Raw genomic sequence first — 144179 nt, forward strand, 5'->3', positions numbered from 1 at the left:
TCTGGTAGATGTAAATTCCTTCTCCAGAGTGCATCCCCCTTTTCCTGACTTCTATTCTTTTTCCTCAAAGGAGAAAATTTCACAAAGTCTTCCTGTTACTAAGGGTCTACTTCCTGCGGAAAGTCCTGAATAGCATTCAGTGATTTAAAAAGAACCTCTGTGGGATAATAGTAGATCCAGATCTGGGTGCTAAGTCTGGAGGGGAAATATTAACCAAATTTTCAACTCAAATACTATTCCAGGGCCGTCGGGAGTCACGTTGTTTTGGTTTAAGCAGTTCGGTTTTGGCTCATAAGTAATCTCAGATGGCAATAGCCTTCTAATTAGGTCTCAGTCGTGCTGACTGTAATTCATTTAAGGGTGTGAACATTTTTTTTTCTTAATTGGATTCATAGCATTACTGACTTCTCCAATGACCAAAAGAAACTGTATAAACTTTGGTAATTGGATTTTCCAACGGAAGGGCTATTAACTCTCTCAAGAAGAGAGAATATATAACAAATCCAATTCCACTGTGTTATTTTCTTATAAAAAGACTGCACATTTTCATAAAATATTTTGCTAAAATATCGCCAAATGTTTTGGGGATATTTGCCTCACTGATTTTTCACCAGGAACTTGATTGAAAAGGTGGGAAAGAGGCAAATCATATTGCTTTTCTTTAAATGATTTCTTCAACACAGAAAGGTTAGGTGACTTGCTGTTTATCACACAGCAGACCAGGAGCAGAGTCGCTGACTGTATCTTATATGATGTGCTTATTTTGTGGCTAGAAAAAAGATTTTAAAACCTTTGCACCTAATAATAGTTAGGGTGTTCACTAACGACTCAGAAAATGAGGGTGTGGGACTAGGAATGAAGGAGTTAAAAATGAACATCTTGAGGACTTCCCTGGCAGTCCAGTGGTTGAGATTCTGTGCTTCAAATGCAGGGGGCACGGGTTCGAAACTAAGCCCACATGCCTTGTGGCACAAACCAAAAAAAAAAAAAAAAATGAACACCTTGAAGAAGGCAGGAGAAGGTGGAGAAGTTGGCGTTGAAGGCTGTCTGAGGAAAGCAGGATTTCTGGATGCAATCTCTAAGGCCACACGATTGGCCCTTGCCACCAGAATGGTGGGATATAAACATCGGAAGAGGCTGTGACCCTGGGGTCAGGGGTGGCCAAGAAAGAGCTGTGGCAGAGCTGACTACATGAAGTTTGGTTGGATGAATTAAACATTTCCAGGCCTTTCCTTCCTCTACGTGAAGTAGTTTATATCCCATTATCTTCAGCAAAGCTTACTGGGGTCAAAACATTTAATGTCTCTACCTCACAATTAGCTCTCATCTTCTCCCCATTGTGCTATTTGCACGGGCTTCTCCTCAAATAGATTATAGTCTCTTCAGGGGCAAGGACCAAAGCTTATAGATTGTATCCCTGCAGGGTCCTGTACAATTCCTTCTACAAGTTAGGAGGTCAGTAAATACCTTTTGATGGTATTTCATTTAACGTAGATGTAAGGGAGGTCCATCGTGTTTATCTCCAGGTCAAGACAATTCCCATTTTTTTTGAGGACTGATGTTCTCCTCTTTTGCACCTGGGAATTATCAGAGGTGGCACCAGAGCCATGCCTTCACTGTGAGATTCTCCCTGATAGGCCAAGCAGAGCCAATGAGTCTTTCTCTTAGACCTTTGGCATTTGAGAGAAGGAGGAAAAAGACATTAGAGTTTCCTGCCAATGGAAACTCATTATCAGAAGAAAGCAAGGTCCACAACTCCCTGGTCCCTGTATGAGGCACACACTCCGGCCATTCATCAAGAGGCATAGTTTCCATTCTTATCCACCATCAAACATCACAATTTCCCTCCGGTATCAGCTGACAATTCCTTGAGCTCATGAAAAATAAGATTCCAGTCTAGCGATGATCGTAAACCTATTAATGCTGTTCTAGCCAATGATGATCATAAACTCAGTTCTGTCTAGTGAGACGTAGTAGGAAGTCTGCTGAGGGTCTCTATAAAATACTTATTGCTACTTGAGAAAAAGAGAAAGAATAATAAGTTTCTCTCTGCCCTTGCCACCATCCTCACTCCCTGCTTCCTGCCTTTAAACCAAGAGCCTGGTGTTAAGGCAGCTATCTTGTGACCATGAGGCAACCAAGTACAAGAATGACTGGCACACGGAGGCTGGTAAAATGAAAGGATGGAAAGAATCTGGCTTCTTGATGACATTGTTAAGTGGCAGAACCAGCCCTGGAATATCTGGAATGTTATTTTGTCAGAGAATTAAATGTCTTTTTTTCTAAAGCCACTCAGTCAGATTTTGGTTCTTTGCAATAAAATGTATCCTAAGGTTAGACCATCTGACCCAGATCTTCCTTGAATTTCATTAGATTTACTAGTATACTTCCTATAGATTCTTTTCCCCCTTTGGGTAACCAGAGTAAATTTCTATTTTGTGCAACCAAAGAAGCATTAACTTCTTATGTCGGCTTATTAACTTATTACATAGGCTTTTCACAAAATATTTGAGGTTTTTTTTTTCTTTATATCATAGGAGGAAATCAGGAAAAATGATCGTCCAAATGTAGAGAGTATTCGTTTCCTCTGATTCCTTGAGTATTTTCCTCGGCATTTTGACTTAACTCTGGATAAAAGCAGCAATCAACTCAAAAGCTACTGTTGCTATTATACTCTTAGCTTTGAGAAAGAATTGCAAAAGAGAGATGAGAGAGTTCGAGCATGGCTTAATCAAAGGTAGATGCTCTTGCTGGTAACCTAGGGAATGTAATTTGAACTTAGCATTTTATGTCACCTGAGGTGAGAGTGAAGTTTATATAAAAACACGTAGTGAAGAGCATTTCAAATTGGCATGTCTCCTTTTTAAAGAGATGAGATAACATTTAGTGAAAGCTGCAAAGATATTCATGTCCTTTGACCAAGTAATTCTACGCTAGAGAATTTTTCCTAAGGAAATATTTTGACAGATGTAGGACAGATGTTTCTATCTGTAATATGAAAAAAAAACCACTGAAAAAGAAAAACATTAAATATTCAATAAGAAGATAATGTCGTTAATTACAATATATCAACTAGAGGGCCTACAATCCAACCATTAGATATAATAATTATGTAAGCAAGGTAAGAATATAGAAGATGTTTGTCATTTTTTTTTAAAGCACAATACCTAGTGATACGTAAACTGTGATTGTAATTATAGCTAAGATCTGGAATGTATATGAAAAAAATTAAAAAATAGTTTTTGGAGTTAGGTGGAACTGAGAGTAATTTCTTTCATTTTTTCAACGTTATTCCAATGTGTTTTATTCTTTTATTTTTTTTCAGTGTTATTCCAATGTGTTTTATCCTTCATGCCAAGCATTGTATCGTGCCAAGATTATCACCTGTGCATAGAAAAAGAGTTTTCCTTCACTCCAAACCTCATGTGGACTTAAACATTTTGCTTGTTTTATATTCTTATGCTGAATAATCTGAACGATGGAAAACTCTTGAGGAGTCTTTAGCTGAGAACTGACAGGACCACCGTCAGAAGGGACATGAATGTTCAGAAAAGGTTCTCCAATGCCTTAGCAGGATTGATGATATCTGGTCTAAGGGGTATCAGAGTGGCCTACATTCTTCCTGATCCATAATTTCTCCCTGTGGTCTACCGGGTGGCTATTGATCTCTTATCCGTGGCAAGTTTCCTGAGCCTAAGAAGTTCTCTCCTAGGCCTTCTGAAGTTCATTCACGTGGCTGAGGCTTTTTTCAAGGGCATACCACATATATTGCCTGGAAAAGATCTCAATAAAATAGTTCCTACTACTAGAATTTAAGTCGTTCTTCCTACCAGAATTTAATAGGCCTTTTCTTGAAAAGAACGTAATTGGTATAATAGCAACACCTAGAAAATAGTTTCATTTGTCCTTTCTGATAGGAAGTACTGACATATAATGAGTGTGGGCAGGGCAGGGCTGGGCTGAGATGACCTGGGAGTGAACACATTAAATTCTACTTCCATACTTATTTGTGTCTCTAAATAAGATAAGAAAACACTCCATAACAACGGCCATGTTCAGTGATAAGAATGGACCCCTGTTAGAAGGAACCATACCTTCGGCAGAGATGAATACAACCCTGGAGAGAAACCTTGGTCTTATGAGTAAGAAGTCTGGCGTCCTAGCCACAAGAAAGTAAATTGCCTTTGGGGGCTGTGAGACAGAGCAGTGTCCATATAGAAACATATGTCTGAGGTATAGTGGTTCTTGGTGTTTGGAAATGTGAGGGAGAATTTGTGATGTCAGAATAACTGGGAGATATTACTCAATTTAGTGAGCAAAGGCGAGGAATACCAATCTCCTACCGTGTTGTAGACTGTCTTGAACACTGAAGAATCGTCCTCCATAAAATTTCAATAATGCTTCTGTAGGAAAACACTAGAAATTTAAAGCTGGGAAGAATCGTGAAGTTATCATCAAAAATGGAAAGAGTAGGGGGACTTTAGAAGAAAAGCATATTTCTCTGAGTGTTGAGTTTTGTTTTGATGGTGATGATTCAGTGATTCAGGAATGCATCTAGTATATTAGGAAAGGCTTTACTGGATATCTTTATATATCATTGTCCCAGGAAAAACCAGCTGCTTTGGAATTCTCCAGTTAGATGCTTTATGAAGGTGGTGACATTGAGAGATTTATTTGAGAGAGAAGCTTAAAAATCAGGTTTTGAAAATATACCTGCTGGAAATTTTACCAACCTTTATCATTTTTCTAGGTTTTATAATTTCATCTAGGCTTCTGGGATGGAAAATCTGATGACAGAGAATATTCGTCAATGAGATAAAGAAAAAATATTTTTACTTACATCTTTCATTTTGAGCCTAACTCTTAATGAAAATAATCCAATAGTTTTTTGGCCTCATATATATTTTTTCTAATCTGGGGATAGTTCAGTTTGTGCCAATATGTTTAGCCATGCAGCCTGATAGACTTTTTTCTTTTTCTTTTTCTTTTTTTGCGGTACGCGGGCCTCTCACTGTTGTGGTCTCTCCCGTTGCGGAGCACAGGCTCCGGAAGCGCAGGCTCGGCGGCCATGGCTCACGGGCCCAGCCGCTCCGCGGCATGTGGGATCTTCCCGGACCGGGGCACGAACCCATGTCCCCTGCATCGGCAGGCGGACTCTCAACCACTGCTGACTCTCAACCACTGCGCCATGGAAGCCCCATGATAGACTTTTAATTAAAACTATCACATGATGAGCTGATTGAGCATAGAAAGTCTCTGTAACACATTCATCTGTAAGCTTCACGCAAAGGTCTTCCTGCAGTCACACAACTGCAGTTATGTTTGGTTAACCTGTAGTTTTAGGGTTTAACTAAGCCTTTTAATTTTAATATCCGTTTCCCTATGTCTGGTTATTCATTATTATAAAGGATTAATATAAGGAAAGGATTAGTCTAGTAGTGGTCCTTCCTTAATTGCATTCTATATAATGGGGAAAAGCGTAAATTGAAGCCCAGCACCCGTCAAGCTGAGGACAAGTGAACACACTGAAAAGAGAAATACTATCAATTTATTTTCGGTCTTTTCTATATGCTACTAACGTATTTGAAAGTGTTTGCAACCCTAAATCTCATCTTTCTCACATTAGAGATTTTAGTTTCCCTTAAAGAAAAATGAAAATCCCCCCCCCACACCCACTTCCCTCTCCCTCCCTTGTGAAAAGGATTCTAGTGCTTTGGCTGGTTCTCAATGTACTTTTGTTCTCTGAGTGCTTTATCTTTACCCATCTTGAGTAATGGAACCCAGTGAAGAAGAAGTAACTTTAAAATCTTAATATGCTTTCTCACCCCTTCTCTTCTGTCCTTGAACAAATTGTGCCATGTTGATTTTAGCTGAGGTCCCGGGACAGTTACCGCTAAGTTACGGAGAGAAGGGGTATGGATCTTGGGTTGGCCGTGGGTCATCTTCCTAGGTGGCTTTTTGGCGCCTGAACTCCCACTGCACTTATAGAAGAAAAACTCTCTAGGGACTGGAGGGAAAAAGATAAAAGAGTGTTTTTCTTTGTTTCCAGATCAAAATGGGAACCTGATACTTGGTCTTATTTTTCAGCACTCCCTAACCCAAGGAAAAGGGTCAGAAGAGGGAGGGCAGGGTGTTTCTCTCCACTTAGGAGGCCATAATCCTGGTCCCAGAGGCATTCCTTCCAGAGCAGAACATTGCTCACAGCCTGGGTGGCCAGGGAAGCTTCCTCCTGGAGAGACGCAGTGAGAGCAAGGGAGTGGCCAGAGCATGAGGGCAGGTGAGCAATTTGGGCTCTTTCTTCCTTATGCCACCCAGGAGGCCTCAGTTGGGGGCTCCAGCTGGGAGGGCTGATGGAAACAATTTTCTGTTTTGTGTTGTTTTAAATAAGAGGAATATGATTATATTATTCCACTCTTATCTTCGCTTTAGCCCTACTTCTCGAGTATGCCAGTTTTCTCAACAGATGCCACTCACTTAAAAAGGGTTTGTAATGAAAGTCTCTTGAGTGGATACAAGAAAACATGCAACGCAGTCAGGAGAGTCACATTTTCCCCCTTCTGTTAAATTCTAGTAGAAGCTTATCACAAGCTGTTTCTGTTGCCTTGAATGCCCACTGCTTTCTCTGCTGTTGAGAGAAATGCCACTAAATTTTCAACCCTCCTGGGCAAAGCCTTCCTTGAAAGCATCCGCCCTTTCCTCCCTAGCTTTTATGTCCTCTCACTGCATCAAGTAACACAACCTGGTGGAAATGAAGCTTTATTAAAACATCATTCTCTTAAGCAGTCCACAGGCAAGCTGCTCACCAGGCTTTGTCCCTTCTGCGACAGAACAAATAGGCAGTAAGGTCTATCTCATCCACATATCTTTCTGTGACGGTATCTAGAGGGATCCTTGAACTTGAGATTTTTAGGAAGATGACAATGACAACAGCAACAGCTCTTCGAAAGAAGAGCTCAGTCTACGTGAAAAACATTTACATTTGACTAAATCTTTGTGCTGGCTTTTCTGTTGGGATTGTAGCAACCATCCAATTGCCATCTATTCCCCCCCCAGCTATTATAGGGTCTGGAAGCCTGGAAACTACATTTTCCAAACTGCTTTGTCATCAGGTGTCTAGTTTAGGTTCCAGGAATGGGAGCCCCCCTTGAGATTTAGAACAGAATAAAAAGAGAAGCTATTATTGACTCAGCAGTTGTGGACAAGCATGTAAGCTTTGGCAAAGCACAGACATGAGGTTTTGCCAGAAGTTTCTAGGTACAGTATTCTTTTGAAAATCACCCACTTTGGTGCTATAGGAAGCTGAGATCACTGGCTCAGGTTTGTTCTGATCCTCGAACTTCCTGATTTTCTGAATACTATGAGGAGCTGCCCAGACCTTTATTCTCCTCCCCCTTACAGTGGTTTTGTATAAGGGCTGTCATTCTCTGTATTAAATCCCTTCCTGCTTGAAATACCTATAGTGGTTTCTGTTTTCTTGACCAGACTCTGCCTGATACAATCTGTATAATCAATTACAAAAGCTAAAGGGTGGGGGCTTCCCTGGTGGCGCAGTGGTTGAGAGTCTGCCTGCTGATGCAGGGGACACGGGTTCGTGCCCCGGTCCGGGAAGATCCCACATGCCGCGGAGCGGCTGGGCCCGTGAGCCATGGCCGCTGAGCCTGTGCGTCCGGAGCCTGTGGTCCACAACGGGAGAGGCCACAACAGTGAGAGGCCCACGCACAGGAAAAAAAAAAAAAAAAGTAAAGGGTGGATCTTTGATATGAGATTTTAGTTACTGTTCATCAAGGCTCAGATGATTAAAACAGGAGTCATTTTTTTTCTCATGCTGTCCAAACACTGCACATCCTCTTTTGTGTGTTTCATTCCTGTTTCGTCTCGTATTGTGATTTGCTTTCCATGAAAGAGCTCTTACTCTTATATGTTACAACAGTCTGCACACAGTAGGTCTACAATATTTATTTGTTGAATTAAAAACAAAATGAACTATACTTATGCCCTTGCTTTACGTTCATCTTAGATACAATAATTTGTAGCTAAATGGCAAATAAAGGAGGCTACTATACTTCTAAAACATTCTGCAAAATGTCTAATGATTACATACACCAAGGAATAGTTTATCCCTCGGTGTGAGTAATGTTGAATCATTGCCTATTCATTCTTGTATAGAGTCATTTACTCAGTAAATATTTATTGATCACCTACTACATGTCAAGAATCATTATAAGCACTGGGACACATCAGGAAACAAAACAAGCAGAAATCTCTGCCCTATTCATCCCACTACTTTGATTTGATCTTGAAATCTGAGACTGGATGCTCTTTCCTTTGTTTCTTTGTGTTAAGTGTCTCATTGTGCCTAAGGCAGTTATTCCTGGTGGGATAATAAGTGTCCTGATGGCAGATCCAAACAGAAACCTGATTCTCCATATTAGGAAAGAGCATAGAGTCCAAGGCCCTGTCTGGGAACTTCATCTTTCTGGGACCCTTAATATAGGGATGACACTCTCTGTCTTCCTTGCTAATTGGTATCACATGCATATGTGGATACACTTTCTTCCTGTGTGAAAATCCAAACTTCCCCCTGTTCTGAGTAGCAGTAGAAGTTAAGCACAGTTTCTCTTCTAGCCTTGGCAAGTTGTTGTTTTACTGGGATTGATAACATTTAGTAGCACTCTCACTCAAGTCCCTTCTTGCCAATGGTTTATCATATTTCTCTTATTGTTTAGATTTAGACATAAAATAGTCTGGAGAGGTTTCTTATTCTCTATGTTGTTTTTGGCATATTGCCACAAAGAAGTCCACATTATTTTTGCTCATATGCTACCTCTGAATGATTTCTGGGATGAGACTGACTCATTGCTTATGACTAAGTTTGGTAGCAGTTTCCTTTAAAAAGAATAATTCTACAGTTTATTCTAATACATTATATAAATATTCTGAAATATTAAGTAATATACTTGTAGGTAAATGATGGAAATGTATGACTTCATGTATATATTTTGTCCTTCTTAGTAAATGGGGAGAGAGAATTCACCCAGATATCACTGAGGGTGATTTTACTTCTATTCGCAAATAAAGGAGGCAGAAGCCTTCACTGTATTCATGGTGGTCCCAAAGAGTGGCCAGAAGGAAACCAGGGACCACTAGTGGTTCTGGTTGATGGAGAGTCTCAGGCCCTTGAGACATGACTTTTAACTTCATTCAAGCTCTATATCCTGCCTTACACTGAAAGGGTGGTACTCTGACCAGTGCTGAGAAGGGCAGGGTTGGGAGTGGGCGTGGTCAGATCTCCTGACTTGGGGCCAGGAAAGTAATCCAGGAGGATCCAAAAGGATCCAGGCAACAGCACTGCCTATTTCCAGCCTAAAAGGCATTTGGGCAGCTGGGATTTGGCTCTAATCAAAAGAACCTGTGATTCAGCTTGGCCCACGCCCAGTATTCACCACTAAGTGAAAATGGGATTTTATTGTTTTTATGTCCATTTCTTTAATTATGAATAAAATTGGGAATATACCTACTCACACACACACAAAAAAAGAAAGAACCTATGATTAACCTCATAGCATAGGCCAGCGGAACTCACATTTTTAAGATTTAGGAGGGTCAGTATAGCATGGATTATTTCTTTCAGAAGATGGAAAACCTGTGCTTCCAGATTTTTATTCTCTATGTCCAAACATGAAGACAGAAAACAGCAAGTCAGGCCAAATGGATTCTACAGTGTGTATCTTGTTGGCTGCCTGCGAACAGAAGCAGACTGAGCTGGATTGAAGAAAGAAAAAATCGTGCAGGGAGTGGACGGAGAAAAAATGAGAAAAAAATGAGTGGGGAAGACTTTCAGATTAGTTATCAAAAAAATATGAGGAAAGGAAATACTGGATCCCTACTTTTAAATAATGCCTATGAGTTTTCTTAAATCAACAAAAAAACTAGGAAATTAAGAACTCGTTTTAATATCTTTTCCACCCAAGCCTATTTAAAGTGTTCCTAAAAACCCAAACCAACAAACAAAGCTCATAGGGCAGTACCCCAAGAAAAAAGTTAATTTTACTGTATGTCAAATAAAAATAATAATTTCTTTTTAAAACCTAGGGAAAAAAATTGTTCCAAGCCTGAGGCACAGCTGGGGAGAAGCAGAAAGATGACGCTTAATGGTTGTTCTCTCCGTTGCAGTGTACTTCTACTTTAATCCAGCCTGTTACCAGCTTGCATGTTATTTATTTAAATGGAAGACAGTATGTAAATACACTAAATATAGGAGGGCAAAGCTGGAGATGTTCCAGCTTTGCAAATGTGGTAGGGGAAATGGCCGTGGAGCGCCCTGGCCAGCACATTCCAGCTCTGTTGGCTAACCCAGGGGCTGTCCCGCAAAGACAGCCTAAGCAAATATTTTTTCAGTTAATGGGCACAATTACTGAAATTTCACACAACGCTTCAATCTTGCTCTGCAGTTCAATTTCCCTTCCACGTTCAATATCCAACCTTTTAAAAGACACATTTCCAGAGCTAAATTGGTTTTAGCATGCTTTGAAAAGTTCTACCAAATGATTGGAAACAGGCCGTGAATTTCTTCTCTTTTCCCTTTCTTTCTCTCCAGGTCCTCCTGTCCTAGTTTAGGGAATGTGTAGGGTCAGGGAAGCAGGTGGGGTGTGGTGGCAGAAAGAGGAAAGGGGGTCCATATATACTATCAGGAATATCTTTATTTTTAGGATGAAATCTCATCAGGGAACAGCCACAACTTTTTACTCAATACATACCTGGTGACATAGCTTTAGTATCTTTATCAAAATTATCTTCCTTATTTCTACCAAGATTATTTCTAGCAAAATTACTTCTACCAAGAAAGAACTGAGGAGATTGCAATTAAAACCATATACAACGAACAGGGTAACAAGATTAGGAAGTCAATTTAAAAGTCATCTATGCAGGCAAAAAAACCCCTACCCCGTAATGGACCTTTAATTTATATTTGAATCTTTACATAACCAAAACAAAAGAAGAAAACTAAGCCTATATTTATGGAGTGAGTTCTTGCAATTTGCCCAGCTCTGGATTTGAACACAGAAAACCACTCATAATAATGCATCAAAATGTCCAATGATAGCATCCTTGGCGTCTTCACCCTGGAGAAAATTTGGTGATGATCAGCTTTATTCTGACTATGGTTAACTGGAATAATCAAAATATGCCTTGAGCAGAAGTCATGTCTAGAGAGTTATAGACTATTTGTAAACACGGCTAGGGATATGCACAGGTGCTGTTACCATATGTAATTGAGGAGTCTGGCTGTCGGCCAAGATCCCATGTGTGATCTCTCAAGCCCGACCATAGGCAATTGTAAAGGCTTTAACTGGCAGGCTTTTGTGAGAAAGCTGCCCTCGCCACACTTGGTGCACAGCCTGGGGGTAGTTCTAGTCAGACTCACTTCCCTTCCGGGCAGCCAGGCTCACATACAACTGCATTCCCAGTCCAAATACCTCCGTTCAGGGGCCTCCTTATCAAGGGGCCTTCCAGTCGCTTTTCTACACTCTGACACAGTACTTTTCCACTCCTTGCCCTGTCCCCAACCCCATCCCCATCCCAGGGCTTCCCTGGCAGGGAGACAATCCCGCAATCTGTGCTAATACATCTGACCCTTGCCTGGAGCTGCTCTTGGGAGGGAAAATGGAACACTGGGAGCCGGTGCTTTTTCCTGTTTTGCCTTTTGATTATACTATTGCGGTAAGTGAATAAAGGCTTAATTGTTACTCTCTGTTTGGCTTGTTGTCTTAATTGACCGCCTTAACACCTGGCAGCTCAGCTTTCTCCAGTTCAGCTCCTGACAGTAATTAGATATCAAATTTGGGAATAGAGACACAATTTAGAGTTCTTACTCAGGGTTGAATGGATATTTATCCAGAACAATCAGGCATCTCCCTTGAATTCCAGAGTCCGTCAGCCCTTTGAGGGGAGTTGAAAAGCATCGTGGTTTCATGGACAGGACACAGAATGAAATGCCGGAAGTCTTGGGCTCTAAAGTATACCTTGCTGTATAATTTGGACTTACAACATCATCCAAATTTTCTGGGTTTTAGTTTTCTCAACTGTGAAATGAGGAACTCTGGACAAACGGGTATTGAAGATGCCTTTCACTCTATGGTGCTCACCTGAGCCGTCACCTCTTCATTCCTTGATGTAGATCAGAGTATCTATCACTCACTTTTTTTTTTTGCGGTACGCGGACCTCCCACTGCTGTGGCCTCTCCCGCCGCGGAGCAACAGGCTCCGGACGCGCAGGCCCAGCGGCCATGGCTCACGGGTTCAGCTGCTCCGTGGCATGTGGGATCCTCCCAGACCGGGGCACGAACCCGCGTCCCCCGCATCGGCAGGCGGACTCCCAACCACTGCGCCACCAGGGAAGCCCTATTACTCACTTTTGCTAGGACATGGGAGTGATGGAGGGAGGAAGCTGGGGCAAGAGCATAGTCCCCAGTGTCTTTAGGGACAATTATCTCATCCTAGATTGTCTACTGGGCAGCTCTAGACCTTAGATAAGAATTTGGGCTTTCTCTGAGGACAAGTGTAATTTGGAGTTTTATAATTTTATGCATATTTTCTAGAGCAGATAAGCCCATGTTTTAGTTTTAGAGCATCCTCAGGTGTGTCTAGACACTTGGTAAAGGATACTTTTCTGTGTTTATAGACGTAGGGGAGTACTTATTGTAGTATTTACTAAATAGATTTTGAATAAACATGGGTGTCGGGAGCTGAATTTGTGTCCTTCCAAAATTCATATGTTGAAACCCTAACCCCCAATGTGAGTATTTGGAAATGGAGTCTTTAAGAAGGTAATTAAGGTTAGATGAGGTCCTAAAGGTAGGGCCCTAGTCCTATAGGACTGGTGTCCTCCTAAGAAGAGCAGGGTCTCACCAGCGGTCTTTCTCTCTCCACCCAGGCACAGAGGTAAGGCCATGTGAGGACACAGTGAGAAGACGGCTGTCTACAAGCCAGGAAGAGAGATCTTACCAGAAGTCAACCCTGATGACACCTTGATCTTGGATTTCCAGCCTCCAGAACCGTGAGAAAATCAGTGTCTATTGTTTAAGCCACCCAGTCTGTGGTGTTTTGTCATGGAAGCCCAAACGGACTAATACAATGGGATAAAGCAATCATCTGTATAAAACTCACTGTCTAAAAATAAAGCCAACAAAAAATGTGGCATGATATTGAGCAACTGATGGAATGTAAGAAAAGAATAGCCATTTGACCTTGACATTGGAAAAGGTCCTTCAAGCAGCACAGCACATCGACATAGGATTATTTTTCACTTGTTGTGGGTCCAAAGACCCCCTTTGTTATGCTGAGAACAGCATTTCCTTTATGATAATATTTTATATATTCAAGTTTTCCGTTTTTCAGTTTTCAAGATTCAGCCTTTAGACAAACCTTAGTACATTTAATTATAATAACTGCATGTATGCACATGTATGTAAATTACATAAAATAAAAATATTATAAATTTAAAAAGTGTAAAAATTAAAGGTAGAGCTGGTAAGCTGGAAGGTGGTAGAGGAGGAGAGTTGGAACAAAATGGAGGGAGTTAATTCCTCATTTTATAAATTAGAGAGTTGAGCAGTATGACCTGAAGTTGATGGATTAAGGAACAGAAGACAGTTCTTTAAAGTTACAAAAATCACCAGTAGTAGAGTTAACATAAAAAAAGGTTAACAAGTTCTTGGAGGGAAAGGAGCTAAGTTATGAGCTAGATCCCTCATTATTTATGAAATAAGATCAACAGCTACTTGGAAAACTGACACATCAGGAAACAGAAGTGTAGGTATATTGTTTGGAACTAATCGCAGTCAAAAGAAGGTGATGTTGGACTACCAATCGGCGGAACCCCTCTTTCCCATCCAGTTTCTGAACGAATCGGGGAATAGGGCAAGGAGTAAGGCTGGTGGGAGATTCAGAGGTTACTTATTAGTAGTAAAGGCCAACTTGGAGTAGACGGCTTGCTCTGAGAGCTGAAAGGCTTGTTTAATGCACTCCAGGAAGAGGAACTTTTTCCATCAATTATAAAAGTTCTGGACCAGGGCAGCCCTTCCCACATTGCAGGAAGGGCCCACACCTGGAAAAGCAGCAGGGGAATGCCTTTCCCACTGAAGCTCCAACCCCAGGAGAAAGAAAGGAAGGAGCTGAGCCAGGCATGCACAGTTTATCTTTCTCAAATTTCCTACTCAGATTAAGCCATTCTTTAAATGAATTCCATGGTAGAATGGAGAGAGGCCAGGACTGGCACATGTGGAAGGAAACTTCAGGATGAGGGGGTTTCCCCCTTAACAGTTGCCTCTAGGGAGTTGAATGTGTATTGAGCGTAGGGTGGACTGGAGAAGAATTTTGCTTGTCATTGTACGGGAAGAGTAGCAGTCGAAGGTGGGAGGTGAACGAGGGTTTGGTCTGTGCCTTGCCTTCACTTTGGCCTATTTTGGTTGCTACCTTGCCCTTCCTTCATCCCCCTGGAGATTTTGGTTGGACCACCTGAGCAGAGTCGAGGATGACAAAGTTAAAGAAGAAAGGAGCAAATGCTGGCTCAATACCGTAAGTCAGTTCTCCTGAATGTTTATCTTCAACCCTCATCCTCTCTAACATGGAAGCCACATTTCAATCTACTTCTGTTGAGCTACCTTTATCTTGTTCACTAAGACGTGGGCCTGAGATGACATCTCAGTCACCCTCTCCTGCTTTGGGATGCACAATAGCCTTTTTCATTTCTTCTAGGTGAATAGATTCTAACACGATGAGAATTCAGGGAGGACCCTTAGGCCCTGAGATCAGACTGAGGTGGGCTACTCCCATGTATACTTGTTTGACTCTTGTCCATCGACCTTCGTTCTGTTTCCTCCTCCCACTCTGTTGCGCTAAGGACACATTTCTCTAACCCTCAGAACTAAGCATCTCTTCTTCCTCCATTACTAACCAGGTGATCGAGAACTTGGCATTCATGGTATCTTGATCTGGGTGGTAGTTACACAGGAAATATATGTGTGAGAATCTATTGAACTGTATACTTAAGGCTGGTGCACTTTATCCAATTTACTCTACGTGTGTTATAGATCAACTGGAAAAAACCCTAGTCTTCAGTTCCTTGACAGTTTCTATCCCTGCCCCAAACTGGCACAAGAACAGGCGTGGCCCTTCCCCTAGACTTTTATTATGGCAACATTTTGAAGGTGGGGCTTTCGGAACTCCCCATAATCTGCCAGTGTTTCTTAGTCTTTTAAATATTTCTTTTCCTCAGGACTTACTGAACGTTTTCAAGGCACAGTCAATTTTCTTCTTCACCAGCTCTTCTTAACCGAGACACAAAATCTACAAGCCATAGAAAAATATTGTTACCTTTTGCTGCATTTAAAAAAAATCAACATTTGCATGACAAAAACACCATGAGTAAGATAAAAATATGGATGAAAAGATTAATATGGGAAAAATGATTACAACTCAAATCACAAAGGACTGTGTCCCTAATAGAAGAGTTCCAACCAGTTTATAAAGAAGCCAATAGAGAAATGGGCAAAAAATGTGAACAAAACATTGCATAATACACCAAGCACATGAACGGATGCTTAACCTCACTCACGGTAAGAGAAATGAAAATGGAAATTACACCAAGACACCATTTTACAAGCTATCAGATAGGACAGGATAAAAATGTTGGATACCACAAGATGCCGGCAAGCCTGGGGGAAACAGGCCCTGCCGTACAGTGGTTGGGAGGGCAAATTTTCTAGCTTTCATAGAGGGCCGTTGACTAGTACCTATCACAATGACAAATGCATATGCCCTTTGAGCCCGTAGTTCCAATTTTAGGAATTTAGATGGCAGGTACACTTTTGACAGGCAAAATGGTGCCTGTTCAAGGTATCGTCATTGTCTGTGCTAGCAGACGATTGAAAATAACCTAAATGTTAATGAATAGAGGTCTAGTTAAATAAATTATGATATATGCTTACAATAGAATACTTGGCAGCTATAAAAAATAAGAAAGCATTTTTCATTTTAATATTTAAAAAATCTGAGTTAAAAAACCAATGATACAACCATGTGCAGGGTGTGCTAATACTCGTGTAAAGAAGGAGGGGATGCATGAATGAATGAATGAATGAGGGGGCAGGTCCAGATCTGCCTAGAATGTGTGTTTGGGGGATCAGGGAGGTCAAGGTTAATAGGGAGAGACTCTGAAGTAGTCATGACTTGTCTTGTGTAGCCTCCCTCCCACCCTAACCCTTTTCCGGTTCTTAGTTCTTCATTTGTTTTCTTAACCCGTGCTGTTTTCTTCAATGCCCGTGCTCAGAGTCCTGCTCTAGCTCTCAGCAAGGCCAATCTCTCTCTAAACACAATCATATTTAATTGTTAGTGGATTGTTGTAGAAATCCTCCTGGTTGTAAGTGAATTTCAGACGAGGACCCACAGACACAAATGCCTCCCGTCCTTTCCATAGTGGCACCTTTGAGGCGCGGTGGTACCTTTGGTACTTGTTGGACGGCTGTGGCTAGAAAAGTTTGAAATGAGAATGCTTAGTGATTTATGTTCTCAGAAACCAGGAAGTGCTGGAACCAAGGGTTTTATTTTGTGAGGAGGTTTTCTCCACGGTGACACTGCCTGAATGCACACTCATTTTATCAAAATAATAATGTTTCTGAAGGAACATAAAGAGCTCCTGCAACCTTCTACCAAGAGAGAAAGGAGGAGACATGAGGTCCTTGAAGATATCACAGAGAATGGTTCCCACCCCATCCCCACCGCCAGAGTGAAGTGAGGAGTTACAGAATAAGAGAGGGTAGGAGAACAGAGAGGAACAGAAAGCCTTCCACAGAGGAAGGAGAAAGCTGAGAAATAGAGGGCAGCTAAGGCGGGATGACAGGAGTCAGAAGCCCTGCCAGCACCTCTGGTCTTCGTGGAAAGACAGTGGAACCCGACACCCTCCGCAGTGCACATGACCATGAGCAGGTTGACACGTCACAACAGGGCAGCAGGCAAGCGACTCAGTGTCCACCACTGAGGACTAGTGAGCCATTGTCCATCCACAAAATGGGACGATTCTAGATCTAAAAGGGAGGAAGGACTAGTTCTCTCTACCACTACAGAGTGATCTCCAGGATATAGGTACTTTTTAAAAATTTAGGTCAGTAAAATCAGGTACAGTGTGCTCTCATGTATCTAAGGAATGGACACACATATATATACAGCTTTAAAAATCAACAACAGGAGGATAAACTATGAAATTAAACAAAATGCTTACTAATGGGGGAAGTAGTAGGATGGGGAAAGGGATAGAAGTTGATCTTCTTTGTGTATACCTTGTTGTGTAGTTTTGAAATCATGTATATACTTTACATAATTATAAAATAAAAAATTAAATTTAAAAACAATTCCTAAAAATAGAAATTAAAAAAAAGACACATGAACTTAACTCTGTATGAAGTTAGAGGCATTACAGTAAGTAACTATTCTAAGTGCCTTTAAAATGGTAATTTGATTGTAGCCCCTAGAAGAATATTCATGATGGGAAATTATAGAACAAGGCTGTTGGTTTATTCAACAATGAAAACAACAAAATTTGCAAGGAAAATAAGAGGAAGAGATGAGAGGGAAACCCATAGACTTAAAAAGTCTGAGGAGGCACATCTAAATCAATTGAAATGTATGGACCATATTCGGATTCTGATTAAAACATTCTAACAGAAATTGTTCTAAGTAATGTAAAAAACAAAACATTCTAAGACAATTACAGAAATCTGGATGCTGACTGAAATTTCATGATGTTAAGAAACTATTGTTAATTTTTTAGGTGTGACCATTTTATTCTGGTTAAGTTTATTTTAAAAAGAATTCGTAGGATTTAGTGGTACAAATGGATATATTTAAGGATGAAACAATACCTGGGATTTATTCAAAATAATCCCAAGGCGGAGGGAAAGTGAGTGACAGGTATATGGAGATTCATCATACATCTAATCTTTTTGTATCTTTGAAATTTTCCAGTCTAAAAAATAAGTTTTGTACAGGGCAGCAGGAGAGAGAAAATTCTCATTAGCAAGTTATATTAGTAGGGTATTCTTCACACAATTGGGGCTTTTTCTTAGAGTATCTGTGACTCTGTGAGATTCAAACCTCTAAAGATAACGTACCCTTTCAGGCCACAAGAGAATGACAATGCCTTTAAGGATGTCAGAATTCAGAGTTTTAAGGGCCAGCTGATTTAAAAACTGACCTCAATACTCATTTTCCTCATTTATTTCCTTTTTTCTGTTGCCAGTTCCAATTCAGCCTGATACCATTGTTTTGCCAATTCATGCCAAGGCTATTATAGTAACTACCTTATTATTTCTTCCCTTAGCATAAGGCTAATAGAACAGAATTACCTCTATTGTAAACACACTTAAGACCTCCCTAAACATTGATGTTTTTAAAAGGTCTAACCAAAAAGTCATAGAATGGAGAGGCACTATTGATTAAAAACACTTTACACCAGTGATCAGAATGTATTTACACTTACTGTCTGGTTAGATAAATGGTTATTTCTTTAGAAAAAATTGAAAAAATACAATTACATGATACAAAATTCAAAAAAATACCAAAACAATACTGTAAAAAACAAGGCTTCCTTCTATCTCTACCCACCCCCCTGCCCAGTTCTCTTCCTGGAAACATTAACGCTAACAGTTTATTGTGTATTCCTCCAGCGATATTGTAAATATATTTGCAGAAAACCTAATTATATATCACAAATGGTAGTAAATTAAATATAGTTATTGAGTAATCCTTAACTTTCCCTAATCTGTGATTTTTCAGGGCTCCTTTTTACTTCTGGACTATCATTTACACAGCACAGACAATTCTGAAAAGATCTTTGCCTCACGTTTATTTTTTTCTTTGGTTTTGAAAAATTCTTTCTTGATCTTGACAACTGGAGCATTTCATCTTTTCCAGATAAATAATCACAGGCCAGTGTAAATAAGAATTAAAACTAGCATATGCCTGAATCCACTGATGGATTTCCATGAACATTTTGCTTTGGGTTCTAGCAGTGTCCTAAAATTGACAGTTAAAAACAGTGATAAAACTAGACAATCCTGCTTTTGCCTCTTGTCTCCCTAGTTTCAGAATTGTGAGTTCTTAGGAAGACCAAAACCATGGGGATTTTTAATAAAAGGTATCTTGACTTAAGTGACAGTGTGTTAGATCCACCACTGCAAGATGGGGAAGGCCAGAGATTGGGGAACAGGTAGGAAAGAGAGAATGGCAAAGGAGGGCGTCACTCCCTTTGCAAGCCTATCCTTCTCGGATCCTGGATTCTAGCTTCTCTTCTTAACATCTGTCCTTGGAGACAGGACTATACTGCCCACCGCCCTGCCTCATAACAGCCCTTTGAGGTCGTAGCTGCAGCAGTGCCCTCAGCAGTGGCAGCTGCTTAAAGAAAGACTAATTGTTCAAGTTTTCGAGTTGGTCGATTTAGGTTCCTACCACATGCATAATACAAGACATTTATATCAACCAATAATTATGTATATCATTAGATCAATTATCATTAAAACTATTAAATAATATTTTGCATAAAACTGCACCTTAAGATATGAAATAAAATCATAAAAATCCAGCAGCATTTCTCAAGCCTGCCACCCCAATCTCTTGTTCCTTCCTTATTTCCTTTTCCTCTCCCCACTCCCTTTTTCTTTCTTCTCAGCAGTTCAGCTAGTCCCTAAGAAATTGTCATTCCATCCTCAAGCACAGGGAAGATCTAAAACTGGCCTCAGGCCCAGCCTGCTCCACGTTGTCTCTTTCTATGTGCAAGACCAGGTTACACTTACTAAAGAAAGTAGTTGTACCTACTCAGAAAATTCATGGGCAGAACATCTAAGCAAATTAAATAGGGGCTACAACAATGCATGATTCTAAAAGTCAGAGAGTCCAAGAATCAAATAAATGCCAAACAGAAGCCACACGAGTTTAAAGATAACTAAAATTGCGAAAAAATTACTACTCTTTCCCTATGGATTTTGACTCTGCCTTGTAATTAAACAGATTAAGGCACAACTGAGCCAAATACTTTTTCCCCAATTCAATAAAAAATCTAGTGCCTACTCTACCCAAATGGAAATTTTTACACATTATCTTACTCTGTCATTTGAAGTGCTATATATAGCCTTATAAATTCTAATAGGATACAATGTAACAGATATACATTAGTATAGAATTACTATTATCTATAAGTCCTAATTCCAAATTTCTAAGAAGGAAATCTAATTTGTTCACCTTGGGTGGGATGTCAATTCTTGGCCCAGTTATGCCCAGAGTCTTGGTTGGGTGCACATCCCCCAGAGCATGAAATACTTCCATCCACTTATCCTCATGCATGCTTTCTCCTTGACATACCATCCAGACATTTCTTGACCAGTTAGGTCTATCAACTTCTTCAAGATTCATAATTCTCAGCTCTCAGAAAATGATCCTGCCTAACACGACCTTGTGTTCAGTTTCATGTGCATCTATTTAGTGCCTACTAAATGTCAGATGATATATTGGGATGCAAAGGTGAAGGCATTCTTTTAGAGGGAATTCAGTCGATTTGCAGACAGTCATATCCCCAAATATACAAAATTATCAATAGGCTGTCTTCACGTACTCAACACTTTAACGAAGACTGTGTTAAACATACCTTTTTGTTGGAAACTGAAATGGCAAAAAATTACGTCAATCAATTTATTTAAAGTATGAAAATTAAAACCACCTCTCCACTTAGAAATGGTGTTATCAGAGAATAGTCATGTGGCTCCTTGTTAGCAGCTCTCTTAAATTTCTATGGAGAGAGTAAAATAATTGAATAATGTGAGGCTTGGGGTTATCACTGAAGTCTTGTCAACTGTAATCATACATTGTTTTTTAAAATGAAGATCCTCTTTATAAAAAATACTATTACTCTCACTGTTCTTCTTCAAAACCACGCCTCCAGGGTACTAGGTGTTGTTAACTGACACTGCGTTGCCTAGAAAATAGAGATGTGGATTGCTTAAGGCACTTATTCTGAGTCAATAGTAGATCTGGGAAGAGAATTTATTTGCCAGGTGGCAGCCAATCTATTATTTTGTCTCTAGTATTTAACACAAACTCAGCCCTTTGCATACTTATAAATGTCTACCCATGATGTTCCAACAACGGATAGTGGAATATTCAAAAACTGTTCCAGACAATTGCTGACCTGTTTATATCGGCAGCCAGTGTCCTGGCTGAAGACACAATAGAATATTCTGGGCAGTCAGTTCCCAAAGCAAGATTCTTAGTTTAGCTTGGAATTGTTCCCTAGTACTATTTTGTCGGGATTCAGGGGAGGGCAGTAGAGATTGAGAGGCCAGTTTTGTGTTATTACCATTATTATTACTTTTCTTTTGTGTTCATCTTAGCCGTGGGTGAAGAAAGTAATAAACTTGTCTCTGACCATTGGCTGGTTTGATTATGCGGTTGCTTCTAGTATTACTGAAAGCTGAGAGGGTAGAAGTTATACAAGGGAAGAAACTATGCAGCAGCGACATACAGGAGTGTACCATCAATTACAACAGCAAATTACTTTTCCGTGTTTTGAACCTAGATTTTAATATTTTCCTCATTAACTCTGGACCATGTTTAAGAACAAACTGCTCCAGACAGAACCAGATTAAGGTCAAAGCTGTCCTTCACACCTGAAAAGCTCTCAGGAAATAGAAGCTGTCAAAATTACAGCATGAATCGTATTTATAAACATGTGCCTGGGAATTAGCCACGGATGGATGATCCTGGAGAAACTGAATGGCAGCAGTGCGCTCTACTGGAATACTGTGAGGTAGCAAGGTCACATACCACAAGGCACACATCCTGAAAAATATTCCCTTCTATTATTGTCTGTTTAAAGAAACTAGGGTCAGTGCTAGGAAGTAGAGGACAGAATAGAACCCAAAACCCAAGGAGTAAAAATAAACTTAAAAAGAAGACAAGATGTTCTAAAAGGGCAAGTAAACATTATGAGTTGTTTCCTTTCTTATAGCCATGGACAGACTGGTTAATAAGTGGTCAACAGAAGGAGCATTAAATAAGTCTATTGCTCTGTTGCCTTAATAATGGGGAAGTCTTTAATATTGTTACAAGTTCCCCTTTCAGAAGTCGGAACTGAGCCTGAAATTTCCGGTAAGATGGATACCCAGAAGTTTTTTCTTAAACATTTTCATTTATTTCATAGAGAATAGACATGTATTTAATTTTTTATAAGGGTATCCAGGTGATGGTTAGTTAGGATGGGAAGGAAGCATAAAATTATAAGATGTAGTTTACCACCAGCATGGTTCATCACTATTTTTTAGGGTTGTACTGTTCGTTTTGGTAGCCACTGACCACTTAAATGAGGCCACTGACCATGTAAAATGTGGTTAGTGTACCTGAGGAACTGACATTTTAATTTAATTTAAAATTTAAAATAGCTACTCGATTTAGATGTATGCAAACAGTTCATTCTCATCCTCTCCAGTTTTCTTCAACTCTGTTAAGTCCATCATCCATCCTTGGGGCTCTCAGAGTAGCTTCTTAACTGCTTTCTGGCCTTTAGTTTTATACTCTGCTAGGCCAGTCTCAAAAAAATGCCAGTTATAATGAAATTTTTCAGTGTTTTCTTGAAGTAAAAAAGACATACAGAAAAGTACAAAATTATGAGTATGCAATTTGATATGTTATCATAAAGTGAACACAACTGATAAATGAACAACTAGGTAAGACATAGAACGTGAATTATACTACAGAAGTCCCCATTCATGATGCTTTGTGATCACTTCCCCCTCCCCTTCTCCAAAGGTAACATCTATACTTCTTACATCCACAGACTGCCTGCTTTATATTAGTGGTTTGTTTTCCTTAAATTATGCTTGTGGAATTCATCCATGTTGTAATGTGTATCTGGAGTTCATTCATTTTCACTGCTGTATAGGTATCTAACATACGATATACCACAATTTATTTATCTATTCTACTCTTCATAAACACTTTGATTAGTTCAAGTTTTAGGTCATTATGATTTATATTACATTAAACCTTTTAAAATGTGTTTTGTGAAGACATTTCTGTAGAATCTATTCCTAGCAGTGAGTTACTGGGTAATAGAATACTCATAGGTTCAGTTTTTGAAGACACTGCTGGTTTTCCAAAATGGGTTTATCAATCCATACTCCCGTAAGTATGAGACTTTACATTCTACATCCTCATCAGTATTTGATATTGTCAATCTTTTTAAGTTGATTCACTTTATGAGCATTTAATGGTGTACCATTGTGGTTTTATTTACATTTTCTGATGATTAATGAAGATCAGTATCTTTTTGTATGTTTCTTAGAAATGTGTTGTCTTTTGAAGTTCCTGCTTCTCTCTTCCTCATTTTTCTGTGGATTGTCTTTTTTTTTATTTGTAGTTCTTTATATATTCACTTATGAGTTGCAAATACGTTCCACTCCACGGCTTTTTCATCCTGAATGGTGTCTTTGAGGATCAGAAGTTTTTCATTTTACGTTATCCATTTTATCATTGTTTTTCTTCATGACAGGGCTTTTTGGGTCCTTTTAAAGAAATCTTTCCATATTCCAAGGTTTTGAAGATATTCTACTAAGTAATCTTTAAGAAGTGTTATTTTGTCCTTCAGTTTAGATTTATAATCCATCTGAAATATATTTTTGTATATAGTGTGAGGTAAGGGTTAAGTCTTTTATTTTATATGATTATCCAATTGCCCCACTATAATTTATTGAAAAGGCCATCCTTTCCTCACTGCTCTGAAGGGCCACCTTTGTCTGTGGAGACCAACTTATACTAATTTTCCTTGTTTTAGCTCTGAAAGTTCTATATCCTGGGAACAGCCTCAGTCTCAGGCAAACTAGGATGGATGGTTATCTCACTATTGTCATAAATCACGTGTGCATAATTTCTGGATTCTCTTTTCTGAACAGAATAATAAGCCCATTCTGTCTTAATTAGTTTTATAATAAACCTTGTTATCCTATAAAGAAAGTCATCCTATCTTGTTCATTTCCAAGAGTGTCTTGGCTATTTTTAGAATTTTTTCATTTCTATTTTAGAATCAGCTTTTCAATTAATATAAGTAAAAATTCCAAGATTGGGAGTGCATTGATTCTATAGGTCAGTGTGAGGAAAATTAGGTATTTATAATATTGAGTTTTCCAAAGCCATGAATTGTTTAGGTCTTCTTTAATTTCCTAAGTAATATTTTTTAGCATTCTGTGTGAAGGTCTTGTGTATCTACTGTTAAGTGTTAAAAAACTGATTGTTTATATTGTATGTATCATTATTTGATATTCTAATAATTATTCCTGATATATAAATATACATTTGAATTTGGTATATTGGCTTTAATTCAGGTAACTTGCTAAACTTGCTTATTAATTTTAAAATTTTATATGTAAGTTAGACATTCTTAATTATTTTGGATTTTCTACATAAACAGATGGCTGGCTCATAGGCTGTAGTTTGCCAAATTGTGCTTTAGTCCATGTTTATATTTCTTTTCCTGGAAGGGAGTCTCGTCTGTCTGTATGGTATGTTGGATGCATGGTGGATGCAGCAGGAGGTCCAAATTGCTGCTCATGGGCACAGGGTGAGTCTTGAGCTTTCCAAAGCTGTCCCTCCTTTCCTGAATATTGAGTCAATTGTGCCAAATCTATTTCAGCACTCTTTATTTCTTTGTGTAAATCCAAGTTTCCATCTAGTATCATTTTCCTTCAGCCTGAAGAATTTTCTTTCTTTTTTTTTTTTAAATAAATTTATTTATTTATTTTTTTGGCTGCATTGGGTCTTTGTTGCTATGTGGGCTTTCTCTAGTTGCGGCGAGCAGGGGTTACTCTTCATTGTGGTGCACGGGCTTCTCATTGCAGTGGCTTCTCGTTGCACAGCACGGGCTCTAGGCACGCAGGCTTCAGTAGTTGCAGCACGCGCGGGTTCAGTAGTTGTGGCTCTTGGGCTCTAGAGCACAGGCTCAGTAGTTGGCGGCACATGGGCTTAGTTGCTCCGTGGCATGTGGGATCTTCCCAGACCAGGGATCGAACCCGTGTCCCCTGCATTGGCAGGCAGATTCTCAACCACTGCGCCACCAGGGAAGCCAAGAATTTTCTTTAACATATCATGTAGTGCAAATACTAAAAAAAAAAAAAAATTCTCAGCTTTTGTCTAAAAACGTCTATTTTACCTTCATTTTGAATGACATTTTCACTGGTATAATATAGCAAATATTCACTAGGCAGTTTTTCTTTCTGCACTTTTTAGATGATTCCATTGCCTTCCAGCTTGCATATTTTCTAGTAAGAAGACTGCTGTCTTTCTGCTGTTTTTCTATATCAGGTATCACAGACTTCTTCTGTAAAGTACTTTAATAACTATTTTTGGCTTTCCAGGATAAATGGTCTCTGTCACACCTACTCAACTCTGCCATTGTAGTGTAAAAACTGCCATAGTCAATAGGTAAATAAATAGGTGTGTCAGTGTTCCAATAAAATTTTATTTATGAAAAACAGGAGGCATGATAGATTTGGCTTGAGGGCTGTATATAGTGTGCTAACCTGTGTTCCATATGTAATGTGTTCTTTTTCTCCAGTTGCTTTTAAGAATTTCCCTTTATCACTGTTTTTAACAAATTGGATTATGGTGTGCCTTAGTATAGCTTCTTTTTTTCTTTTTTTAATGATTCTTTTTCTTGGCTGAGTTGGGTCTTTGTTGCTGTGCACGGGCTTTCTCTAGTTGCAGCAATCGGGAGCTACTCTTTGTTGTGGTGCACAGGCTTCTCATTGTGGTGGCTTCTCTTGTTGTGGAGCATGGGCTGTAGGCACACGGGCTTCAGTAGTTGTGGCATGCAGGCTTAATAGTTGTGGTGCATGGGCTTAGTTGCTCCACAGCATGTGGGATCTTCCCGGACCAGGGCTCAAACCAATGTCCCCTGCATTGGCAGGCAGATTCCTAACCACTGAGCCACCAGGGAAGCCCAGTGTAGTTTCTTTTATGTTTATTCTGTTGACGGTTTGTTGAACTTCTTGGATTTCCCATTTCTTTATTCATATTTTTTGTTCATTTTGTTCATATTTTTCTTTACATTCTTTTAAGCTCCTAGTTTGTCAATTCCTTCCTTTCCATAATTTCTGAGTCTGTTTCTATTGATTGGTTTTTCTTCTTGGTCTGAGTCATATTTTCCTCCTTTGAATGCCTAATAATTTTTTTATCAGATCCTGAATATTGTGAATTTTATTTTCTTAAGTACTGGGTTTGTCGTATTACTTTAAAGAGTGTTGGATTTTGTTCTGCATGCAGTTAAATTACTTACAGATGAGTTTGATCCTTTGAAAGTCAGCTTTTTTTCCTCCCCCAAAATTTAAGTGTTTATTAAGAGTTAAATATAAGCATCGACCTATTGTTTTATAGAAGAATAGGGTCTTTGGGGAAATGTTTGTACCTGGATTATAGTTATATGTTTGTGTACCATGATTTAGTGGGGTGCAGGGTCTTTCGCAGGAAGAGTAGAAGAAGGAGATTGGAAAGAACATCTTGTCATTGTAACAGGGAAATGATAAAAGAAAATTTCACATATTGAGATATAAGAAAGTCATTCTGGCTTATACATGAGTTAACTTGAATTTTATGCTAACTAAAATAGCCTGTTTGTGTTAAGACCTGCTTTTAATCTTTGTTGCTATAGACGATCAGCCTTTAAGGCTAATTTAGCTCCATTACTAAGCCATGGTCTTTTCAAGGAGAAGCACAAGACACAACCCAGGACAAAAGGGGAGACTAGTCAGTTTGGGAGGTTTTTATGAGAAGACTTGAGCATATTGACAGGTGAGCAGGAATTAGTCAAATGAAAACAAGGAGGGAAAAGTGGGGTGAGGGGAATGGTGTGCTATACTGAGATTTACATGTGCAAAAGCCTAGAGATGGCAAGTATATAATGTTGTCTGAATAAGAACTATACAAGGTCCAATATGACTTGGGAGGACAGAAAAGGAAGAATGGAAGAAATAAGGCTAGTAAACAGAGATTAAACAGGTGTAGCAAATGAGTTTGCTCAGAACCGTGTTTCTCAACCATATAAGTTTTAACAAAGCAGGGTCTCACTTTTTTTCTTTTTTGAATAATGTTTGGAGTGCAAAAGAATAATTGATACAGATTATAGAAATTTTATTTCATTAAGTTTATTGCAAACCCTTATTAATATGTAATTTGCTTAAGTCTTTTGATCACATTTTTCTCCTACTTGTTACTCCCTCTGTCAGAGCATTGACTTTGGAGTTCTGAAGACCTGGATTAAAATCTCAATGATGATTTTTTTAAAATCTCAATTTCTGATTTTTTAGCTTCAAAATTTTGAGCAAGTTCCTTAATCTGAGTCTTCACTTTATCCATAAAAGAGTAAGGGAGGGTAAAGGTATGAACTCACTTACAGGGCTGATATAAGTTAACAAGACATATAAATATCTATCAGTATCCAGCACATGATAGACACTCAACATGTTAGTGTCCTTGTTTAAAAGCCCTGAGAAAACAACTCCTTTTCTAACCCAGAAGTTCTCAACCAAGGTTGCACATTTAAATCATGTGAGGAACTTCAAAAAATATTGGTGCCCACTCCCCATGTAATTTAATAGGCCTGGGGCAGGGGCAGGGCCAGGCATGGTATTATTTTTTAAAAGCTTTCCAAGTGTTACTAACATGATACAAGGTTGAAAACTGCTGATCTAGCCAGGAAAGGCTAACCTTTTTATCCCTCTGAAATCAAGATGTGTGTGTGTGTGTCTAGCATACAAAGCAAAACTTGAAAACATGAGATTTATTAAGAGAAAAACGACTGCAGGCCATAACTGACACAGATGAGAGCTGGCTACACACTTGGCTGACTTCTTAGATTCTATTTTTAATTTTAAATCCACATTGGTTATGTAACACTGTGGCTAAAGGTTTTACATAACAAATCCCTTTGATTTTGTAAAACCCAGATAGTTAATTTGTTGAATAAAACTCTTTATTTCTTTAAAATTATTTCTATAGCAAAACTTCTTTTCATACAGGAAACCTGCAGTTTCTTTATAAGCTAACTTTTTCCTTTTTATTATTTTTTTTCTTTTTCCTTCCTTTTTGCGGTACGTGGGCCTCTGACTGCCGCGGCCTCTCCCGTCAAGGAGCACAGGCTCCGGACACGCAGGCCCAGCGGCCACGGCCCACGGGCCCAGCCGCTCCGCGGCATGCGGACCCTCCTGGACCAGGGCACGAACCCACGTCCCCTGCACCGGCAGGCGGACCCCCAACCACTGCGCCACCAGAGAAGCCCTATTTTTTTTAAAGAACTGTTTACTTTGAATCCTTGCTTTTTTAAATCCCTCATTCATTTTGAGGTTCATTCACTTCCAAAAAGGACTCTGTAAGAAAATTAACTTAGTAAAACAAAAAATAAGGCTAACATTATAATGATATGACAGTTTGGTAAATGCTTAAGAATATATATGGAAGAACTTATATTTTAGAGTTCTTTTTTAAGCTTCATTGGGTTAAATTTTTTTGGCTTATCTTTTTCTTTATTTTTAAATTTTCTTTATTTTTTAAACTGAAGTATAGTTGATTTACAATGTTGTGTTAGTTTCAGGTGTACAGCAAAGTGATTCAGTTTTTCAGATTCTTTTCCAATATATGTTATTATAAAATACTGAGTATAGTTCCTTATGCTATACAATAGGTCCTTGTTGGTTATCTATTTTATATATATACAGTAGTGTGTATATGTTACTCCCAAACTCCTAATTTATCCCTCCCTCCACCTTTCCACTTTGGTTACCATAAGTTTGTTTCCTTTGTCTGCAAGTCTCTTTCTGTTTTGTAAACAAGTTCATTTGTATCATTTTTTTAGATTCTGCATACAAGCGATATCATGATATTTGTCTTTCTCTGACTTATTTCACGTAGTATGATAAACTCAAAATAAAATGTTGTTGCAAATAGCAATATTTCATTCTTTTTTATGGCTTTTTTTATACGATGGAGTGATATTCCATTGTATTGATATATATATTCCACGTCTTCTTTATCCATTCATCTGTTGATGCACACTTAGGTTGCTTCCATGTCTTGGCTATTGCAAATAGTGCTTCTATGAACATTGGGGTGCATCCATATTTTCGAATTATGGTTTTCTCCAGATATATGCTTAGGAGTGGGATTGCAGGGTCATATGGTAGCTCCATTTTTAGTTTTTAAAGGAACCTCCACACCATTTTCCATAGTGGCTGTACTAATTTACATTCCCACCAACAGTGTAGTGTTCCCTTTTCTCCACACCCTCTCCAGCATTTATTATTTGTAGACTTTTTGATGATAGCCATTCTGACTGGTGTGAGATGATACCCCATTGTGGTTTTGACTTGCATTTCTCTAATAATTAGCAGTATTGAGCATCTTTTCATGTGATTGACCATCTGTGTGTCTTCTTTGGAGAAATGTCTATTTAGATATTCTTCCCATTTTTTGATTGGGTTTTTTTTTTGATATTGAGCTGTATGAGCTATCTATATATTTTGGAGATTAATCCCTTGTCAGTCACACTGTTTGCAGATATTTTCTCGCATTCTGTAGGTTGTCTTTTTCATTTTGTTTATGGTTTCCTTTGCTGTGCAAACACTTTTAAGATTAATTAGGTCACATCTGTTTATTTTTGTTTTTATTTCCATTACTCTAGGAGATGGATCCAAAAAGATATTGCTGTGATTTGTGTCAAAGAGTGTTCTGTCTATGTTATCCTCTAAGAGTTTTATAGTATCTGGCCTTACATTTAGGTCTTTAATCCATTTTCAGTTTATTTTTGTTTATGGTGTTAGAGAATTTTCTAATCTCATTCTTTACATGTAGCTGTCCAGTTTTCCCAGCACCACTTATTGAAGAGACTGTCTTTTCTCCATTGTATGTTCTTGCCTCCTTTGTTGTAGGTGTGTGGGTTTGTTTCTGGGCTTTCTATCCTGTTCCATTGATCTATAAGTCTGTTTTTGTGCCAGTACCATACTGTTTTGATTACTGTAGCTTTGTAGTGTAGTCCGATGCCAGGGAGCCTGATTCCTCCAGCTCCATTTTTCTTTCTCAAGATTGGTGATTCGGGGTCTTTTGTGTTTCCATACAAATTTTAAGATTTTTTTTTTTTTTTTTTGCTCTAGAGCTGTGAAAAATGCCATTGGTAATTTGATAAGGATTGCATTGAATCTGTAGATTGCCTTGGGCACTATGGTCATTTTAACAATATTGATTCTTCCAATTCAAGAACACAGTATATCTTTCGATCTGTGTCATCTTTGATTTCTTTCATCAGCATCTTATAGTTTTCACAGTATAGGTCTTTTGCCTCCTTCGGGAGGTTTATTTCTAAGTATTTTACTCTTTTTGATGCAATGGTAAATGGGTTTGTTTCCTTAATTTCTCTTTCTGATCTTTCATTGTTAGTTTATAGAAATGCAACTGATTTCTCTGTGTTAAGTTTGTATCCTGCAACTTTACAGAATTCACTGATAAGCTCTAGTAGTTTTCTGGTAGCATATTTAGGATTTTCTATGTATCTGTCATCTGCAAACAGTGACACTTTTACTGTCATAAATGGATGTTGAATTTTATCAAAAGCTTCTCCTGCATCTATTGAGATGATCATATGGTTTTTATTCTTCAGTTTGTTAATGTGGTGTATCAAACTGCTTGATTTGCAGAAGTTGAAAAATCCTTGTATCTGTGATAAATTCCACTTGATCATGGTGTATGATCCTTTTAACGTTTGTTGGATTCAGTTTGATAGTATTTTGTTGAGGATTTTTGCATCTAAGTTCATCAGTGATATTGGTGTGTGATTTTCTTTCTTTGTGGTATCTTTGTCTGGTTTTGGTATCAGGGTAATGCTAGCCTCATAGAATGAGCCTGGGAGTGCTCCTTCCTGTGCAATTTTTTTGTAATAGTTTAGAAGGATAGATGTTAACTCTCCTCTAAATGTTTGATAGAATTTGCCTGTGAAGCCATATGGTCCTGGGTTTTTGTTTGTTGGGAGTTTGAAAATCACAGATTAAATTTCAATACTTGTAATTGGTCTGTTCATATTTTCTATTTCTTCCTGGTTCAGTCTTGGGAGATTGTACCTTTCTAAGAATTTGTCTATTTCTTCTATGTCCATTTTATTGGCATACAGTTGCTTGTAGTAGTCTCTTATTGTCCTTTGTACTTCTGTGGTGTCTGTTGTTAACTTCTCCTTTTTCATTTCTAATTTTGTTGATTCTCCCTGTCCCTGTTTTTTTCTTGATGAGTCTGGCTAAAGGGTTATCAGTTTTGTTTATCTTTTCAAAGAACCAGCTTTTAGTTTCATTGATCTTTGCTATTTTTTTCTTTGTTTCCATTTCATTTATTTCTGCTCTGATCTTTATGATATTTTTCCTTCTACTAACTTTGGGTTTTTTTTGCTCTTCTTTCTCTAGTTGCTTTAGGTGTAAGGTTAGGTTATTTATTCGCCAGTTTTCTTGTTTCTTTTTTCTTTTTTTTTTGTGGTACGCGGGCCTCTCACTGTTGTGGCCCCTCCCGTTGTGGAGCACAGGCTCCGGACACGCAGGCTCAGCGGCCATGGCTCATGGGCCCAGCCACTCTGTGGCATGTGGGATCTTCCCAGACCGGGGCACGAACCCGTGTCCCCTGCATCGGCAGGCGGACTCTCAACCACTGCGCCACCAGGGAAGCCCAGTTTTCTTGTTTCTTGAGGTCAGCTTGTATCACTATAAGCTTCCCTCTTAGAACTGCTTTTGCTGTGTCCCATTGGTTTTGGATCATTGTGTTTTCATTTTTATCTTTCTCTCTCTCTCTCTCTCTCTCTCTCTCTATATATATATATGTATGTATTTTGCAGTATGCGGGCCTCTCAGTGTTGTGGCCTCTCCTGTTGCGGAGCACAGGCTCTGGACACGCAGGCTCAGCGGCCATGCCTCACGGGCCTAGCCGCTCCGCGGCATGTGGGATCTTCCTGGACCGGGACACGAACCCGTGTTCCTGCATCGGCAGGCAGACTCTCAACCACTGCGCCACCAGGGAAGCCCTATCTCTAGGTATTTTTTGATTTCCTCTTTGATTTCTTCAGAGATCCATTGGTTGTTTAGTAGCATATTGTTTAGCCTCCACATGTTTGTGTTTTTTACAGTTTTTTTCTTGTAGTTGATTTTCACTCATAGTGTTGTGGTCTGAAAAGATGCTTGATATGATTTCAGTTTTCTTAAATTTACCAAGGCTTGCTTTGTGGCCCAGCATGTGATCTACCTGGAGAATATTCTATGTACACTAGAAAAGAATGTGTATTCTGCTGCTTTCTTGTGGAATGCTCTATAAATATCACTTAAGTCCACCTGGTCTAATGTGTCATTTAAGGCCCGTGTTTTCTTTATTTGTTTTCTGTCTGGATGATCTTTCAGTTGATGTAAGTGGGTTGTTAAAGTCCCCCACTATTATTGTGTTACTGTCAATTTCACCTTTTATGGCTATTAGCATTTACCTTATATACTGAGGTGCTCCTATGTTGGGTGCATATATATTTACAATTGTTATATCTTCTTCTTGGATTGATCCCTTGATCATTACGTAATGTCCTTCTTTTTCTCCTGTAACAGTCTTTATTTTAAAGTCTATTTTGTATGATATTAGTATTACTACTCTAGCTTTCTTTTACTTCCATTTGCATGGAATACTTTTTCCATCACCTTACTTTCAGTCTGTATGTGTCTCTAGATCTGAAGTGGGTGTCTTGTAGACAGCATATATATGGGTCTTGCATTTTTATCCATTCAGCCAGTCTGTCTTTTGGTTGGAGCACTTAATTCATTTACATTTGAGGTAATTATTGATATACACGTTCTTAATGCCATTTTGTTAGTTGTTTTGGATTTGTTTTTGTAGATCTTTTTCCTTCCTTTCCTCTTTTGTTATCTTGCCTTGTGATCTGATGACTATTTTTAGTGTTGTGTTTGGATTGCATTTTCTTTTTTCCATGTATATCTATTATAGATTTTCGGTTTGTGGTTACCATGAGGTTTTGATATAGCAGTGTCTATATATACATGATTATTCTAAGTGGCTGATCTCTTAATTTCAAATGCATTTAAAATATCCTGCATTTGTACTCTCCTGATCTCATGATTACTGGTTTTGATGTATTTGTGTGTGGATGATTTCCTACCTTTACTGTGTATTTACCTTTACTGGTGAGCTTTCCCATTTCATACTTTTCTTGTTTCTAGTTGTGGCATTTTCTTTTCCACCTAGAGAAGTTCCTTTAGCATTTGTTGTAAAGCTGGTTTGGTGGTGCTGAATTCTTTTAACTTTTGCTTGTATGTAAAGCTTTTGATTTCTCCATCGAATCTGAAAGAGAGCCTTGCTGGGTAGAGTATTCTTGGTTATAGGTTTTTTGCTTTTATCACTTTAAAAAATCATGTCACTCTCTTCTGGCCTGCAGAGTTTCTGCTGAAAAATCAGCTGATATCCTTATGGGGATGGACTTGTATGTTATTTGTTGCTTCTCCCTTGTTGCTTTTAATATTTTCTCTTTGTCTTTAATTGTTGTCAGTTTGATTATTATGTGTCTTGGTTTCTCCTTGGGTTAACCTGCCTGGCACTCTCTGCACTTCCTGAACTTGGATGACTGTTTCTTTTCCCATGTTAGGCAAGTTTTCATCTGTTATCTCTTCACATATTTTCTCAGGCCCTTTCTTTCTCTCTTGTCCTTCTGGGACCCCTATAATGCAAATATTGGTGCATTTATTGTTGTCTCAGAAGTCTCTTAAACTGTCCTCATTTCTTTTCATTCTTTTTTTATTCTGTTCCATGGCAGTGATTTCCCCCATTCTGTCTTCCAGCTCAGTTATTCACTCTTTTGCCTCATTTATTTTGCTGTTGATTCCTTCTAGTGTATTTTTCATTTCGATTATTGTATTCTTCAACTCTGCTTGGTTGTTCTTTATATTTTCTAATTCTTTGTTAATAATTTCTTGTAACTTCTCACTCTGTGCATTCATTCTTTTCCTGAGATCTTGGATCATCATTACATTCAGTATCTGAACTCTTTCTTGGGTAGACTGCCTATCTTTACTTAGTTGTTCTTCTGGGGTTTTATCTTATTCCTTCATCTAGAACAGATTCCTTTGCCATCTCATTTTGTCTAAATTTCTGTGTTTGCAGACTCAGTTCTGCAGGATGCAGGATTGTAGTATTCTTGCTTCTGGTGTCTGTCCCCTGGTGGGTGAGGTTAGTCTACAGGCTTGTGCAGGCTTCCTGGTGGGAGAAGTTGGTGCCTGTCCACTGGTAGGTGGAGCTGGGTCTTGGCAGTCTGGTGAGCAGGGCCATGTCAAGGGGTGTGTCTAGAGGCAGCTGTGGGCTCAGGAAGTTTTTAGGCGGCTTGTCTGCTGATAGGTGGGGTTGTGTTCCCACCCTGTTGGTTGTTTGGCCTGAGGCGTCCCAGCACTGGAGTCTACAGGCTGTTGGGTGGGGCCAGGTCTTCATGCTGATGACACAAGCAAGACGTCTGCCTCCTCAAGTCCACATAGCTGAACTTTCCCTGAAATCTCTACCACCAGTGTCCACATCCCCAGGGAGAGTCATAGTCACACCCTGGCTCCCCAGGAGACACTGCAAGACCAGCAGGTAGGTCCAGCCCAGGCTCCCATGAAAACTCTGCTTTTGCCCTGTGTCCTGGTATGTGTGAGACCTTGTGTGCACTCTCCAAAAGTGGGGTCTCTGTTCCCCCCAGTCCTGTGGAGCTCCTGCAATCAAGCCCCACTGGCCTTCAAAGCCAAATACTCTGTGGGCTCCTCCTAATGCCAGACCCCCAGGCTGGGGAGCCTGACGTGGGGCTCACTCCTGTGGGAGAATTTCTGCAATATAATTTTCTCCAGTTTGTGGATTGCCCACCTAGGGAGTACGGGATTTGATTATATCACAAGTGCGCCTCTCCTACCATCTTGTGGCTTCTTCTTTATATCCTTGGATGAAGACTATCTTTTTTGGCAGGTTCCAGTCTTTTTTTTTTTTTTTTTTTTTTTTTTTTTTTTTTTTTTTTGCGGTAAGTGGGCCTCTCACTGTTGTGGCCTCTCCTGTTGCGGAGCACAGGCTCCAGGCGCGCAGGCTCCAGGTGTGCAGGCTCAGCAGCCATGGCTCATGGGCCAGCTGCTCCACGGCATGTGGGATATTCCCGGACCGGGGCACGAACCCGTGTCCCCTGCATCGGCAGGCGGACTCTCAACCACTGCGCCACCAGGGAAGCCCTCCAGTCTTTTTTATTGATTGCTGTTCAGCAGTTGTGATTTTGGTGTGCTCATGAGAGGAAGTGAGCCCAACATCCTTCTACTCTGTCATCTTGTCCCAAGCTCCTCTCAGTTAGTTCTTATTCCATCCCTGGTATAGCAAGAAACTCGGGTCATGAGGACTGAGTGAAGTACAGTCAGGACTCCAGCACCATTTCTCTACAATTCTCTTGCTTTGCTTTGCTTTGCTTTGCCCTCCTTTGTGTGTAGGCTTTGTCTTCAAGGTGACATTCTTCACTATTGAAAGAAGACCATGAGCAGCAACAATGGCAACATGCTTTCTGGTTCCCTTCCAGTGGAAAAGAGTCATTGGGTTAACTTCAATTCAAATTTCCTTGCTTTCACTTTAACCTGTTAGTTACAAGATCACATTATCCAAGGTTTAACCTTATTCCTGTAGATTATGTTACTAAGTTATTAATCGTAGTTAACGTTTCCTAATAAGTTTTCCTAAGATGTGAAGAACTTATCCATTACTTCAGGACTATTTAGTTTCAGAAATCTAAACTTACTAGAAAAAAACAGAGGTAAAAATATATACAAAGTACAACACTTATGAGATAAGATGCCATATATATATATTATTTTCTCTGAAATATTCATTTAAAAAGCTCTCTTTGTATAGTGCATATTATGTGAAGTGCATAATCATAGGAAAATATATACTGGGAATTAAGAACTGGAACTAAGAATACATCAAAATGGTGATTTCTATTAAGATATGTGTACTGGACAGATTATGCCAATTATGTTTTCCTTAAACTGTGCTGGGCACACAATAAGCATTCAATTCCCTTTTAAAAGAGGTAGCAAAAAGTTTTTGAAGAGGTAATCTATGAAAAGATAACTGCTTTTGTAAATAACATTATCATAAAAAGAATGGAACTAAATGACAAAGAACATTATGGATTTGAGGTTAAGACTTACTTTCGAAATATTTTTATTCTTTCCAAATGTGAGTTAAAAATATAATAGGCCTTCTGAACCTGCCACAAAGTCCCACAATACCTCTAGACATTATGAGAGATCTTTACTTCTACATCCAAAGGATTCTTCTGGAAACTTAAAGTATGGAAATGAAAGTCAGGGATCTCTAGCACAATGCTGCCGTGTTTCTCTGATTATTCAGCTGGAAGAGAGGTGATGGGAAGATACTTGGGGAATGAGCTACATTCCTTTCTCCAATGGGAGCTATGTAAATGTCATGAGTCAGAGGTGCACAGGCGTTTTCTTAGTGGATGGGTTACAAGGGCTTACATATCCAACAACATCACATGTGTTTTCTTCTTTGTATATCTCTCTGGAAAAAAATTCTACTTTTCTCAATGTGTCAATAAACATCCTTGAAAAAATAGACTTAGATTTCTAGTTTTTAACTTTTGTTAGTGAGGCCTAATGTGCTCTTCTCAGCAGCAATGAGCAGCTTCATTTAAACTGATTACCTTAGGCTGAACTAAAGAGAAACAGTAGTTCTCTAGTCAGCCTTCAGTCAGACCTTATAACATATGCAAGAGGCAGAGGAAAGTACAAGGGTTAGGAATATGGGAGAAAGAAAAGACCTAATACGACAATCAAATAAAGCTGCATGAAAGCAATTGAGATGCTAATTACTGAGGAATAAAATGATCCTTAGCAATCCTTAGTATTAGCTTATTGAAAAGGGTCAGTTAGATGAGTTTTTGAATGAAGTGTCTCATTATTCTGGTTCCAAATCTTCCATAGGTATAAATACTTTAAATTCAGCAAATAAGAAGAGCGATCAAGATGGCATAGTAGTAGGACATGGAGATCACCTCCTCCCAAAAATACATCAAAAATATATCAACATGTGGGACTATTCTCACAGAACATCTACTGCATGCCAGCAGACCTCCGACTTCCAAAAGGGCAAGAAGATCTCCATGTAACCAGGTAGGACAAAAGACAAAGAAGAAAAAAAAAAAAAAAGGAATCAGGATGGGACCTGTGGCCCTGGGAGTGAGCTGTGAAAGAGGAAAGGTTCCTGCACCCTGGGAAGTCCTCTCACTGGCGGGGAGATCAGCCTGGATGGAGGAGGAGCTTTGGAGCCTCGAAGGAGCGTGCAGCAACCTGTTCTTGGGAGGCAAAATGGAGAGAGACGAGCAGATTGTCAGTGCTGCTGCCCTGTGATCCCCAGCCTGAGATGCGTGTCTGCTGGTGCAGACAGGGGCTGGGTGCTGAAGCTCAGGCTTCAGAGGTCAGGCCCAGGGAGAGGACTGGGCTCGGCTGTGAGGAGACAGCCTGAAAGGGCTGGAGTGTGATGTGGCTGTAACCAAGTGTGCAAGCGGACGAATCCTTGGCCTGCCATAGAGGTGAGGCGCCATTGCTGGGGGGTGGGCGAGGGGAGGGCCCGGCCCTGCCATAGGAGACTCTTCCCCCATGTGCGCACTCTCAGGTGACAGGACACTGCTGTCACGAGCCCTGGGGGTGGGTGTGAGCTGCTGCCACCAATGCACACCACTGCTGAAATATCAGGGAGCAGGTGCCAGCTGCTACCTCTGCTGTTGCAGGCTCTGGAGCACGTGTGAGCTGCCACCACTGAGATCCGGGAGTGTGTGCCAGCCGTTGCCACCACTGTTGTGGGATCTAGGAGCACGCACAAGCCTCTGCTGTTGAGATCTGGGGGTGTGTACTGGCCACCACTGCCCTGTTGAGGGCTCTGGGAGGGTGCACGAGCCACCACATCTGTGTATCCCCTATCAAGGGGATAACAGCCAGCACACGCTGAGGAAAAAGGTGGCAGGCATCCATACTAAAAAGAGCCCTTGCACCAAAAATAATAAACCTACACAAGGTGCACAGGGACACTCCCACGTATAAATAGCTTTCCAAGACCACAGTAGATAACTGTTTCTCCTAAACTCAGAGTAAGAGAAATACAAGTAAAATGAAGCAGAGGAACCACTCCCACTTAAAAGACCAAGAGAATTCCCCTGAAAGGACAACGAAAGAGACCTCTTCAGTCTAATAGACACCAAGTTTAAAGAGGAGATAACGAAAATACTGAAGGAATTAGAAAGGCTGTCGACAGAAATGCAGATTACTTTAAAAAGGAACTAGAAAATAGGAGGAGGAACCAAGGAAAATTAGAAAATTCATTTGCAGAGGCAAAAGCTGAACTAAAGGCAATGAACAGCAGTAAGAATGAAGTAAGAATGAAGAATGAGTAAATGACCTGGAAGATAGAATAATGGAAATTACCCAGTCAGAACAGCGGACAGAAAGCCAAATGAAAAGAAATGAAAGCAGTATGAGAGACCTATGGGATAATTAAAAGCCTGCCAATCTATTCCTAATAGGGATTCCAGAAGGAGTAGAAAAGGGGATTGAAAATGTATTTGAAGAAATTATGGCTGAAAACTTCTCAAACTTAAAGAAGGAAACAGATATCCAGGTACAGGAAGCACAGGGTTCCAAAGAAGATGAACCCAAACAGACGTACACCAAGACATATTATAATTAAAATGGCAAATGTTAAAGATAAAGAAAGGATTCTAAAGGCAGCAAGAGAAAAACAAAGTTAATTACAAGGGAACCCCCATAGGGCTATCAGCTGATTTTTCTACAGAAATGTTACAGGCCAGAAGAGAATGGCAAAATATATTCAAAGTCTTGAAAGGGAAAAATCTGCAACCGAGAATACTCCACCCAGCAAGATTACCGTTTAAAATAGAAAGAGATAAGGAATTTCTTAGAAAAGCAAAAACTAAAAGAATACAGCAATACTAAACCTATCCTAAAAGAAATATTGAAAGGATTTCTCTAAATAGAAAAGAGGCAAGAAGCTATAGGAAAGAGGAAATCACGATAGGAAAGTAAATCACTTAAATGAGCCAGTATACAGATTAAAAAGAAAAAAAAATCTATTTGTGAAAGTGATGATAACCACAAGGAACAGCAAAAGGATGAACATGAAGCTGTAAAAGAGGACATCAAAATCACAAAATGTGGGGGAGGAGAGAAAGAAAATTTAGATTCTTTCTTTTGTTTTAATTTTAAAGAATGCATTTGAGCCTATATGACTACCAGTCTAAGGCAAAGTAGATGTAGGAAGGGGTTAACATACTTGAAAAACAGGGTAACCAAAACAAATCAAAAACATACAATAAAGTCACAAACACCAAAGAGAAGAGAACATAAGTATAATACAAAAAAAAAAAAAAATCAAATCACAAAAGGAAAAGCAGAAAAAGGGACAAGGAAGAAATATAAAAACAACAGGAAAACAAGGTTTAAAATAGTAATAAATACATATCAATAATTACCTTAAATGTCAATGGACTAAATGATCCAATCAAAAGACATAAGAGTGGCAGATTGGATAAAAAAACAAGAGCCTATAATATGCTGCCTACAAGAGAGTCACTTTAGGGCAAAGGACACACATAGATTGAAATTAAGGGGATGGAAAAGGATATTTCATGCAAACATAAATGACAAGAAAGTAGGGGTCGCAATGCTCATATCAGACAAAATAGACTTTAAAACAAAGGCCATAAAGAAAGATAAGGACACTATAACATGATAAAAGTATCAATACAGGAAGAGGATTTTACACAACCAGTGGTATTCATCCCATGTTCACAAGTATGGTTCAACATATGCAAATCAATCAATGTGATACACCACATCAACAAAAGACAAAAACCACACAATCATCTCAACAGATGCAGAAAAAACATTTGACAGAATTCTACATCCATTCATGATAAAAACTCTTATTAAAGTAGATATAGAAGGAACATATCTCAACATAATAAAAGCTATTTATGACAAACCCAGAGCCAATATAACACTCAACGGTGAAAAGGTGAAAGCCTTCCCACTAAAATCAACACAACATGATAACACAACTTTTATTCAACATACTAATGAAGTCCTAGCCACAGCACTCAGGCAAGAAAAATAAATAAAAGGTATCCAAATTGGAAGGGAAGAGGTAAAACTGTCATTACGTGCAGATGACATGATACTATATATAGAAAACCCTCAAGATTCCACACAAAAACTACTAGAACTGATAAACAAATTCAGCAAGGTAGCAGGATACAAGATTAACATACAGAAATCAGTTGCATTTCTTTACACTAACAATGAAATATCAGAAAGGGAATGTAAAAAAAAGACTACCTTTTATAATTGCACCAAAAAAAAAAAAGTACTTAGGAATAAACCTGGCTAAGAAGGCAAAAGACTTAAATGCTGAGAACTATGAAACATTAATAAAGGAAACTAAAGGTAATTCAAAGAAATGGAAAGGTATCCCATGCTCTTGGATTGGAAGAATTAATATTGGTAAATGGCCATACTACCCAAAACAATCTACAGATTTAATGAGATCCCTAACAAATTACCCATGACATTTTTCACAGAACTAGAATAATCCTAAAATTTGTATGGAACCATAAAAGACCCAGAATTGCCAAAGCAATCCTGAGGAAAAAGAACGAAGATGGAGGCGTAACCCTCCCAGACCTCAGATAATACTACAAAGCTACAGTAATCACAGCAGCATGGTACTGGCACAAAAACAGACATACAGATACATGGGACAGAATAGCGAGCCCCAAATTAAACCCACACACCTATGGACAATTAATCTTAGACAAAGGAGGCAAGAATATACAATAGGAAAAAAGACAGTCTCTTCAGCAAGGGGTGCTGGGAAAGCTGGACAGCCACATGTAAATCAATGAAGTTAGAACACACCCCGACACTATGCATAAAAGTAGACTCAAATGGCTTAAAGACTTAAACATAAGACATGACACCATAAAACTCCTAGAAGAGATAATAAGCAAAACATTCTCTGACAGAAACTGTACCAATGTTTTCTTAGGTCAGTCTCCCAAGGCAATAGAAATAAAAACGAAAATAAACAAATGAGATCTAATGAAACTTACAAAGGAAACCATAAACAAAATGAAAAGACAACCTACGGAATGGAAGAAAATATTTGTAAACAATGTGACCCACAAGGGCTTAATTTCCAAAATATACAAACAGCTCATACAACCAATAACAAAAAAACAACTCAATAGAAAAATGGCCAGAAGACCTAAATAGACATTTCTTCAAAGACACACAGATAACCAATAGGCACATGAAAAGATGCTCGACATCACTAATTATTAGACAAATGCAAATCAAAACTACAATGAGGTACCAACTCACACCAGTCAGAATGGCCATCACTAAAAACTCTACAAATAACAAATGCTGGAGAAGACTGTAGAGAAAAGGGAACCCTCCTACACTGTTGGTGGGAATGTAAGTTGGTGCAGCCACTATGGAAAACAGTATGAAGGTTCCTCAAAAAGCTAAAAATAGAATTACCATATGATCTAGCAATCCCACCCCTGGGCATATATCTAGACAAAACTATAATTCAAAAAGATACATGCACCCCTATGTTCATAGCAGCACTATTCACAACAGCCAAGACATGGAAACAATGTAAATGTCCATCAACAAATGAATGGATAAAGAAGATGTGGTAAATATACACAATGGAATACTACTCAGCCATAAAAAAGAATGAAATAATGCCATCTGCAGCAACATGGATGGAACTATAGATTACCATACTAAGTGAAATAAGTCAGAAAGAGAAAGACAATATATCACTTATACATGGAATCTAAAATATGACAGAAAGGAACATATCTATAAAATAGAAACAGACACACAGACATAGAGAACAGACTTGTGGTTGCAAAGGTGGAGGAGGGGCATGGGAGGGATGGACTGGGAGTTTGGGGTTAGCAGATACAAACTATAACATATAGAAGGGATAAACAACAAGGTCCTACTGTATAGCACAGGGAACTGTATTCAATATTCTGAGCTAAGCCAAAATGGAAAAGAATATAATAAAGAATGTATATATATGTATAATTGAATCACTTTGCTGTACAACAGAAATTAGCACAGCATTGTAAATCAACTATACTTCAATTTAAAAAATTCACATACAGAGTGAAGTAAGAGAAAAACTAATACCGTATGCTAACACATATATATGGAATCTAAAAAAAAAAATGGTTCCGTTGAACCTAGGGGCAGGACAGGAATAAAGACACAGACGTAGAGAATGGACTTGAGGACATGGGGAAGGGGAAGGATAAGCTGGGACAAAGTAAGAGAGTGGCATGGACGTATATATACTACCAAATGTAAAATAGTTAGCTAGTGGGAAGCAGCCCCATAGCACAGGGAGATCAGCTTCATACTTTGTGTCCACCTAGAGGGGTGGGAGGGAGACCAAGAAGGAGGAGATATGGGGATATATGTATATGTATAGTTGATTCACTCTGCTATATAGCAGAAACTAACACACCATTGTAAAGCAGTTATACTTCAATAAAAATGTTAAAAAAAAAGGAAAAAAATTAATTTTCTCTAAAATAAATAAATAAAAGTTTAGCAAATAATTAATGTTACTGTATTTTTAATCTTAAAAGGAAATCTTTAATTTCCAGTCTTTGGTAGTGGTATGAAGTTACCTAAATATGCTCAGTATTATTATATAACTAGAGTTTCATCTTTCTCTTATCATTTTGAAAATTCAATATGTATTACCTTGACACATAAAAATCTTTGAATGACTTGCTATTTTCATAGATAAAACTTTGTGTAGGTCTAATTGTCTTTATGGAAGTTTCTAGTAGAAGCAGCTGAGCCCACTATCAACCCACCAAGTATTAAATGACTTTACCAATTTCAATAGATGCTAAGACTGATATAATCTGACTATAAATCTTTATCTAGCCAGTGGATAACTGAACGCATAGCTTAGACATTTATTATTAGATCAATAGGAAGTCCAGAGGAAAGACAGTTGATAAAAAAAACTTTCTGGCTCAGTGATTTGTAGGGAAGAGAAATCTCAATTCTGCAAAAGAATTTCCAGTTTTTAACTAATCCAATCAGTTTTCCTAATCTTCCTGGTGACTAGAAACAGGTTAGGAGTGGGAAGTAGTAGAATGAAGATGAGGAGTTCTGTTTTTAACCACTGCCATTAAAAGCTTGGGAAAAAGATAAACCCCAAATCACCAAAGAACATTCTTTCCTTAAAATGTTTTCAAAATAAATATGTGACCAATCTTCAGAACAATGTACACCATGGATAAGTTAAAACTTTTAGGAATGGGGACAATTGGGATAACTTCTAAATACTGTATAATCAAGACCCAGGAGAAGTGACTTGTTTCCAGTTTCCTGGCAAAAGAAAACGTGGGACCATAGGGGCTGACATTTCGACATTTTATCTGAAACTGTGAAACAGAAACAACTGTGCAAAACGCATGACTCAAACGAGAAAAAACAAAAAACCCCACAAATGTATAACTCTAAAAATATGTGATCAATGTTTAATATTCTGAGGATTAAGTAACAAAATCGAAAAAATTTTTTTACTTTGACTAGGTTGATTTCCTCTGAATTCTTCTAAGAGTTAAAAACAAACTATTACACTTATTGATTTAGAACCATCAGATTTTACTTCAGGAAAATCTAATACCTTTCAAAAGGTTATAATTTTAACATTAGCACAAAAAATTACTTCCTAACATTTCATTTGTAAAAAACTTTTCCGCAGCCAAAGATTCCTATTTTTGAATTACAGTACTGCAAGGCACATACAGAACTCACCTCCTTCAAAACACACAGAAGATATACTCCCTGAAATAGAATTTTTAAAATCCTCAAACAATTAGAAACACTACAAAGTTAGCAATTTTTAGGTAAAAATGTGGCTCCTACAGGATCATGCACCTTTCTTAAAATCAATTCAGCACATATGTATAAATAATCCTTTTTTAAAACATTTGTACTTGAAATGTAGATACAGTGATGCTGAAGACAGCACTGAACAAACCTGAAAAGTACTACAGCTCGATAAAGTTTATGTTATTGCCTTCATGAGAGACTATATCATCTCTAGTATTCTCAAAGACTTGAATTTAATAATGGGGTAACTACACAGGAAATAAAAGATTTTCTTTCTTTCCTTACTAACAATATTTCCTTCACCTCTAACACCAATTCTTTTATAAAGGATGCTAAATGAAATCTATCTTTTGTTCAGTAAAACTGAGGACAGGACCATTTAATTGCCTCTACTAAATTTAATGCAGCTTAATTAGGGACCAGGTACATATTTGCCTCTGAAAATTTTTGGTCAAGCATGTCTAACCATAAAAGAAAATGGAATTTTAAGAGGTAGATTTTTTCCCAATGATGCATTTTGTTAATAAACGTTTTGTCAACAAAATAAAAACAAGCGCTATGTTTTCTTGTATAACGGTCTAATGAAAAGAAAAATAAAAGATAGATATGATATTTGTTACAGTCTGACATTTAAACAGTCATAGTATTGGATGTTTTGTGACCAGTGCATTTTGGACTCTCTCAGCATCAAAATACGAGTCTGCCAACTGTATTAAACCCTCCTCCACCCCCACCACCAGTTGGTCCACAGCTTCCTGGTGGATCATTGTCGTCAAATCCATTGGGCCGAAATGAACAGGATGCAGATGCAGCTTGTAGGGCCCGGGCTCGAGCATTCAGCTCTTGTTCCTAAAATTAAAAATTGTTTTTATGAAATTAAAATTCTAAATACAGTGGATGGGTATCACCTACACAAATATTTTTAAATTGCCTTAATCCTTAATAAGCATCCTTCAAATCTCAGTAACTTTAAAAATATTGATTACACTAATCTTTACCAAATCTTACTAAAGTTGAGTACCTAATCACAGATGGAGTGAACAAGGTAGAGAGCAAAATCCTAGTTTAACTCTACAGAATGACAGATCCTAAAGGCCATTCTCTTTCAGTACCCGCCTTTACAGAAGATGAAACTGAAGCTCCACAGTCTTAAAATTTCTCTACAGAAATATCACAGTTCTTTCAACACTCATCACCATATACAAGAATGGATTTCTTTTCTAATACACAGAACACAGAATTCAAAGGTTACATTTTCTGTCAAGTGGAGCTATTTTGGAAGTGGGTGATTACAGTAAAAGGTATAAATAATGAAAGAAGGCTGAATTTTTTTCCTACCCTTTCCTCAGAATATTTCTCAGTAAATAACATCTCAAAAACACTGCTAAGGAAAAGGAGCCTGTCTCCTTACAGTATTACTTAAAACTTCCCCCTACCAGATTATTAGAACTTTTATAAGGAACCATATTCATCTATGTGCCTGACACATATTAAGTGCTCAGTAAATATTAATGATTTCAGACTAGAACACTATTAGGTACTTGGCCACGAAAGGAACAAATGTGAATAAGCACTTATTTATTTATTTATAAAGAAACTGCAAATTCATTTGGCAAGGTGTAGAACTGGATTCTAAAACTGGCACAAACTCCTAGGAAGAAAATATTCTGATATATGTCCATGTTCCTGGGAAAGAGTCTATAACTTTCAAGTGAGGTCATCGGTGTCAACAAGGTCTAAAAGCCACTAGCAACAGCACAACCCTTAAATGGTTAGGTATAATCATCCTGAAGAACTTTCACAGTACAGTCAACATTAATAACAAAAATTGTACTACTTTCAATTTTCCAACTAAAAGCCCAATTACTTTGCTCCTCCTGGCAAGGTAATTTTATTTTACAATTTCTAGCTAAATTTTCTTGGTTGACTATTCTACCCCCTTCATGAGATGCCCAATTTTTATTATGGAGAAAAAAATCCCAGGCTTAACCTGACATCTATCCCTCATATACGGACACCCTGTTTCTCAGTAAGCATACAGCGACTGCTGTGTGATTCCCAATACACAAAATTATCAAGAACCACATATTTTTAGGGCTGAATGTGACCTAAGAAATCCTTATAGCAGAATGGCCTAACAGGCCTTAGAAAGGCTTTTAAAACTTAATTTGCAGGATATTTCTCAAAAACATTTTTTTAATTAACTCTATCATTTACAACATTTATAACTGCTGGCTCCTCTGTATCATGTCCAACCACACAATATTTTTCAGGAGCTATAGTAATTTATTCTTCAATTTGTAAAATTAAAGTAAGAATTACATACATTTTACAGAGAGAAAATAAAAGCTGCAATGGATATATCAGAAATAAGACACAAAAATAAGAAACAAAAATCCTCTATTATGGCTCTATAATCTATTAAACTATCTAAACAAGCAATGAAAATATGACTCTGGATCTAAGAAACAATATCTGGTTTAGGATACAGATCATCTTCCCCAATGAAATAAATAAAACTGAGTAAATATGCAAGGCAGATTTCAAGAAGTTCTGCTCCCAAAAGGTACGGCAAATTTTGCCTGGACTTTGTTAAAAAGTGACTTCTCACCAGAAACTATGTTGAAGGACCTACAAAATACAAAACTTAGTAACTCCACTGCTTCTGAGACACCTGAAACCTATATTATATTTTAAGATAGAGAGCTTCCCAAGAAAGAAATATTCCATTTTTACTTTCTTAGCTATTTATATAAATACATGGCTTGAATCTAAAAAAAGAGAAGGAAGAAAAAAAAGGTTCTGAAGAACCTAGGGGCAGGATAGGAATAAAGATACAGACGTAGAGAATGGACTTGAGGACACGGGGAGAGGGAAGGGTAAGATGGGACGAAGTGAGAAAGTGGCATGGACAAATATACACTATCAAATGTAAAACAGATAGCTAGTGGGAAGCAGCTGCATGGCCCAGGGAGATCAGCTCGGTGCTTTGTGACCACCTAGAGGGGTGGGATAGGGAGGGTGGGAGGGAGGGAGATGCAAGAGGGAGGAGATATGGGGATATATGTAAATGTATAGCGAATTCACTTCGTTATAAAACAGAAAGTAACACACCATTGTAAAGGAATTATACTCCAATAAAGATGTTAAATAAATAAATAAATACATAAATACATACATACATACATACATGGCCGAGGGAGAAAAATGTATTATATTCTGTTTTCAGAAGATAAGCTTAAACTATGGATAGAAGTAGGGGAAACTGCTTTTCATTTTATTTCTTTTAATACAGATGACAATATTAGGTAAATGTCACAAACTATGAATCTCAGTGCATATGTAATTTATATCCCAAATTTATATCAAGTATTAAAATTAATTCTTATTTCAGCAGTGGATTGTACATCTAGTGACAAAAAGGAGTTTTTGTTGTTTTGGGACAAAAACCTTTCAGTATACTTAGATCTCTCATTTAAATAAATCTGTAAACATTAAATTAATCCATCTTTTTTTTTCCTTTACACAGATATAATGTATACTCTTCTGTATGTGTGATGAAGAAAAAAATTAAGACAAACTCCCACCTTCTCCAAAGAAACAAAGGAAAGAAACTGAACACGAAAGGAGAGAACTGTCTGCAGCTGGTGTGGGACACATGGGGATAGGTGGTGTGACTCACACAGCTTTTCTCTCACTGGATCCTAACTGAAAGCATGATTTTGGTAGTCCAGACACTAAAATAATGGAGATACTACTAATGGAAGTTGGGGAGAGAAATATATATGAAGAGATAAGCCCTTTCCAAAATTTACTTTAAGATCCACAATTCACATTGCTCTCTTATGTGTCAGGCTATGATACAGAGTAGAAAATAGTTTGTCAGACAGGATTTTTTTGCCTAGGCTTTTCACAACCACTAATCCTGCTAATACTATAGAAACAGCAAGAGTCTTTCTAACACTTGTAAATCTAGTTGTGACTTTACTCAACTCCACACCCTTATTTTTACTAAGATCTGATTAAGTTTTTTACAACTGTTTTATAAATAGGTATAATGCTGTTTCTTAAAGCCAAAGTTATATCCTAGACATAGCAATCTATTACACAGCATTATTACTATGAAATGGGCACAAACTTTTAACTATACCCCAGGAATGAATGTAAAAACAAAACTGAGAATAAGAGCAAAAACATAACATACAGGTTCCACTTGTTCAAAACTAAGAAATGATAGCTGAAAACGGCTGTATACAAAAATCTCAACATCACACATTCTCACTGCCTGGCAATTATGAGAACATGTTCATCAGTACAGAAGAAACACTATAGTCTCCTAATACAAACTTAAGATGCCAGGTGATTCAGTTACACAGTATGAGAAACATCACAATTCAAACTTTATCAATTAAAGTCTAAATATATTTAAGTTTCTAATTAAGAGTTGAGTATGTTTTTGCAATTTGCTTTAAAAAAGCACTTTGATAATGAAGCTTTAATAGCCTAAGAGTCTTAATACAGGTAAATAAATAAATAACAATGTAAAATTTAGTGATATCTTTTTTGCATTAAACAACTGGCCTGAGACTTAAAATGGAATTCAGAACAACTGCACAACACTGAGAAACTGAATTAACAAAGTACATAATGGTTTTCCTTTATAATGACATAAGGGTATTAAAATAATAATGAAAAGAATGGCTCATCACATACAAACATTGTAAAATCAGGATGTAATGGGGTAAATGGCAAGATAGAGAAAATCATGTAGAGCCAGGTTGCAATACAAATAGTTGTTATGGTTAAAAGAGCTTTTGGCATTACAATTACACAAATTAGAGTAGTTTCTGCATATTTCCAAAAGTCAAGATTGCACTGGGCCTTATTTCCATATTTTATACTGTAGAAAATTTCTATTTTAACCTAACCTTCTTACACTCCACCTCTCCAATCTTCAAGAATCATGAGTCCTATCTAAGTGCTTATTCAATATGTAGTGAGGAGGACATGTTTGAGTATACTCTATTACCTTGAACATAAGCCTTCTGACTGGATGTTAGAGTCTTTGGTAGTGAATAATGAATATTCTGAGTTTCTATTTTTTTTTCTGTAAAAAGTACTGTTTTTGTGTGACTCTGGAACATTGCCATACTCCTTTAAAAATGTATCATGTATTGTTATTTGAGTATTGTTTAATACAGTAAATTTGAAAACTTTTTGAGTAAACTTCCCTCTAAAAATCAGTACTGTTTTTTCTTATTCTGTATCCTTTAGGAGTCAGTAATAAAAAATTTTTAGAAACTTACTTATTTAAACTCATACAATCATTTGGACTACCCAATTAATACACCTACAATTTTAACTACAATTTACTGTTGGTCCTTTATGTTGATAGCAAGTTGGCAGGTTTCAAAGAAAAATGCTTTCAGCAAGATCTTTATTAACTTTAACGTAAGAAAAAGCGCTAACTCTGTACGAAAAATGCTTTCCGCAAGGTCTTTATTAACTTTAAAGTAAGAAAAAGCGCTAACTCTGTGCGAAAAGTAAATTCAGCTCATATGAAACCTTTACTCCACAGTTTTTATTTACTAATTGTTCTATTACTGCCATGATTCTGCTGATCAGGTCCTTAAAGAATACAAATATCCTTTCTTTACATATTCTACCTTTTAGTATCCTTTACTTTATCCACCTGACTGTCAATAAACAGTCATTAAAATATTTATACAAAGGTCTAGAAGGAATAAATACAAATTTAGCAGTTGTTTCCCCTGGCAGGTGGGACTGAAGGGAAGAGGAAAATACTTCCATTTTATTAAGCTTCCTAAATTTCTATATGGCATGCTTTTATAAAGATCACATCTTTTCTAATTAAAAACAAACAAGGTTACTCAACATAGTTTTGGAAGTTTTAGCCACAGCAATCAGAGAAGAAAAAGAAATAAAAGGAATCCAAATTGGTAAAGAAGTAAAGCTGTCACTGTTTGCAGATGACATGATACTATACATAGACAATCCTAAAGATGCTACCAGAAAACTACTAGAGCTAATCAATGAATTTGGTAAAGTAGCAGAATACAAAATTAATGCACAGAAATCTCTGGCATTCCTATACACTAATGATGAAAAATCTGAAAGTGAAATCAAGAAAACACTCCCATTTACCATTGCAACAAAAAGAATAAAATACCTAGGAATAAACCTACCTAAGGAGACAAAAGACCTGTATGCAGAAAATTATAAGACACTGATGAAAGAAATTAAAGATGATACAAACAGATAGAGAGATATACCATGTTTTTGGATTGGAAGAATCAACACTGTGAAAATGACTCTACTACCCAAAGCAATCTACAGATTCAATGCAATCCCTATCAAGCTACCACTGGCATTTTTCACAGAACTAGAAGAAATAATTTCACAATTTGTATGGAAACACGAAAGACCCTGAATAGCCAAAGCAATCTTGAGAACGAAAAACGGAGCTGGAGGAATCAGGCTGCCTGACTTCAGACTATACTACAAAGCTACAGTAATCAAGACAGTATGGTACTGGCACAAAAACAGAAATATAGATCAATGGAACAGGATAGAAAGCCCAGAGATAAACCCACACACATATGGTCACCTTATCTTTGATAAAGGAGGTGAGAATATACAGTGGAGAAAAGACAGCCTCTTCAATAAGTGGTGCTGGGAAAACTGGACAGGTACATGTAAAAGTATGAAATTAGAACACTCCCTAACACCATACACAAAAATAAACTCAAAATGGATTAAAGACCTAAATGTAAGGGCAGACACTATCAAACTCTTAAAGGAAAACATAGGCAGAACACTATAACATAAATCACAGCAAGATCCTTTTTGACCCACCTCCTAGGGAAATGGAAATAAAAACAAAAATAAACAAATGGGACCTAATGAAACTTCAAAGCTTTTGCACAGCAAAGGAAACCATAAGACCAAAAGACAACTCTCAGAATGGGAGAAAATATTTGCAAATGAAGCAACTGACAAAGGATTAATCTCCAAAATATACAAGCAGCTCATGCAGCTCAATATCAAAAAAACAAACAACCCAATCCAAAAATGGGTAGAAGACCTAAATAGACATTTCTCCAAAGAAGATATACAGATTGCCAACAAACACATGAAAGAATGCTCAACATCATTAATCATTAGAGAAATGCAAATCAAAACTAGAATGAAATATCATCTCACACCGGTCAGAATGGCCATCATCAAAAAATCTACAAACAATAAATGCTGGAGAGGCTGTGGAGAAAGGGGAACACTCTTGCACTGTTGGTGGGAATGTAAATTGATACAGCCACTATGGAGAACAGTATGGAGGTTCCTTAAAAAACTACAAATAGAACTACCATACGACCCAGCAATCCCACTACTGGGCATATACCCTGAGAAAACCATAATTCAAAAAGAGTCATGTACCAAAATGTTCATTGCAGCTCTATTTACAATAGCCAGGACATGGAAGCAACCTAAGTGTCCATCAACAAATGAATGGATAAAGAAGATGTGGCACATATATACAATGGAATATTACTCAGCCATAAAAAGAAACGAAATTGAGTTATTGGTAGTGAGGTGGATGGACCTAGAGTCTGTCATACAGAGTGAAGTAAGTCAGAAAGAGAAAAACAAATACTGTATGCTAACACATATATATGGAATCTAAGAAAAACAAAAAAAAGGTCATGAAGAACCTAGGGGCAAGATGGGAATAAAGACACAGACCTACTAGAGAATGGACTTGAGGATATGGGGAGGAGGGAAGGGTAAGCTGTGACAAAGTGAGAGAGTGTCATGGACATATATACACTACCAAACGTAAAATAGATAGCTAGTGGGAAGCAGCCGCATAGCACAGGAAGATCAGCTCGGTGCTTTGTGACCACGTAGAGGGGTGGGATAGGGAGGGTGGGAGGGAGGGAGACGCCAGAGGGAAGAGATATGGGAACATATGTATATGTATAACTGATTCACTTTGTTATAAAGCAGAAACTAACACACCATTGTAAAGCAATTATACTGCAATAAAGATGTTAAAAAAAAACAGAAAAAAAAACAAACAAGGGCTTCTATACTGCATGTACTTGTGACTTTTAATAACTAATTTGTAACATTAGAAAGAAAATTTAGCTATATAGGTTGAACCCATTTCATATAAACCCAGATTCAAATTTCAAATAACCACTTTGTAAATTCCTTAAAAATGCAGAAGTTGGATTTCAAAATTAAGGCACTCATTTAACCACCTGTCAATTGTTTAAATATTTTCCACAAATGATGAAGCTTATATTTCCAACTTACCTGTAAATATAGTTTATTGTCTTTTGTTATAGCATCCATTAGTTCTTTCTGTAGAGGTGGGTCTCCATTTACCCAGAGTCCAGTGGTTGAATTATTCCCATTTAAACCATTAGTGCTGTTCTGTTTTTTATACAACAGCACATAAGCTGTGTCCTTAGGAAACCTACTAGTAATTTTCTGGACTGACTGAAATGAAGTAAACGTCACTCTGCTGTCATTAAATAAAAACCACTCTTTTGACATTTCCTTATTTTCCAAATCCTGTTCAACAACTGCACTGGGACTATCTCTCCCTAATAAATGACTCTGGGAGGAGGCTAATGTCAGAGTTTCGGGCTGGTGGCACATCTGGTATGAGGACTCTGTACCTGTGATGTTTCTGGCATAAGAATAGTAATGTCCGCTTTCAGAGGATACACCAGAGTGAACGACAACAGAACTCAATAGATAGGGCACCAATTTTGGGGAGCAAGCTTCTTCAGTCCCAGAAGGCTTTAATTTTTTAGCTAGATTCTCACTAATATCAGTGAAGTCAACATCTAGAGACCAACTTTCTGACAACGAAGAGAAAGAAGTAGTTCTTTTAACTGGCAACTCCAAAACCAGTGGCAGTGACACATTGTCTAGGATTTTTCTTCTCACATGATACTTCTGATCATATGAAAATCTTAGGAGAGTAAGAATAAGGTATTCAGGTTCCTCCGTGATTTGCATAGTTTTCTCGGCATTCTGCAGAGAGGCACAGTTTTCACAATAATATTGGTTGTCACCAGTAAGAATCTCTGGAGCCAAAAAATAATTTAGTAAGTCAGTTACTGAAGATGTGGTTTCACCTCCTGCTTTCTGAGGTACATCTTTATTAACAAGCATCTTGCTAGAGTCATTAGGGACAGAAGTGTCTTCACTACAGCGAAATTCATCAGGACTGTCCACCATTCTTTCATTCACAGCTGAGTAACAGGCAAAGGCAGCTGTTGATGGATTACAGACTCCTGGTTCTTTTGAAGGACCAGGTACACTGGCCTGCATTAGACCACCATCTTGTGTACTGGGTGATGATGCCGGTTCTTGAAAAGACAAGTTTTCCATAGAAGAGGAAGGACAAAAGGCAAGTGAAAGATCTGTAAAGGCTTCCACTTTTTGTGAGGTACTCCTGCAGTTCAAACAACATATGTGAGTTTGTAGTTTTCCTCCAAACATTTTTTCGATTAATGTCTTCTCACTATCACTTGTGCAAGGGGTCTCTGTTAGTACAGCTGCCTTATTGGCTACTTCTTGTAAAGAAGTTTCACTGCACCCGAGACTTTCAGAAAGCTTGTGTGAGGACTGAACTTTCAAGATCTTTTCTTCTTCATGGAGCCTGTAGAAGAGTATATCATTATATAGCTACCTTGCTTAAATTTAAATGTCATTTCTACTTTAAAATATTGGTTGCCTATATAAATAGCCAAATTATTCTTATCAAATATAATGCTTAAGTAAGAAAAAATCAAGTTTCTCCTCCTTTAATCAAGAGGAATATTGAACAGTTTGAGAAGGTAGATCAGAAGAGAAGTTAGGAACTGTTCCTACACTATATTCTCATTACACTTTCGTCATACTGCTATTTTATAGCACTTATTATAATTATACATGTCCACTAACTGTCTTATATATCTTTGTTTGCCTGACACTTCACAGAAAGCCTGGCACAAAGAAACCACTCAACATATCCTTGCTGAATGGAAGGAAGGTTGAGTTCAACTAACTTTACTAGTCATTCACATAACAGAAGGGAGGCAAAGACAGGGAAATACAGGAAGATAATAGGTTTTATTAACTAAGTGGTAAGAAGACAATAAAATTTACCAAACCCACTGAATTATGAACTGGTTTAAAGAGCAGTTATTAATTTTTTTTGTCTCAGGATGCCTTTATACTCTTAAACAAAATTGAGGAACCCAAAAGCTTTCATTTATGTGGTTATACCTATTAATATTTACTGTATTCAGAAATTGAGAATAAAGGTAATAATACATTTAAAAACAATAATAAACTCATTACATGTTAATATACATTTTTTAAAATAAAATATTTAAAATAAAACATTTAAAATAAAACATTTAAATATTTAAAATAAAACATTTTTTAAAATAAAAAATAGTTATATTTTCTAAACCCCCCAAAACTTAGAAGAATGGCGCTGTTTTACATTTTGCCAATACTTCAAGTATCTGGCTTAATAGAAGACAGGCTGGATCCTCATATCTGCCCTGCATTCAGTCTATCGTGATATGTTGTTCTGGATGAAGTATATGAAGAAAATCTGGCCTCAACTACATATACACAGATATGCAGTTCGAAAAGGGAAGAGCCCTGAAAGTGTTCTGGGAACCCCTAGGGGTCCTTGTACCACACTTTGAGAACAGCTGGTCTAAAGTAAGAAAATTTAAAAAAGAAACCAAATTGAAAACAAAAGAACACTTTAAAAACTACAATAAATGCAGGTATTTTAGGGATTAACAGTTGAAATATGTCTTTAAAGGAAACGATGTTTTGTAGAAATAATCTGTTATGAAAGAACATAATTCAAATCATAGCTTTAGAAATACTTCTTACCTGTCTAGTAGAAACCTGAGGTATTCAGAACAGTCTTGTTGTGATCTGGGGGTAAACCATGGAGGTCTGGAAGCCTCAAAGAATATCCGAGGTGCATATGCTTCTCTCTTTTGACAGAGAAAACACAAGGGAGTGATTCTCACACCATGAACCAAATAACTGAAATCTTAATATATAATGCTTAATAAAGATTACTAAAATTACACTGGCTTAACCTTTACCACAAAGTGCCAAACATGAGGGCACATAAAATTAGTTAGAAATAAATTTAGGTAACTTTCGGTCATAACTTCTTATTCTGCAGATGAGAATTAAGATCTAGAGAAACTATGGGACTTGCCCAAGGTCATATAGCTAAATTAATGGCAGAGGGGATTATATCAGAACCCAAGTCTCTTTAAATTAATATAATGCTCCTGGCATTACCCTCTATGTGCTTGAGTCCACAATTTAAAAAAAAATCAAATCTGAAAAAAATGTTAGTGAATATATATCCTGGCTAAAGTAATAAGGGGCATACTCTACAGAACCATGTGTACTTATTTTAGGTGAAAATTTCCTTGACTGGGTACACATGTCATAAATGTACAGAATGTGAACACACTGGCTAGGGACTTTTCACTGGTTGCTGACTTTCTTTTTTTTAGTACAGAGGCAGTTTAGTGAAGTGGCTGCTAGTGGACTTTAGAGCAAGCTAGGTTGAAATCCTAGATTTTGCCATGACAAAAAAAAAAGAACTGAAAAAGGCATCTGAAGAGTTGTGATTATAACTTGAAAATTTATAATTTATTTGTGGTATATGACAGAGTTCTCAGTTAAGGAAATTTTTTTTATCAAAATAGGAGTGTTTATGGTATTTTGAAGGAAAGGAATTTGGTGGACTGGTTGAACATGGGTTCCAGAATCATTTGGTTTACATTCCAATCTTGCTGTTTGTTTGCATGACCATGAAAGCAAGTAATGTAAGCCCCATTTCTTCACCTGTAAAATGGGTATGCTACCTTATTACCGCATAGATTGATTTTGAGGATTAAGAGCTAATATATGTAAACCACTTAGCACAGGAGCTAGACAAATTTAAATGCTCAATAAATGTTAGTTTTATTAATTATAAGAAGAAAAGCCTTTTAAATTATATAGGGAAAATCTACCTAAAACAGTCCTTGTCAGGCTGCTATCAGATAGGGTCTCAACTATGACAGAACTTTAATTAGGTTCTCCTGTTAATTCCTTTTGTCTTTTATTGGGAGTTTGGAAGCCTCCTAAAATTTTTTTCCCAATAGCTCTGACTTAATAAGTTAATATAGTATATATAATGTATTAATATCTACATGTATATGCAGAGATACACACATTTATATTATACAGCTGACCACTGAACAACATAGGGGTTGGGGTGCCTATCCTCTGCTTAGTCAAAAACTTTACAGTATACTGAAAATTTATACTGTAAAGATATACTGTGTATCTGTTCATGTATCTGTGGTTCCGCATCTGCTGACTCAAACCACCATGGATTATGTAGTACTATAGTACATATTTATTGAAAAAAATCCATGTGTAAGTGGACTCCTGCAGTTCAGACCTGTGATGTTCAAGGGCCGACTCTATACAGTATACAGTAAATACAGACTAGTGATAAAGCAAGTGCATAAATCCATTTACTAGAAAACAATGTTTGGGGGGAGTTGCAGGGAGGAGATTTCATCTCCCTTGGTCCTGAGATGTTAAATTTAATTTATGAACATATTTCCCCCAGATAGAGAATAGTATAAATGATCCTTTGAGTATCTCATAGGCCATCACTAATGATCTCATATGTCAATCTTGTCTTGATTCTTTCCATTTAAGAAGTTATACCTGAGATATTTCTCAGCTTGTAGACAGGAAACCATTCCTATCAACTCAATTCCACTGATTCCGAATCTATCTTCTCTTCTGGCTGTAACTACCTACTTCTTTAGACCTCTGTGAAACTAAGACAATCAGAGTATAACCAGAAAATAATATGTATTATTTATAAATGATATATATTATTCATATGTATTACTCAAAACTTAAAGTATAAGTTCCTCAAGCATAAGGATTCCTTTTTGAATGCTTATCAGACTGCATATTGTGTCTCTCAATAAATGTCTGTTTACTATGTGATGTTCTTGCCATTAGCATAAACTCATTTCCTTGGATTAATCTGTGGACATAAATGATCATCACAAAATTTTAAGCTCTAGAACTTAATAGGTAAACAGTTTATCCATTAGTTCTAGAGCTTAGAAGTAGTCATAATTAAAGGGTACATATGATAGAAATGAGATAAAAAAGAAGCCAAGATACCACAAAATTATTTTAATTGTTCATTACTGTGAAGATCTACCGATTAGTATCTATAAACTTAATATTAAAGATTCATTTTTAACGATTTCTTCATGAAGGAGCTTAACTTTTGGATAGAAAATCAGATATATAATAATCAGTATAATGAGTTAGTAAAATATTCATCTACAAGAATGTAAAGCAGAAGGGAGAAATAAAAACTTAGAGCATATCCTGATTTTAGGCAGTATCTTTTTAGATTTCTATGTGGATTTGTTGTGCTGGGAGGATATATATTATTTCATCAGTTAAAAAGGTTCACCAAGTTTGCTATAATGTGAAGTTTAAAGAAGATTTTCAAGGCAATTAACATATACACACTACACACACACTCACCTGTGTATGAGCCAAAAAGGCAAAAAGATGCTGTAATTTTTTCATTAACGAATTGCACCCATTTAGATTTAAAGATAATACTTGTCTCCTGAAACTGAAAGATAATAAAATATAATGATTTTTGTATACATGTATACACACGATGCATTTTTTTAAAAGCTAAAAGGAAGTTAGTTCAAGAACTTATTATCCTCAAAGTAAAATTTCACTTACCTGAAGGCCCTTTACCTGGCAAAGTCACTGCCTACCATGTAGTGAAGAAGGAAGAGAATGATGGTAATTGAACTCTTACTACGTGGCCTGGCAATGGCCACGTGCAGTCACGTATTATTCCTATCTTCTGGATTAGCAAATAGAAATAGATTAAGCTATTAACTAATAACTTAAGTAAACAACTTTTGAATTCTTTCACATCTACATGAAATAAAAAAATATGCCGTCATCAAAACTACTATGAAGTTAGAGTGATTTAAAGACTGGTACTAGTGCCAGATGGGAAAAGAAGCTATACAAAAAACAGTATAGGAACAAATGGGTATCCATTTGGAAAAAAATGGAATTAGATTAAGATTTCACATCATCACAGATGCCACAGAAGAGTATTGAGCTAAATGTAAAATACAAAAGTACTGAAGTATTTAAAAGAAAAAAAAAGGTGGGGAAGGGGTATAGAGGGGAAGGCGTCCTAAAATTCAGACACTATAAATGATAAATAGCAGATCTGACTACATAAAAAAAAAAATTGCAAACAAAACACTTCACAAATTTGAATCATACTGACTGGAAGAAAGCATGAAACAAAGGATTATCACCCATAGTATATATAAATCAGTATGAAAAAGAAAAGGACCCAACAGAAAGGTGCACAATGGAAAGAATAGGTTATTCAAAAAAGAAACACAAATGAACAAAGAAAACTAGAGAGGGAAAAACTCTGTAATGGTCAGCAATACACATTTTCCTCCAGATTGGAAAAATTTTTAAAGACTGATTATATCAAGTACTGCTAAAGGCATGGGGTCATAGGTACAATCATGTATTAGTATGCAAGTTCAAATGCTATAGCCTTTCTGGAAGCAATCTGGCACACCCTATTCAAAGAATATCCTCTATAACTGCATATGGGCAGAGAGATATTAATTATAAGCAAAACAATCTAATATTCATCAGTAAGAATATGATTAAATAAATCATGGTACACCTGTTTACTCAGAATGACACAGTTCTGTCATTTGCACTAACGTGGGACTCTTTCCAACACAAATCGTTAAAAGAAAAAAACAAGTGGCTGGAAAAGAATATATAAATAGGATCCTTTATAAACATATTTTTTAAAAAACAATTCATTTGTTCTTGTACTAGATAAATCTTATCTCTGTACAAAAAATAGGTTTGGAACAATACAAGCAAAACTGTTAACAAATTACCCTTGGGGATGGGAATGTCTGATGTTTATTTTATGTACTTCTAGATTTATTTTTTTAAAACCACAAAGAATTTACATATTACCAAAGAAATAAAATATCCTGTCTGCTTATTCTGAGATAGTATTGGCCACTGTACAATAAGATGTGCTCTTTGAATTGTGGTTGCCAGTTATAACTGCTCTGGGTCTCTGCTTTCTCTATCATCTGTAAAATGAGACGGCTGGATTAGATGACCTCTGGTGGTGAGACATGGATTACTTTAGCTTTATGCCTAGTATCACTTGTGTCTAAGAGTATACATTTTCTTAAAAAAAAAAAAAAAAATCCCAAATACAAACAAACCGAAAGACAAAAGAAACCACTAGACCAAATGAAAAACACCTTAGTGTTGACAGTATATTCTGAGGCCAGGAAAGAAAATAAAGCTAAACTCTTTATCTTTCAGTTTATGATTCCTCTAGGTAGGCATAAAAACTTACACAGGCTTAGAAGTCAATTTGTAAACATCTTTGGTCAAGTCCCATGAATACTCTATTGGTACAGAAGAGAAAAATTCAACCATGCTTTTGCCTTCAGGAAAAGGTTATCATTATTTTGTACCTTTACAGATTGTATTCACATAGCTAACAACCTCTGATTTCCTATTTGCTTGGCTGCAAAAGAAAATGAATTTGAAAGTAAATCTGTAAGACGGCAAAGAAACATGTCTGTTTATACAGTTGTTCAGTATCTATCAACTTGGGGTGGGAAGCAGAGCTTGAATTTCCTTAACAGCAACAAAGGAGTTATTGATCTGATAAAACAGCAAAATATCTATAAGCAGAAAAAACATGACCACCTTAAAAGATACACAGGTTAAAAGAAACAGGATAATAACAAATTAGTACTTGAGGACCCTTAAATTCTGAAATAAGCTCAATCAATCCCTCTGTTACATTAATAAATATCAACTTGGAGTAATTCAAAAGACTCTAAATGCAATATATAATATAAACATGAAGTAGAATTTATATAAGTTAACATTTTAGAAGTTCCTGAGCAGTAAAAGCAATTCATTTCTGAATAAGGTAATTATATGAAAATATGAATATTTCTGCCATATATAGGAAATAATGTGAAGATAATCCCACCATTTACATTTCATCAACATGCATCAATTTCTACAGTTAAAATGAAAACAAACAAACAAAAAAGCTCAAATTTAAACTTACTCTGTGGCCATAAACAATGCTTGTATAACACTGTTCATATAACATGTATTCCCTAGATTAATAAGACCAGTTTTCCCAGTTTCAGATTTTCCAGAAAGTCTAGACAAGCAAGATGCCAAAGAATTGGATTGAGAAGTCCAGGCACTTTGACTGAGAATCAGTTTAATCTTCTCTTCACTGGGCTTAGGAAAATCCTGTAGAGCATAAAGAGGAAAAGTAGTGTAAAAATATAAACTTTTTTTTATTAAGTTAACACCATAAAGAAGATTCTTCCACTGACACTTAACCTTTGTTTTCTTCCACTTAGTTTGGAAATCACTGATAATACTTGAGCAGTCATCAAAAAATCAAATTACACTACATGGCAAAAATAATTGTCTCCTAAAATGAATAAGTATCTCCTAAGGTAGAGTTTATCAAGCTGAGGAATACTCAAGAACCAGGAATTGAAGTCACATTTGAACTATTTATATCTCCTATTTGCCAGCAAAATGTTTTCAAAATAAACCTCTGACATCAGAGAGTATATTGCAGTGCTATTCAAAGGCAGTAGAATAAGGACTTAAATTAGTACACAATTGAATAAGCTTAACAAACAATTTGCTTTCAAATTTTGTAGTGAAAATAATATCTCCTTTTCATTCAATACTAATATTTACCCAGTACTAACCCTTAGAAATAAAAGCTCAAAGTAATCAGGGAATGAAAAGTGAAAGCATCTAAGCACAATGACCTCTGACTTTAAGAAATAAAACTCAATTTCATGTTTAACCATATAGAAAAATTATTACAGGATACAGTTTCTTCCCTGCTTTGTGACATATGAGATAAAATTTTAAGTGTAAGTGGTTTCAAGCATGAGTAGAGCACTGGAGAATAAGGAAAGTTGGTAAAATCATTCAGGCTTTTTTGGACTATTACCATCGAAGGTACTCAGACCTCAGAAAACATTTTCTGAAGGAATTTTAATCTTTGGATTTGATTTTGCTGTTGTTGTTGTTGACAGCTAATGGAAAGTGCCTCCCTTGGTTTAAGAGGGAGATCCTTGATTCTTCCGAGCCTATTTCAGTTATCAGAATTTTCAACCTTCAGCAGTGAAGAATGACATTTAACAACAGCAATAGCTTTCATCTATGGACACAGCGACACTGCAGAAAGAGATTAACATTACTATCAAATCCATGACAAAAACTAGTTTGCAGGGCAGAAATAGAGACACAGATGTAGAGAACAAACGTATGGACACCAAGAGGGGAAAGTGGCGGGGGGTGGTGGTGGTGGGATGAACTGGGAGATTGGGATTGACATGTATACACTAATATGTATGAAATGGATAACTAATAAGAACCTGCTGTGTAAAAAAATAAAATTCTAAAGTTCAAAAAAAAAAGTAAAAAAATAAAACAAAAAAACCCTTTTATACATAAAGACATTTACTTCTGAAGTGTCAAACTGTCATACCAGTAGTACACAATAACTGCTGAACAGTCTTGTGTTCTGGGCTCAGTTTGATTTAGCTAACTCTACAGTAAAAAGAGCATGTTCTGAATTCACTTCAGATACACAAGAAGTAAAGATAATGAGACTTTATATTTTATTTCAGATCTCAAAAAGGAACACTGTTAATAGAAATGATTTCAATAACTTCTGAATACACCTAGCTGAGGCAAGTTCTTCAATTCTTTTGCTCTACCCTGATCACGCAATAAATCTACTAAGAGGAAAGTGTGCTTATTGTGACCCATTTTTCAAGACAAACAGAATCAACGCTTTTTAGATCCAGTTATCTATACAAAGTTGAAAACCAGTAAGTTCACAAATAATTCAAGTAAATATTCTATGAAATATGGACATTCATGAACAATGCATAGCAAAAATGAAATAAAAAACAGAAGAAACATAAGTCAAATATTTTATTAAACTGTCTTTCCTTGATTCTAAGACATATCTTACATATTTTAACGTTTCTGATATTGGGATGCAACTCTGATGTATGTATTAACTTAATGTAGCATTTTTTAAACCAAATCTCCCCCAAAGGTATTACAAATTTAAAGGGACACCTTATCATTGTTGGCATTGTAGAAATATGGTTATTAATTTAGAATAGTTATAGTAAATAAGAGATTACTCCCTAAAAATTAATGAAACTTGATTCCAATTACATATTTTATTACATATAAAAGGCATATTTCCATAATATAGTAAAATGAATAGCTGCTTATAGGAATGTTTCACCGCATTCATCTATCACATCATGGGCTGCAGCTCCGCAAATACTGGTGCAACTATTATCATACCTTTATTGCTTCCAGGATAGGTTCGTAGAGATCTGGAAATCCAGAATAATGATACATCATACAGTGTATCAGTTCTGTTAATTGCACTAGGAAGGTTGTACTGGAAGGCAGACCATCACTTTTGAAGGAGTGAACCAAATTAACTACATGAGGAACAATCTGAACAGAAAAGAAGACAAACATTCCTCTATTTATACAAATTGTCAACAAATCCTCTAGCCTACAAATGGAATGCAAATGTTACACAATCAGCAAATGCTTTTCTGTATGTTTAGTCACTGCCTTTTTCTAAAAAAGTTATGAAGCTAAACATTTCTAGAATATCAAGGTAAATCTAGGTTTAAATCACATATAATTGTAATTCCATATAAGACCCCTCTCCTCATTCTTAGACTCCATCTAAAACTACGGTACAAACAAATTAAGGTACAAAATAGGAGCCTTAGTCACTGCCACCATTCTAAAAAATGGCTTAAGTTGAAAAATGTTAGGGCTATTATATTTACCAGATTGTTCAGTAGGGAGAAAGTTTTAAAAGATAAACCAAGAATTAGCTTAAGAGCTCCATCTAGTGTGAATTTTAGATTTTTCACTTGAAAGAATTATACCGGAGTGTGAACATTAAAGTCTACTTCAAAAAACCTTCAAGATAATTTATGCATGTAACTAAAATTACAGATCAGATTTCCCCAGTGGCGCAGTGGATAAGAATCCTCCTGACAATGCAGGGGACACAGGTTCAAGCCCTGGTCCAGGAAGATCCCACATGCTGCGGAGCAACTAAGCCCGTGTGCCACAACTACTGAGCCTGCGCTCTAGAGCCTGCCAGCCACAACTGAGCCCGTGTGCCACAACTACTGAGCCTGCTCTCGAGAGCCCATGAGCCACAACTACTGAAGCCCGCATGCCTAGAGCCTGTGCTCTGCAACGAGAAGCCACCGCAATGAGAAGCCTGTGCACCACAACGAAGAGTAACCCCCACTCGCTGCAACTAGAGAAAGCCCACGCGCAAAGACCCAACACAGCCATAAATAAATAAATAATAAATAAATAAAAATAAAATTACAGCTCAGGCTACAGCAGTACCTCTCTTTAAGATAAGGGACTACCTCTATTTTAGGGTCGGTGTCTTATGTAAGCATGGTTATCCTCGCTAACAATCCCTATGCCCCACCTCCAAAAAGAAGAGACAGTTCTAAAACTAAAGTGAATTAGAAATTTCTCTTATTTTTAAGGAATTGGGGTTAAAAATGAAGGCGAGATCTAAAATGCTCATTGCTCATAAATATGTAGAAAACTATTAATACTGATAATAAGCACAACAATGTCCTTTCATTATAAAATTAGAATAAAAAGTCAAAACAGAGCCAATCACATATTTAAGAGGTTATTAACAAAATAAAATAAATTCTATTTTGCAGTAATGGCTCATTCCATTAGTACGGTGCTATACTTGTCTCAACTAATTATTAATTATAATCTGATACTACATATTTACAGTTCACATGTAAAAAGCATCTTATTTTCTACTTGTAGAACTTTTCTGTGTAGCAACATGGGAAAATATTTATTATGTAATGTTAAATTTTAAAAGAAGGATACAAAAACTGCATATAAATTACAAATATAAATACCTTGTTAAAATATACAGGGAAAAAAACATCGTGATGGAAAACGTAAAAATTGTAGTGTAGTGAGATTGAGGGTAATTTCACTAACTTCCTATATTGTTATATTATCTTTCTGTAAAAGTTTAATTTTGTTGTAAATGAATTATACACTTATTGTAAAAAAAAAAAATTTAATACAAACTTGTATGAAGTAAAAGAAAAAGTCTGTCCCACTGTCCAGTGAAAGACACTGCTTGCTGTATATCACTTCATATAACATATAACATGTCATGGCATATACCACATATACCATCTAGAACTTTTCTTATCTCAACCGACAATCGCCTCTTGCCTCAATTCATGCAAAACCTCCCAACTGGTCTCCCTGTTTCCACCTTTGCCCTTCTTCAGACTATTTTCAAAGTAGCCAAACGAACCAAATAAAAAGCAGTGTAGAACATTTTTTTTGGTTGCTAACTCGTGATAAAAGTGAAGTTATAGCTCTATGGACTTATCATCAAACAGCAGTGACAACAATTATAGTTATATCCCAATCAACTCCCTTCCTTCCTGTAGAAAGAAAATCATATTCTTAAATTAACACTGCTATTCTCATTCTGCTGTCTCTGGTTTTACTCTTGTGCTTTGAGGTCTGAAATCACACTTTAGCTTTTGCACCACTTTCTTCAATCTTACCTCCAAAAAAGGTATTAATCTGACCATAAAACTACCAGTTTCTAATGGTTCACTCTACTGCTATCATCTCTACATTTCAAAGCAAATCTGAATTATAATTTTGCTCCATAAAGCCATATCTATCAGATACTCTCTTGCTAAAATAGTCAGAAATCCAAATTATTGTTTCCTCAGAGGTGACAGGAGAGACAGAGATGGAAGAGAAGAGGAAAGAATTTTTTAAATGATTGTTTAATTTACAAATACCAAATCCTCTAAAAGCTAGTGTACAATCTTCCTAGTGTAGATTGGATCTCTGCAGTCAGATAATACACATAATTGTCTACTACTACATCCTATGTGGTCAAAATGATCACTGACGTGGAAATAAGACTAAGTTCTTCACAACCATATAGATAGACATCCAAGCAGGTTATTACCTTCTAAATATCTGAAAGTTGATATTTTTTCTGAATGAGCAAATCTAAATATTTGCAGACATTATTGTGATACTCATTAAACTTAAGTTACTATTTGAGAAAATGTGTATAACTTATTTAATTAGAAGCTTTGATATTTTCTCTTTTGTTAAAAAATTTTTTTCCACTTATAAAAAGCAACTTGGTCCATAATAACACACACTATAATTTCAATCTCAGTTTGCTCTAAAATATTCTAAATGTATAATACAATGAATAATGATGCTGGTGATTCCAGATTAGTGTTCATTCTTAGCAACTCCTAAACCTGAGTCCTTCGCTGAGTTATTTAGAGTTATAGGTGATTTAACTACCACATGATCCACTACTAGATGCCCAAGTTAATTTTAGTTGAGTAGCAGGTCAGGATACACACAGAATGTAGAGAGTTAGTAGGTCTTTGTTTTTAGACTTTACTAGGCCAGATCACAATTTTCTACTTTAGATCTAACTGTTCTTTAAATAAATGATTTAATATTTACTTATTTCAGGAGCCAAATATTTCAAAGTCAACCATTTGCCATTTCAATTACTATATTCAGGGAAAAAAAAAGCAATACAAGGTAAGGAGATATCTTCTATCTTTAAAAAAATTGAGCAAAGAAATAGGTTTAGAGTACAGCAAAAGTGACTTTTCAGAGAGATTAAGGAATGTATGGAGAGCAATAAATATTAGAATGGATGATTTCCTTCCCAGAAATTCTGAAAATAAACCTTTTCTCAAATGGCCTATACATGATCATGCCTGAAGACAGGGTAAAATAGTTGTTTTTTTTCCCTTGGAAGATTTTGCTAGTATAGCTGCTGTATTAGCTCAAGTGTGAGTTTTGTTTGTGTAATGGATATAAGGTTATTAACTGATGATCAAGCTCACCAATTAGGGCAATGAACTGCAGAAATCACTCACCCTAAGAGATAATGTATAATGTAATTACTTGTTAGTAAGGTTTACTTCTATTAAGCCTGAAGATTTTGGAAATGAGGCACCAAGTAGCCTATGTGAGTATATAATTCTCTGAGGCTAGTTACATTTCTAGCTGACAATCAACAACTGAAATTCTGCACTTTATCAGTCTCCTTTGAATTTGTTTGTGGTGGGTCAGTATTCCTAAGATTTCAACATTGTGGGTGTGTTGATAATGAGTTTCTAGTCCTGTAAAACTGAGGATCAGACCTTGGAGGAAGCACATAACCACATACACCACTGCTTTCCTGTGATCCCCTGGATAGAAAAATGGACAGGTTCCTAAAATAACATTTTGTCACTTTTCACCTGCAATAACTGATAATCAAAAAATCAAAATCAAATCAAATCAAAAGCAGTGATGTAGCTGGTTAAAAGTGGTAGGATTCTGGATATATTTTAAAGGTGGAATCAACAGAATTTGTAGGATATGGGCTGAAAGAGAATGAAAAGCCCTAATTCTGGGGCAACAAAACAAAGACTTATGGTTTCATGCTTCTGAAATTCTAAAGCAGTCAGTGTTTTTTTTTTTTTTTTTTGTGGTACACAGGCATCTCACTGTTGTGGCCTCTCCCGTTGCAGAGCACAGGCTCCGGATGTGCAGGCTCAGCGGCCATGGCTCACGGACCCAGCTGCTCCGTGGCATGTGGGATCTTCCCGGACCGGGGCACGAACGTGTCCCCTGCGTCGGCAGGCGGACTCTCAACCACTGCGCCACCAGGGAAGCCCTAGTCAGTGGTTTTAAACCATTTTTCTCCTACACTGTTCACCTGTGCAACACACAACCAACAGTGACACTGACATGTGACATCTCTCATGTACAAGAGTAACTTTTAACTTTCAGTTGCTGGTTGTGATTGCAAGTGGAGCAATTTTGGTGAGACCCAAAACATTCTAAAAACATATTCTTTGGAAGGAAATCTCACAATCTCAATTTTAAAAGGAATCATAAAGCTACATGAAAATAGTTAGATTTAGGACCAACCTACAAGGTTTTCACAAATACAAATGTGACTCAATATTAACTTGAAATTTTAAAACAAGTCTTTTCAGTGTAGAAAGCTTGTGTCATAACTTACCAAATGGAACGCCTCTGGAGAATGCTGAAAACTAAGCAGCATGTGAGAAAGAACTGTGAGAGCACCAGGTCTCACAAGAGGAAACCAAAGCCGATTAAAAACCTGCGGAAAAGACAAGACATCCACTTTAAGAGTTGGTAGGGAAATAATTAATCCAATCAGTGATTATCTTCCTAGGGCCAAAAATTATTTGTGTGAATATCTCCTTTCCTGAGAAGTTCTGTCATAACATATGTTACTAAATTCTGGGAAAGGGAGAAAGTTGGGAAGTAATATGACAGAGATCAAGAGAATAAAATGACCTAACCAACTCTGAAAACTCCCTGATCAAATAAAAATCTGTCAAACCATGTTTACAAGGTGATATCTCCCTGGTCCTTTATTCATTCAATTCATTCAGCAAATACTTATTGACCACCTACTGCTGCTTGGCACTATTCTAAGTACTGGAGATACAATGGTAGATAAAGAAAAAAGAAATCTCTGATCTTACAGGGCTTACTGTCTAGAGGGTGAGTAGAGACAATATAAAGTAACATGGGAGAGAAATGCTATGAAAGCAGGGTATGTTGAAGAGGGAGTGCTGAGTGGCAAAAAGATCTGCTATTTTATATATGGAATTTTAAAAATGCATCGTGATAAAGGTGATACCTGACTTCAAAAAACTGAAAGGAATGAGAGTAAGTCTGACAGATAACTTGGAGAAGAGCGTAGTAAGCAGAGCAAAGGCCCTGAGGCCTCCACCCTGGTGGACTAGAGATAAAACAACTAGGGCAGTGTAAGTAAAGCACAGAGACTGAGGCAATAATAGTGGGAGACCGGATGAGAGAAGTAGCAGTGGGCCAGATCAGGTAGGACCTTGTGTGACACCTGAAGAGGACCAAGGGCAGGAGCTGCAAGGCGACTGCAATCAATATAGCAAGGGGTGGGCTTCCCTGGTGGCGCAGTGGTTGAGAGTCCGCTTGCCGATGCAGGGGACGCGGGTTCGGGCCCCGGTCCGGGAAGATCCCACGTGCCGCAGAGCGGCTGGGCCTGTGAGTCATGGCCGCTGAGCCTGCGCGTCAGGAGCCTGTGCTCCGCAACAGGAGAGGCCACAACAGTGAGAGGCCTGCGTACAGCAAAAAAAAAAAAAAAAAAAAAAAAAAAAAAAAAAAAAAAATCTACCTATCTATCTATCTATCTATATATACATCAAGGGGTGATGATTACTTTGGACCAGGGTGGTAGTGATGTAGCTGGTTAAAAGTGGTAGAATTCGGGATATATTTTAAAGGTGGAGTCAACAGGATTTGTAAGATATGGACTGAGAGAGAATGAAAAGAGACAAGAATAGCTTCAAGGTTTTGGGCCTGAGCATGTAGAAGGATGAAGCAGTCATTTAAGATGGGGAAGAACAGGTCTGGGAGGGAAAAATCAGGGGTTAGATTGTGGATAAGTTGAACTTGAGATCCAACTGTCTAAGTTGGGTAAGTGAATATGGAGTTCATGGGAGAATAATGGACTTGAAATATAAACCTGGCAGTCATTAACTTAGAGACATTATTTAAAGCCATGGGTCACTATAAGTATGGACTGAGAAGAAAGTGAACCAGAGATGTGATTCTAAGGCACTCCAAAGTTAGAAAGATCCACTACAGGAGACTGAGAAGCCAGTGAACTAGGACAAAAATCAGGAGAGTATAATGTGCTGGAAACTAAGGCAGGAAAGTGTTTCAAGAGGGAGTGATCAACTATGTCAAATGACTAACAGGTCAACGAGAGAAGGCTTGAGAAATAACTCCTGAGTTAAGCAACACTGGAAAGCACTGGTGTCAAAGATAGCTTTGGCAGAATAATGGTGGTAAAAGTTTGATTAGCTGGGATTCAACAGATAATGGGAGGAATGTGTTTTCATAATAAATATTTGAAAACAGCAAAATTATTTTAATTACCTAATCTTAAGTAGCATTTTAAATTTCTAAAGTCCATTCAAAAGAAAACCAAAAACAAGACCACATTCAAAATTAGACACTTTAAAGGGGACAACCCAAAGATAAAAAGACGTATTATATGGGTCCATATATTCCAAAAGATTTATACACTCCCACTTACCAGTTCTATCTTCAGTAAAGTAACATCTATCAAAATAGTAAACTTCTGGACAGCTGCCAGTCCTTTCAGGAGTGCAATCACCCATGTGTCTACATGCTGAGCCAACGGCCAGGAGAGCCAGTCAATCATTCTGAAAATTGAAGGAAAACAAAACTATCAGCATTGAAAATATCTTTAACATTACTTATTGAGGAATAACAGGGGTTATACTAGATAATCACTCACTTTGTGACTCAAACTGAGCTTGCTTGTGAAAAGTACTATTCAAGATGTAGAAATGACTATAACGGGTGCTAGAACTCAAGGAGTTTCCAATCTTGTAAGCTGACAGTTTCTTATATAACATATTTGCATAAAAATAATTTCTGATAAACAATCATTTTGCATAAATGCAAAGTTTTAAACATGCCATATAGTGAGTGGTATCAATAATTTATTAGGCAAATTTACTCTAAGAAGAACAGTTAAAATACGGCTATCTGGGACTTTCCTGGTGGTACAGTGGTTAAGAATCCATCTTTCAATGCAGGGGACACTGGTTCAATCCCTGGTTAGGGAACTAAGATCCCACATGCCACGGGGCAACTAAGGCGGAGTGCTGCAACTACTGAGCCCACACGCCACAGCTACCGAGCCTGCACCACAACTAGAGAGAAGCCTGTGCACTGCAATGAAGAGCCCACGCGCCGCAACTAAGACCAGATGCAGCCAATAAATAAATAAATAAATATTAAAAAAACAAAAATATGGCTATCTGAACTGAGACATATGGATACGAACCAAAATTTCTCCTTTCTGGTGATTACAGTCTAAATATGAAATGCAGTGTCAAAAAAGACTATATTTTGAATTGTGAAACAGGTCTCTTCATCCCTTTCAAAATCTTACCATACAAAGACAACAAGAAGAAATTTCAAATAGATAAAAGGGCACCAAATGTGTAAATACTGAAGTGGCCTCATTTTGTAATAATGAGTGTTTTTCTTTTTGAGTACCAATCCCGTTTAATGGAAATAAAGATAAAGTAATATGGGGTATGATGGAGACTATCCTTAATGTTACACATCGACCACAATGAAAAAGACTGCTATGACTCTTTTGGAAAGCAACTGGGCCAAATGTTCATATTATTTGATCCAGTAATCCAATTGGGAGGACTATATAATAAAAAAAATAGTAAAACAAACCAGGATTTTAAAGTCAGAATGATATAGTTTAAAAATCTCAATTCACCATTTATTAGCTGGGGAACCCTAAATACTTATGTAAGTTATTTAACTTCTTTGTGTCTCAGTTCCTTATTAAGGTTTTTGCTCTTAAGATTAAAATGTTCCATCAGACATTAAGAGTGGCTCCAAAGTTCAAACTCATTTTACTACAAGTTATTTGTATGTTCCCTCTGCTCCCTGCACACATTTTATCTCCCTTCTTGTTTTTCTGGCCAACAATGATGGTTGTAAGTCATTAAAGTAGTCCCTAACAGCTGTTCCACATCTCTCAACTATTGTTAGCCTGGTTTTCACAAGTCTGTGGCCACTCTAAGTACATGAAGTAGAAAGTAGAGATACTTGCATTTGTGTACAAAGAGTATATTCACTGCAGCACTGCTTATGATACAGAAAAAATGCAAATTATCTAAATGTCCATCATAAGGAAATGGCTAAATATACTATGGTATTGATACTATGAAACATTATGTTGAGTTTTAAAAGATGAGATAGATCAGTATGAATCTACCAACAGGGATCTAACACAGAAAGATCTGAGATATTGTTGAATTAAAAAAGAAAAAAATGCTGGTAAATCTTTTTTTTTCTTTGCGGTACGCAGGCCTCTCACTGCTGTGGCCTCTCCCGTTGCGGAGCACGGGCTCCGGACGCACAGGCCCAGCGGCCATGGCTCACGGGCCCAGCCGCTCCGCGGCATGTGGGATCCTCAAGACCGGGGCACGAACCCGTGTCCCCTGCATCGGCAGGTGGACTCTCAACCACTGCGCCACCAGGGAAGCCCGGTAAATCTTTTTAAAACTGTTTTTTGTTTGTTTAAAAGAAAACATATGAGTACATATTGTATATATATTTTTTAGCGTAAATACGTACACAAAAAAACATGTGGTTTAGATATGGAGTATATGTGAGCTCATCTCTTTGGCTGTATGGACTCTTCCCCATGGGGAGCAAAGTCCCAGAGTAGAACCAGGTTGGGCTCCCTAGCACACAGGGCCCAAGGCCAGAACTCCCTTTAGCTCAGGTCTAAGGGGGGTACTAGTAAAGAGTGAGGGGGCAGAGTAGAAAATTCCACTTGACCATGGCTTTTCATTATTTCTAATCACCCAATCAGCCTTTTCCCCCATCCTCTCCATTTCTAGCTTCCCATCTTATAAGCCTCTAGTCTTTATCTTATCCCATGTGTACCCAATCTCCTAACCACCCTAAAGATACTTCAAGTCAGAAGTAACACAAATTAGAAGCCACTCATTCAAAAAATATTTGAGTATCTATTATATAATAGGCACTGTGTTAAGTGCTAAGAATATAATAGTAAAATATGGTTTCTGCCCTCAAACTGATAAGGAAAGTTAGGAAATTCTCAACAGTCACACAGTAAGTACTAGTACTGGTATCTGAACTAAGCTCTGCTGGCGTATAATGCAACAGCTTTGGCTACACTTTAATTATATTCTAGTCTTGCTTCAATTTGATTGGACTTACATATGCTCAAATCCTCTCAGACAAAGGCACTATAGAATCAGTTATTTTTATGGTTAACTACAGTAATCTTATCCACCATGTATTGGTTACACTTTGAATTTTAAGGACACTTAACTCTGATAGGCTGATTTAATTTCTTACTATTTAAAGAACAGTTAGCTGTAGTTGTAATAAATCTTCTTTCCTCTGTTAGATTGTGGGCTTAAGAACAGCGATCTTGTTGTTTTGCTTTTTAATCTTTAATCTTTGATCTGCATTAAAATGGAGCTCAAATTTGTTGAACAAATGAAACCATTTCTCTCTATAGCCGAAAATCTTAAAATTGGCAATATTATGAAAGGCCACAAAATAGATTTAATCTTAATTTGTAGAGAATAAAGCCAATTTCCACTTTATTGTAGGTAGCAGCTTAAGGGCTAGGTCCTGCCTTCAGTTTTATTTGTTCCAATGTTTTAAAAATTAGAAAACTCCACATAAAAACTGGATTTCAGTCTCCTTTTGAAAAATCAGATTAGCAACACTGAACTCAAATTTCCCTGTGATAACAAGACAACTGGAGTTGACGATCAGCTTTCTCTTTCAGAAAATACTTGTATACCCCATTCCCTATTACTTCAGTTACCCCGGCCTATTTCATACTTTAATGTTACTATCTGGTTCTTGTACAATACCTGCATTTGCATTTCTTTGGATTACAGAAAATGACAGTAAAGCATGACAAGTGCTATGTGTGGGGAAGCGTAGAGTATGGGGGAGTAGAAGGTGGGAGTGTGATAAAAGTCAACATTACTATTCTTTTCAATTACATTTGCAATACAAGAATAATTACTCCAGGTATATTATAAGTTAAATAGGATCATGTCAGATAAATTGGAAATGCAATGGAAACTGGATCACAACTTTCCATAGAAATATAGGTAAAAATTAATTTCCAAATATATCTTAAAAATAAATTCGTAAATTGGACACTATGGTTGTTATGAAGAGGTTAAAAAATTAAGACTAAGAGTGCCATACAGAACATTATAAATCAACTATAAGAAAAAAAGAGAGAAAAAAAAAGACTAAATGCTAGAGGGCGAGAATTGTACACATGTAGCTTTCTGAGAACCCAAAATAAATACTTAAGTTTACAGGTTACCTTATGACTGTAATTTACAACAGGTGCACAGAAACCACTGTTCTAAATCCTTACATTTTAGGGGACTTCCCTGGTGGTCCAGTGGTAAAGAATCTGCCTTACAATGCAGGGGCGCGGGTTCCTGTCTTCTTCTTGAACTAAGATCCCACATGCTGCAGGGCAACTAAGCCCGCACACCACAACTACTGAGCTCATGCGCCTCAACTAGAGAGCCCATGTGCCACAACTAGAGAGCCCATGTGCCACAACTAGAGAAGAGGAACCCCACACACCACAACTAGAGAGAAGCCCACGCACCACAACTAAGACCTGACACAGCCAAAAATAAATAAATAAATCCTTACATTTTATTTAAATGTGCTATGCATACACACATATATGTGCACACAGGAAATAGAAAAAAATTATAAAACAAAACCAGACAGATATGAAACAAGAACAGGAAGACAGGAAAAGCTCAATTAGAAAAATACAGTCATTGAAATAAAGACACTCAATAACTGGAATAATCTCTATAAATGGGTACCTTTGAAGGAAAAACTAGTAAATTATAAGACAGTATTGATGCTCTTCGCTTAGATCACCACAAGGTCTGCACCCTCATTTCCTTCATATCTTTACTTCATGGTCACCTTCTCAGTGAGGCCTTCCTCATCTATCGTATTTAAAATTGCAAACCATTCCCCATGCTTTCTTGCTTTCCTATCTACTTTTTTCCAAAAACGCTCATCACTATCCAACATACGAAATTATTTTACTTACCATACTTAATGAAATCTAAAACAAAATCAGTTTTAGGATGTAAAACTTAGTTTATGTACCACTAAGGCAAGAAAAGTCCTGTAATCTAAACTAGAACACCAATGACTGTACCTTTCCACATTTTAGCATCTCTGAGATCAGGATGTATCTCTTCAAATATGTTACTGATACTGCCTGCCTGCCTCCCCAGCTAGAAGCCCGTTAGGATATTTCTACCCATTTGTTCAATGAGGTTTTTAAACACTGCTTGGCACTCACGGTAAGTGCCCAATAACTGTGATTTGAATAGTTGAAAGAATGAATGATTGAATTAATAAAAGCACAAGAGTTCTGAGAAGCAAAAATAACATTAAGTTTACACCTAGAAATATAAGAATAAAACTGCAAAACATCAAGGATAAAGAGAAAAGCATAAACATTACCAGAAGACCCTAACTACTCACAAAGGAACGATAATCAAATTGACTGCAGACTCCACATCAGCAACAATAGATGCCAGAAGACAATGCAGTATTATTTTCAAAATGCTAAGAGAAAATAACTATCAAATTAGAATTCTGTATCTTGCCAAATCATCTACTTGGGAGTAAGCAAGAAAAAAACCCCATTTCAAACAAAGGCTAAGAAAGTATTACCCAGAGGTCCTGGTTGAAAGAGAAAGTAAAAGTATGTACTAAGTAAAAGTATATACTTAGCCAGAAAAAAAAAGATCCCAGAGGGAGGAAATAGGTTGCAGGCAACAATACTGAGCAAAGAAATTAGTAAAGTATATTGATAATCCAACCAACTCCTGGCTGAACAGTAAGTGTATATGTGTGTTATATTTTTGGAATTAAAAAAAGCTGAATAGAAAACAGATTTGTGAGTTACTGGATGCCTGTCAAGCCTATAGTAAGGTAAACAATTCATTTCAATTAATTTGGAGAGTGTTTATATATTTGATTCCACAATATCAGTTCTAAACATTTTCCTAAGTTTTTCATTACCCACAAAATACAGCAAAATATCTCCTCCTCCCAAATCTACAATTACCATCTATGGTGTTATGAAGAAGTACCTGCAAAGAGCTTGGGTCATACTTGCATCTTTTACATTTGGATCTGTAGTAAGGCTCCTGATGAGAACTGTTATCATCTGAAGAGGAATGTGCTGCACAAGGCTTGCCAATGCCACAGAAGGTTCAAATGATGCATCTATTTTTTAATTGAAAAGAAAAAGGAACATGGCAAGAAGGTTCAAGGGAAGTATTCAGAGAGAACAACCATTTACCACCCCTCCACCAAGCAGTTGTTACACTCCATCTCATGCGTAGACTCTAACATACAAGGAATGTTAAACTGCAGAAACGAGAGATTAAGAGTAGTAGTTCGACAGTACTGCAACATAAAAACTATTCTTCACTATGGCCATATTTAGTCTGTAAATTACTTTATTTTCTTGCATTCTTTAATATTGTTATTGTCGTGTTAAAATATTCATTTGTAAAGCAGTAGTCAGAAAAGACATGCAAGGTATCATAATTCCCATTTTAGATCCTCCAAAGTAACTTACCCCTATTAATTATAGTAGTCATCACATTGTTCTAAGGAAAATTTTTTAAATCACTTAAAGAAGTAGAAACTAAGATAAATTGGGGGGGGACTTTGCTTAAACTACATGAAAATTAAGCAAATCCAAGATGAGCAGCTTTACTACTACAGTTGAAAAAGTTCTGGGGAAATCGAACTGTTATAGCAACACAGGCAATACATGAAAAATTACAATTAAAAAATAAACCAAAACTCAGATAATGCAAATATATAGTTGGTAATTCTTTCATAAATGTACTTAATTCATCAGGAAAGCATGGAGCCTGTTAAAACTCTACTCTTATTTCTTATTCTCAACATAAAAGGAGGATACCTCCTTCACAAGTTCAATTTCGAACAACAGCCAGAGAACGATTGTACCAAGCAGAGAGGGAGTAAACACAGTTTTGGATCTATTGTTTCACAACTTACAGAGCTGGAAGCTCCATGTCCGAACAAGGAATGCAAACATACAGGTAAAATTCCCGAGTGAGAAAGGATTTTCCTGCTAAGTATCACCTGATCCCTCCCGGATTTCTAAGGACACGATCCGTGGGCTATTGACACCTGGAGCGCAAAAACACCTATTTAAGTCTTCATACTCTTTCCCTTCACTCGTCCACCTGTATCTACTCTCACAAACTACTGCAGACATAAAATGTCAATATTCAACAACGACACAGTTAACTAGGATAATCTAATAATAAATGGCACACAGTCCATGAATTAAAAAATGGAAAAATTCAGAAACTAAGGAAAAACTCATGATGGCAAGATGACAGAATCACAATACAATAATGATACAGTAAACATTATTATGCGGCCATTAGTCACTAATGAATAGAAGCTTTTACATAGTAGCTGTCGTCTTCAAAGCATTCCATAACTTGAGCAGAAGCTGGGTAGTTAAGCAACTTGTTTGCTGCCAAAGGTCTTAGACCTCGACGTTCTCAGCCTCTAAACTGGAAACACTGCCCGTTTTTTAATGTCCAAAGTGACAGCCTGAATAGGGCAGTGGATAAGAATTTGGATGAAGGTGTTAAGATCTCCTCTCCCATTAAGATGTTTTCAGAGCAGGGAAACAAACACGGTGTGTACGTAAGAGACACACACTAAATTTCCGAGAGAATTTCTTGGAATGTAATGACCCTTACCTGTGGAAGAAATGCTTGCAAAAACTTCTTGCAGGGAAGGCAGCAAGGTGGAGGGCTCGGCCTTCCAGATGTTCTGGAGCAAGTTACTCACTTTTGTCACCTGTGAGACATATTCCCGCAGCTCTTTCTCCTGGGTGGACACGCACTGGAAGTGGCCTATCGTTCGAACCAGCTGTTGGCAGAAGGTGATGGACAATTTCCCTTTGGGGATGCACTGCACGAAGTCGGTCAGGAGGTCGCTCAGTCGGGCGCAAAGCTGCGGCTCCGGCCTCTCACACACCATCCGCAGCACCTCCACCTGCAGCAGGCTGAAGAGGTCCAGCACCGACGGGCAGCTCATGATCAGCTTCAGGCCGTTGTGAATGTAGTCCAGGATGGCTACGTCCTTCCTGTCCAGCGAGTGGTAGCCCTGTTGGAGGAGGCCCAGCACGAACGTCTTATTGAAGAAGGACTCGAACTCTGGCCGATGGTAGCGCGCGTAGGCCTCCAGCACTTGATGGCCCACCTGCCGCTGAAAGGGGTCCTGGCCCTCCAGGATGAGCCGCGTCGTCAGGTCAAACATGGCCTCGCATTGCGCCTCGTCCAGCCAATGCTCCGCCGACTCCACCACCTTCCGCACGATCACCCGCTTGAGGGGCAGCGGGTGCGAAGAACTCACCAGGCCCTCCAGGATCTTGTCCATTGTCGCCACGCTGCAAGGCCCGGCCCAGTGAGTAAGGAGCGGGCGGCCACGGCCCCAGGGTGGGCCAGGAGAGCCCCGGGGCGGAGGTGAACTTGGAGCGCAGCAGCAGCAGCGGGACCGACCACCGCCACCGCTGCCTCAGTAGCCACATTTATCGGGCAGGGGGGCCCATCCAAGCCCGGGCGGGAGTTGGCAAGCCTGGGGCGCGTAAGAACCGGCACCGCCCGCGATGGGCCTAAGAAGCCAGAGGCCCGCACTCCGCCGCCGCCCCGGGCCCGCGGAGCCTCAGCATCAGCTCTGAGGGGCCAGCGGGGTCCCCCGGCGGCTACGGGTGCTCAGGGGCCGGGGCTGCGAGCCAGTGGATGAGGAAGCGCGCCTCCGCGTTCTGCGGCACTGTGGGCGTCCGGGCTTCGGCAGGTCGTGGGATGAAAACCGCCCCGGGTTGAGTCAGGAGCCGCTGTCACGGACGGTGCCGGATCAGCCGGGGAGAAAAGGGGGTGGACACCTTTGACCCGGATTCAGAAGGTCCGGCAAACAGGAAGTGGAGGACGTTGGAACCTCCGGAAAGGCCCGCCCCTCCGCCCCTTCGCCCCGCCCCACTCCTTTCCTCCCTCCCCTCTCACCGTCCTCCGCCCACAATCGCCTCCTCCCTCCCGGGACGCGCTGGCACCGCCGCGCTGGGACCCCCTCGCTGACCCGCAGCTTAGCTGCTGCGCTGGCGTGGCTGCCTCTGGCTGAGTGGGGCGGCTACCGTAGTGTCACTGGGGATCGTGTGTAAGTCACAGGAGGCTTCCCGGGAGAAGCGGCCGGGAGCGGACGCGTTGGAGGTGACTACGACTCTACGAGTTCCACCTTCCTATCTCTCTCCGTTCTGTCCGAGTCAGGTTACTTGTGAAAGGCCGAGAAAGTTTTATTTATGTAAAATCTTGTGAATGGGAAAGTTTTGTAAACACGAGTAGAAGAGCATTTGGGGAGAAAGTAAGGAAAAGAACTCAAAATCCGGATTGAAGGGAAATCGTTTGAGGTCGTGGCTCATTCATCAAGAAATGAGCTAGGGTTCCTAAATGAGATTGCCTTTCTCTTGCGTGTGGTTATTAAAGTAAGGGCTGTACTGGTGGCCGTATGCGTTTAGAGACGACCCGTTATCTTTAGCAAATATCTTTTTAATGAGCTTTTGTGGCATGTCGAAAATTTATGTTGTCCGAAAAATGGGGGGAGAGTAAGGAAAATGACAGGTGAGAAAGAATGAAAGAGTACTTTGAAAATAAAAAAGGTGAAATTTTCACAGTATTTACGTGTAGGCTGACACTGAAGATGGTTTACAATAAAGAAGAATAGATGGAGTCATCACGCTTGTACTCTTTCAAGTTAAATTCCAAGGATTCGCCATAAGAGTTTAGGCTTTCATTGGAGGCCTTTAAATTGGAAAATATTGCCTAATTATAGCTCCGTTAAGACTTGACTAATATGATTGTGAAATCAGACGTTAACGGCCTGTAATACAGACGAAACTTTAAAACGGTTTAGTTGAAATGTCCAGTAGAAAAAGGAACAAAATTGTAAGTTGTTTACCTTGCTTAATAGTGTTTTGGTTTTTACCAATTTACAAAATGGTTACACCAATATATTTAACACATCAGTAAGGATAATCTTGAAAAGAACGGCTGTTTAGATAAGGTAGGAGCTGGGTAGAGGAAACTTGAGACCGAGTTAGTTTGCAGGAAGAGATTTAAGATAAAAGAGAAATGAAGTAATTGATGGATCTAAGACAGTCATGCTAGAACACAGGAATAGCTTTGGAACTTTTCCTTTTCCAATAGATGTAAGTAAAACTACAGAGAAAAGTTTGCCTTTACTGGGAATGGTGCCACGTTGGAAGACAAAAATAAGGTAGAAAGTAAAGCATTAAGAGGACTGAGTGGTAGGATTGTGGATTTGCTGATATCCTGTAACTTAAATGCTGAGGTGTAAAATTAACAATACTTAATAACTATCTGTTACATCCTATGTTATGTGACAAGGGAATAACAGGAAAGAAAACAATATTTGTTATATATATTAATATATAGTCTAAGCAAATATTTTTGTTATATATACTAAGCAAATATATTACACATTCATAACGAGAAAAGGAGGAAATACTTATGACAAGTCTGTAAATGGTCATGTTATAGTTGGTATTTATAACAGCCTACTATTTCGTATTTCCTTTGCCTTCAGCAAGTACCTCAGCTGGTTGTAGTTCTTTGCTTGGTGGAGTGACCCAAACCTTCATTCCTGAAGAATCTGGGCCATTACTAGTCCTACCTGGATTGGATTGTTGTAGATTTCCATTGATTTTAATCACAGAGCATAGTAATACTAAGAGATGCCCTAAGGGATCTCTTGTATTCCAGACAATGCATTCTTTATCTCCATTGTATTAATAGTAGAGTTGCTGTCCAATTTCCTCTTGATAGTGAGGATTAATCACCCCAGCCAGCACACTAATTCCCTTCTTTGCATGTTTTTTTTTAAAAAATAGATCTTTATTGGAGTATAATTCCTTCACAATACTGTTAGTTTCTGTTGCACAACGAAGCGAATCAGCCATATGCAGACACATGTCCCCATATCCCCTCCCTCTTGAGCCTCCCTCCCACCCTCCCTATCCCACCCCTCTAAGTCATCGCAAAGCACCAAGCCAATTTCCCTGTGCTATGCTGCTGCTTCTCATTCTGAAGTGTATATATGTTGATGCTACTCTCACTTTGCCCACCCTCCCACCCCATGTCCTCAAGTTCATTTTCTATGTCTACCTCTTTATTCCTGCCTTGCAACTAGGTTCATCAGTACTGTTTTGTTTTTTTTTTTTAGATTCCATATATATGCGTTAGCATACAGTATTTGTTTTTCTCTTTTTGACTTACTTCACTCTGTGTGACAGACTCTAGGTCCATTCAACTCACTACAAATAACTCAATTTCGTTTCTCCTTATGGCTGAGTAATATTCCATTGTATATATGTGCTACATCTTTATCCATTCACCTGTTGATGGACATTTAGGTTTGTTCCATGTCCTGGCTATTGTAAATAGTGCTGCAATGAACATTGTGGTACATGTCTCTTTTTGAATTACGGTTTTCTCAGGGTGTATGCCCAGTAGTGGGATTGCTGGGTCATATGGTAGTCCTATTTTTAGTTTTTTAAGGAACTTCCATACTGTTCTCCATAGTGGCTGTATCAATTTACATTCCCACCAACAGTGCAAGAGGGTTCCCTTTTCTCCACACCCTCTCCAGCATTTATTGTTTTTAGATTTTTTGATGATAGCCATTCTGACCGGCCTGAGGTGATACCTCATTGTAGTTTTGATTTGCATTTCTCTAATGATTAGTGATATTGAGCATCTTTTCGTGTGCCTCTTTACCATCTGTATGTCTTCCTTGGTGAAATGTCTATTTAGGTCTTCCACCCATTTTTAATTTTTTTTTAACATCTTTATTGGGGTATAATTGCTTTACAATGGTGTGTTAGTTTCTGCTTTATAACAAAGTGAATCAGTTATACATATGTTCCCATATCTCTTCCCTCTTGCATCTCCCTCCCTCCCACTCTCTCTATCCCACCCCTCCAGGCGGTCACAAAGCACCCAGCAGATATCCCTGTGCCATGCGGCTGCTTCCCACTAGCTATCTACCTTACGTTTGTTAGTGTATATATGTCCATGCCTCTCTCTTGCCCTGTCACAGCTCATCCTTCCCCCTCCCCATATCCTCAAGTCCATTCTCCAGTAGGTCTGTGTCTTTATTCCTGTCTTAAACCCCTAGGTTCTTCATGACATTTTTTTTTCTTAAATTCCATATATATGTGTTAGCATACGGTATTTGTCTTTTTCTTTCTGACTTACTTCACTCTGTATGACAGACTCTAGGTCTATCCACCTCATTACAAATAGCTCAATTTCGTTTCTTTTTATGGCTGAGTAATATTCCATTGTATACATGTGCCACATCTTCTTTATCCATTCATCCGATGATGGGCACTTAGGTTGTTTCCATCTCCGGGCTATTGTAAATAGAGCTGCAATGAACATTTTGGTACATGACTCTTTTTGAATTTTGGTTTTCTCAGGGTATATGCCCAGTAGTGGGATTGCTGGGTCATATGGTGGTTCTATTTGTAGTATTTTAAGGAACCTCCATACTGTTCTCCATAGTGGCTGAACCAATTCACATTCCCACCAGCAGTGCAAGAGTGTTCCCTTTTCTCCACACCCTCTCCAGCATTTATTGTTTCTAGATTTTTTGATGATGGCCATTCTGACTGGTGTGAGATGATATCTCATTGTAGTTTTGATTTGCATTTCTCTAATGATTAACGATGTTGAGCATTCTTTCATGTGTTTGTTGGCAGTCTGTATATCTTCTTTGGAGAAATGTCTGTTTAGGTCTTCTGCCCATTTTTGGATTGGGTTGTTTGTTTTTTGTTATTGAGCTGAATGAGCTACTTGTAAATTTTGGAGATTAATCCTTTGTCAGTTGCTTCATTTGCAAATATTTTCTCCCATTCTGAGGGTTGTCTTTTGGTCTTGTTTATGGTTTCCTTTGCTGTGCAAAAGCTTAGAAGTTTCATTAGGTCCCATTTGTTTAGTTTTATTTCTATTTCCATTACTCTAGGAGGTGGGTCAGAAAGGATCTTGCTGTGATTTATGTCATAGAGTGTTCTGCCTTTGTTTTCCTCTAAGAGTTTGATAGTTTCTGGCCTTACATTTAGGTCTTTAATCCATTTTGAGCTTATTTTTGTGTATGGTGTTAGGGAGTGATCTAATCTCATACTTTTACATGTACCTGTCCAGTTTTCCCAGCACCACTTATTGAAGCGGCTGTCCTTTCTCCACTGTACATTCCTGTCACCTTTATCAAAGATAAAGTGTCCATATGTGCGCTTCCACCCATTTTTTAACTGGATTGTTTGTTTTTTTGTTTTTGAGCTCCATGAGCTGTTTGTATATTTTGGAGATTAATCCTTTGTCTGTTGTTTCATTTGCAAATATTTTCTCCCATTCTGAGGGTTGTCTTTTTGTCTTATTTATGGTTTCCTTTGTTGTGCAAAAGCTTTTAAGTTTCATTAGGTCCCATTTGTTTAGTTTTATTTCTATTTCCATTACTCTAGGAGGTGGGTCAAAAAAGATCTTGCTGTGGTTTATGTCAAAGAGTGTTTGTCCTATGTTTTCCTCTAAGAGTTTAATAGTGTCTGGTCTTACATTTAAGTCTTCAATGATTTGGAGTTTATTTTTGTTTATGGTGTTAGGTAGAGTCCTAATTTCATTCTGTTACATGTAGCTGTCCAGTTTTCCCAGCACCACTTGTTGAAGAGGCTGTCTTTTCTCCATTGTATGTTCTTGCCTCCTTTGTCATAAATTAAGTGCCCATATGTGTGTGGGTTTATCTCTGGGCATTCTATCTTGTACCATTGATCTATATTTCTGGTTTTGTGTCAGTACCATACTGTCTTGATTACTGTAGCTTTGTGGTATAGTTTGAAGTCAGGGAGTCTGATTCCTTCAACTCTGTTTTTCTTTTTGAAGATTGCTTTGGCTATTCGGGGTCTTTTGTGTTTCCATACGAATTGTAAAATTTTTTGTTCTAATTCTATGAAGAATGCCATTGGTAGTTTGATAGGGATTGCATTGAATCTGTAGATTGCTTTGGGTAATATAGTCATTTTCACAATATTGATTCTTCCAATCCAAGAACATGATATATTTCTCTATCTGTTTATGTCATCGTTGATTGCTTTCATCAGTATTTTATAGTTTTCTGAGTACAGATCTTTCACCTCCTTAGGCAGGTTTATTCCTAGGTATTGTATTCTTTTTGTTGCAATGGTAAATGAGAGTATTTCCTTAATTTCTCTTTCTGATTTTTCGTTGTTGGTGTATATGAATGCCAGAGATTTCTGTGCATTAATTTTGTATCCTGCAACCTTACCAAAGTCAATGATTAGTTCTAGTAGTTTTCTGGTGGCATCTTTAGGATTTTCTATGTATATTATCATGTCATTGGCAGAAGGTGACAGTTTTACTTCATCTTTTCCAATATTTATTCCTTTAATTTCTTTTTCTTCTCTGATTGCTGTGACTAGGACTTCCAAAACTATGTTGAATAAGAGCTGTGAGAGTGGATATCCTTGTTTTGTTCCTGATATTTGTGGAAATGCTTTCAGTTTTTCACCATTGAGTATGATGCTTGCTGTGGGTTTGTCATATATGGCCTTTATTATGTTGAGGTAGGTTCCCTCTATGCCCATTTTCTGGAGAGTTTTTTATCATAAATCAGTGTTGAATTTTGTCAAAAGCTTTTTCTGCATCTACTGAGAGTATCATATGGTTTTTATTCCTTAATTTGTTAATGTGATGTATCACATTGATTGATTTGTGTATATTGAAGAACCCTTGCATCCCTGGGATAAATCCCACTTGATCATGGTGTATGATCCTTTTAATGTGCTGTTGGATTCTGTTTGCTACCATTTTCTTCAGGATTTTTGTATCTATGTTCGTCAGTGATATTGGCCTATAATTTTCTTTTTTTGTGGTATCCTTTTCTGTTTTTGTTATCAGGCTGATGGTGGCTTTGTAGAATGAATTTGGGAGTGTTTCTCCCTCTGCAATTTTCTGGAAGAGTTTGAGAAGGATCAGTGTTAGCTCTTCTCTAAATGTTTGATAGAATTCACCAGTGAAGCCATCTGGTCCTGGAGTTTTGTTTGTTGGAAGATTTCTAATTACAGTTTCAATTTCATTAAGTGTGATAGGTCTGTTTGTATTTTCTAATTCTTCCTGGTTCAGTCTTGGAAAGTTGTACCTTTCCAAGAATTTGTCCATTTCTTCATGGTTGTCCATTTTATTGGCATATAGTTGTTTGTAGTAATCTCTTATAATCCTTTGTATTTCTGCAGTGTCAGTTGTGATTTTCCCTTTTCATTTCTAATTTTATTGATTTGTGTCCTCTCATTTTTTTTCTTGATGAGTCTGGCTAAGGGTTTATCAATTTTGTTTATCTTTTCAAAAGAACCAGCTTTTAGTTTTATTGATCTTTGCTATCGTTTTCTTCATTTCTATTTTATTTATTTCTGCTCTGATCTTTATGCTTTCTTTCCTTCTACTGACTTTGGGTTTTCTTTGTTCTTTCTCTAGTTGTTTTAAGTGTAGGGTTAGATTATTTATTTGAGATTTTTCTTGTTTCTTGAGGTGAGATTGAATTGCTATGAACTTCCATCTTAGAACTGCTTTTGCTGTGTCCCATAGGTTTTGGGTCGTTGTGTTTTTGTTGTCATTTGTTTCAATGTATTTTTTATTTCTTCTTTGATTCCTTCAGTAATCTCTTGGTTATTTAGTAGTGCACTGTTTAGCCTCCATGTATTTGTGATTTTTACCATATTTTCCCTGTAATTGATTTCCAGTCTCATAGCATTGTGGTCAGGAAAGATGCTTGATGTGATTTCAATTTTCTTAAATTTATTTAGGCTTGTTTTGTGACCCAAGATGTGATCTATCCTGGAGAATGTTCCACGTGCACTTGAGAAGAAAGTATATTCTGCTACTTTTGGGTGGAAGTTTTATAAATGTCAATTAGATCTACCTGGTCTGTTGTGCCATTTAAAGCTTGTGTTTCCTTATTAATTTTCTGTTTGGATGATCTGTCCATTGGTGTAAGTGGGGTGTTAAAGTCCCCTACTATTATTGTGTTACTGTCAATTTCTCCTTTCATGGTTGTTAGCATTTGCCATACGTATTGAGGTGCTCCTGTGTTGGGTGCATAAACATTTATAATTGTTATATCTTCTTCTTGGATTGATCCTTTGATCACTATGTAGTGTCCCTCCTTATCTCTTGTAACAGTCTTTATTTTAAAGTCTATTTTATGTGATATAAGTATTGCTACTCCAACTTTCTTTTGATTTCCATTTGCATGGAATATCTTTTCCATCCCTTCACTTTCAGTCCTTATGTGTCCCTAGGTCTGAAGTGGGTCTCTTGTAAACAGCATATATATGGATCTTGTTTTTGTATCCATTCAGCCAGTCTGTGTCTTTTGGTTTGGGCATTTAATCCATTTACATTCAAGGTTATTAAATTCAATATGTATGTTCTTATTACCATTTTCTTAATTGTTTTTGGTTTGTTTTTGTGAATCTTTTTTTCTCCTGTGTTTCCTGCTTAGAGAAGTTTCTTTAGCATTTGTTGTGAAGCTGGTTTGGTGGTGCTGAATTCTCTTAGCTTTTGCTTGTCTGAAAAGCTTTTAACTTCTCCACTGAATCTGAATGAGATCCTTGCTGGATAGAATAATCTTGGTTGTAGGTTTTTCTCTTTTATCACTTTAAGTGTATCCTGCCACTCCCTTCTGGCCTTCAGAGTTTCCGTTGAAAAATCAGCTGATAACCTTATGGGGATTTCTTTGTATGTTACTTTTTGTTTTTCCCTTGCTGCTTTTAATATTTTTTCCTTGAATTATTTTTTGTTAGTTTGATTAATATATGTCTTGGTGTGTTTTTCCTAGGGTTTATCCTGTTTGGAACTCTCTCTGCTTCCTGGAATTGGGTGACTATTTCCTTTCCCATGTTAGGGAAGTTTTCAACTCTAATCTCTTCAGATATTTTCTCAGACCCTTTCTTTTTCTCTTCTTCTTCTGGAACCCCTATAGTTTGATTGTTGGTGTGTTTAGTGTTGTCCCAGAGGTCTCTGAGGTGGTCTTCAATTCTTTTCATTCCTTTTTCTTTATTCTACTCATCAGCAGTTATTTCCACCATTTTGTCTTCCAGCTCACTTATTCGTCCTTCTGCCTCAATTATCCTGTTATTGATTCCTTCTAGTTTATGTTTCATTTCAGTTATTGTGTTGTTCATCTCTGTTTGTTCTTCTAGATCTTTGTTAAACATTTCTTGTATTTTCTCAATCCATACCTCCATTCTATTTCCAAGATTCTGGATCATCTTTACTGTCATTATCTGAATTCCTTTTTGGGTAGATTGCCTATTTCCTCTTCATTTATTTGGTCTTGTAGGTTTTTACCTTGCTCCTTCATCTGTGACATTTTTTTGCTGTCTCTATTTTTTTTTTTTTTATGAGTGGGATGGAATCATTGTTACGTTTCCTGGTGGAAGCATTCTTCTCTTTGAAACTAAGACTTCTACAGCAGCAGAGCATAAGGTCACAGGAACAGGGAGCAAACATTTTGCAAAAAAGGTCACTAGGAGAAATAGCGAGTGGTACCCCTCCCATTTCTATCCCTTGGTTCCTGAACCTGTGAATCCTGGCTATGAGAGAAATAGCACCATGTATTGGATGCTGATTCAGAGCATATACAGCATTCTGGAGAACTTTGCTACAGTCCTGCAAGTTCTAGTCATCTAGTGGCACCGTAACTGAGTCTTTAAAAGGCTATTCCACCATTCTGTGAAGCCATCTGCTTCAGGATAGTGGGATACATGGTAAGATCAGTGAATTTCATGAGCGTGGGTCCATTACCTCACTTCATTTGCTGTGAAGTGAGTTCCTTGATCAGAAGCAATGCTGTGTAGAATACTATGATGGTGGATAAAGTATTCTGTAAGTTCATGGATGGTAGTTTTGGCAAAAGCATTGTGTGCAGAGGAGACAAATTTATATCCAGAGTAAATGTTTATTCCAGTAAGAACAAAATATTCCCCCTTCCATGATGGAAGGAGTCCAGTGTAATCAACCTGCCACCAGGTAGCTGGCTACCACCCAAGGAACTCGTGCCATGGTGTTGGTCTCTGCTGTTGACAGGTTGGGCACTCAGCAGTGGCCATAGCCAGGCCTTGGTAAGTGGAAGTCCATGTTGCTGAGCCCATGCATAACCTCCATCCCTGTCACCATGACCACTTTGTCCATGAGAACATTGGGTGAATACAGGGGTGGCTGGGGAAAAAGTGATTCAGTATGTAATCATATGTCTGGCCATTTCTCCTTCCAATGAAAGTGAACACCCAAGTTCACTGCTTGAAGTTCACCTGCTGGGAGGAGTTCCTTCACTACTGTCCTTCAGGGATGTCCCAGAACAAGGGGCTGTAGTGCTATAGCCATCCACTTTTGGGTGGTGCTTGCATATTGTCGAAGATCATCTGTAAACCAGTCCAGAGTCTTCTCTTCCTCTGTCAACTGATTTAGGGAACTCCCCATGAGGCCACAGATGCAGATTTATTTCTCACTGTGGCATGCAAATGTCTTACCATTAAGTCTAGAGTAGTTCCTATTCCAGGTCCATCTTTTGCTCACCAGGTCCAATCCGTATACTGTCATCAATGTAATGGAGCAGTGTGATGTCTTGTGGAAGAGAAAGGCAATCAGGATACTTGTGAATTAAATTATGATCCCCTAAGTTAGGATTGGAGAGTTTAGTCCCCTGAGACAGGAAAGTGAAGGTGTATTGCTGCTGGCCTTGCTAGCTGGAAACAAACTGCTTCTGGTGGTCCTACCAATAGGTATAGAGAAAAAGCATTTGTCAGATCAGTAGCTGCATACCAGGTACCAAGGAATGTGTTAATTTGCTCAGGTACTGAAACTACATCTGGTAGAGTAACTGTAGTTGGAGTCTCCACCTGGTTAAGCTTACGATAGTCCACGGTCATTCTCCGAGATCCATCTGTCTTCTGAACAGGTTAAACAGGTGAGTTGAATGGGGACGTGGTGGGAATCACCACTCCTGCATCTTTCAAGTCCTTGATTGTGACACTAATCTCTGCAGTCTTTCCAGGAATGTGGTAGTGCTTTTGGTTTACTGTTTTCCTAGGTAGAGGCAGTTCTAATGGATTCCGCTTGGCCTTTTCCACTTGAATAGCCCTCACTACACAGGTCAAGGAACCTTTGTGGGGATTCTGCTAGTTGCTGATTATATCTGCTGCAATAATTAATTCTGGTGTTGGAGAAATAACTACAGAATGGGTTAGGGGACCCACTGGGCTCACTCCCTGTGGGATAGACTTGAGCTAAAATTCCATTGATCGCTTGACCCCCATACATTCCTGCCCTAACTGGTAGATCATAATGATGTTTTTGATCTCCTGGAATTAGTGTCAGTTCTGAGTCAGAGTCCAGTAGTCCCCCAAATCTCTGAGTATTTCCTTTTGCCCAATCACAGTTACCCTGGCAAAAAGCTGTAGGTTACTTTGGGGAAGGCTGGGAGAAAGATTAACAGTATAAATTTTTGACAGTTCATCCAAGGGGTTCTGGGTCTACAAACTGGCTCAAGTCTGGGAACTAAATGAAGGACCATGACTCTTTCTTTTCATGACTCAGGTTAGACTTGTCTTCATTTGGCCTAGAACTTTCCTGCTTATACAGATCAAGTAAGAATTTAGTAGGCTTCCTATCTATTTCATTTCTAGGAACACCGTGATCCACTAGCCAGTGACTTAGGTCTATGCAAGTCAGACTTTTCTGGTTGCTATGTCTCTGCTGTCCATTATGGTAACCAGAGCACCTTGCCTTTGGCAGTGCCACTTGATCCCTGCTCTCTGAGATTCAATCACTCCCATTGCATTTAGGTTTTCCAATTCAGTGACTGCAGTCCCTGCTATAAGGCCTGGCCTATAAAGAAGAGCGATCACAGAGTTCTTCAGAGATGTTGGGGCTCCTCTCACAAGTTTATTTCCCACGGTAGTGGTGAAAGATATGTTTTCTGTACCCTTCCGATATGGATACATAGGTCTTAAATGACAAATCCACTCTAACATTCCTATCTCCTTAAGCCTTTGAATCCCTTCCTCCATATTAAACTGAGGCAGGTCTAGCATTTCTAATTTGCCCACTCGTGGATGATTGAGATCACTAAGGGAATTAGTGTAGATGGGAGAAGAGAAATAGCTCTAAGTTGGGCTCTATAGTATTAAGATATTTGGAAGGTTATGAAGAAGCAACAGAAGGGGCTATGAAGAAGCTACTAGTGTGGTGGAAAGAAAACCAAGTATCCTGGTATCCTGCAAGAAGAAAACAATTAGCTACATTATATATTGCTAAATATTATAATAAGATGAGGATTGCTACTGGAATTAACAATGTAAAGATAAGCAGTTGGATGGAGTGGTGTGGTGAGTGTTAAAGCCTGTAGGAGACTGAAGAGAAATTGATGACAGCAAGAATAAACAACTCTTTCAAGGAGGTTTGCTAACAAGAAGGGAAAAAATGGGGTGGTAGCTATAACGCAGAGCAGGGTAAAGCGAAATTTTAAGAAAAGAGAAAAAGCATGTTTGTTCATTAATGGCAAAAAAATCTAGGAAAGGAGATTTTTGATACTGGAGAGAGAAGGAAGAATTGCTGAGACAATGACTTTGAGTAGGTGGGAAAGGATCTTCCCTTCCACAAATGGAAGGGTTTCCCTTTGCTAGGAGCATGAACGAGTTCACTCAGTAACAGGAGAGACAGCAGCTGCAGGTAGGTGGGTGAATGTCGTTGTGGGAGTCTGCAGAAATTCTCATCTGATTGTTTCTATTTTATCAGTAAAATAGAAAGCAAGGTCATCAGTTGAGAGTGAGACTGAAAGAAGAGTTGGAGGTTTTAGGAGAGAGGTAAAGCCATGTAATAGTTGTTTAGTGTTGAGGAGAATGGAAATACAGTATGATTCCAGGCAGCATTAGGGGCCCATTGAAGTTAGAGGTCACGAATATAAGTGAAACCAGTCAGTTTGTTTATTTGTTTCCTCCAGCCATGTGTACATGCACAAGTACAACCATGGAATAGGCAGAGAGTTGGACATTACCAGGGTTGAGGTTTAGCCATGTACAGGGAGACAAGAAAAGGGCAGGAGAGTGAAGAGTGTATGCAAAGGAGTGATTATTATTGAGCGTGCAATTTAAGCTGGACAAGGACAGAAGTTATGATATGAGGGGTGGGAGACGAGAAAAAAACGTTAGGATCAATGAACTGTAGGTTCTGGTGGGGTCAGAGGATTGTTGGAATTTTCCAGATTCTAAGTAGAGGTGGTGAGCTGGAAAAATAGGAGATGATAGTCAAAATGAGATAACCTCAAACTGAGATGATCAAGAGGCAATACAGCCGTCCTTTGGTATCTGAGGAGGTTGTTTCCCAGTGCCCTCATGGATACCAAAATCCATGGATGCTTAATCCCTTATATAAAATGGCATTGGATTTGTATATATCCTATGCGCATCCTCCCATATACTTTAAGTCATCTCTAGATTGCTTATAATATCTAATACAATGTACAGCTGACCCTGGAGCAGTGTGGGAGTTAGGGGCGCTGACCCTTTGTGCCGTGGAAAAATCCGTGTTTAACTTTACAGTCGGCCCTCTGTATCCTCGGTTCCACGTTCACAGATTCAACCAACTGTGGATCATGCAGTACTGTAGTATTTTTACCCACATGTAAGGACCTGCACTGTCCATGTTGTTCAAGGGTCAACTGTAAATGCTATATAAATACAATGTAAATGCCGTGTAGATAGTTGCCAGTGCACAGCAAATTCAAGTTTTGCCTTTTGAAACTTTCTGGATTTTTTTTTTTCCTGAATATTTTTAATCCACGACTGGTTGAATTAGAGGATGTGGAACCCCACAGATATGGAGGGCTGACGGTAGTTATTGGGAAAGAGGAGGATTGAGGTATGGCCATGCGAGTAAGTAGCTGAGGTAAGGTGGAGAATAAAAAATCAGTGGAGGAGAGGAGGTCAAGGCACTGAGTGACAATGTATTGGGTAGATCGTCTATGTGGACACTGAAGCCCGCTGAGAATTATGACAGGAATGCGGTTTAAGACAGTGTCAGGGAGTTAAGAACTAAAATCTCCAAGGAATGGGGTGGAGGGAGACTAGCCTGGGGATTGTTTGAGAACCGCAGCAGGGAGAGGGAGTTCGTGCGGGTCTTTGATGTCATAAAATTTAAATGGGCAGCTTTTGGAGGAGGGAAGAAGAGTGGTCTGGAAGGAACTGCAGGGAGCGGGAATGTCATCCTCTCCACCTCCAGGCTTCATAGTGGTGGAGTTTGGGAGTTTGGGCTGCAGAGGAGAGGGCTGATAGGTTTTAAAGCAAAAAAGTGAAGGAAATGTTTAGAGAAGGTGATTTTGCTGATGACTGAGTCTCAGAGGGCCCAGTGGAAAGTTTTCAGGTGTCCGACAGGGATAAGAAATGGGTCAGCAAAGGAGATGTTCAGAGTCTTATAGGAATTAGAGTCCTGAAGATGAGAGTTAACTTTGGCTTTTTGTGGCAACTAAAATCAACAGGCATGAGGTGCATAGTGAGATTCATCTTGATGAAAGTCTTTGAAAAAAGCTTTAAGTTCAGAAAGGAAACTATAATTAAACAAATGTGCAACCTCAGTGCCTATTCAAGGATAATCTTGGGCTTGGATTAGTCATGAGTGAAATGCCTCTTGGCCAAATGTCTGCCTTGTAAAGGGTGCAGGGTGGTCTTTGGGGTTAGGAAGGAATCTGAAGACCTTGGAGATAATCAGGTTTACTATTCATTACCTTCAGTTTACATCATACAGCAATTATTGCTGCTATCTCAAAGACTTTCATCATCATAAGAGGATCTTTCTCAAAATCTAGGCAGTAAGTTTCTGCCCTCTTGCCTGTGGGGAGTTGGAATATCAGTATCATCTTGTTGATTTATAGACATTTTACCTGTTGTTACATTCAAACAAAATTTGAAATTTGATGTTTTAAAAATCCCAAAAGATCAAAACAGGCATAACTGGCTGAACATGAATTCAAAATAAAGAAATGGTGGGAAGATTCCAAACCTAGAAAATGGACATAAATATTTATAGGCACATTAAAAACTGTAACAGTTTTTCCTGTTCTGCCTAAAATAATCAACATGTGCTACAGGAAAAAACACTGTGTGGGATTATTAATTTTTATCTAATTCTTATTTTGGTCAACTCACTTATCTTCTCCCTAAGACTAGATCTGTGTGTCTCTTCTTCACTTATTTATAACAAGAATTCACAACTATCATTGCTACTTTTTAACGTTGGGAGGTGAAAAATTTTCTGGTCAGGGACAACCAAGGCTTTGACTGGCTCAGAGAGGGCCATGTAATCACAGGGTGATGTAAATAGGAATGAGGTGGAGAGCAAGAAAGTAGATGGCTATGGCATAGCTGCAGTTTTACTTGTTATGTGATTGGGGTGTTTACAGAGTCTGAAAACTCAAGTTTGCTAAGAAGGGGAGAGGGCTGGAATGGATAATTATGCAGTGTTTGTGTACAGGTTTAAGATTTAGATGGAAGGCAGGACAGAGAACTTTATCATTTACTGTTTAGGTTCTTTTTAAAGTTTCTACTGTGACAGTCAGTGTGCAAGACACACTTTGGCTTGGCAAATTGTAGAAGGAATAAAACCAGGGCCCACAAATAGCTACCTCATAATTTTGTTGAAAGAGTAAATTAAATGAAATATGCAAGGTACAGAGCCCAGTGCTTGGCTTAAGTTGCATCTCCTTTCTTAAAAGTTTTCTGGAAATTATCTCATTAGTTTTGGAATGTTTTACAGAAATAAAATAACAACTTCTGGTTGCAAAAAACCTCTGTAGTTATTTAGATAAGCTCTTTAACCTTGTGCTATACACATATGTGTGTGTGTGTGTGTTTAATCATAGTAGATCTTCCGTGCTGTGGTCCCTTTCCTCGAGTATCACTAACTCATTCTTTCAGATCTCAATTTAAATGTCCTATCTTCAGGGGAGATTTTACCTAACTTCACACAATAGATCAAGTATTCTATAAAATATCCTCAGAATATCCTATTACTCTCTAACACCTATCACAATTATAATTATTTTTTCTGTAATTTTTGAACGTCTGTCTTCTACCTGAGGAACTAAGTTCTTTGAGGCTAGGCATTATGTTTCTGTTTCTTCCTGTTCCTTGCCCAGCACCCAGCACAATGTCTCCCAGTACTCAATAATTATTAATAAATTATTAATCATTATTAGTGAATCTTGGTTTTAGTAAAAATCCTTTTGGGGATATGCTCATTTGGCATATATCAATATTTTTAAAGAGAAATTTGACAGGAAATAAGTTCTTTAGTGGTATCATAAGTCTTTAGGGATTATGCATGTTAGCTTCCTCTACTGTAACTGGAAAAAATATATATAAAATGTTATATATATTATTGTATATATGTTGAAGAATTTTCTTAAGATGATGTGGACATTGCCAACATGTAGATCATTAAATGTTTCAAGTAATGTTTTATTGCCTTACTTCTGAGGCTTTGTACATACTCTTTCTCAAAGATGTATCACCAGGGAATTTTATTTCTTAGATGAAACAAGATGTGAGTCTTTTATAGACTTCAATGTAGAAGAAATTATTTGCATTTTAGGAAGACAGTGCTTAAGTCAGCTTTAGTTATAAAGCATTTTCACATGAAGAGCAATCTAGAATGTTATTTGAAGTGGCCCTTTTCGCTCTAAAAAGTAGACTGTTGTGGTAGCAAACAAAGAACCAGAGAATTGGTAACAAAGCAGGCCAAATAATCTTTCTGGTTTTTAATATGTTGTATGCTTTTTATTTTCAGTTGCAGATTAGTGAAGAAGAAATATTAACTGTTTTTCAAAACAGACCTAAGTAGATTGACTGTACCTCCCTCTTTTATGTTGTGGCCTTGGGTGAGGTAAATACTTGGACCTCGGCTTTCCCATCTGCAAAATGAGAATATCACTTTATTGCCAGGGATGTTCTATGGATTAAATAATCTAGTGTATATCAGATGTCTCGCAAATAATGGCACACAACAAATACTTCTTTCCCCTCGTTGCTGGTGTTAAAGAGAAAAATCACAGGCCCAAAATGGTGTCACTTGTGCTAACATTTATGATACCAAACCTAGATTTAATATCTAACCTTATTACAGTTTTGCCCTTAATCTTAGTCAACCAGTCTGGAACTTTCTGGTCAGCACCAATTTGACCAGAGGTAATCTGCCACTGTGGGCCTTCTCCATCCCCCAGAGGAAGAGAGGCAATCTGCATGATAAAACCCTTATAGTTCCCTTTCCCCCAAAAGATGTCCTCCAGCCTAAAATAATCCCTTCCTTTCTTTTGCTAATAGCTCCTTTGCCCCACCCTTCTTCCTGTAAAAACCTTCCATTTTATACAACCCCTTGAAGGGCCCTTCCAATTGCTAGATGGGATGCTACCTGATTCATGACTTACCTAATAAAACCAATTAGATCTTCAAATTTATTTGGTTGAATTTTTGTTTTTTAACAGTTTTTAGGCTGAGAAAAAACAGCCTAAAAACTTTTATCTTTTAACATATCCTCTGACACTTCAAACCAGCCCCCTCCTTCCCTCCCTTCCTGTTTTTCTTCTTTCCTTTTTTTTTTTTTTTAATAGAAAAGGAAAAGGTTGTAGTTTGGATTGTCATTTGTAATTATGATAAAGTTCTTTAGGGGATGAGGAGAATGGAGGGTATATACTTTCTCAACTCTCTATGTCTGGATCTTGGATTGGGTTTGAAAACTCAGAAAACTGGGGAGTTGTGTAAGTTTATTGGGAAGAAAATGTCTAATAAAAGCATTGAAGAAAACAGGTGAAGGATTATTAAATATATTTATTATTCTTGACTTCATAATATAGATGTAAGTACTATTTACAGAGTTTCTGTATTACAAAGAGGCCCATGAAAAGAAGTGTGGTATTGGTAGGAAAGCTAGAAATTGTTTTTTGGCTGTTTATTGGCTTGTTTGAAGTGAAATGATAACAAGGTATTTTTTCCTAAGCTTTTAATGGTAACTGAATGCAATCCACAAGTCTATTGTCCCAAAGCTAAAGAAAGCCTGTTCCCTTTTAATGGCATTTATAGAGTAAAGTCAGTGCTACTGTATTTGTCTAACTCCAGATTTTTCTGTCTTAATGTATCTCATAATTAGGTCCCATATTATGACTCTGGTCAAATCATCTGGGAGTGATGGATCACCAAGATAAATTACCAATCTATCTAGTTTAGCTCATAACAGATGCAAATTCTAGTTATTTAAATGATTCATTTGTTCTACTCTAAGGTTTCTTGGTTCTTACCAATGATATATACCACAGTAGCTTGAACTCTGTAGATTTTTGTAAGATTAATAAAAGATCTTCCTTACAGAAAGGAAAGAGTTTCAACTAATCAGTAGTCACCGGCCACAGGCATTACCTAATTCAGTTAAATTTTTATAGTTGGATTCTAGTGCTGGGTCAGCACTATAATTCAATTCTCTTACTCCAGTTCCCCAATTGCTGAAATATTATTAAGAGTAAGTCAGGAAACCAGACTAATTGATTTTACTGCTAATTCATGTTATCCACCCTCAGTGGTGCCATTACTGTTGTTAAACAAGTTTCATATTCATCTCTAAATATTTCATATCCCCCCAGAACCCAAGCATCCTATCCCTGCCTCTCCTTGGTAACATTGTTCATTCTAACTCCACTAGGAAGATTGAGGACTATCACATCAACTCTCTTAATTTCTCTCTTCACTGGAAAAAAAAAAAAGTTTTTGTATATTAACACACATTTCCCATCTTCCTTCTAATCTCAGAGAAGAAAATGTCTTTCTCCTTTTTAATTTTGATGCTCATACCTTTCATCCTTTCTCACCTTTTGTGATATTTTGCTTCATCTATTACATCCTTATATTATCAATCAATTGCTTTACCTCAAAAGGCAGACATGTTCCTTTCCTCAATCTTATCATCTTATCTATTTGCCCTTTAGTAACTCACAATATTTTAATAATACTTCATAAAATAGATGCCTTACACTATTTAAACTGTATGTAAAAGAATGTTCATTTGACTCTCATAACTCAGGAGTCCTGCCTTAGTTAGCGTCAGTGAGAATTACTAGCTAAGCTAGCCTTAACTATGTGGTTCACTTTGGCATATATGCTTTTAAATTGTCATAAAAAGGTTTTATTAATTACTTATATGATCAAAAGTATGATCTAATTTTAGTAATTGAACATCAAAATTATTTTCCTATAATCACATTTTAATCAGATTTTAAAAAGATGATATTGTTTAGGAAAAATTGGATATCATTATTCTTGCTGGGAGAACTACCTCCTCTTGGGTACTTTTGTATCTTCATGGGTTCATAATATTCTACCCTGAAAAATCACTCTCATTATTTCAGTGACTATTTTTCAGTTATACATCTACTGAAATACTTTGCTATCCCAGGAACTAATAAAGGCCAACCCTACCCTACCAAATCTAGAAAGAAAAGCAATATAACCTTTTGAAAAACAGTTTTTAAAAAAACCCTCAAATTGCTCACATCACTTTTAAATACCATGGTGCCATAATGAAATAGCCAAATAACTATCTTTTCATTACATGGCAGAAGTATCTGTCTCATGAGATTATGTTTGTTTAATAGAACTGTTATGATTAAAATACATCACTAATACAATCAGCAAAGCATTATTACCAAAGGCCATTTGTTGATGTATAGGAACAGCATCATTATATAGAACCAGATAGTAAATATATTTGTACCTAAATGTGTACTTTCAAGAGTTAGAGAAATAAATGTACAAAAGATACATAGTAATAAAATTCAAATGATATACGTGAAATCTAACATGAATGTTAGATTTGTAATACAATTTATATTATTGTTTGAGGCATTTTGTGGGAAAAAAATCTATAAAGTTACTAAATGTTGAAAACACATTATAGAGAATTCTGGGAAGATGGTGGAATAGGAAGTGCCAGGAACCTGTCTCTCCATCTAAACAACAATTGCGCTGGCAGAATATGTCTGATGTAACTGTTTTGGAACTCTGGAGTCTATTGAAGTCTTGCAATTTCCAGGGGAAATATTGGATGGTAAATGTAGTTAATTTGGTCAATTTCAGCTCTTAGCACAGGAGCAAATACCTATTCCCCACCCCCAGCCACATGGCAGGCAGATGTGCACATGCTCCTGGAGAACCTTGCACACAGCTTGCGGGAGCCAAAGTGGGTTAACAAAAAGACTCTGTCCTCAAAATGTTGAGATCTGATTGCAGAAATGCAGAAAAAGAGGTGGGTGGTCATTGTTGTTACACCTCCCATTGTTGTAAGCCCCTCCCCCTCAAGTGACTTCCAGAAGATTTAAAGGACTGACCCTTTTTCTCTCCCATCCATTTCTCTCTTTTTACCCTTTTGGAAGCCAGACATTAAAAACTAGGACATTCAAAAACAACTGTATATACGGGGAAAGTTAGAAAATGACTATGCATGCTCAGGGGCAGGCTCAGAAAAGACCTGGGAAGACCTTAAGTTTACACCTCAGACTCATTCTTGGCATAGAGACAACCTACAGCAATCAAGAAAACAAAAACAAAAAACAAAAATCACAAAAACAAAACAGCAAACCCTGGGGAATGGGGAGAATTGGATTTTTAGAGTTGCCACATTATTAGATTAAAATATTTAGTTTTCAACAATAACAAAAAAAAATCAAAAGGCATACAAGGAAGCAGGAGAATGTGACCCATTCAAAGGGGAAAAAAAATGAACAGAAACTGTCCCTGAAAAACACCTGATAGCAAAAACAAACAAACAAAAAACTGCCCTAAAGATGCTCAACTCAAGAAAATGACATACGAACAAAACGGAAAAATCAATGAAAATATAGAAAACCTAAAGAAAAATTCTGGACCTGAAGAGTACAGTTATTGAAATGAAAATTCAATAGAGGGACTCAAAGGCAGATTTGAGCAGGAAGAAGAATCAGCAAACCTGAAGATAGGATAATGGAAATTATTGAGACTGAGGAATAGAAGGAAAAACATTAAAAGTGAGCAGAACCTAAGGAACCTGTGTGACATGATCAAATGGATCAACATATGCATTGTGGGAATCCAGTTGGAGAAGAAAGAGGCAGAGAAAACATTTGAAGAAATAATGGCTGAAAACTCCCCAAATTTGATGAAAGACATGAATATAAACATCTAAGAAGCTCAGTGAGCTTGAAGTAAGATGAACTTACTTGAATTCATGAACTTAAGATGAACTCAAGAGACCTATGCTGAGACACATTATAATCAAACTTTCAAAAGCCAAAGACAATGAGAGAACCTTGAAAGCAGCAAGAGAGAAGCAACATGTCACAAGGATCCACAATAAGATTATTTTTCATCAGAAACTTGGGGGACCAGAAGGCAGTGGGCTGATATATCCAGAGTGCTGAAAGAAAAAAAAACCTTTCAACCATGAAGCCTATATCTGGCAAAACTTCCTCAAAAGTGAGGATAATTTAAGACTTTCTCAGATAAATAAAACAAACACTGAGGGAGTTTATCACCACCAGACCTACCTGCAAGAAATGCTCAAGTGAGTCCTGCAGGGTCAAATGAAAGATTCAAGACAGTAACTGAAAACCATATGAAGAAATAGTGATTGCAATAAAGGTAAATATATGGGCAATTAGAAAATTTAGTATTATTGTAACAACAGTTTGTAAATCCATTTTTTTTTGTTTTCTACATGATTTAAGAGACTAATACATTAAAAGAGCTAGTATTATTGTAACTTTGGTTTGTAATTCCACATATTCTCTACAAAATTTCAAAGACTATTTAAAAGAATTATTAATTTATGTTTTGGGGCACATGATGTATGAAGAAGTAATTGTGTGACAAACCAAAAGGGGTGAGGATGGAGGTGTAAAGGAGGACAGTTTTATATGTTATTGAAGTTAAGCTGATACAAAATCAAATTAGAATGTAACTTTAGGATGTTAAATGTAATCCCTATGATAACCACAAAATAGGTAGAGAATATACACAAAAGGAAATGAGAAAGGAATTTAAGCACTTCACTACAAAAAAACAAATCACAAAAGAAGACAGTAATACAGGAAATGTGGGACAAAAAAACTGTGAGACATAGGAAATGGAACAATATGACAGAAGTACAACCTACCAAGTCTGAAACATGAAGACATAGAAAATTTGAACAGACACGTAAGGAGATTGGATCAGTAATCAAATACTTCCCAGTCAAAGCCCAGGACAAGATGGCTTCAGTGGTGAAATCTACCATTTAAAGAAGAACTAATGCCAATCCTTCTCAAACTCTTCCAAAAAAATTTAAGAGGAGTGAACACTCCCAAAATTCATTTTATGACGCCATCATTACACTGATGCCAAAGCCAAGAGAAGAAAACTACAGGACAGTATCTCTGATGACTGTGGGTGCAAAAATTCTCAACAAAATCAGAACAAATCAAGTGTAACAGCACCATAAAGGGATCACGCACAGTGATCAAATGGTTTTTAGCCCTGGGATGGAAGTATGGCTCAACATACACAAATTAATAAATGTAATACACCACATTAATAGAATGAGAGACAAAAGTCATATGATCACCTCATTAGATGCAGAAAGAGCATTTGACAAAATTCATTTTTTTCATGATAAAAACTCTCAAAAAAACAGTATAGAAGGAACGTATCTTGGGAATTCCCTGGTGGTCCAGTGATTAGGACTCTGTGCTTTCACTGCTGAGGGCCCAGGTTCAATCCCTCATTGGGGAGCTAAGATCCCACAAGCCATGCAGCTCAGTCAAAAAAAAAAAAAAAGAAGGAACATATATCAATAAAGGCTGTACATGACAAATCACAGCTAACATCATACTCAATGGTGAGAGATAAAAAAATTTCCCTATAAGATGAGGAACAGAACAAGGATGACCACTGTCACCATTCCTATTCAATATAGTACTGGAAATACTAGCCAGAGCAATTAGGCAAAAAAAGAACTAAAAGGTATCCATATTGGGAAGGAAGAAATAAAATTGTCTGTTTGCTGGTGACATCATCTTGTATATAGAAAATCCTAAAGACTCCACTGAAAAACTTTTAGAACTAATAAATGAATTCAGTAAAGTTGCAGAATACAAAACCAAAATACAAAACTTAGCTGTGCTTCTATACTCTAGCAATGCAATATCTGAAAAAGAAAACAATCCCATTTGTGACAGCATCAAAAACAATAACATACTTAGGAATAAATTTAATCAGGGAAGTGAAAGATCTATACACCAAAAACTATAAGACATTGATCAAAGAAATCGAAGAAGACACAGGGAGACCATCAAGATGGCAGAGGAGTAAGATGTGGAGATCACCTTCCTCCCCACAAATACATCAGCAATACATCTGCATGTGGAACAACTCCTACAGAACACCTACTGAAGGCTGGCAGAAGACCTCAGACTTCCCAAAAGGCAAGAAACTCCCCCATGTACCTGGGTAGGGCAAAAGAAAAAAGAAAAAACAGAGACAAAAGAATAGGGACAGGACCTGCACCTCTGGGAGGGAGCTGTGAAGGAGGAAAAGTTTCCACACACTAGGAAGGCCCTTCACTGGCAGGGCTGGGGGAGGGGAAGCTTCAGAGCCACGGAGGAGAGTGCAGCAACAGGGGTGCAGAGGGCAAAGCGGAGAGATTCCCGCACAGAGGATTGGTGCCGACCAGCACTCACCAGCCAGAGAGGCTTGTCTGCTCACCCGCCGGGGCGAGTGGGGGCTGGGAGCCGGCTTCAGAGTTCAGACCCCAGGGAGAGGACTGGGGTTGGCTGTGTGAAGACAGCCTGAAGGGGGCTAGTGCACCACAGGTAGCCAGGAGGGAGTCCGGGAAAAAGTCTGGACCTGCCTAAGAAGCAAGAGACCATTGTTTCAGGGTGCGTGAGGAGAGGGGCTTCAGAGCACCACCTAAACGAACTCCAGAGATGGGCACGAGGTGTGACTATCAGCACAGACACCAGAGACGGGCATGAAATGCTAAGGCTGCTGTTGCAGCCACCAAGAAGCCTGTTTGCAAGCACAGTTCACTATACAAGCCTCCCCTCCTGGGAGCCTGTGCAGTCCACAATTGCCAGGGTCCCGTGATCCAGGGATAACTTCCCCAGGAGAATGCACAGTGCACCTCAGGCTGGTGCAATGTCACGCCGGCCTCTACCACCACAGTCTCGCCCTGCGTTCCGCATCCGTACCTCCCCCCCGCCCCCGCCTGAGTGAGCCACAGCCTGCTTATCAGCTGCTACTTTAACCGTGTCCTGTCTGAGCGAAGAACAGATGCCCTCAGGTGACCTACACGCAGAGGCGGGGCCAAATCCAAAGCTGAACCCCAGGAGCTGTGCAAACAAAGAAGAGAAAAGGAAATCTCTCCCAGCAGCCTCAGGAGCAGCAGATTAAATCTCCACAATCTACTTGATGTACCCTGCATCTGTGGAATACCTGAAGAGACAATGAATCATCCCAAAATCAAAGTGGTGGGCTTTGGTAGCAACTTTAGACTTGGGGTTTGCTTTCTGAATCTAATTTATTTCTGTTTTTATGTTTATCTTAGTTTAGTATTTAGAGTTTATTATTATTGGTAGATTTATTGATTTAGTTGCTCTCTTCCTGTTTATATATATATATATATATATATATGTGTGTGTGTATGTTTCCTTTTTCTCTTTTTGTGAGTGTGTATGTGTATGGTTCTTCATGTGATTTTGTCTGTGTAGCTTTTACCATTTGCCTAGGGTTCTGTCTGTCTTTTTTTTTTTTGGATAGTTTTTAGTGCTTATTATCATTGGTGGATTTGTTTTTTGGTTTGGTTGCTCTCTTCTTTCTTTCTTACTTTTTTTTAAATTACTTAAAATTTTTTTTATTATTAATAATTTTTATGTATTTTTATTTTAATAACTTTATTTTATTTTTTTATTTCTTTATTTTTTTTCTCCCTTTTTCTGAGCTGTGTGGATGACAGGGTCTTGGTGCTCTGGGCGGGTGTCAGGCCTGTGCCTCTTAGGTGGGAGAGCCAAGTTCTGGACATTGGTGCAACAGCGACCCCCAGCTCCACGTAATATCAAATGGCGAAAGCTCTCTCAGAGATCTGCATCTCAATGCTAACAGCCAGCTCCATGCAACGACCGGCAAGCTACAGTGCTGGACACCCTATGCCAAACAACTAGCAAGACAGGAAAATAACCCCAGCCATAGCAGAGAGGCTGCCTAAAATCATAATAAGATCACAGACACCCCAAAACAGACCACCGGACGCAGTCCTGCCCACCAGAAAGACAAGATCCAGCTTCATCCACCAGAACACAGGCACCAGTCCCCTCCACCAGGAAGCCTACGCAACCCACTGAACCAACCTTAGCCACTGAGGGCAGACACCAAAAAAAACAGAAACTACGAACTTGCAGCCTGTGAAAAAGAGACCCCAAACACAGTAAGTTAAGCAAAATGATAAGACAGAGAAATACACAGAGATGAGAGAGCAAGGTAAGCTTTCCCTTCCCCTTCCCATAGTAGGGGACTTTAACACCCCACTTTCACCAATGGACAGAAATGAAAATAAATAAGGAAATAAATAAGGAAACACAAGCTTTAAAAGATACATTAAACAAGATGCACTTAATTGATATTTATAGGACGTTCCATCCAAAAACAACAGAATACACTTTCTTCTCAAGTGCTCATAGAACATTCTCCAGGATGGATCATATCTTGGGTCACAAATAAGCCTTGGTAATTTTAAGAAAATTGAAATCCTATCAAGTATCTTTTCCAACCACAATGCTGTGAGACTAGATATGAATTACAGGAAAAAAGTCTGTAAAAAATGCAAACACATGGAAGATAAATAATGCACTACTAAATAACCAAGAGATCACTGAAGAAATCAAAGAGGAAATCAAAAAATACCTAGAAACAAATGACAATGAAAACATGACAACCCAAAGCCTATGGGATGCAGACAAAGCAGTTCTAAGAGGGAAGTTTATAGCAATACAATCCTACCTTAAGAAACAAGAAACATCTCAAATAAACAACCTAACCTTACACCTAAAGCAATTAGAGAAAGAAGAACAAAAAACCCCCAAAGTTAGCAGAAGGAAAGAAATCATAAAGATCAGCTCAGAAATAAATGAAAAAGAAATGAAGAAAACTATAGCAAACATCAATAAAACTAAAAGCTGGGCTTCCCTCTTGGCGCAGTGGTTGAGAGTCCGCCTGCCGATGCAAGGGACATGGGTTCGTGCCCCGGTCCGGGAAGATCCCACATGCTGAGGAGGAGCTAGGCCCGTGAGCCATGGCCACTGAGCCTGCGCGTCTGGAGCCTGTGCTCCACAACGGGAGAGGCCACAACAGTGAGAGGCCCACGTACTGCAAAAAAAAAAGACTAAAGTAAGTCAGAAAGAGAAACACAAGTACCATATGCCAACACATGTATATGGAATCTACAAAAAAAAGAAAAGGTTCTGAAGAACCTAGGTGCAGGACAGGAATAAAGACACAGATGTAGAAAATGGACTTGAGGACTTGGGGAGCGGGAAGGGTTAGCTGGGACAAAGTGAGAGAGTGGCATGTACATATATACACTACCAAATGTAAAATAGATAACTAGTGGGAAGCAACCACATAGCACAGGGAGTTCAGCTTGATGCTTTGTGACCACCTAGAGGGGTTGGATAGGGAGGTTGGGAGAGATATGCAAGAGGGAGGAGATACGGGGATATATGTATATGTATAGATGATTCACTTTGTTATAAAGCAGAAACTAACACCATTGTAAAGCAATTATACTCCAATAAAGATGTAAAAAAAAAAAAGAAAGAAATGGAAGAAGACACAAGTAAACGGAAAGATAGCCTGTGCTCATGGATCTAAACAGTTAATATTATCGAAATGGCTCCAGTACCTAAACCATCTATAGATCCAGTGCAATCTCTATCAAAATTCCGATGGCATTTTTCAGAGAAATAGAAGGAACTCTCCCAGATTTCATATGGAATCACAAAGACTTCAAACAGCCAAAGCAGCCTTAGAAAGCTGGAGGCATCACACTTCCAGATTTCAAATTATATCAGAAATTTATAGTAATAAACACAGTATGGTACTCGTATAAAACAGACACATAGACCAATGGAGCAGGATTGAGAGCCCAGAAATAAACTCTTGCATACCGCCAACTAGGGAGCCAAGAATACCCAATGGGGAAATGATAGTTTCTTCAGTAAATGATATTGGGAGAACTGGATATTCATTTGCCAAAGAATGAAACTACACTCTCATTTTACATCACTCACAAAATGTAACTCAAAATGAATTAAGGACTTCAACATGAGTCCTGAACTTATATAACTTTTAGACAAATATATAGAGAAATAGCTCATTGACATAGGTGTTGGCAATGATTTTTTTGGATATGAACCCCAAAACACAAGCAACAAAAGCAAATATCAACAAGCATTACTACATTAAACTAAAAATCTTCTGCACAGGAGAAGAAACAATCAGTGAAATGATAAGGCAATTAATGGAATGGGTAAAAATATTTGCAAACCATATATCTGATAAGGGGTTAATACCCAAAATACATACAGAACTCAACAGCAAAAACCCAAACAATTCAATTTAAAAATGGGCAAAAGACGTGAATAGACATTTTTTCCAAAGAAGACATACAAATGGCCAACAAGTACATGAAAAGGAGCTCTATATCACTGACCATCAGGGAAATGCAAATCAAAACCACAACGAGATACTATTTCACATCTGTTAGCATGAGTATTCTCAAAAAGACAAACGATAAATGCTGACAAGGATGTGTAGAAAAGGAAATCAGGTGCACTGTTGGTGGGAATGTAAATTTGTATCGCCACTATTGGAAAAGTATAGAGAGTTCTCAAAAAATTAAAAATACAACTATAATATGATTCAGCAATCCTGCTGATGGGTATATATCGAAAGGAAATGAAATCACTATCTCAAAGATATATCTGCACCTCCATGTTTACTATAGCATTCTTCACAACAGTCAAGACATGGAAATAACTTAAGTGTCCATTGACAGATGAATGAATAAAGAAAATGAAGTATACTTATAGAATGGAATATTATTTATCCAGATAAAAGAAGGAAATCTTGCCATTTGTGACAACATGGATGGACCTTGAAGGCATTTTGCTAAATGAAATAAACCAGAGAGAGAAAGACAGATGCTTTATGAACTCACGTGTGGAATCTAAAAATATCAAACTCATAGAAACAAAAAGTAGTGTGGTGGTTGCCAGGGGCTGAGGGATGGGGAAAATGGGGAGATTTTGGTCAAACAGTACAAGCTTACAGTTAGAAGATGAACAACTTCTGGGGATCTAAGGTACTGCATGGTGACTCTAGTTAACATTATTGTATTGTACACTAGGAAGTTGCTATGAGAGTAGAGTTTTAACATTCTCACACTAACAACAACAAAGTTAATTATGTGAGATAAGGAATGTTTTAATCTTATTTCAGTTAATATTTCACAATATATATGTGTATCAAACGATCACATTGTACACTTTAAACCTACACAATGTTATGTCAATCATATTTCAATAAAGCTGGAAAAAAGTGACAGAAGTCCCTCCTTATTAGTACTTATATGTGAATGACAAACAAGAGACAGGTTAGAGGAATGGATTAAAAACATATGATCCAACTATAAGAGGTTCACTTTAGATCCAAAGGTGCAAATAGATTGAAAGTGAAGGAATGGGGATAGATATTCCATGAAAATAGTAACCAAAAGACAGAAAGGGTTGTTATTCTTCTATCAGACAAAATAGACATTAAATCCAAAAAAAAGATTACGAGAGACAAAGAAGAACATTTATAAAAGTTTAAATACATCAAGGAGATATAACAAACATTTATGCACCTAATGACATCATCAAAATATATGAAGCAAAAACAGACAGAACTAAAGTGAGCTATACATAATGCTAAGTGGAATAAGAGAAAGAAAAAACTGTATGGTTTCATTTATATGTGGTTATATGTGGAATCTAAAAAACAGACTCATAGAAACAGAGAACAGATTGGTAGTTGCCAGAGACAGGGGGTGAGAGGTAGAGAAAATGGGTGAAGGGAGTTTAGAGGTACAAACTTCCAGTATAAGGTAAGTTCTAGGGATGTAATGTACAGCATGGTGAATACAGTTAACAATACCATATTGTATATTTGAAAGTTGCTAAGATTTCATCATAAGGAAAAAATTGTAACTATATGAAGTGATGGATATTAACTACACATACTATCATAATCATTTAGCAATACATATGTCATTATGCTGTACACCTTAAACTAATACAGTGTTGTATGTCAATTATAAAACCAGAAAAAAATAAAGGGAGAAACAGTTCTATAATAATCATTGAAGGACCTCAATACAGTCTCAATAATGGATAGAACAGGGACTTCCCTTGTGGCACAGTGGTAAAGAATCTGCCTGCCAATGCAGGGGACATGGGTTCAAGCCCTGGTCCAGTAAGGTCCCACATGCCATGGAGCAACTAAGCCCCTGCACCACAACTACTGAGCCTGTGCTCTAGAGCCTGTGAGCCACAACTATTGAGCCCGTTTGGCACAACTACTGAAGCTTCACATGTAGAGCCCGTGCTCTGGAACAAGAGAAGCTGCCATAATGGGAACCCCTCATACCACACTGAAGAGTGCCCCTGCTCTCCGAAACTAGAGAAAGCCCATGCATAGCAATGAAGACCCAATGCAGCCATAAGTAAGTAAGTAAGTAAGTAAATAAGTAAGTAAATAAAATAATGGATAGAACAGAAAGAGGTAAGGAAATAGAAGACAACACAGTATACTAACTAGATCAAATATATATATATATATATATATATATATATATATATATATATATATACAGAACACTGTACCCAACAACAATAGCACACACATTTTACTCAAGGTCACATGGGACATTTTCTAGGATAGACTGTATGTTAGACAACACATTAAGTCTCAGTAGTTTCAAACAGATATCATACAAGTATCTTCTCTGATCACAAAGGACTAAAATTAAAAAGAAATGAGAGATTGGGGTCAAGATGGCAGAGTAGAAGGACGTGCTCTCACTCCCTCTTTTGAGAACACTGGAATCACAACTAACTGCTGAATAATCATCGACAGGAAGACACTGGAACTCACCAAAAAAGATAACCCACATCCAAAGACAAAGGAGAAGCCACAATGAGACGGTAGGAGGGGCACAATCACAGTAAAATCAAGTCCCATAACCTCTGGGTGGGTGACTCACAGACTGGAGAACACTTATACCACAGAAGTCCACCCACTGGAGTGAAGGTCCTGAGCCCCATGTCAGGCTTCCCAACCTGGGGGTCCGGCAATGGGAGGAGGAATTCCTAGAGAATCAGACTTTGAAGGCTAGTGGGATTTGATTGCAGGACTTCGACAGGACTGGGGGAAACAGAGACTCCACTCTTGGAGGGCACACACAAAGTAGTGTGCGCATCAGGACCCAGGGGAAGGAGCAGTGACCCCAGGGGAGACTGAACCAGACCTACCTGCTAGTGTTGGAGGGTCTCCTGCAGACGCAGGGGGTGGCTGTGTCTCATCGTGAGGAGAAGGGCACTGGCAGCAGAAATTCTGGGACGTACTCCTTGGCATGAGCCCTCCCAGAGTCTGCCATTAGCCCCACCTAAGAGCCTGGGTAGGCTCCAGTGTTGGGTGGCCTCAGGCCAAACAACCAACAGGGAGGGAACACAGCCCCACCCATCAGCAGACAAATGGATTAAAGTTTTACTGAGCTCTGCCCACCAGAGCAATAGCCAGCTCTACCCACCACCAGTCCCTCCCATCAGGAAACTTGCTCAAGCCTCTTAGATAGACTCATCCACCAGAGGGAAGACAGCAGAAGCAAGAACTACAATCCTGCAGCCTGTGGAACAAAAACCACATTCACAGAAAGATAGACAAGATGAAAAGGCAGAGGGCTATGTATATGTACCAGATGAAGGAACAAGATAAAACCCCAGAAAACAACCAAACAAAGTGGAGATAGGCAACCTTCCAGAAAAAGAATTCGGAATAATGAGAGCGAACATGATCCAGGACTTCAGAAAAAGAACAGAGGCAAAGATTGAGAAGATGCAAGAAATGTTTAACAAGGACCTAGAAGAATTAAAGAAGAAACAAACAGATGAACAATACAATAAGTGAAATGAAAAATACACTAGAAGGAATCAATAGCAGAATAAGTGAGGCAGAAGAACAGATAAGTCACCTGGAAGACAGAATGGTGGAATTCACTGCTGTGGAATAGAATAAAGAAAAAAGAATGAAAAGTAATGAAGACAGCCTAAGAGACCTCTGGGACAACATTAAACATAACAACATTCGCATGATAGGGGTCCCAGAAGGAGAAGAGAGAGAGAAAGAACCCAAGAAAATATTTGAAGAGATTATAGTTGAAAACTTCCCTAACATGGGAAAGGAAATAGCTAACAAAGTCCAGGAAGTGCAGAGAGTCCCATACAGGATAAACCCAAGGAGAAACACGTTGAGACCCATAGTAATCAAAGTGGCAAAAATTAAAGACAAAGAAAAATTATTGAAAGCAGCAAGGGAAAAATGACAAATAACATACAACCCATAAGGTTAACAGCTGATTTCTCAGCAGAAACTCTACAAGCCAGAAGGGAGTGGCATGATATACATAAAGTGATGAAAGGGAAGAACCTACAACCAAGATTACTCTACCCAGCAAGGATCTCATTCAGATTCCATGGAGAAATCAAAAGCTTTACAGACAATCAAAAGCTAAGAGAATTCAGCACCACCAAACCAGCTCTATAACAAATGCTAAAGGAACTTCTTTAAGTGGGAAACACAAGAGAAGAAAAGGACCTACAAAAACAAACCCAAAAAAGAAAATGGTCATAGGAACATACATATCAATAATTACCTTAAACATGAATGGATTAAATGCTCCAACCAAAAGACACAAGCTTGCTGAAAAAAAACAAGACCCACATATATGCTGTCTACAAGAGACCCACTTCAGACCTAGGGACACATACAGACTGAAAGTGAGGGAATGGAAAAAGATATTCCATGCAAATGGAAATCAAAAGAAACCTGGAGTACCAAAACTCATATCAGATAAAATAGACTTTAAAATAAAGAATGTTACAAGAGACAAGGAAGGACACTACATAATGATCAAGGGACCAATCCAAGAAGATATAACAATTATAAATATATATGCACTCAACATAGGAGCACCTCAATACATAAGGCAACTGCTGACAGCTATAAAAGAGGAAATTGACAGTAACACAATAATAGTGGGGGACTTTAACACCTCACTTGACCCAGCAATCCCAATACTGGGCATATACCCAGAGAAAACCATAATTCAAAAAGACACATGCACTCCAATATTCCTTGCAGCACTATTTACAATAGCCAGGTCATGGAAGCAACCTAAGTGCCCATTGACAGAGAAATGGGTAAAGAAGTTGTGGTACATATATACAATGGAATATTACTCTGCCATAAAAAGGAACGAAATTGGGTCATTTGTAGAGACGTGGATGGATCTAGAGACTGTCATACAGAGTGAAATAAGTCAGAAAGAGAAAAACAAATATCGCATATTAACGTATATATGTGGAACTTAAAAAATGGTACAGATGAACCAGTTTGCAGGGCAGAAATAAAGACAGATGTAGAGAACAAACGTATGGACACCAAGGGGGGAAAGCCGTGGCGGGGGTGTGTGTGTGGTGGTGTGATGAATTGGGAGATTGGGATTTACATGTATACACTGATGGGTATAAAATGGATGACTAATAAGAACCTGCTGTATAAAAAAAAAAATTAAAAGTAAAAAAAAAAAATGAGCCATCAAGCCATGGAAAGACATGGAGAAAAATGCATTATTGCTAAGTGAAAGAATCGAGTCTCAAAAGGCTACATACATGTTTTATATTTTATGATCACCACTATATGACATTATGGAAAAGGCAAAACTAAAGAGAGAGTAAAAAAAAAAAAAAATCAGTGTTTTCCAGGGGTTTAGGGGAAGAGGGGATGAATAAGTAGAGCACAGGGAATTTTTATGGTGGTGAAACTATATGATACTATAATAATAGACACATGACATTATGCATTTATTAAACCCACAGAATGTAGGACACAGAGTAAACCCTAATGTATCAATATTGTTTCATCAACTGTAACAAATGTACCACTCTAAGTTATTAATAATAGGGTAAAATTGGGGGTGGAGGAATATGAAAATCCTTTAAACTTTCTGGGGAATTTTTCTCTAAGCCTTAAACTGCTCTAAAAAATAAACCCTATTTTTGAAATCCAAATGCATTATGAAAGATGTTATTCATCTATTCTGGAATCTGGAATCTTTATTATAGGGTCAAGCAGGGCTTTTCAGTTCCAGGATTTGATTTTACCATGCTTGCAAGCTAATAAATTAGGCTGTTACTGTTTCATCAATTCATGAGCATCAGTATGTTTGCATTGGTTCCCCTTGCCCCTCATTTACATGGGGGTACACAGAGGGCCTAGTTGGGAGCCTGCACATGCAGTCAGTTATATTCTAACTGAATTTGGGAATCCACTGTTTTTATAGCAAGCACTAAGCAAGCCTGCTCTTTATTTGTGATGGTTGCATTACCTTATCTCTCAAGATTGCTCTCTGCAAGCACAAATTTCAGAAATGGCCTGGGCAGAGAGTGGTCAGGGCTTTGCTTTCATGGCACACCCTGCAAAAATGTGCAGTATGATAACTGCCCATGGCAGATTGTCTCTCCCAACAGATCCTTTCAGTTCTGGTATCTCCAACAATACTTAAGGAAAGAAATTATTCATATTGGGGTTTCTAAAAACAACATGCATTTTTATGTACAGTTGACTTGCATATGTGTATAAAATTAAATATGAATTCTTCACAAATGGGATACTGATGTCAATTTCCATTTCCTTCTTAATAAGCATTCTTCTCTGTTCTGTTCCAATCTAGATTTCTTTTTTTTTTTAACATCTTTATTGGAGTATAATTGCTTTACAATAGTGTGTTAGTTTCTGCTTTATAACAAAGTGAATCAGCTATACATATACATATATCCCCATATCTCTTCCCTCTTGTGTCTCCCTCCCTCCCATCCTCCCTATCCCACCCCCCAGCTGGTCACAAAGCACTGATTTTCTTTCAAGTCCTGCTGATCTTACTTTGGAGGGTTCCATTCAAATCTGCCATAGAATGGTGACATTTTTTGTATCAAAGCCTTTATAACTATTTGCAGAAATTTCGTTACCTATGCATCTGAAGTTCCTAGAGCTTACTTTAAATATGGCCTTTTCCTCATTTGGCTGCTGTGTACCTTGTTCTCCTTGCCATGCCCTGTTTTCTTCAAGGCTAGGGTCTGCTTCCTTTAGCAGGAAAAATTGCTTCCTGTTTGATACCTAGACTGAAAACAACCACAATGGGCAGGAACATGGCTACCATAATGCTTCTTGGGTAACATTAGATAATCTTCCACCTTCCTGTGTCAGTGCCAGGGACACTGTTGTTTAATTATTTTATTCTCAGTGTTGTGTGGGTTGTAAAACTCCATGGAAATATGATTTCATATCCAATCTATGGTGTTGTTATAAAAAAAGAATGTCCTTAATGAATAAAATAAGACTAAATTGAGTGCCCATAGTTTATAACTATCATTTATGTAATAAAGGCTGTGGAATACCAATGCCATTTCTAAATATAATTTCAAATCAAATCAAATCCATACTCTTTTACCCTCCAAAATAATATTTTAGCCATATATGTTAATTATTGCTATTAGCAAAGTTGATAGAGTTAACTTATATCTCTTCTTTTGCTTCGCTTATCCTAATTGTTGTTTATAAGACGGCAATAAGGAGATAAAATAGCGTGTATAGTATGAGCACAGAGAGAAACTCACCAAATCTCTTGCTAATTTTCCTAAAACTCCAGTTTTATTTTATTGTTTCATAACTGACCATCCCTATGCCTCTTTTGGGGGCAGCACACGGGGGTTGTGCTCGGTGGAATATCAAAGGGTCATTACATTTTGAGAAATGGAGTAAAAATAGTAGTTCTTTCTGCTTTTACTTCTCCTGAGGTTAGTAACTCCCTCAGTAGGAGTCACATATATTTAGAAAGTGCATTAACATTTTAAGGCCATTTTGATGCTCGTTAATAAATTATGCTTTCATCATACTAAAATAGCACCTGGATGGACATTCCAGTGGGCTTTCAGAGACAGGGTGTAACAAGGCACTGTTATTTGGAATTAGGAATGAGAGCTCAACTGGAGAGTTAGACTGCCTGGGTGTAAAACCTAGTGCCACAATTTACTAGCTATATGACTTTGGGAAAACTAATCTCCAGGCTTTAGGCTTCTTATATAATGGTAATAAACATACAACATAGACTTTTTTGATGATTAAAGGAGATAATCCGTAGAAGACACTTAAGTGCCTTTCACATAATATTCACTCAATAAATGATAGCTCTTACTCTTTCTTGGCATTATAATAATATATTATTAATAATAGCCAACTTAATGAGTGCTTGCTACAAGCTTGGCACTGCATTTTCACAAGTATTGACTCATTTAATCCTCACCAGTGTCCTCTGTGTTAACCTTAACACAAAAGATTGCATTATCAAGTCAGACAGGAATCAGAGATCTCACTGGCATCATTGGGTGCAATGATGATTTGGCACAATTAACTTTGCTTCAAGTTTGCCAGGAGGTTTGTCGTTAACATGTTCATAAGGAAATTTAACTAGGTCAACTTCCTTCTTTTCTAGGGGCCTCCTTTCAGTCAAGGGAGAGAATGGATTGTAGAAATATGCTAGCTAGTTTCTTCCCAGGCAAGCACTAGTATTTCCTTTTTAAGGCTGAAGAAATTGGGACACAGAGAGGCTTGGTTAGTTGCTTCAAGTCTAGTAATAATGGAGGCTGGATGAAAAGGATTATGGCTTATGGAATACCCCCCCACACACAAGGCACTAAATTGTATACAACCAGACTCACATTTAACCAAACTCAATCAAACTCACATTTCATTTCTAAATAACTTAAAGTTTGAAAGAATATATTCTGATAGGTACATAAAATATACAGATATACAGTAATACACTGAGGGAATATTATACAAACCTGGTCTTCTAGTTTTCCCTTTCTCAGGAATGGCACCACCATCTAACTATGCAAACCAGAAATATAGGAGTTGTCCAAGACACTTTCCCCCTTTCCTCTTCTTCACCTTCATATCCAATACCCCATAACAAATTCTGTTGTTTTGACCTCCTAAATAGGTCTATAAGTAATCTACTTTGCTCCACTTTTTCTGCCTCCCCTAGTCTAAGTACTATCTTCTGTCTTCTGAACTACCACAATAATAAATTTCCAGGTAAGAAAATAGCCTATACCAGCACACTCTTAAAATATTGTCTCCACACCACTTGCAAACTAATCTTTGAACATGCAAATCTGATTATGTCATTCCTCTACTTAAATGTATTAAAGCTCCCCGTTCTTAAAGTAAGAACAGAAGTTTTTATTATGGTCTATGGGGCACAACAGGTCTAGCTCTCAACCATATTTCTAGCCTCTGTTCACACTATGCTTCCCCATGTTCTTTGTATTCCACCCACAGTGGCCATTTTGCAAACTCTTCTAATTTCAGTGCTTCATCCTTTCAAATAGTTTTTGCATATGCTTTTACCTTTGTTTCCTCCCCCTTTTGCTTGGTGGTTCTTAAAGTTTGTCCTACTGACCTTAGTTCAGTTATTTTTTTCCTCAGTGAAGGCTTCTCTCACCTGGTTGACAAGGCCAAACTCCCCAGTTCTAAAGCATGGACTTTAGGTAATTTCAATGAAAAACAGTTAACTTAGAGTCAGTTCCATGAATTACAGATTTGCTAAAAACAAAGTTGGCAAAAGCCAACTTACAGGAGACCAGTTCATCACCCTGGTCTAGGGTGGTTCTCTGCAGCAATCTTTCTGGAAGAGGCTTAAGTCTAAAGACAGTAAACTGCATTTAAGGAGAAGCCCACCATTTGGTTACATTGGAGTACTGGATCATTGGGCTTTAGAGAAGGACTTGCTATCTAAAATGTGAAAACATGAAATTGATATCCAGCCCAGACAGACAGTCAAATTTGGAGTTAAAGAGCTGTCATGAAAGGACTGCATTGCAACATCTGTGAAATGAAGTCTTTGAAAAATCCTTAATAATTCAGTAAATTAGTCATTTGATGAAATGATAATTTGGCAGACTACTTTTCATCAAATTGATTTTCTAGAAATTGGTTTTTGGTGAACTAGCTTTCAGTGATTTGTCTGTTAGGGAATTCAGTGAATCAGTCATTTGGAAAATTGACTTTTGGCAAATTGGTTTTCTGCAAATTGATTTTTGGTAAATTGACCTTCTTACAGCATCATGTACCTCACCTTGCAACATTTTTCATACTTAATGTTTTCCATTTGTTTTATGATTATTGGATTGGTGGTGCTCTCCCCCACTGTATGTAACCATCACCAGGGGAGGGGCTATATCTGTTTTCATTCACTGCTTTATTCTTAGCTCCTGGCACAGTGTCTGGCACATAGTAAGTACTCAATAAATATATGTACAATGAATTACAAAATAACACATTGCTATAGATCAAAATGGAATAAAAATGGATTTTGAAATACTATTTTCCTTTTTGTTCTCTTAAAAAAAAAAAAAAAAGGATTTTGGGCATTACTCAGTGGGGCTTTATTACCAAATATCTAGATGAACTGATTATGAGGCAGTGCTTTTATTTTTTTATTTTTTAAACTTTTTATTAGGGTATAATTGATTTACAATGTTGTGTTAGTTTCACGTGTACAGCAAAGTGAATCTGTTATACAAATACATATATCCACTCTTTTTCAGAGGCAGTCAATTTTAGATAAGTGCCTATAGGAATGCTGTATATATAAGATGGTACCGTTTTAACTTAGTAATAGCTAACCTTTATATATCACTAACTTCACAGCAAACTTTACAGTGATTAACTCATTTCGTCCTTGCCACAATTCATGGGATAGATTACTACTGTTATCCTCATCTTGTAGATGAGGAAGCTGACACATAGAGAGGATAAGAAACTTGCCCAGTGTCACACACAGGCTAGAACATAGGCAGTCTGGCTCCAGCACTAGCCGTATATTGCAGTTTTCTTGACTGAAATTTTGGTCAAAGTTAGGTGATGAGCAATGAGCAGTTTGTAACTTTGAATATTTCTTAGGATAGGCATGGAGCAATGAATCGGTTATAAGAAAGGAAGAGTATTTCAGGTGTAGTTACTAATGTGATCTAAGAATTTTGAAACGTGTCATGGAGGGTAATGTTTGACGATGGGCTAAGCGATGGCTGGACACAATAGGAGAAGGCGGATTTTTAAGGTCTTTTGTATCTCCATCAGCCTCCTGAAAACTCCCCAAACAGGCAGCATATATAAAAACAGGGTGCTTGCTTTGTATGCACAGCATCAATGCAAAAATCCCTCTATTTACTGGAACCAAAACAGTGTCCTTGCTGTGCAAATTCAGCTTCAAGACAATTTTTCTAATGTCTCTTTCTTACCAGATTTTTGCCCCTAGTTCCTTCTATATAGTAATTCTGGAGCTGACTCCAGTTCTTATAGGGTCACCTGGGTAGGAATGAAAGCAGCAGGGGTGGGAAATGGATCAGTGATAACTATGGACTGCAGGGAGTGAAATTAAGTAATTCATGGAGGCCTTGTCATCATTAATAAAATAGTGATACAAAGTATGACCTTGCTCTTCAGAAAGATAGAGAGAATGAGAACTTACTGCTTTAATGTAAGCCTTCATATCTATCATTTGGTGGGGAGGGGTACTTTGTATATATACTACATTTAATTTTTACAACTTCGCAAATGAAGTATTATTCTTCCTATTTTCTAGATGATGAAACAGATTCAGGGTGAGAAATTTTCCCAAGGACATATGTCTAGTAAGTGATCTTGGGATTCTAACCAAGATCTGCCTTATTTCAAACTTCATGTAATTTCCACTACACCACACTGCCCTTGTAGGATATTGTAAGGTAGAGACAATAATGATGGTGTTGATAATTGGATGTTTGTTCTCAAGCACCTATTGCACAGAATGTGAAGAAAAGCAAAGTTTATGCTAAAGAATGAGTGTTGGTGAATGATACAAAGGAAAGACTTAGATGCATTGATGAATAGGGCCTGTTTAACTAAATTGAGTAATATGACTTCCTCCTATGGGAGATGAGGATATAGCTCTCAGATGTCCCCCTCTGTTACCCACTGCAATCCCAGCCACAGATACACGCATTCCCCCTCTCTCCTTCCCATACACCCATATCATAATTTTTGTGTAAATGAACAGTAACTGTGTACATAGTTATAAACATGTCAATATTGTTCATAACTAAGCCATGTTTATATTACTTTTCTTGGACAATTTTTATCTTTCACGGAATCACTTGCTTTATTTAAAAAGTTTTACTTTGTTTTCTGCACTCCTTTTATGAATTTAGCCCCCAAATTTCCCATAGAAGTGTGAAATTCTTCTTAGCATAGTCAAATACGTTGATAATTTGTCAGATTTATATTTTCCCTGCTGACACCCCTCTCAGAGCACTTGTTGATCTGCAGTTGGGGTCAACTGCTCTGTAGACGTGTTGTGACACCCCTTCAGCATCATGCTGGGAATCCTCTCTGCCTCTGCCTTCATCTGTGTCCTGCTTTCCATGTCTTCCTCCTACTTGGTTTATCCCCTTATTTTAGTGCAGTACATTCTCCAGTAGATGCCTAAGAAATGGTGAATTGGAGTAAAATTGTTGAGAACTTGCATGTCATAAAATATCTTCGCTCTTTTTTTTTTAACATCTTTATTGGAGTATAATTGCTTTACAATGCTGTGTTAGTTTCTGCTGTATAACAAAGTGAATCAGCTATGCATATACATATATCCCCATATCGCCTCCCTCTTGTGCCTCCCTCCCACCCTCCCTATCACACCCTTCTAGGTGGTCAGAAAGCACCGAGCTGATGTCCCCATGTGATGCAGCTGCTTCCCACTAGCTAGCTATTTTACATTTGGTAGTGTATATATGTCAGTGCTACTCTCTCACTTTGTCCCAGCTTACCCTTCCCCCTCCCTGTGTCCTCAAGTCCATTCTCTACGTCTGCATCTTTATTCCTGTCCTGCCTCTAGATTCACCAGAAACATTTTTTTTTTTTTTTTTTTTTTTTTGGTTACGCGGGCCTCTCAATGTTGTGGCCTCTCCCGTTGCGGAGCACAGGCTCCGGACGCGCAGGCTCAGCGGCCATGGCTCACGGGCCCAGCCGCTCCGCGGCATGTGGGATCTTCCCGGACCGGGGCACGAACCCGTGTCCCCTGCATCGGCAGGCGGACTCTCAACCACTGCGCCACCAGGGAAGCCCAGAAACATTTTTTTTAGGTTCCATATATATATGTGTTAGCATACGATATTTGTTTTCCTCCTTCTGACTTACTGCACTGTGTATGACAGTCTCTAGGTCCATCCACCTCACTACAAATAACTTAATTTCGTTTCCTTTTATGGCTGAGTAATATTCCATTGTATATATGTCCACATCTTCTTTATCCATTCATCTGTCGATGGACACGTAGGTTGCTTCCATGTCCTGGCATTGTAAATAGAGCTGCAATTAACATTGTGGTACATGACTCTATTTGAATTGTGGTTTTCTCAGGATATATGCCCATTAGTGGTATTGCTGGGTCGTATGGTACTTCTATTTTTAGTTTCTTAAGGAACCTTCATAATATTCTCCACAGTGGCTGCACCAACTTACATCCCCACCAACAGTTCAAGAGGATTCCCTTTTCTCCATACCCTCTCCAGCATTTATTATTTGGAGATTTTCTGATGAAGGCCATTCTGACCGGTGTGAGGTGATACCTCATTGTAGTTTTGATTTGCATTTCTCTAATGATTAGTGATGTCAAGCATCCTTTGATGTGTTTGTCGGCAATCTGTATATCTTCTTTGGAGAAATGTCTATGTAGGTCTTCTGCCCATTTTTGGATTGGGTTTTTTGTTGTTTTGATATTGAACTGCATGGGCTGCTTGTATATTTTGGAGATTAAACCTTTGTCAGTTGCTTCACTTGCAAATATTTTCTCCCATTCTGAGGGTTGTCTTTTCATCTTGTTTATGGTTTCCTATGCTGTGCAAAAGATTTGAAGTTTCATTAGGTCCCATTTGTTTATTTTTGTTTTTATTTCCATTACTCTAGGAGGTGGGTCAAAAAGGATCTTGCTGTGATTTATGTCATAGAGTGTTCTGCCTGTGTTTTCCTCTAAGAGTTTTATAGTGTCTGACCTTACATTTAGGTCTTTAATCCATTTTGAGTTTATTTTTCTGTATGGTGTTAGGGAGTGTTCCAATTTCATTCATTCACATGTAGCTGTCCAGTTTTCCCAGCACCACTTATTGAAGAGGCTGTCTTTTCTCCATTGTATATTCTTACCTCCTTTATCAAAGATAAGGTGACCATATGTGCATGGGTTTATCTCTGGGCTTTCTGTCCTGTTCCATTGATCTATATTTCTGTTTTTGTGCCAGTACCATACTGTTTTGATTACTGTAGCTTAGTAGTATAGTCTGAAGTCAGGGAGCCTGATTCCTCTGGCCCCATTTTTCTTTCTCAAGATGGCTTTGGCTATTCAGGGTCTTTCGTGTTTCCATACAAATTGTGAAATTTTTTGTTCTAGTTCTGTGAAAAATGCTGTTGGTAATTTGATAGGGATTGCACTGAATCTGTAGATTGCTTTGGGTAGTATAGTCATTTTCACAATGTTGATTCTTCCAATCCAAGAACATGGTATATCTCTCCATCTGTTTTTATCAACTTTAATTTCTTTCATCAGTTTCTTATAGTTTTCAGCTTACAGGTCTTTTTTTTTTAGGAAGGTTTATTCCTAGGTATTTTATTCTTTTTGTTGCAATGGTAAATGGGAGAGTTTCCTTAATTTCTCTTTCAGATTTTTCATTATTAGTGTATAGGAATGCAAGAGATTTCTGTGCATTAATTTTGTATCCTGCTACTTTACCAAATTCATTGATTAGTTCTAATAGTTTTGTGGTAGCATCTTTAGGATTCTCTATGTATAGTATCATGTCATCTGCAAACAGTGACAGTTTTGCTTCTTCTTTTCTGATTTGGATTCCTTTTATTTCTTTTTCTTCTCTGATGGCTGTGGCTAAAACTTCCAAAACTATGTTGAAGAATAGTGGTGAGAGTGGGCAACTTTGTCTTATTCCTGATCTTAGAGGAAATGGTTTCAGTTTTTCACCATTGAAAATGATGTTGGCTGTGAGTTTGTCATATATGGCTTTTATTATGTTGAGATAGGTTCCCTCTATGACCACTTTCTGGAGAGTTTTTATCATAAACAGGTGTTAAATTTTGTCAAAAGCTTTTTCTGCATCTATTGAGATGATCATATAGTTTTTATCCTTCAGTTTGTTAATATGGTGTATCACATTGGTTGATTTGCATATGTTGAAGAATCCTTGCATTTCTGGGATGAACCCCACTTGATCATGGTGTATGATCCTTTTAATGTGCTGTTGGATTCTGTTTGCTAGTATTTTGTTGAGGATTTTTGCATCTATGTTCATCAGTGATATTGGCCTGTAGTTTTCTTTCTTTGTGACATCTTTGTCTGGTTTTGGTATCAGGGTGATGGTGGCCTCATAGAATGAGTTTGGGAGTGTTCCTCCCTTTGCTATATTTTGGAAGAGTTTGAGAAGGATAGGGTTTAGCTCTTCTCTAAATGTTAGATATAATTCACCTGTGAAGCCATGTGGTCCTGGGCTTTTGTTTGCTGGAAGATTTTTAATCACAGTTTCAATTTCAGTGCTTGTAATTGGTCTGTTCATATTTTCTATTTCTTCCTGGTTCAGTTTTGCAAGAGTGTGCATTTCTAAGAGTTTGTCCATTTCTTCCAGGTTGTCCATTTTATTGGCATAGAGTTGCTTGTAGTAATCTCTCATGATCCTTTGTATTTCTTCAGTGTCAGTTGTTACTTCTCCTTTTTCATTCCAATTCTATTGATTTGAGTCTTCTTCCTTTTTTTCCTGATGAGTCTGGCTAATGGTTTATGAATTTTGTTTATCTTCTCAAAGAACAAGCTTTTAGTTTCATTGATCTTTGCTATAGTTTCCTTCATTTCTTTTTCATGTATTTCTGATCTGATCTTTATGATTTCTTTCCTTCTGCTAACTTTGGGGTATTTTTGTTCTTATTTCTTTAATTGCTTTAGGTGTAAAGTTAGGTTGTTTATTTGAGATTTTTCTTATTTCTTGAGGCAGGATTGTATTGCTATAAAGTTCCCTCTTATAACTGTTTTTTGCTGCATCCCTTAGATTTTGGGTCATTGTGTTTTCATTGTCATTTGTTTCTAGGTATTTTTTGATTTCCTCTTTGATTTCTTTAATGCTCTCTTGCTCATTTAGTAGTGTATTGTTTAGCCTCCATGTGTTTGTATTTTTTACAGTTTTTTCCCCTGTAATTGATATCTAGTCTCCTAGTGTTGTTGTTGGAAAAGATACTTGATATGATTTCAATTTTCTTAAATTTACCAAGGCTTGATTTGTGACCCAAGGTGTGATCTATCATGAAGAATGTTCCATAAGCACTTAAGAAGAAAGTATATTCTGTTTTTGGATGGAATGTCTTATAAACATCAATTAAGTCCATCTTGTCTAATGTGTCTTGTGTAATGTGTTTCCTTATTTATTTTCATTGTGGATGATCTGTCCATTGGTGAAAGTGAGGTGTTAAAGTCCCCCACTATGATTGTGTTACTGTCGATTTCCCCCTTTATGGCTGTTAGCATTTGCCTTATATATTGAGGTGCTCCTATGTTGGGTGCATAAATATTTACAATTGTTATATCTTCTTCTTGGATTTATCCCTTGATCATTATGTATGACCGTCTTTGTCTGTTGTAATATTCTTTATTTTAAAGTCTATTTTGTCTGATATGAGAATTGCTACTCCAGCTTTCTTTTGATTTCCATTTGCATGGAATATCTTTTTCCATTCCCTCACTTTCAGTCTGTATGTGTGCCTAAGTCTGAAGTGGGTCTCTTGTAGACAGCATATATATGGGTCTTGTTTTTGTATCCATTCTGCCAGTCTATGTCTTTTGGTTGAAGCATTTAATCCATTTACATTTAAGGTAGTTATCAATATGTATGTTCCCATTACCATTTTCTTAATTGTTTTGGGTTTGTTATTGTAGGTCTTTTCTTTCTCTTGTGTTTCCTGCATAGAGAAGTTCCTTTAGCATTTGTTGTAAAGCTAGTTTGGTGGTGCTGAATTCTGTTAGCTTTTGCTTGTCTGTAAAGGTTTTAATTTCTCCATCAAATCTGAATGAGAAAAAAAAAAAAAAAAAAATCTGAATGAGATCCTTGCTGGGTAGGGTAATATTGGTTGTAGTTTTTTCCCTTTCATCACTTGAAATATGTCCTGCCACTCCCTTCTGGCTTTGGAGTGAGAGGACTTGTGGAGGGATGAAAAATATTGAAAATAGCTGCTTCAGAAGAGTGTGGCTGATATTATAGATTGGCTGCCCCAGATTCTTTTGTAATCCCCTCCCTTTCTGTTCTTCTACTACAATCACTGAAAATCTTAAAGATTCATGTTTCTTGGACTTTCTTGAAGTTAGGATGAGCCATGTGATAGAGATGTGTTAAATGAAACTGAAGTGTTTCTTTTCCCCTTTCTTTCTGGATGAGATGGTTCCTAGCAGGTTCCTGCAGGTGCAGCACCATCTTGCACACATGGACTCCCTGCCAAGGATGCTGGCACAGGAGACGGAAGGAGTCTGTTTGCTTGATAACATTACTGAGGCTTTCAACTGCCAACACTTAGACTTCTTGTTGCATGATATAAATTCCCATGTTTTAAATAACTGTTAGTCAAATTTTTAGTTTTTTAGGCGTAAACACAATCCTAACTGATACCAAAAGAAGCTCAGCTTGTTAGATGGAAATTGTTATTATAAAATAATGTTAGGGGGACATTACCCTAGGTAATGAAAAGGAAAAAGGCATTGGTTTGAAATTTAATAGTTAGAATGAATAAGTTGTATATAATGCTAAACCTTTATTTCTTTAAATGCAAGAAGTCATCGTGGGGCTCTTAGAACTTTATAATTGTAGGTTTTCCAAACTAGAGAAAATTTAAGATCTCTTCATTCACAGTGCCCATCAAATACCTAGTATATATTATGTATGTCCAATAAGTGCATGTTAAATGAATAATTGAAAATGTCATTGAAGGGATAAATGAATGTGAAGGATACTTCCTGAAGGAAGTATCATAGGTGACCTCACAAGAATATTTAAAAACACAAATCAGGGAAGGTTGAGAAGTTTTTATACTCATTTCCATTGATGTCAATAACTTTGAAAGACAGATGTAGAATCTAACATCAAAAAATTTTAATGTTTCAAAAAGATATGATCATGCCTAATGTGAGACTGGGAAGGACAACTTATTTAGTCTGGGAGTGTATAAACACTGGGAGTGTATAAACAAATGGAAACATGACCTTTAGATTTTATTATGAAAGTTGAAATTAATTTCTAAGAAGTCTATACTTGCCAAATTATTTTCTGGAACTGAAAGGGAAACACAATGTAACAGAATATTAGGAAGCACAATGACATTTTAGAATATAAAATGATGAGTGATACGTGGTTTTGACTCTCTATTTTACAAGTTTGGGAGGAGTCAGAGTTGTATCCTTTATTATAAAACTATAATTGTAAATATAATGCTTTCCTGAGTTCTGTGAGTCATGCTAGTCAGTTATAGAACCTGAGGGGGTCATGAGAACTGTTGGATTTGCAACCAGTTGGTCAGAAGTGTGGGTGTCCTGGGGACCCCTTGAACTTGCAGCTGGCATCTGAGGTCAGGGCAATCTAGTAGAGGACTGAGCCCTTAACTTGTGGGGTCTGTGCTAACTTGGGATGGTTTGTGCCTGAATTGTATTGAAGTACATGCAGTTAGTTGAAGTGGAATACTGTCCATAATAAACGACTGGTGTTTGCAGCCCAGTAGCATTCTCAGGTTTTGTCCTGTCTGCCATTAAGTTGACTTTCTTAGGAAATGCACTCCTTGATGGATATTAGTGTGCTGGAGGTTAACTGGGTAGTATTCTTTGGATCAATACTTGTTAAAGGGAAGATAAGGGTAGGACTGGGCCAGGGGAGAACTCAAGCTGTGATGCAGTCTTAACGGAAGACTCCCCTCTCCGTACAGAGACTTCTAAAGGTATGATGACTCCTCAAAGCTACTCCAAGTTAGGGTAATGGCTCTGGAATATGGGGTAGTTAGTTTTTATGGACTGGGTATTTTCATATGCTCATGAGTGGGAGGATTATTCCAACTATTTTGGGGAAGGGGTGGGTATTTCCAGGAATGGGGCCACTACCCACTTTTTGGCCTTTTATGGTGGGCCTTGGAACTGTCATGGCACCTGTGGGTGTGTCGTTTAGCATATGCTAATGTGTTACAATGAGCATATAATGAGGCTCAAGGTCTGCTGGAAGTCAAATCTTCCACCATCTTGGGCCTAATTGGTTCTAACCAGTTTTTGTTGTATCCTCAACAGCTGTATCATTCTTTTAATGGTTATGCCCTTTCCCCTTCCCTCCTGTCTCAAAGCCAGCAGGGGAAAGGTTCTCTCTTTAGGAAGGGCCCATTCCCTCTTTTAAAGGCTTTCACTTGATTAACTTAAACTCACCTGGATAACAACCCTTCTCGTTTTTGCTTTTGTCATCTAATGTTACCTAGTCATGGGAGTGAAATCCCATCATATCCACAGATCCTGTCCACACTCAAGAGGAGGGGGCTATACAAGGCTGTACTTCTCTGCATCAGGAGATGGAAATTTTAAGGGCCAGCTTAGAATTCTGCCTACTAGAGTCTTTAAATTCTATTTCCCCCCTTCTTAGTTGTTCTAGGGAAAATGGCACAGGCCCAGAGGTAGGAAGCCAAGGTTAAGTCCTGGCTCTGCCACTGACCCATTAATAACTTTGGACAGGTCATTTACCGTTTTAGGAAGGACCAGATTTCTTCTGCATTTCTATTCAGATGCTAATATTTCAAAATCCCATGATTCTATCTCTAAGTTTCGTTGTAGGAAGGAGGGACACAATATCAGACACATTGTTGCAATTCGATAGATATTAATTTAGTGAGGTAAAAAATTCAACCTACATTATAACTTGGGTGTGCAGAAAAATTATAGTTACTGAATGTAGTCTACAACTAATTCGGCCTTTCCATATAACCCCCATCAACTAACTGCAAGGGAGAAAAACCAACTTAATATCCAACGTAAAGCTTATACGGCTCAATAATTTAAAACTGGCTATTTAAGCAGTGTTTATTACCTCTTGGATAAAAATGTGGAGCCTTTCATACAACTTTCTCCTCTTCCCTGCCTTCTTCCTAAGACAGTGTCAGTGTCTATGGGGAAAGGGATGATGATGGGGAGGAGGATGGGTGGGGCTAAAACATCCTTATCAAGGTGGGGAAGTGCTGGCATCTTCAAGTGCCATTGTTGGCCTCCTCTGGTCTCCATGTGATACGACATGAAGCTAATTGAGAGTAGAATAGGAAATATAATTAGTTTGGCTTTTAGTGCATAGTATTTGCATGGTTTGTAGTCATTTCTATACTACAAGCTATCACATTGTAGGAATGGATTCTAAGAATATGCCTACTAATCTAGGGTGGCCTCGGCCTGCAGTAACTTGAAGCAGCATTTTGGTTCCCTGGCCAGAGACTGAAGTCAGGCCGTGGCAGTGAGAGCACTGTATCCTAGCCACTAGACCACAAAGGCCAGTGGCCAGTGACAAAGCCCTGGCCCAAAGGCTTTGTAGAAATGAATTTCCACAAAGAGACGGAAAGTAGTGAAACAAGTAAAGTGTTTATTAGGAGGAAGATTGTGTGACTCACACTGGCAGACTCAGAGAAAGAGTCGCACCCTCATGGTAGTTTGAATCACTTATATGCGGCATTCCTTCTGGGTTTCCTCTGGCCAGTCATCTTACTTTGCCTGGCTCTGAGTACATATTTGGTTTATGTCAGGGTCCTGCCCTGTGTGCGCACGCATCTCTTAGCCAAGATGGATTCTAGTGAAGAGGCCTATGGGTAGGTTGACACCACCTATTATGGGGTGGCGTCCCCTCCCTTTTTGGCTCCCCAGGAACCATTCTGAGCATGCGTAGTTGGGAAGGTCTCCTTGACCTCAAGAATGAGAAATATGTGGGCTCTTTATCTTTTTATCTGGACAGGGCTAAGCTCCTCTTCGCTCCTGCCATTTTCTCCATCTTGGAGTGTCTGTCCACAGGGGACAAACTCCAGCTGCTCAGCCTGGGGCCCATCTATCTTCTGCCTCACTACCACTTGCTGTGTCAATTAACCAATTGTTATGGTATGAAGGTATGGGACTAAAAGTCTTATTGTGATATGAATGTGTCCTGTGGGGCCAGGAGCAAAAGTAAGTGGTTAGTGGATGAGAAGCAAAGGTTAAAATGTTTGGGGCCAGAAGCTTGTCTGTGGGCAAATTCTTACCTTCATCACTCCATCTCAGAAAATGAATTGTCTCAGTTTCTCCAGAGTAAGCCTTTACATTTTCACTGGATTCCATCCCTTCACACTTCTTCCAGAACCTTGGTCTGTTGTTCATACTAGTGTGTACTTTTGGTATGGTATCTGACTGTTCAGACAATAAAAAAGAAATACCTTCCAGATTTAAACTAGACCATGTTGAAGGGTCAACCTAGTCACTAGGCCACAGTAGCGGTATGAAGTATCAGTTCATTTATTTATTCACACAATAAATATTTAATAAGCATGTATGTATCAATTTTCTATTGCTGTGTAACAAACCACTTCCAAATGTAGTGGCTTAAAACAAAAACAGTGACTTACATTGTTCATGAATCAGGGCTCAGTAAGGATAGCTCATCTTTGTTCCACATGTTTCTGTCTAGGGTGGTTTTGTTGGGAGCTGGAGAATCCGGTTTCAAGATGCTCACCCATATACCTGGGAGCTCAGCCAGCCTCTGCGCCAGGGACTTTGGTACCTATCTACATGGCTCCTCCGTGGACTGCTTGGGCTTCCACAAGGCATAGTGGGTGGATTTCAAGAGTGAGATCCCAAGAGAAAAGGCAGAAATTATGACATTTTTATGAACTAGCTTCTGAAGTCACATGGTGTCATTTCCTCTATATTGGCTGAGGTAGCCGTAAAGGCTCACTCAGGTTCAAGGAGAGAGGGTATCTATGTTGTATCAGGGCTTCTGTAACGAAGTACCACGCACTGGGTAGCTTGAAAGAATAAAAATTCTGGAGAAGTCATGGTTCTGGAGGTTGGAAAATCTAAAGCAAGTTTTCGCCAGGGTCATGTCCTCTCAGAGGCTCTATGGGAGAAACTCTTCCATGCCTCTCTCTCAGCTTCTGGTATGGCTGTTAATCCTTGGTGTTCCTTGGCTCGCAGATGCGTAACTCCAATCTCTGCCTCTGTCATCACGTGTGATCATTCCCTCCCTGTCTGTCTGTCTCTTTCCTTTTCTTATAAGAACACCAGTCATATTGAATTAGGGGCCCACCCTACTCTAGTATGGTCTTGTTTTAACTAATTACATCTACAACAACCCAATTTCCAAATAAGGGCACATTCTGAGGTACTGGTAATTGGGACTTCAACATATCTTTCTGGGGACACAATTCAACCTGTGACAGATGACAAACGTATCTTCTTTGGAAAATATAATCTTCCACATTGTACTAACTAGCAGTCATTGGCTTATGTATAGGTGATAAATTGGTGACTTTTAGAATGTAGGCTCTATGAAAACAAAACTTCGTCCAGTACTTAGAACATTGCTGACGTAAGGTAGGCACTCAACAAATATGCTGAATAAATAGAATGAGTGAAACAGATAAAGACTTTGTCTTAATAGAGTTTACAGTGATACAAAGATCAATCAAATTATCACACAAGTACAAGCTGAAGTACATGCTATTCATTCATATTTAACAAATAGTTACTGAGCACATATATCCTGCCAGTTATTGCTCTAAGAGGTGGGTATAGAGCAGTGAAATAAACAAAGTTCCTGCCCTCATACAATATCAGAGAGTAAATAAACAAATACATATAATACATAAGATGATAAGAATTATGGAGGCAAATAAAAAGAGAGAAAGGGAACAGGATGGAGTTGGTAGTATTTTACATGGGATGCCCTCCAGAGTCAACATCACTGAGGAGGTAACATTTCTGCAGAGACCTGAAAGAAACAGATGAGAAGATAAGCCATATACCAATCTGGGGGAAATGTGCTCCAGGCAGAGGGCAGGTTAAGGACAAAGGCCTTGAAATAGGAAAGGCACGTTTGAGAACAGCAAGGAAGCTGAAATGGAATGAACAAGGCGGAGGAAGGTGTAAATGGAGGTCAGGGACTTGTAAGCAAGCCAGTGGAAGGACTTTGATTTTTTGCTTCAACTGAGATGGCAAGCCATGGAGGATTGTGAGCAGAGGATTGGCGTGATCTGACTTATGCAAAATCTCAGCTCAAACCTGATTTCAGCTGTCAGCTCCTATGTCATCCTCCCAAATAAAAAGTTTAGATGGTCATGAGAATATGTAGCAAGAGAATGTGATCTAGTTGGGGGGTGGGGAGTTTTGAGCTGACAAGTGGGAGATGACAATAATTTTCCAATTTTATCTCAATTTGATTTTCAACAGATAAGAAAGTTGCATTATTTAACTTTGTCATATTATATGTTAAATGATCTATAGTATTTTAAATACCTAGGTATTTGAAAAGGAAAAATATATAGTGATGGTTCTATCCAAATTACATTTTTATTTAGTAGCAATAAGTATTATCCAGCTTGCAAATAGGAAATTGAAGCTTTTTCTATTATCTTGTCATTTAGAAAATAATGCTTGGCCCAAAGGATAAAAAATAAAATATATGTTACTTGTTCATAGGGAGAAAGTAAATATCTAGTTTTGTATATTATGAATATTTTAAATAATGATGCTGTGGTTATAAAGTTAACATAATGTTCTTTAACAATATGATGATCTAAAATTACTTCTTTTTCATATACTACCTGTTATGGACTGAATGGTTGTGTCCTCCCAAAACTCATATGTTGAAACCCTAATCCCCAGTGTGATGGTATTTGGAGATGGGACTTTTGGGAGGTTATTAGGCCATGAGGGTGGAACCCTCATGATGGGATTAGTGCCCTTATAGGAAAAGACACAAGAGAGCTTGCTTCCTTTCTCTCTGCTCTCTGCCATGTGAGGTACAAGAAGACAGCTGACTGCAAACCAGACAGAGGACCCTCACCAAAAAATATGCTGGCACTTTGATCTTGGGCTTCCCAGCCTCCAGAACTGTGAGAAATAAGTGTCTATTGTTTGAGCCACCCAGTCTATGGTAATTTGTTATATCAGCCCAAGCTAAGATACTACCCAAAAATGAAGAAGTGATTTTTAAAAAATCTCTAAGTGGTAGTATGTCCAGAAGTGTTTAAAGATTACACATTGCTGGAGTATGTTGGGAAACACAGCTCTAGATCAGGGGTTTGGCAAAGTTCAACCAATGAACCAAATTCTGCCCACTGCCTATTTTTGTGAGTAAAGTTCTATTGGAAGACAGTCAAACCTATCCATTTACTTGTTTTCTAATGGCTTTTGTTTCTGTTTCTACAATAGCATGGTTAAGTAGTTATCTGGCTCTTTACAGAAAAAGTTTGTTACTCTTGCTTATGTGAGATGTATGACAGGCCTAGAGAAGAAGGTCTCTAACTTTCCCTAAATCTTAGAAAGGTAACATGATTATTGCTAGTGAGGAAAAATTAGTAAAAATGAACCTCTGGCAATTAAAATATCTATTAAGAATAAATGAGTATGGGTACCTTTACGCACAAACATTCCAAATGGCTTTGTAGATTGCTCACAAAACCATTTATACTCCTGTTTTTTATATCAGCACCACCCAGTTACTCAAGGCAGAAATCTAGCCAGTGTCCTCTTCATTCCTTCTCTGCTTCATCACCAGCTCAGTCCTTCTCTCCATTCGTACTGTCACCCTGGGCCAGGCCACCTGGAATTCTGCAAACTTGCCTGGAGTAGGCAAGCATCTCCTAACAGCCTCTCCCACCGCCAGACATTCTTTTATATTCAATCTCTGTCCTACACAATGACCTTTTAAAAGGCGTCTGTCCCTATTTATACCCTTCAATTGGTTTTCTATTGCTTTTAGAAATAAATCCAAACGCAAGAGCATAATTTTTGAGTCCTTCACAAGTGGCCTTTATTTGACGAACTTCTCTTTACCCTCCAAGCCCCAGCTTATCTATCCCTTCCTCCGGGATCCTTCTCTGGTACCCAAGTCTGGTGTAAGTCATCCTCAAATGTTCTCCTAAGGCACTTTACAGTTTCTTGTTATAGAGCAGAACACACTGCATTGTAATTGTTTGTTTAATTGTCTGTGTGAACACTGTAATACGAAGGGTAAGAACCATGTCTTTATTAACTGGGGAGGCACTAGAGGGGAAAACAGACATAGTCTCTGTTGTACAGAAACTGCAGCATAGTGAGAGAAACAGATACTTATCATGTATTACTGAAATATAAGTAGCAGTACCCTACTACTACTGCTGCATTTTTTTTTTTTCTTGCCGTACGCGGGCCTCTCATTGTGGCGGTCTCTCCCGTTGCGGAGCACAGGCTCCGGACGCGCAGGCTCAGCGGCCAGGGCCCACGGGCCCAGCCGCTCCACGGCACGTGGGATCCTCCCGGACCGGGGCACGAACCCACGTCCCCCGCATCGGCAGGCGGACTCCCAACCACTGCGCCACCAGGGAAGCCCTACTGCTGCATTTTTAAACTGAGCTTCCCTGACCCTCTTTACTGAAATTATTCTTGTTGTCTTATGGTTCTTCACCCATTCATTGATTTAGAAAGAAGGCAAAGTTAGGCTAGATTAATGACCTCACGATCAGTTTTGAAGTTCATAGTCCATAGGGAGACAATAGTTTTGAAGGCCAGACTTTCAACTGCAAAAACTAGTCACCTCCAAAGAGAAAAGTGTTTCCCAAATTCCAAAAGCTATCCTTTAATAAGAACAAAAGATTGGGGGACTAAGGAAGAATTTTACTATAAGCTCCAGAGTAGAAAGGCTACAGGATATGTCACACAGGGAGAAGATAAAAGCTCTTTTGTGGCTGGGCAGAGAAGCCTGGAACGGGGGAAAGGAGTATAAGTTCCAAGTGAGAAGCCTTCACACTTCCTGTCTCTTTCCCCTAGAGTGTAGGTCTTTTGGAGGCAACAGAAGCCCCAAGATGGTGTTGAGAAATCCAGAGGAAGACTTGTGCCCTGCTTCCCTTTCCATGACTCAGGGAAGGTGAGAGCCTCTTAGAGAAGAGGCCCTGAGTGTAGCATGGCGCTGGAGCAACCTGGCACACAGGTTGATAGCAATGCTGATACAGGTGACCCAGTGAATGGCTTGATACAGGGAAGGGTTGACCCTCCCTACCTAAAGGGATCCAGAACTGTAGACTAGGAGGTCTGGACTAGTCTAAAGTCTAGCCTAGTTTAGAATTTCAGATCCCTTTAGGTAGAGAGGGTCAATGGAGAAAAACATGTTATAGAACTGAAAGAAAGTCTTGTTTATGATCGTATCCCAAGTATCTAGTACAGTTTACTGGCACATGGAAGCAGATAATAAATATTTGTTGAATAAATTGAATGAATGAAGAATGGGAAAACAGGGAGGAAATTGAGCTTTTATTTATTTAAAAGGATATTTGAAGGAAACAGTCTTGACATAAAGCACTTAACTGGAAAGTTAATCTTACTTTAATTTCAGGAAAGCAAATCTACAAGCAAGTGATCTGACAAAAAGTCCATAAAAACCTTAGATCCTTGGAAAATCCACATGGCTTCAGAATCCATGGACTGTCAGTCACCTTGATAAACTGTGACAGCTTACTTGATCTAATCCTTTTACAAGCTGTTTCATTTCTTATATTCTTAGTTTCTAATACAACTTTTACTGTCTAGAGCCAGACAGTATGCTTAGAAAATACTTAAAACAAATTTGTTGAATGGATTGTTGAAGAATTCATCTCATCTCCATATCTGAAAACTTTGGAGGGAGGAAAAAATCCCCCCTCTCTTAAATCATATTTGTACTAATTATCTGCGTAGCATCTGGTGTAAAGTGGGTGCTCAAAAATATTTGTTGAAGAAACTGAATGACCAAAGAGGAAAGAAGGGAAAGAAAATTTCAGCTCCCTTGCACACTTCTATCAGAGATCTTTCCAGAGAAGCGCTATCAAGCTTAACATCTTCTATTCCCTATTCCCTTCAATATTAATTTTTAATGTGCTTTTGCCATGAAACCCCATGTCCAATCTTACGATCATGTAAGTATTAGGAAAGGATATATATTAAAATAATTAGCTTTTTCCAATTCTGTCTTTTATGCTTTTTAAGGAGGATGGACTCTTAGAAAGAACCTTTGTTTTGCTAAATGAGATGATATTTGGGTGTAAGATGTAAACGCAAGTGAAGACTGTATTCTGAACAGAGGGGTGGAGAGACCCAGACATCAGGGTATATGGATGTTGCCTACATGACATCCTGGCTTTTGGGTTGAAAGTCTTCCTTCCTGGGTATGGGTTGAGGCTTTTATAATGTTTGTTGCTTTAATCCTTGTGTTCCGCCTGCGTGCACTGCCGACTTCTCTCCCTGGTAAACTTGTGCTTTACTTTCTCTCAGCTTGGTCCAGTACTGATCCTGATTGCCCGTTCCTGCTGACATGGCCTCTGTTTAGCTATTGGTACTGCAGAGGCCTGTTGGGTCTCTGCCGTATTCTCCATCTGACCTTGTCCAAGGATGTCCACTCTGCAGCAGAGGCTGTTGCTCAGCTCCCCCCACACCAACTATGGCCTGTGCATTCTCATCCCAGGAGCCCTGTTACATAGGAACAGAGGTTGATCCTGTCTCTGGCTGACCAGCCTATCCATTGTCTCGCCCACACAGGGCGTGGCCATTTGTTGGTCAAGGGCCACTCTGCATAAGGATCTTCTCCCAGAGTCCTGAATAGGGGATGCTCCTCCCGGTCTATCACCTCCTGTAGAGCCTTGAAGCCGGGAGGTTGGGCACACATCTAATTGCTTATCTCCCCTACTTCTGTTCACATTTTCTCTCCCAAACCATCATATTGGAAAGGACAGACTTTCCCCTTCTCTTCCCGGCTGATTAAAATACTCTGTGTCATATCCTTCACTTCCCCAAAGATCTTTGTGTCTCCATTTCTTTAAAGCTGTGATAGTGAGTGGGTGTACGGAGTTAGAAAACCTGCTTACCAATAGGCAACATACATAGGAAGATATTTTTAAAATATTGTACTTGCTGCACTCTGAGAATGGGTGCAGATTAGGTTAGATTAGAGCCAGATACACTGACCTTTCTGTGGGTTCACTAGGTTAAAAGAATCCGCAGTACTTCTTTGTGGAATGGAAGACTGGAAATTAATATTTAACCCAAACTCTAATGATACATGATTTCTTTAGTGATCAGAGTAATTCCTGGAAATGGAGCTATACCGTTAGCATTCTGAGTTCTGCAGACACTTCCCTTAATGCTGGTATAGTAAATTTATACTTCTGCATAATAGCACTTAACTTTCCTACTGTAATTATCTCTGACTAAAAGTCTCTTTCTCCGTTAGATCTGTATGAATTCGAGCAAGGACCTTGTTTTTCTTACATCTCCTATCACTACCTCTCCAGCCGTCAGTGAGCGTAACACCTGGCACACAATGAGTGCTCAAAAGTTATTTGTTGAATAAATGACACCATTTAAACCTATGGTTTAAAAAATGTTTCACTTTAAAAGTGGCAATATTATAAAAGGCCACAAGATGGCCTCATTACACTGTAGAAGTTTGTAAAACACTCCAGAATCATGAAATTAACAATTTTTTGCAAAAAGTTAGGAAGATTTCATACATGGTTTTGACTCTTAAAGAGGAATTAAAATGCTTTTAGTGGCAAATCCTGGCAACATTTAGTCATTTCTTTATTCATCTAAAGAATTTTATTAAAGGAAAATTGTAGTGTTATTTAATTATCATTCCCTCTTGTGGGTTTGAAAAAAAGGTTTTATCTTTATCACTCTTTCCACATATTCCTCTCTATAAAATTGAAGTGTCTTCCTATTTATGGAACAATAAGTTACATTTCTTCTTAGAATTCAAAAAGGTGTTTTTCACTTTTTTTTTCATTCAAAAGATTAAGCTCACTAAATTGAGTAGCCCTTTTTTTCTAAACGAATGCTTCTTGAAAATTGACGGTATGCCAGGACAGTCTCCATCCTTATCTCATTTGATACTTATGAACTAGATGAGGAAACTGAGGCTCTGAGAGTCTGAGGCTGGCCAAAGTCACCCAGCTAATAACTAGAGGTACATTTTAGAAGAAAGACAGATACAAATCAAACAAAAACAAAAGCAAAAGCCACATCAGAGAAACAAGAGAATTGGAGCTTGCTTGACAAAGCATGGTGATTCCGTAGAGTGACTGAGGTTCTCCTGTAGGTTGGATGGCCTCTTTGAGAGGGTGACATTGACGCTAAGCCAGGGATGATAAGAAGGAGCCAGGTTTTTGTAATTCTGGGGAAAAGTTTTCCAAGCAGAAAGAACAGCCAGTACAAAGGCTGAGCTAGGGAGGTGATTGATCTCAGTCTGGAAAGAAGACAAGCTGTGTGTCACTAAAAGATTCATCCAGTATCACTCTTATGCCCTTGACACAGTTGATGTTAGACATCTACTGTCCTGGCTTCCCTTGAAGATAAGCAGACACTGGTGTGTATCTTTGCAACAACCAAGGGATTATTGCTTATTTTAAGGGACTGGCACTCACTTCCAGGAAGAAGGAAGAACTCTTATGGAATTAACTGTTCTTTAGCTAAGGAAGGTCAGGGTTATATTCTATTAGGATCACTCCAAGCCAAACAGGACCTCCTGGCACCTGCTGAAGCCACAATGGGATTGGAATGCTTTTCATGTAGTCAATATGTATACGTTAAGTATCTACTGCTGGGCATAGAGTATAATGCAGTGAACAGAACAAAAGTCCCTTCCCTCAAGGAGCTTGTATTTGATGACATCATGGCTTATGTAACCACACATGGTTTACTTCAATTCTCTTTAGTCCAGCCAGTGTTTGATTAAGTTTAGAACTCTTTCATTTATTGGGTAGTTGAACAAAAAAGGAAATGGCACTGATTGTCAGGATTTCCATTTTCCTGTCCCAATCCCAGTTGGGCTCCTTTAACAGTGGGAATTTTCCTGAGGATAGATGTGGTGCAATTATTCCTGCCTACAAAGATTCAGAGCATTACTGCTGACATCAGAAACCTGACCGTTATAATGGCTTATTTGTACCATCCTGGTCTCTAATGCAGACCCAGACTTACATGGTGCCCCCTTACTCCCTACCTAGCTTCCATCCATCAGGTCAGGTTATTTCTTCATGATTCGTGTCCCTTAAGTCTATAATAGGAGAAGCAGAAACGTATCCCTCAATGGCTGAAATCTAAAACCCAGTAGAGTCTAATTGTTATAGACTCAATAGCTTTTTCTGAAATTTTCCATAATTTAGGCTACACAGAAGAAAAATTCAGAAAAGAAAAAACAAACTACATTCACACGCTGACCTTTTGACACAAGGGGCAATATCATTTGTGAACATGGTGTCATTTCTGCCCTCACATCCACTAATTCATAGGAAAATCCTCTAGATAGAACCTGAAACCACCACCTGCGCCCCCTCCCCCACCACGCACAGTTCTTTACAATTTTTCTTTGTCATTGAAAGCAAATGAGATAACAGACTATGTATATGGCCTATTCTTAAGCTTCATAGCACCTTATATTAGGTTTTATAGCACCTTATAATAAGTTTTCTATTTGAAAACTTCTATTTACAATCGCAAATTACTACAAACTTAGTGGTGTAAAACAAGATACAGTTATTATCAGACGGTTCTGTAGGCCAGAAGTCTGACAATGGGTCTCACTGGGCTAAAGTCCAGGTGTTGGCAGGGCTAGGTTCCTTTCTAGAGGCTCTAGAGGAGCACGTTTCCTGTCCCTTTCCAGCTTCTAGAAGCTACCTGCGCTGCCTACCTCTTGGTCCCTTTCCTCCAACTCCAAGGCCAGTCACTTCACATATCTCTGACTTTTCTTTCATCATCTGGTCCCTCTCTAACCATAATTAGAAAAGTTTCTCTGCTTTTAACTGCTCATGTGATTAGATGGGGTCTGCCTAGATAATCCAGGAAATCTGCCCTTCTCGGAGGCCATACCCATAACCGCATTATCAAAGTCCCTTTTGCCACGTATGGTAACGTATTCTGAGGTTCTGTGGATGAAGATGCAGACACCTTCGGGGCCATTATTTTGCTACCACACCCTTTTCTTAAAAAAAAAAAAAGCACTGGGAAACATATACATGTAACTCCTATAAATTCCCTGTATAGAAATCCTGCTGTTTTCAGTTAAAACTCTCCTCTCCTGTCCTCTCCTCTTCTTACCTCTTTCCTTCCCTCCCCTCCAGTTTTCTTCTTTTGGGGACAGATATGGAAAGAAAGTGAGATGAATACTGTACTTTTGTCTACTCAGCTTCTCTTCTCTTGGCACAAGCCTTTGGTAGGGGAAGCGAGCGTTCTTTTCATCCACTCGAATCCTGATGTTTTGGTAGGGTTTCCAATCGTAGTACTCCTCTACCTCTTTGCCTCAGGGTCCCCCTATCCAATTTGATTATCTTACCAGCTGGACATTGTGATTGGTTCAGTAGCAAGCATTTAACCCAAACTGGGCCAATCAGAATACTGCCTTGAGATTTTTTTAATAAGTGGCTCCATGGGGGGACATTACTCTTTCTTTCCTTGCTGCAAGAAAGCTAAAAGTATATGATTCAGAGCTGCTGGTTCTATGCCTTTCACCCCTTGGAGAAACCAATAGACTGATGAGGACAGAAAGAGATGATTCTGGTAAGTTACTCCTTGATTTTATTCTTTGAGGTCTTCAAAGCTGCTTTGGTTCCTCTTTGATTCTATGAGTTACCCACGTTTGTTTCCAATAAATCTCCCTTTTGCTTAATCTAGTTTGCTTCTTACAACTAAAAGAGTCCCAATTAAAATATGTTATTTTCCCTCCCATAATGCCTTTGTCCCCTGACCTCACTGTTTGTTTTTTTCTAGGGGGTGGGCATTGCTAACTACTACTTTTTTTTTTTTTCTTAAGGTATAGTTGATTTACAATGTTGTGTTAATTTCTGCTGTACAGCAAAGTGCCTCAGTTTTACATATATGTATTCTTTTTCATATTCTTTCCATTATGGTTTATCACAGGATGCTGAATATAGTTTCCTGTGCTATACAGTGAGACCTTGTTGTTTATCCATCCTATATATACTGGTTTGCATCTGCTAATCCCAAACTCTCAATCCTTCCCTCTCCCCACCCCCACTCCCCCTTGGCAATCACAATTCTGTTCTCTATGTCTGTGAGTCTGTTTCTGTTTGGAAGATATGTTCATTTATGTTGTAGTTTGGATTCTGAATTTATATGTGATATCATATGGTATTTGTCTTTCTCTTTCTGACTTACTTCACTTACTCATAATCTTTAGGTCCATCCATGTCACTGCAAATGGCATTATTTCATTCTTTTTTATGGCTGAGTAATATTCCATTGTATATATATACCATACCTTCTTTATCCATTCATCTGTCAATGGACATTTAGGTTGCTTCCATGTCTTGGCTATTGTAAATAGTGCTGCTATGAGCATAGAGGTGCATGTATCTTTTCGAATTATAGTTTTGTCTGGGTATATGCCCAGGAGTGGGATTGCTGAATCATATGGCAACTCTATTTGTAGTGTTTTGGGGAACCTCCATACTGTTTCCATAGTGGCTACACTAACTTACATTACTGCCAACAGTGTAGGAGGGTTCCCTTTTCTCCACACCCTCCCCAGCACTTGTTACTTGTAGACTTTTTAATGATGGCCATTCTGACCAGTGTGAAGTGGTATGTCATTGCAGTTTTGATTTGCATTTCTCTAATAGTTAGCAATGATGTGCATCTATTCATGTGCCTATTGGCCATCTGTATGTCCTCTTTGGAGAAATGTCTATTTAAGTCTTCTGCCCATTTTTCAATTGGGTTGTTTGTTGTTTTGTTATTGAGTTGTGTGAGCTGTTTGTATATTTTGGAAATTAAGTCCTTGTCAGTTGCATCATTTGTAAATATTTTCTCCCAGTCCATAGGTTGTCTTTTTGTTTTGTTTATAGTTTCCTCTGCCATGCAAAAGCTTATAAGTTTGATTAGGTCCCATTTGTTTATTTTTGCTTTTATTTCTATTGCCTTGGGAGATTGACCTAAGAAAACATTGGTACAATTTATGTCACAGAATATTTTGCCTATGTTCTCTTCTACTGTCCTCACTACTTATCTTGTTGATCCATTGGGTTTAAAAGCCAAATCTAAGGTCAAGGATGTCTCCCATGGGGGAAGAAAAAAGGTCAAGAAATGATCAGAAGAGATTCTGAAATGAGTCCACATCATATTGATTTTGTTATTTCTTAGGTCACACTTTCTGAAAACATTCACCCCCTGTTTCAGTTCTTCTTGGATTATGCAACTCAGTTAATTAAAGAGGATTATGTACAGATGCCAGTAATCCTATTAATACAATGGCAGTAAGATGAAAAGTTTGAAATCTAAATGCTTTCTGTTTCTATTATCAAGTTTCCATGGTGAAATTAAAATCCTTTAAGTGAGATCTTCCTTCTCATTTCTTCTTATTTTACTTCTGGAACTTATACATTCCCAACAAACCCTTCAAAGGCCAGTTATGCTAAAGCCAGCTTTCATGAATCTCATTTTTCCAAACTTCAGAGTGTTATATAAGAACATTTCCATTGCAACTCCATACCCAGAATTTTCTGACCCAAATACAAGAAGTGCCAATTTTGCTTCATAATTTGGATCTTCTCAACAGCATATTCCTGAGACTTGAAAATCGTTACATTTTTGTGCATGTTTCTGACATACAAGGAGAGGCCCATTGTGCACTTCCCAATGCATTGCAGACTACAGTTCCAGAAGAGAATTGGTGGGGAGAGGAATGTCCAGCCAGCATATGAGGCCAAGCTACTCACTTCACGTTAAATCACAGAATGACTGCCAACTGGAGGTGCTGAACTACATTATGGAAGAAGATACCTCTTCTGCACCTGTTTAGGTATGGAAATAACTCCTCGTCTCTAGCCTACAGAGACCATCATCACAAAACAAAATTAGCATGCTGCTCAGAAAGTAGTTGTTACCACGTACTTGTAGGGCATACGCTAGGTACTGGTATGTAAAGGTGGACAAAACAGACCTGATTCCAGCTCTCAATGAGCTTGAAGTCTAGTGGGAGACATAGAAACCAAGTAAGTGACAAATAGAGTTATAATTAAAAATTACCCAAAGTGCTATAAAAGAAAAACTTCTAAAAGGTGAATTTAATCTGAGCTCTTAATGAGATGGATGGAAAGGAACCAGTCAAGGGGAAACTATTAGGAAGAGGATCCTAGGCAGTAGGAGGAGCATCCAATGAAGAAGAAATGACAATTGCATAGATCCTGAGGCAACAAATCGATTGCAGTTCTTGAGGAATCTCATGCATGCTGTGTTCTGGAGCCTGGTGGGTGATGTAGAGTGTAGTAACAGTGTATGTGTGTTTGGAGGAGAGTTAGGGAGGGCAGACAAATTGTACAGGCTCAGTTTGCCTTAGACCAGGTTAACGATTTTAAATTTTATTCTAGGTACAATGAGATGCTATTGAAGTATTTTCACAGTGGGAGGGTCATGATCTAATGTACATTTTAAAGGGATCACGTGGAACCTGTTTGGAGAATGGCTTGGAGGGTGGTCCTAGTCAAAGCAGACAGACTAGTTAGGAAGCTATTACAGTAGACTACACAGGAGGTCAAGGTCATGACTCTTAGACTAGAGTCATGGCAATAGAAATGGAGAGAATCACATGGATTTGAGATATATATTTGCAAATAGGATCAACAGGTTTTGGTGATGGGTTGAATACGGTGAATGATGGCAAGAAATCTGCTTTGAGAGGCTAGATAGGTAGTGGTGGCATTTAGGGATCAGGAAAAAGACTTTTGGTGGAAGAGATTTTGAAGATAAGGTAAGAGTTCAATGTGAGAAATTTTAAGCTTGAAATGTCTGTGGTACATCCCAGTGGAGATATCAAACAGGAAAGTGAACAAACTAGATAAACTAGTCTGGAGTCCAGAGAAGAGATCTGGACTAGAGATTTAAACATGAGATCAAAGGCGCATACTCTTTTTTTTCTTCATGTTTTATTTTAGAATAGTTTCAGACATACAAGAAAGTTCGAAAATAGTACTGAAAAATCCTGTTATACATCCAGGTTTCCTAAATGTTAAAATCTTACATGGCCACAGTACAATTATGAAAACCAGGGAATTACCATTCATACAGCACTATCTAATGACAAACGTTATCCAAAGTTTGTCAGTTGTCCAACTTGTATCCTTTTTTGCATCCAACATCCAAATCTGGGATCACACATTGCATTTAGTTGTCACGTCTACTCAGCGTCCTTTCATCTGGAACAATCCATTGTCTTCAGGACCACAGCATTCTTAAAGAGTACTGGCCAGTTATGTTGTAAAATGTCCCTTAATTTGGGTCTTTAGAGAGTCCTAACTAATATAATGAGTAGAAGGGTAGCTTTGGACATCCACCGAACCCTTAGATGCTGTCACAGAAAGGCCTTCCTGCTCTGAACCCTGAGAATACCTGGCTGCCATTGCTAGTGGGCTGGAGGGGAGAATCTTCAGTGAGGTTAGGGTGAGAGGGTGGGGAACAGAAAAGCAGCATAGACCAAAACTCTCTTTTGCACAGCAGATTCCCCTGCTGAAGCAGGCCTGAATGAGAAGTGGGAATAAGTTTTAACCTTTCATGAATTTCTGAGTTTTGACTATTACATGGGGCCAACTCTTTTAAGTATTACACTTAGACTATTCTTCGGACTGAAGTGACCAGAAGACTCTCATCATTTGCGACATAGGGAAACAATTTTCCTACTCCAAAATGTGTCTCCTTGGCATGAAGATAAATTTAGGCTGATTTTTTTTTAAGAAACAGAAGACTCGGGAAGTCTTGCTTTTTACTTCCTCCTTAGTTGGCTAAAGAATTTAGATAGAGGGCCTGTCTTCTGAATAGAGCTATCACCAGAGATATTTGAAAAGAATTTGGACTAGGTGTGGTCCATAGAGATCAGTTCTTTCTGGGTCCCATTTTCTCTGCATGGCCCAGCAAAATTTGCTTACCAAACATCTGCTTTCCCATCTCCATGTCAATCACCTTCTTCCCCTTTGAAGTCCCAAATCACTACCCCTGATATCTTATTTATTTATTTTTTTTAGCTGAAGATGGTATTTAGGGTGAGGGTTTCGGCCGTTTTGGTGAGTTACTCAGTTTTCCTAGGTCTCTCCCATGTATACATGTTATTAAAGTTTTGTTTGATTTTCTCCTGTTAATCTGTCTCATGTCAATTTAATTCTTAGACCAGCCAGAAGAACCTAGAAGGGTCGAGGAAAATTTCTTCCTCCCTGACAGAGATGAAGGAAAAAGTCATGAGTTCTGTTATAGAATTTACTCAAAGGACAGGAAAGAACTAGCTTAATAAAATTTCATTGGGCAAGAAGGGGTACAATTGTTTTGTTTGTACTCCAGTTTCTTCTTTAAATGTAATAAACACATGTGCAAACAAGAAGACTAAAAATTCATCAACTAAGTATTCAACTAAAATTTTTTAAAAAGAAAAGTAGTCTAAGCCCAAAAAACACAGAAGAAAGAAAATGATAATGATATAAGCATAAATTAAGGAAATAGAAATCAAACAATATAAGATCAACTAAACCAAAAGCTAATTGTTGGAAAAGAGTAACAAAATAAATTAACTTTTTCCAAGATTGAACAAGATCAAAAATAAAGAAAAAGCACAAATAAACAAGGCTAGATATTAAATAACAGGCATCACTATATATAAAGTAAAAACTTAAAAAGAAGAGAATACTATAAACAGACTTATGTTCATGATTGAAAAAGAGCTGAAACAAATACCTTTCTAGAAAATGGATTCAAAAGGAATTATAAAATCTGAAAAGACTTATACACACTAAAAAACTGAAGGAACATTCAAATATTGACACACAACGATGGCACCCTCCTCAGAACCTTTTTAAGTTGAGTTTTATGAAACTTTTAAGGAAAAAAATGATTCCAATCTTATAAGACATGTTTACACAATAGTAAAAAAGGGTGTACACCTAAACTCCTTTCATGAGTCCAGGTAACTTTGATACCCCAAAAAAGATAGTATGAGAAAGGAAAATTAAAGGCCAGTCTTATTTATGAACATAGTTATAATACTCTTAAAAAATATTTGCAAACTAAATCTACCACTGAATTAAAAAAAGAAACATCTTAACCAAGCAAGAATCATCTCAAGAATGTATGAATGATTTACTAACTGAAATTTTATAAAGTAATTTACCATAATCATAGGCAAAGCAAGGTTAAAACCCATACAATGGCCCCTGTATCCTGTACTGCTGCTGTAAAGAAATCACCACAAATTTATTGGCTTAAAACAACACAAATTTATTATCTTACAGTTCTGGAGGTCAGAAGTCCAAAATCAGTCTCAGTGGACTAAAATCAAGGTGTTGACAGGGCTGCGTTCCTTCTGGAGGCTTTAGGGGAAAATTCATTCCCTTGCTTTTTCCAGCTTCTGGGGGCTGATCACATTCTTATGGTTTTAGGGTCTCATCTTCTATCTTCAAAGCCAGTAGTGTAACCTCTTCCAATGTCTTTCTCTCTCTCACTCTGATGCTCTTTACTCCTTCTTATAGGGATCAGTGTGATTACATCGAATGCACTCAGACATTCTAGGACATTCTCCCCATCTCAAAATTCTTAATTACATTTGCAAAGTCTCTTTTGTTATATAAAACAAAATATTCACAGGATCTTGGGTTTAGAATGCAGCTATCTTTGGGGGCTATTATTCAGCCTGCTACATTTTAGAAAAATAATTTGATAAAATTTAACATGTGTTCATGATTTTAAAGTAAACAACCACAGTGATAACAAAACTCTTAGCAATAGAAATAGAAAGCAACTCCCTTAGCCTATGAACGGTATCTTTAGGAACACTTTCTTTTAAGATCAGGAACTATGCAAGAATTCTCATTATCATTGCTTCTGCTCAGTATTGTGCTGGAGGTCTTAACCAATGCAATAGATAAAATAAAGAAATAACTGGTAAAGCACTAGACAGAATAAAAGAAAAAATTTGTCAACAAAGAAGTTTCTCCCAGAGAAAACCAAAGAGAGTCTACAGATAAATATTAGAACTATTGAGAAAATCTGCAAGGTTGCTGGATACAAGATGAATTTACTCTTGTTTCTATATATCAGCAGCAGGCAAATAGAACATGCAAGATGTAATTTTTAAATTTCATTCAATCCCTACTTCATGTCATACACAAATATGAATTCCAGGTAGATTAAGGACAAATATTTAAGGCAAAACTATGAAACTTTTCAAAGGCAATATGAGAAATTAACTTTATAACACTGGAGTAGGGAAGGAGTTCGTAAATAGGATACCAAAAAATGCAACCCATAAGAAGAAGACTAAATTGTTCACTTTATATGATGAACTTCTCGATCAAAAGACACATAAAGGGGGCTTCCCTGGTGGCGCAGTGGTTGAGAGTCCACCTGCCGATGCAGGGGACACCGGTTCGTGCCCCTGTCCGGGAAGATCCCACATGCTGCGGAGCGGCTGGGCCCGTGAGCCATGGCCGCTGAGCCTGTGCGTCCGGAGCCTGTGCTCCACAACGAGAGAGGCCACAACAGTGAGCGGCCGCATACAGCAAAAAAAAAAAAAAAAAAAAAAAAAGACACATAAAGGGACCATAAAGGCAAGTCACAGTCGGAAGATAATTTTCAATATCTTCAATATCAGATGTAATTGAAATGAGATTAATATTCAGAATACATAGTGATCTTCTAGAAATCAACATAAAAGAGAGATATCCAATCAAAAAATAGGCAAAAGATTTAAACAGGCATTTCACAAAAGAGGAGATCCAAATGGCCAATAGGCTTATAAAAAGATCCAAATGGCCAATAGGCTTATAAAAAGAATAATTCTAATTCTTATTAGAATTAGAGAAATACAAATGAAGACCACAATCAGATACCATTCCATACCCCAAAAATGGGCAAAAATGAAAAAGCCTTATGCCAAGTGTTGTCATCAATATGGAACAACAGAAACTCTTAGACAATGTTGGAGTGTAAAATGGTACACTGCTTAGGAAAATAGGTTTTACATTTGAACAAAAGTAGACACAATGAT

At 38.1% G+C, this 144179-nt stretch overlaps 1 protein-coding gene and 1 pseudogene across 3 annotated transcripts; both read right to left on the reverse strand.

The window, feature by feature from the left end:
- Positions 1-43751: 43751 nt before the first annotated feature.
- USP38 (ubiquitin specific peptidase 38) lies at positions 43752-78158 on the reverse strand. Of its 3 annotated transcripts, none has more exons than XM_032632942.1 (10): positions 76952-78158; positions 75287-75422; positions 69616-69745; positions 67525-67626; positions 62718-62876; positions 60418-60611; positions 57780-57873; positions 55071-55177; positions 52473-53832; positions 43752-44984 (listed from the first exon to the last, which is right to left on the reverse strand). In XM_032632942.1, the coding sequence occupies exons 1-10, from the start codon at positions 77631-77633 to the stop codon at positions 44823-44825; spliced, it is 3126 nt and encodes a 1041-aa protein (XP_032488833.1). In that variant the 5' UTR covers positions 77634-78158; the 3' UTR covers positions 43752-44822. The 3 variants fall into 3 exon arrangements, with proteins under 3 accessions (XP_032488833.1, XP_032488834.1, XP_032488835.1); XM_032632943.1 differs by having other exon boundaries at positions 52473-53625; positions 76952-78121; XM_032632944.1 differs by lacking the exon at positions 76952-78158 and adding an exon at positions 76230-76292.
- Positions 78159-87654: 9496 nt separating this feature from the next.
- On the reverse strand, positions 87655-89430 carry LOC116754001 (annotated as a pseudogene).
- Between the last annotated feature and the right edge of the window lie 54749 nt (positions 89431-144179).

The sequence above is a fragment of the Phocoena sinus genome, chromosome 5, assembly GCF_008692025.1.
Source record: "Phocoena sinus isolate mPhoSin1 chromosome 5, mPhoSin1.pri, whole genome shotgun sequence".
Classification (NCBI taxonomy): Eukaryota; Metazoa; Chordata; class Mammalia; order Artiodactyla; family Phocoenidae; genus Phocoena; species Phocoena sinus.

Excerpts from the sequence above, each read along its gene's own strand:
- USP38 (XM_032632942.1), bottom strand. The coding sequence starts at position 77,633 with ATGGACAAGATCCTGGAGGGCCTGGTGAGTTCTTCGCACCCGCTGCCC. Across the intron at positions 69,746-75,286 it reads ATGACCCAAGCTCTTTGCAG|AATGATTGACTGGCTCTCCT; the intron begins GTACTTCTTCAT and ends TTCAATTTTCAG. Across the intron at positions 53,833-55,070 it reads CTCAGGTTTCTACTAGACAG|GCTCCATGAAGAAGAAAAGA; the intron begins GTAAGAAGTATT and ends ACTCTTCTACAG.